At 47.4% G+C, this 144,179-nt stretch overlaps 1 protein-coding gene across 1 annotated transcript; it reads left to right on the plus strand.

The window, feature by feature from the left end:
- Positions 1 to 17,749: 17,749 nt before the first annotated feature.
- LOC138283740 (astacin-like metalloendopeptidase) lies at positions 17,750 to 85,649 on the plus strand. Its single transcript, XM_069221786.1, has 14 exons — positions 17,750 to 17,834; positions 19,059 to 19,107; positions 20,289 to 20,339; positions 37,978 to 38,118; positions 38,206 to 38,323; positions 38,731 to 38,909; positions 46,314 to 46,398; positions 47,395 to 47,522; positions 49,396 to 49,511; positions 60,202 to 60,427; positions 64,028 to 64,146; positions 74,672 to 74,891; positions 78,262 to 78,489; positions 84,378 to 85,649. The coding sequence occupies exons 1-13, from the start codon at positions 17,772 to 17,774 to the stop codon at positions 78,474 to 78,476; spliced, it is 1,710 nt and encodes a 569-aa protein (XP_069077887.1). The 5' UTR covers positions 17,750 to 17,771; the 3' UTR covers positions 78,477 to 78,489; positions 84,378 to 85,649.
- Positions 85,650 to 144,179: the final 58,530 nt, after the last annotated feature.

The following is a 144,179-nucleotide window of genomic DNA, read 5'->3' on the forward strand; positions in this document are numbered from 1 at the left end:
CTGCTCTGAGTGGCCAGTGCCAGCAGGTGACGTCAGAGACTCCTTCTGATAGGCTCTTACCTGTGTTGCTAGCCTATCCTCCTTCCTAAGTAGCCAAACCTCCTTTTCTGGCTATTTAGGGTCTCTGCTTTGGGGAATTCTTTAGATAACGAATGCAAGAGCTCATCAGAGTTCCTCTGCATCTCTCTTTTCACCTTCTGCCAAGGAATCGACCGCTGACTGCTCTGGACGCCTGCAAAACCGCAACAAAGTAGCAAAGACGACTACTGCAACCTTGTATCGCTGATCCTGCGGCCTTCTCGACTGTTTTCCTGGTGGTGCATGCTGTGGGGGTAGTCTGCCTCCTCTCTACACTAGAAGCTCTGAAGAAATCTCCTGTGGGACGACGGAATCCTCCCCCTGCAACCGCAGGAACCAAAAGACTACATCACCGGTCCTCTGGGCCCCTCTCAGCACAACGAGCGTGGTCCCTGGAACTCAGCAACTCTGTCCAAGTGACTCCCACAGTCCAGTGACTCTTCAGTCCAAGTTTGGTGGAGGTAAGTCCTTGCCTCCCCACGCTAGACTGCAGCTGCTCCAGCTCCTGTGCACTCTTCCAGGATTTCCTTTGTGCACAACCAAGCCTGGGTCCCTGACACTCTAACCTGCAGTGCAAGACCTCCTGAGTTGTCCTCCGGCGTCGTGGGACCTTCTTTTGTGACTTCGGGTGAGCTCCGGTTCACTCTTCTTCGTAGTGCCTGTTCCAGCACTTCTGCGGGTGCTGCTTGCTTCTGAGTGGGCTCTTTGTCTTGCTCGACGCCCCCTCTGTCTCCTCACGCAATTGCCGACATCCTGGTCCCTCCTGGGCCACAGCAGCATCCAAAAACCCTAACCGCGACCCTTGCAGCTAGCAAAGCTTGTTTGCGGTCTTTCTGCACAGAAACACCTCTGCAAGCTTCGTCACGACGTGGGACAGCCATCCTCCAAAGGGAAAGTTCTTAGTCCTCTTCGTTCTTGCAGAATCCACAGCTTCTACCATCCAGTGGCAGCTTCTTTGCACCCACAGCTGGTATTTCCTGGGCATCTGCCCACTCCCGACTTGAGTGTGACTCTTGGACTTGGTCCCCTTGTTCCACAGGTACTCTCGTCTGGAAATCCATCGTTGTTGCATTGCTGGTGTAGGTCTTCCTTGCAGAATTCCCCTATCACGACTTCTGTGCTCTCTGGGGAACTTAGGTGCACTTTGCACCCACTTTTCAGTGTCTTGGGGTGGGCTATTTTTCTAACCCTCACTGTTTTCTTACAGTCCCAGCGACCCTCTACAAGCTCACATAGGTTTGGGGTCCATTCGTGGTTCGCATTCCACTTCTAGAGTATATGGTTTGTGTTGCCCCTATACCTATGTGCTCTCATTGCAATCTATTGTGACTGTACATTGCTTGCATTGCTTTCTATTGCTATTACTGCATACTTTTGGTATTGTGTACATATATCTTGTGTATATTTGCTACCCTCATACTGAGGGTACTCACTGAGATACTTTTGGCATATTGCCATAAAAATAAAGTACCTTTATTTTTAGTATATCTGTGTATTGTGTTTTCTTATGATATCGTGCATATGACACCAGTGGTATAGTAGGAGCTTTACACGTCTCCTAGTTCAGCCTAAGCTGCTCTGCTAAGCTACCTTTTCTATCAGCCTAAGATGCTAGACACCTCTTCTACACTAATAAGGGATAACTGGACCTGGTGCAGAGTGTAGGTACCCCTTGGTACCACTACAAACCAGGCCAGCCTCCTACAGGTCTTGTGTGGGTTTCTGTACTGTGGCGGATTACGAGATGTGGGTCATAATACCTGTAGCAGATTTCTGCCGCTGCAACAGTATGTTTGTAGGCTTGTAATGAGGGCCTTTGTGTTGTTCATTGTTTAAAAGCTTATGAAGATTGCACATGTGAATTCAGACAAGAGGCTTTTGGGCAATTGTTAATTTCTTTACAGAAACCTTTTAGGCCAGTTACTGCTGCAACTTCCACTCGCTGGGTCAAATGGTTACTAACAGAGGCAAGTATTTATATAAGTACTTTTGGAGCTCACTCAGTGCGAGGAGCCATGGCCTCTAAGGCTTTTTCAAATGGAGCTAGATTAGAGGATATTATAGCTGCAGCAGGCTGGTCAAATGACTCTACTTTCAAAGTATTCTATTCTAAACCTATTGTTGATGTGGTATCTGATGTGGTAAACAGACTTTAACTAGCATAATCCAAAGCCTCCGGTCCTGACATAGATGTAGGAGGCTGGACTGGCTTGTAGTGGGTACCAAGGGGTACTTGCACCTTGCACCAGGCCCAGTTATCCCTTATTAGTGTATAGGGTGTCTAGCAGCATAGGCTGATAGATAATGGTAGCTTAGCAGAGCAGCTTAGGTTGAACTAGGAGACGAGTGAAGCTCCTACAGTACCACTAGTGTCACTTACACAATATCATAAGAAAACACAATACACAGATATACTAAAAATAAAGGTACTTTATTTTTATGATAATATGCCAAAGTATCTCAGAGTGTACCCTCAGTATGAGGATAGCAAATATACACAAGATATATGTACACAATACCAAAAATATGCAGTATAGTCTTAGAAAACAGTGCAAACAATGTATAGTTACAATAGGATGCAATGGGGACACATAGGGATAGGGGCAACACAAACCATATACTCCAAAAGTGGAATGCGAACCACGAATGGACCCCAAACCTATGTGACTTTGTAGAGGGTCGCTGGGACTATTAGAAAATAGTGAGGGTTAGAAAAATAGCCCACCCCAAGACCCTGAAAAGTGAGTGCAAAGTGCACTGAAGTTCCCCAAAGGACATAGAAGTCGTGATAGGGGAATTCTGCAGGAAAGACACAAACCAGCAATGCAACAACGATGGATTTCCAGTCGAGGGTACCTGTGGAACAAGGGGACCAAGTCCAAAAGTCACAAGCAAGTCGGAGATGGGCAGATGCCCAGGAAATGCCAGCTGTGGGTACAAAGAAGCTGCTACTGGACAGTAGAAGCTTAGGTTTCTGCAGCAACAACAAGGGCTAGAGACTTCCCCTTTGGAGGACGGATCCCTCACGCCGTGGAGAGTCGTGCAGAAGTGTTTTCCCGCCGAAAGACTGCCAACAAGCCTTGCTAGCTGCTAATCGTGCAGTTAGTGTTTTTGGATGCTGCTGTGGCCCAGGAGGGACCAGGATGTCGCCAATTCAGTCAGGGGACAGAGGGGGCGTCGAGCAAGACAAGGAGCCCTCTCAGCAGCAGGCAGCACCCGGAGAAGTGCCAGAAACAGGCACTACGAGGATGCGTGAAACGGTGCTCACCCGAAGTCGCACAAAGGAGTCCCACGTCGCCGGAGACCAACTTAGAAAGTCGTGCAATGCAGGTTAGAGTGCCGTGGACCCAGGCTTGGCTGTGCACAAAGGATTTCTGCCGGAAGTGAACGGAAGCCGGAGTAGCTGCAAAAGTCGGGGTTCCCAGCAATGCAGTCTGGCGTGGGGAGGCAAGGACTTACCTCCACCAAACTTGGACTGAAGAGTCACTGGACTGTGGGAGTCACTTGGACACAGTTGCTGGATTCAAGGGACCTCGCTCGTCGTGCTGAGAGGAGACCCAAGGGACCGGTAATGCAGTTCTTTGGTGCCTGCGGTTGCAGGGGGAAGATTCCGTCGACCCACGAGAGATTTCTTCGGAGCTTCTAGTGCAGAGAGGAGGCAGGCTACCCCCACAGCATGCACCACCAGGAAAACAGTCGAGAAGGCGGCAGGATCAGCGTTACAGAGTTGCAGTAGTCGTCTTTGCTACTATGTTGCAGTTTTGCAGGCTTCCAGCGAGGTCAGCAGTCGATTCCTTGGCAGAAGGTGAAGAGAGAGATGCAGAGGAACTCGGATGAGCTCTTGCATTCGTTATCTAAGGAATCCCAAGAGACAGAGACCCTAAATAGCCAGAAAAGAGGGTTTGGCTACCTAGGAGAGAGGATAGGCTAGCAACACCTGAAGGAGCCTATCAGGAGGAGTCTCTGACGTCACCTGATGGCATTGGCCACTCAGAGCAGTCCAGTGTGCCAGCAGCACCTCTGTTTCCAAGATGGCAGAGGTCTGGAGCACACTGGAGGAGCTCTGGGCACCTCCCAGGGGATGTACAGGTCAGGGGAGTGGTCACTCCCCTTTCCTTTGTCCAGTTTCGTGCCAGAGCAGGGCTAAGGGGTCCCTGAACCGGTGTAGACTGGCTTATGCAGAAATGGGCACCATGTGTGCCCATGAAAGCATTTCCAGAGGCTGGGGGAGGCTACTCCTCCCCTGCCTTCACACCATTTTCCAAAGGGAGAGGGTGTAACACCCTCTCTCAGAGGAAGTCCTTTGTTCTGCCATCCTGGGCCAGGCCTGGCTGGACCCCAGGAGGGCAGAAACCTGTCTGAGGGGTTGGCAGCAGCAGCAGCTGCAGTGAAACCCCGGGAAAGGCAGTTTGGCAGTACCAAGGTCTGTGCTACAGACCACTGGGATCATGGGATTGTGCCAACTATGCCAGGATGGCATAGAGGGGGCAATTCCATGATCATAGACATGTTACATGGCCATATTCGGAGTTACCATTGTGAAGCTACATATAGGTAGTGACCTATATGTAGTGCACGCGTGTAATGGTGTCCCCGCACTCACAAAGTCCGGGGAATTGGCCCTGAACAATGTGGGGGAACCTTGGCTAGTGCCAGGGTGCCCTCACACTAAGTAACTTTGCACCTAACCTTTACCAGGTAAAGGTTAGACATATAGGTGACTTATAAGTTACTTAAGTGCAGTGTAAAATGGCTGTGAAATAACGTGGACGTTATTTCACTCAGGCTGCAGTGGCAGGCCTGTGTAAGAATTGTCAGAGCTCCCTATGGGTGGCAAAAGAAATGCTGCAGCCCATAGGGATCTCCTGGAACCCCAATACCCTGGGTACATCAGTACCATATACTAGGGAATTATAAGGGTGTTCCAGTAAGCCAATGTAAATTGGTAAAATTGGTCACTAGCCTGCTAGTGACAATTTGAAAGAAATGAGAGAGCATAACCACTGAGGTTCTGGTCAGCAGAGCCTCAGTGAGACAGTTAGGCACCACACAGGGAACACATACATATAGGCCACAAACTTATGAGCACTGGGGTCCGGACTAGCAGGGTCCCAGTGACACATAACAAACATACTGAAAACATAGGGTTTTCACTATGAGCACTGGGCCCTGGCTAGCAGGATCCCAGTGAGACAGTGAAAACACCCTGACATACACTCACAAACAGGCCAAAAGTGGGGGTAACAAGGCTAGAAAGAGGCTACTTTCTCACAATAGAATAAAAAAAATTCTAGCTATTGCGTCAAGAATTTTAGATTCTATTAAGGACACGGAGGCGAGGATTATCCCACCCGTTGTAAATTTTATAATCATTTGTTATAAATGTTTCATAATGAATTTATAATTGCATAATTACAAATAAGAATTACCCACCCAAGGTTATACAAGGATATTAGTTCTATATATTTTGTCTTCCACAGGGGCAACTAACACGATTTCATGAGTTCTTTCCTTGGACCAAGAGGCATGTTTCAGTTCAGTGTTCCGGTTAATGGTAGAATTGGTTCCAGGTGACAGGAGGGACTTCTATTCCAAGGTTCCGCAAGTTTTAATGCGTCTTAACATTGGATTTCGCAAAGAAAGAGGACGGACTGTAGCGTCCAGGCTATTTATATGGGAAGTGTAGAGCCATGATTGGTGGATTTGGGCTCATGAGAGTTGTAGTTTTAAATTATTTGGTTTTTTATTGGCTGCTGTTTTGTCAGTAAAGTAAAGAGAAAGCATAATCCTCGCCTCCGTGTCCTTAATAGAATCTAAAATCCTGGACGCAATAGCTAGAAAATGTTTAACTCTGCATGGAGCTCATTCTCACACCCTTTGTCTGAGGTTCTAGTTTTACTGTGAGCTCCACAGAGAATACCACAACCTGTGACCGTAGGACTTCTTACTGTAGTCTCTACAGGCAGCCCCCTGTGTCTGTGTGACTTACTGTCGGCTTTGAATAGCTTGTGTCTGTAGGACTTCTGACTTCAGGCTCTGAAGGTAGTTCCTTCTCTCACATTATTACAAGTGTAAGCTTTGTGTAGTGCTTCTTTCCACTCCCTGTGCCTGCAGGAAGTGTATTACTGTAGGTTTCACAGGGACCTCCATCTCACATTAAGGGGCACATTTACAAGAAGGTGGTGCATTGGTCACGATGAGCTACTTTTCTTGCACCGCCCCTTCCCTACCTAACAACACCATGGTGCGCCGTATATACAATACGGCGCACCATGGTAGTTGTTAGGGCAATAGCGTCAACATTTTGTATGGTATTGCGGCGGTTTGCTACACTAGCATCAAAAATCTTGACACTAGTGCAGCAAAGGACAAGGAGGCCCATTGATTAAAATGGGAGTGTTATTAAAAAATGATGGAAAAAATAGTGCAGTGAAATGTTGTAAATTTCACTGCACCATTTTGTCGGGCCTTCGTGCGTCATAACGCCCCCCCTTGCATACGCTATGCCTGGCACAGGCATAATGTGGCTCAAGACGTTGCAAAGTGGCATAATGCAAGCAGTGCGCCTCTTTGTAAATATGGCACGGAGAAAAGCCATCTTAGCAACATAAAAATGATGCTAAGGTGGCGCAAGTGCTTGTATATATGCCCCTATATGTCTGTATGTCTAACAGTGAGATCTACAGAGAGCACCTCCTCACTTTTTGCGTCTGTAGGCATTGTGTTACTGTTGGGTCGGCACTGTTCCCCCACCACTCCCCAATACACCCTATGTATGTAGAGAATTTGTGTTACTGTTGGATCTACAGTGCTCCCCCGCCACTCCCCCAGTAAACCCTATATATGTAGAGACCTTAGGAGCCCCTTGTGTCTGTGTGACCTACAGTGAGCTTTGCATTGCCTGTGGCTGCAGGACCTCTGACTGTAGACTCTGCAGGGCGCTCCTTCTCACATCCTATGTCTGCATGTCTTACTGTGAGCACCACAGAGAGCACCTTCTTACACCCTGTGTCTGTGTGACTCACCGTCAGCGCTGCATTGCCTGTGCCTGTAGGACTTCTGACTGTAGGCTCTGGAGGGAGCTCCTTCTCACACCCTATGTCTGTATGTCTTACTGGGAGCTCCACAGAGAGCACCTTCTGACACCCTGTGTCTGTGTGACTCACCGTCAGCGCTGCATTACCTGTGCCTGCAAAACTTCAGACTGTAGACTCTGCAGGGCACTCCTCATATCCTATGTCTGTATGTCTTACTGTGAGCTCCACAGAGAGCACCTCCTCACACCCTGTGTCTGTGTGACTTACCGTCAGCGCTGCATTGCCTGTGCCTGTAGGACTTCTGACTGTAGGTTCTGGAGGGAGCTCCTTCTCACACCCTATGTCTGTATGTCTTACTGTGAGCTCCACAGAGAGCACCTTCCAACACCCTGTGTCTGTGTGACTCACCATCAGCGCTTCATTGCCTGTGCCTGTAGGACTTCTGACTGTAGGCTCTGGAGGGAGCTCCTTCTCACATCTGATGTCTGTATGTCATCCTGTGCTCTCCACAGAGAACACCTCCTCACACCCTGTGTCTGTGTGACACACCATCAGCGCTGCATTTCCTGTGCCTGCAGGACTTCCGACTGTAGACACTCAGGGCGCTCCTTCTCACATCCTATGTCTGTATGTCTTACTGTGAGCGCCACAGAGAGCACCTCTTCACACCCTGTGTCTGTGTGACTTACTGTCACGCTGCATTGCCTGTGCCTGTAGGACTTATGACTGTAGTCTCTGCAGGGCGCTCCTTCTCACATCCTTTGTCTGTATGTCTTACTGTGAGCGCCACAGAGAGCACCTCCTCACACCCTGTGTCTGTGTGACTTACAGTGATCTCTGCATTGCCTGCGCCTGCAGGACCTCTTACTGTAGACTCTGCAGGGCGCTCTTTCTCATATCCTATGTCTGTATGTCTTACTGTGAGCTCCACAGAGAGCACCTTCTTACACCCTGTGTCTCTGTGACTCAACGTCAGCGCTGCATTCACTGTACCTGTAGGACTTCTGACTGTAGGCTCTGGAGGTAGCTCCTTCTCACACCCTATGTCTGTATGTCATCCTGTGTGCTCCACAGAGAACACCTCCTCACACCCTATGTCTGTGTGACTCACCGTCAGCGCTGCATTGCCTGTGCCTGTAGGACTTCTGACTGTAGACTCTGCAGGGCGCTCCTTCTCACATCCTATGTATGTCTTACTGTGAGCTCCACAGACAGCACCTCTTCACACCCTGTGTCTGTGTGACTTACAGTGATCTCTGAATTGCCTGCGCCTGCAGGACCTCTTACTGTGGACTCTGCAGGGCGCTCCTTCTCATATCCTATGTCTGTATGTCTTACTGTGAGCTCCACAGAGAGCACCTTCTTACACCCTGTGTCTCTGTGACTCACCGTCAGCGCTGCATTGTCTGTGCCTGTAGGACTTCTGACTGTAGACTCTGCAGGGCGCTCCTTCTCACATCCTATGTATGTCTTACTGTGAGCTCCACAGACAGCACCTCTTCACACCCTGTGTCTGTGTGACTCACCGTCAGCTCTGCATTGCCTGCACCTGCAGGACCTCTGACTGTAGACTCTGCAGGGCACTCCTTCTCATATCCTATGTCTGTATGTCTTACTGTGAGCTCCACAGAGAGCACCTTCTTACACCCTGTGTCTCTGTGACTTACTGTCAGCACTGCATTGCCTGTGCCTGTAGGACTTCTGACTGTAGGCTCTGCAGGGAGCTCCTTGTCACATCCTATGTATGTCTTACTGTGAGCGCCACAGAGGGCACCTCCTTACACCCGGTGTCTGTGTGACTTACAGTGAGTTCTGCATTGCCTGCGCCTGCAGGACCTCTGACTGTAGACTCTGCAAGGCGCTCCTTCTCATATCCTATGTCTTTATGTCTTACTGTGAGCTCCACAGAGAGCACCGTCTTACACCCTGTGTCTGTGTGACACACCGTCAGCGCTGCATTGCCTGTGCCTGTAGGACTTGTGACTGTAGGCTCTGGAGGGAGCTCCTTCTCACACCCTATGTCTGTATTTCTTACTGTGAGCTCCACAGAGAGCACTTCCTCACACCCTGTGTCTGTGTGACTTACCGTCAGCGCTGCATTGCCTGTGCCTGTAGGACTTCTGACTGTAGGCTCTGGAGGGAGCTCCTTCTCACACCCTATGTCTGTATGTCTTACTGTGAGCTCCACAGAGAGCACCTTCTGACACCCTGTGTCTGTCTGACTCACCGTCAGCGCTGCATTGCCTGTGCCTGCAAAACTTTCGACTGTAGACTCTGCAGGGAGCTCCTTCTCACACCCTATGTCTGTATGTCTTACTGTGAGCTCCACAGAGAGCACCTTCTTACACCCTGTGTCTGTGTGACTCACCGTCAGCGCTGCATTGCCTGTGCCTGTAGGACTTCTGACTGTAGGCTCTGCAGGGAGCTCCTTCTCACATCCTATGTATGTCTTACTGTGAGCTCCACAGAGAGCACCTTCTTACACCCTGTGTCTGTGTGACTTACCGTCAGCGCTGCATTGCCTGTGCCTGTAGGACTTCTGACTGTAGACTCTGCAGGGAGCTACTTCTCACACCCTATGTCTGTATGTCATCCTGTGAGCTCCACAGAGAGCACCTCCTCACACCCTGTGTCTGTGTCTCACTGTCAGCGCTGCATTGCCTGCGCCAGCAGGACCTCTGACTGTAGACTCTGCAGGGAGCTCCTTCTCACACCCTATGTCTGTATGTTATCCTGTGAGCTCCACAGAGAGCCCCTCCTCACACCCTGTGTCTGTGTCTCACTGTCAGCGCTACATTGCCTGCGCCGGCAGGACCTCTGACTGTAGACTCTGCAGGGAGCTCCTTCTCACACCCTATGTCTGTATGTTATCCTGTGAGCTCCACAGAGAGCACCTCCTCACACCCTGTGTCTGTGTGACTCACCGTCAGCGCTGCATTGCCTGTGCCTGTAGGACTTCTGACTGTAGGCTCTGCAGGGAGCTCCTTCTCACATCCTATGTATGTCTTACTGTGAGCGCCACAGAGAGCACCTTCTTACACCCTGTGTCTGTGTGACACACCGTCAGCGCTGCATTGCCTGTGCCTGTAGGACTTCTGACTGTAGGCTCTGGAGGGAGCTCCTTCTCACACCCTATGTCTGTATGTCTTACTGTGAGCTCCACAGAGAGCACTTCCTCACACCCTGTGTCTGTGTGACTTACCGTCAGCGCCGCATTGCCTGTGCCTGTAGGACTTTTGACTGTAGGCTCTGGAGGGAGCTCCTTCTCACACCCTATGTCTGTATGTCTTACTGTGAGCTCCAGAGAGAGCACCTCCTCACACCCTGTGTCTGTGTCTCACCGTCAGCGCTGCATTGCCTGCGCCGGTAGGACCTCTGACTGTAGACTCTGCAGGGAGCTCCTTCTCACAACTTATGTCTGTATGTCAACCTGTGAGCTCCACAGAGAGCACCTCCTCACACCCTGTGTCTGTGTCTCACCGTCAGCGCTGCATTGCCTGCGCCAGCAGGACCTCTGACTGTAGACTCTGCAGGGAGCTCCTTCTCACACCCTATGTCTGTATGTTATCCTGTGAGCTCCACAGAGAGCACCTCCTCACACCCTGTGTCTGTGTGACTCACCGTCAGCGCTGCATTGCCTGTGCCTGTAGGACTTCCGACTGTAGACTCTGCAGACTCACACCCTGTGTCTGAAGTTCTGTTTTTTACTGTAGGCTCTGCAGGGATCCCCCTCTCACACCCTCTGTTTTGTAGGTCTCTCTATGTAGACCCGGTGCCTGCAGCCCTTCATGGAGGCCTCCCTCAGGCCCTGGTTCTGCAAACCTTCTATTGCTTACTGTTAGCTCAGAAGCGATCCCTCAGCCCCCAAAATACACAGTTTGTGACCGCAGAAATTGTGCATATGTGCATCAAAGAGCTATTACTTCCTCAGTGCCTTTAGTGCAAGTGAGAGGCTCAGGTGCTCCCTCCCATGTAATGTCCTTTATCACCTGCGTGACCCTCTGCACGTTACACCGCTCTTTAGCGTGGGGTTAACCTGTAAGGAGTTAGATAGGATCTTTGAATGCCTTGAGGCGTCACAGAACCTTTCTCAAGGAATAATTCCCTTTGTATATTTCCAGAAGCACCAGATTTTGCAGGAGGTCGGCTGTGCTACGTGCAGTCTCACCACGTAGCAGCCCAGAAGCATGCGCCGCGTATGTGGAACCTGCCCTGGAGACCAAACACAAATGACCTTTGACCTTTTGGATTCTTCTGTGAGAAATACAGTGGTCATCTTATTTTCCGTTGTCGTGTTTGCACGTAGCACACGTTGTGCGACACCCTAGTAGTGGAACAGGACTGGCAGGTGTGAGATAATACACAAGGCCACAGGTTGGAATCAAGCCAAGGCAGTGCTTAAGCAGTGCTTAATTTATAAATAAAAACGTACATGTGCCCAAACCTTCCTTCTGAAACATGCAGCTGCTTCATTTAAATGTGCGAGCACTGAATGCTGAGGCAGCGTTATCCTGCAGCCATTTCGGGCTTCTTTAGTTCATTTACACCCACTTCCTGCGCCTTCAGTTTACTCTTGCAGCTTTATGCTTTCTCCCTTTCTTACGCTTTTTCGTTTTTCTCTTCCTCCGCCTTTCCCATATGTGTCTTTTGTTTGCTGTAAATGCCTGATACAGAAAACCAAGGGGCATATTTAAGAGCCCCTAGCGCCATATTAGTGTCATTTATTTTTACGCTAATGTGGCCCAACAAGACGAATATCCTTGCGCCATATTTACAAAGTGGTACAATGCATGCCTTGCGTCACTGTGTAACTCTTTACGCTACATTATGCCTGCACCAGGCATAATGTATGCAAAGGGGGCGTTCCACCGTTGGGTGGGGGGGGGGGGGGAAGAGGGGAGAAAAAATGGTGCAAAGAAATTTAAGAGATTGCTTTGCGTCATTTTTTTCAGCACTTTTCGGCATTAAAAGGGGGCACACTGTTGATTACAATGGGCTTCAATAAGCTTTGCAGGATTAGCGTCACATTTTTTACACTAATCCTGCAAAGCTCCAGACTAGTGTCTACAATTCTGATGCTAGTCCCCTAACTACTGCCATGGTGCGCTGTATTTTAAATATGGCTCCCACATGGTGCTGTTAGGGTGGCGCCAAGGGGTGCAAGAAAAGTGGTGCTGTACTGTGTGCAGCGCCACTTTTCTTAAATATGCCCCTAAGTGCCGGCCCTCAAAAATAAGTGCCAGTACTCCACACCGGAAACCACCAGCTCAAATTAAGCACTAAGCCAAGGCCGGCTCAACGCTTCTCTGTCCGAGTGCGATAAATATGGTCCTCAGTGTCCCTGCACCACCCACTGAAAACTGGCTCTGATTAAGTACTGCATAGATCTTCAAGGAATATGAATAGTTTTAGGGGTTTTGCCTACTCGGCTCTGCACTCCTTGGGGCCAGTGTCATGTTAAGGATTTTGTGGCCCCTGACGAGATGTATGTTAGGGGCTTATTTACGTAACAAATTTGAATTGCATTACTCATGTCCTGTTAATACAATAAGTATGATGCCAAACAATACTATATTATATGTTAAACTTTAACAGGGTTGCACAAAAACAGCAGAAACATGTCTTGGCTGAGACCCCAAAAATCTTTATGATGACACTAGGTAGACTGAGTCAGAGGTAGAGAGAGCGGTATGGAGGTATACAATTCTCTTTCCCAGGGGAACCCTTGGAAGGTGGGGGCCCTGGGCATTTACTCATTGTGCCCATACCTTAAAACGCCTCTGCTTGGAGTTTGTTGAGAGTACACTTCTGATATGTAATCTTTCAATTTCTGGGGGACTTGGTCAATCTGGGGGAAAATTCACTGGCTGAAATAGCGCCCCTACTGACATTTGGGTTAATTTAGGGTATGGCAGAAAAGGCTATCATATCAGTGGAGGCAATCCCCCTTCTGAGCGTTGCAAAGTCCCCCCAGCCCCCTATACCCCTACCGCTCCCCCTTTCCACCCCGGCATATTTAGAGATCCCCACCTACACAGCAGGGACAGTTTTCCCAAAAGTACATCTGCACAGCATGAACCCTTAGACTAGGGTGACCCGACGTCCCGGACTTCACCGAACAGTCCTGGTTTCCGAGGACTGACCCAGCGTCCTGACGCGTTTCTCCATTTTAAATACAGGTCCATTGTTTGGGATAAAGGTAAAGCCGTCCTGCAAAGCAGAATTGAAATGCATTCGCTCCTTTCCTCGTGGTCCTATAAAGTCTGGAACAACATGTCTAGCCAGTCTTGGTTTTTGCTTCTCAAAATCTGCCCCACCCCGACCTCACTTTGGACAAAACTGGAATTTATAGCAGAACTGGAAGCCAATTCCCAAAGCATGGGTTAATTTTTTTAAAATATAAAAAACACGATGGCTCAATGCCACAACGGGGGTTTCCCCCTGCCTGTTAAGGCCATTCCTGTTGTTTACTGTTTGGGATGTCCTTGTGGCCCTTCTGGCATATGCTGACCGAAGGAGCTATGACAGACAGGCCATGAATTGAAATGCCCCAGCCTGCACAGCGATCTGAGCCTCCACTTTTGGAAATCTGGAGCTTTCCCTAATGGTAAATGGAGGGGGTGCATGGCTGTGACGTGACTTCACTGGAGGGGAGGGCACGTAGGGCTTTGATGCTCGAAAGGTGGTGGCCTGTGTGGCTGCTGTTCCTTCTTCTCAACTTGAATTTGAAGACGTGATTTTAGAAACGAAGCCCCCGTGTGCTCTCAACCCATCTGGCCCCTTTGGAATTCATGCAGACACTGGTTCAAGACCTTCCCAGGTGCCTGTGCGAGCTCCAGGCCAGGCTTTACCGGATGGTTGTGAGACACAACGTGACTTGTGCTATTTACAGTGAAATCCCTAATACACCTGTAACTAGGTATCCCTAAAGCGTCAGCTCTTTTACGAATCTTTTACGTTGTTGCAGTCAGTGCTCCTAGGCAAAATGTAACCGGGGTGGGTGTTTTACCTCTGGTTCAGCCTGTGCCGCACTGAAGTCACTCCAAGGAAGCAAAGTCCAGAATCCCTGGTTGCAGCCTGTGCTGCACTGGAGTCGCTCTAAGGGGGTAAAGTCCAGTATCCCTGGTTGCAGCCTCCTATGCTGCACTGGAGTCGCTCTACGGAAGTAAAGTCTAGCATCCATGGTTGCAGCCTGTGCTGCACCGGAGTCGTTCTAACGGAGTAAAGTCTAGTATCCCTGGTTGCAGCCGCCTATGCTGCACTGGAGTCGCTCTACGGAAGTAAAGTCCAGCATCCATGGTTGCAGCCTGTGCTGCACCGGAGTCGTTCTAAGGGAGTAAAGTCCAGCATCCATGGTTGCAGCCTGTGCTGCACTGGAGTCGCTCTAAGGGGGTGAAGTCCAGCATCCCTGGTTGCAGCCTGCGCTGCACCTGAGTCGCTCTAATGGAGTAAAGTCCAGTATCCCTGGTTGCAGCCTCCTATGCTGCACTAGAGTCTCAATAAGGAAGTAAAGTCCAGCATCCTTGGTAGCAACCGCCTATGCTGCACTGGAGTCGCTCTAAAGGAGTAAAGTCCAGCATCCATGGTTGTAGCCTGTGCTGCACCGGAGTCGCTTTAAGGGCGTGAAGTCCAGCATCCCTGGTTGCTGCCTGTGCTGCACCGGAGTCGCTCTAAGGGAGTAAAGTCCAGTATCCCTGGTTGCAGCCTCCTATGCTGCACTAGAGTCTCAATAAGGAAGTAAAGTCCCGCATCCTTGGTAGCAACCGCCTATGCTGCACTTAAGTCGCTCTAAGGGAGTAAAGTCCAGCATCCATGGTTGCAGCGTGTGCTGCACCGGAGTCGCTTTAAGGGGGTGAAGTCCAGCATCCCTGGTTGTTGCCTGTGCGGCACTGGAGTTGCTCTAAGGGAGTAAAGTCCAGTATCACTGGTTGCAGTCTCTGATGCTGCACTGGAGTTACAATAAGGGAGTAAAGTCCAGTATCTTCCTGCTTTCCATGAAAGTATCTAATTGTTTATTTAAATGTTAACATTTATTGGTTCTTTTGTGCAAAGGCAGCACCTCTTTTTAGTTTCCAAGATTTGCTGGTTTCAGAAGAAAGGGAGCCATCTGTCCACCCTGTGTACACTTCAGCAGGGAGACAGAGACATCAACCCTGCTGTGACTAAATAACCAGGCAGGCAGCAAGACAAGAGCCATAAAGTATGTTGATTGTGGCCAAGGCATGGTGTTTTGACAGGACTGTATACATGTGTAAACCTTTGCCAGGCATTAGTGCCAGGAGTGTGAAGACAAAACACTGTAAATTACTATACTTCCATTGGAAAGGACGTTGCATTTGGGCAAAAAAGCTAAAATTGCTGGAAAACAGCAACAAATTATGTTCCAAACCGAGTCTCTCCTCTGTTGCACTCACTTCTCATCCCCTCTAGCTGTTTTCTTTCCTTGCTTTTCTCTCCATTGCTTTCTCCTTCTTTGTTTACTTTTTCGTGCTTATCACCCTCTCTACCTTCCTCTTAGATTTCTCTCTGTACAGCTCTTTCTCGCCTCGAACCTCCCTCTTCCTTTTCCATTTCTGTCTTGCCCACTCTATCGCGTGGTCTCTCCCCACTCACTCTTTCACTCTGTCTCTTCTCCAGTTCTTTCTAGCTGTCCGGCTTCCCTAATCCTCACGTTCGATCGCATCCATTTTAAAGTAGTAAAAATGCTTTAAAACCCAGTCACATTTACAGAAGTACTTACTGTACATCAGCAATTTTATGATATATTTATATGTACCATTTAGGCTTGATAATTTTTTTGTAATTTATTTATTAAGCGCATATGTGCCAGAAATCCAGCTTCAAAGCACACATTGAAAAATGCACATTATTGCAACCAAGAAATGTATAAGACGTATTAACAACGTAAACAATTGTTTTTACTCACCAAATTACATTAGCACTCAGCATCAGCAGAACAACTTAATAAAATAGGAATTTGAAATAATACATTGATGTTTAAGATATTCTCTTCATAACACTTGTGAGCTTGGCGTAGTCATCTGAAAGTAGCATCTGCCTGATGAGTCGTGCAGTTTAAGCTAATAATGATTTGTACCACAGCCCCAGCACAGTGTCTTCCGACAGGAAATGTCCACCTCCCTCAGCTGAGCAGGGTGAACTACCTTCCTCAGCAGAGTGAACCAGCCCCCTTATGGGCTAACTGGGTCGAGACAAATGCAGTTCCACAGTTCCCAACACTACAAAGACTGCATTAGCTGAAACCCTGTATTAAGAGCGATTAAAAACTAAATGGTTTCTATGTGCCAGGCTTTCCACCTTTCAAAACGTATTTTACGGTAATTTTGGAGCAACTTTGGAGGGTTTAGAAAGTGTCTAAAATGCTGTTGATCTGTATTCAGTTACATGCACAACATGTTAAGACAGGGCAGTTTAAGAGCCTGGATGCTGCAGGTCAGGATTAATGTGCACAGAGGTAGCTATTTTAGAGGCCCCTACTTGGGTGGTGGTACCCAAGGTCAAAATGAAGATGCACTGGCAGAGGTCCGAGAATGTGCAAATACAATGTACACTAACCACAACTGGAAACGTGCAAAAGCACTCTCTAGTAAGAAACATAAAACAAGCATTTGCAATGCAACAGGTCTTGCATTTACGAGAGTTATTGCTATTGGCATTGTAAATGCATAATTGGCTTTTCTTGCCACATAAATTGGTCAATCCTGCCTCATAATTTGGTCCTTTCCTGCCACATAATTCCAGTGGCCCTGCATATAACTAAAGCACTTCCATTTACCTTCTTCCTCTAGCTGTAGCAAAAATTTTAAAGGTTTCCATTTAGCATTCTAATTTAAATCTGCCAGGCTAATTCTAATAGAATACCACTTTCACACCTCACTATCAGAGTTGCTGGCTGGCTAACACAATTACCCCCCAAAAATACACAAGACACCCACAGAAGACTAACATAAGAAATGAATAGAAGTGTCACCCAAACATATCGAGAGTGTTCAAACAGTCATAGTATAATAAGGATTTTACGGTGGCCTAAAGCCTGGTGATAACTGCAATAAGGAGAGATTAATAAAACATATACAATCATCATGTAAACCCAAAAAAAACATTTATCAGGAATACATTTTGGCATTAGTCTGTAATGCTCAAAACAGCCCATAAAGGGCACCATAACGCATCCATATATATTCACCAGAGCACATAATTCCCCTACGCAAATACACTCTGTACCACACAATTCCACACTGCACAATTCCATGGGCAACAATTAAAATACAAGCCACAGCTCTTCACTACACACCATATACATCCTCTACACTCTAAAACAAAAGACATAGGTAAAAGACATTGCCATGTACAATGCCTATAGTTCTAACTCTCGCAAATGCGAGACCTATCGCATTGCAAATGCTTGTTCACTATGGGAGGGGGCGGTGTGTGTGCCGAGCGCTGCCCGAGGCAGCCAACGACAAAAAAAACACACAAAACAAGGCTTTAGTCACTTCCGGGGATTCCTTTGGGAGGGTGCCCTAGAATGGACAGAGGCGGGTGGCATTAGACGCGGTGCCCCCACCCCTCATTAAGTGTATATAAAGGAGCTGAAAACATGCGTAGCCAGACAGCTGACCTCCGCGACACAACATGCTGGCCATAGGCGCTCTCCTCTCCTCGGCCTCCTTGCTGGGCTTTGCCCTGGCGCTTCCAGTGAGTTTTGGGGCCTCTTTCTCGGCGCTGTTCTAATACCTATGCAACACACTATCCGTCGCTGGCCTGTCTCTGGCAGAGTTCGTCTCTCTTCTCTTTCCCCCGGGGGCGGGAGGGGGGTTGCCAGGGGGCTCCCCCTCTTTCCCTGCCACCGACCCAGCACTCCTTTATACCCCTCGAAACCTACATACCTGGCACTGTCCCTCACTCCTTTCTACCCCTCGAGGACACCTCCTTCACTGGCACTGTACGTCCCTGGCACTGTACGTTACTCCTTTCTACCCCTCGAGGACACTTTTGTCCCTGGCACTGTCCGTTACTCCTTTCTACCCCTCGAGGACACCTTCATCCCTGGCACTGTCCGTCCCTGGCACTGTCCGTTACTCCTTTCTACCTCTGGAGGACACCTTGACCCCTGGCACTGTCCGTCCCTGGCACTGTCCGTTACTCCTTTCTACCCCTGGAGGACACCTTGACCCCTGGCACTGTCCGTCCCTGGCACTGTCCGTTACTCCTTTCTACCCCTGGAGGACACCTTGACCCCTGGCACTGTCCGTCCCTGGCACTGTCCGTCACTCCTTTCTACCCCTGGAGGACACCTTGAACCCTGGCACTGTCCGTCCCTGGCACTGTCCGTTACTCCTTTCTACCCCTCGAGGACACCTTCATCCCTGGCACTGTCCGTCCCTGGCACTGTCCGTTACTCCTTTCTACCTCTGGAGGACACCTTGACCCCTGGCACTGTCCGTTACTCCTTTCTACCTCTGGAGGACACCTTGACCCCTGGCACTGTCCGTCCCTGGCACTGTCCGTTACTCCTTTCTACCCCTGGAGGACACCTTGACCCCTGGCACTGTCCGTCCCTGGCACTGTCCGTCACTCCTTTCTACCCCTGGAGGACACCTTGAACCCTGGCACTGTCCGTCCCTGGCACTGTCCGTCACTCCTTTCTACCCCTGGAGGACACCTTTGTCCCTGGCACTGTCCGTCACTCCTTTCTACCCCTCGAGGACACCTTCACCCCTGGCACTGTCCGTTACTTCTTTCTACCCCTGGAGGACACCTTCACCCCTGGCACTGTCCGTTACTCCTTTCTACCCCTGGAGGACACCTCGACCCCTGGCACTGTCCGTCCCTGGCACCGTCCGTCACTCCTTTCTTCCCCTCCAGGACCCCTCCATCCTTCGGTGTCTAACACACTGGCTCTGTCGGTTTCTTCTGCAGATTCCTGACGTGGGTCTCCCGGTGAGCACCGAGGCTCTCAGCCCCACCGGTAAGTGTCTCGTCTTGTGTGAGAGAAGGTGATAAGAGAGAACGAATAGAAAGGCGCGGAGGAGACATGGGAGGCTTGAGTGTGCTGCTGCAGCGCTCTCTAGGTGGGGGAGTGTCTTCTCGGCGGAGTATTGCTATGAGGAAGCTGAAGGAAGCCCTCGTGCCCACTCACCCTCTGCTGGAAGTGAGGAGACTTCTCTGTCACTGCTCCCTGGCTCGGAGCGCCCTCCAGCTGCTCGAGGCCCAGGTCGCGGAAGACGAGGCGCTGTGAATAGGGCTGGGGGTGTGGGAGTTCATGCTGCTTAACCCCCACACAGGAGCGCAGCTATCAGCAGTGCAGCAGGTGCAGCGAGCACAGGGCTAGGGGGTGCGGGGCCCATTTGGCCTCAGTTAGTTGCTGCTTTTACTACCCTCTGTTTTCTGAAGGAAGTCCTTTCATTATAGGAAAATCTGTTCCCCATGCCTATAGAAGTGCCTTCCCTGGGTGTTTTTTGTGTTCTGAGTGTCTGCCATTTAGTGCAGTTTTATACCTCTACCTGTATTTTCTACTCTTCTGTAACATGTACACGGCACCTTTCCTTCTACAACGTATCATTTGCTACCTCTTATATCTTGTTTGCTTTTGATACATGCACAACGGCCACCACTGCCTCATGTAACGTAACTATTGTTTTAGTGTTTTGAGTATCTACCATTTATTGCAATTTTTTTACCTCTACTCGTACTTTATTTGCTCTTGTATCCTGCACACGTCACTTTTTCCTTTCGTAACGTATCGTTTGCTACCTCGTGTATTTTTTGCTCCTGATACTTGCACAATTATCACTATTGCCTCATGTAATGTAACGTTTGTTTTGTAACAGGCTCACTTGTAATTCTTCTCCTCTTGTATCTTTACTTTGCCTATTGTGAAGCGCTCTGACACCTTCGGGTAAAGGCCGCGCTATATAAAAACGCATTAAATAAATAAATAAAATAAAACCAAGCCCGGGGTGGGAGGTCCGGTTTGCATCCTCCGACTAGGACTCCTGGTAGGCCTCCGCCCACACAGCACCAATGAGCGGCCCAGTGCTAACGGCGAGGTTCAGTGCTGAGGGGAGGGAGGCGGAGGAGAGGGCCGGAGGTGAACTGGCCTCCGCCTCACTTGGCTGTGGATGTCACAAGATACTGTTTTCTTTTCAGGAATGAGCGATGAACTCGAGCCGGACGATGACATCCTGGAGGCCAATAAAGGTAAGGATCTGGGCGGGGATGTTGGGGTGCGGGGCTCCACAGGGTAGGGTGACCACCCGTCCGTAAATTTCACGGACTGTCCGTAATTTCGCCCTGCCGTCCGTTGTCCGTGATGAAAGCCTTAATGGACGGCATTTGTCCCTTATTTTACCCTTTCAACAAAAGGACACCGTAGGCAGGGCGAAATTACAGGTAGATTAGTTTCCCAGCTGGATTGAAAGGCTGGGAGTTCCTGTGCTCGGAGGGAGGGGCAGACAGATAAGAAAAGGCCTTCTTGCCAGGGTGTCTCCCCTAAAGAAATGCAAATGTGCAAACTGGTAAATCTGCAATTGTAAAGGGGCTTGAAAACCTGCACTGACTTTAAACAAAGGAGCCACTTAAAGCTTTCTGATGGCAAAGATTTTTTCTTTTAAGGGTGTTCCTGAGGTGAGCTGTGGAGTGTGTGCCTTTAATGGAGTGTTATAAAAAAAAGTTAGTACAGGTATAAACTGTATATTATTCAAATCTGTATTTGAGAAGCACTTTTTAATATTTAACCGAAATGTATTTGCGCATTTTGTAGCAGCTTATATTATGATGTAATTGTATTTATATAGCGCTTACTATCCCTGACGAAGCGTCAAATGCATGTTTAAAATACAGGCTTACACATTCACAGTTGTTCCAGGGGCCTCCGTACCTCATAGTACTAACAAACACTGGCAAAGCCAATAGGTCTCGTCTGCACAAGAGTTATTGGCTTTGCCAATGTGTTTTAGCCACATTATACATCAGAGTGGCTGCTGTTCATGGCTAAAAGTTAATGGCATAGTGGTGTGGAGTTTAGAGTGCATTGACGTAGAATGCAGTGGTTTAGAGTGCAGTGGCATGGAGTGGCGTGGGACAGAGTAGAGTGGCATAGAGTGCAGTGGAGTAGAGTGGCATACAATAGAGTGGCAGAGAGTGCAGTAGTGTAGAGTGGTGCAGTGGCATAGAGTACAGAGTAGACTCATGTGGCAGAGAGTGCAGTGGAGTAGTGTAGAGTGGTGCAGAGTAGAGTATAGTGCTGTAGAGTACAGTGGCGTAGAGTGGAGTGAAGCAGAGAAGAGTAGCACAGAGTGCAGTGGCATTGAGTGCAGTAGTACAGAGTAGATTGGTGTACAGTACAGTGGCGGAGAGTGCAATGTTGCAGCGTAGAATCAGTGCAGTGATGTAGAGTGGAGCAGAGTGGCACAGAGAGCAGTGGCGCAGATTACAGTGGTGCAGAGTAGAGGGCAGTGGCGTACAGTGCAGTTGTTTAGAGTGTATTGGCACAGAGTGCAGTGGCATAGAGTGGCATGGGGTAGTGTAGCATAAAGTGCAGTGGAGTGGAGTGGCATACAATTGAGTGGCAGAGAGTGCAGTAATGCAGAGTGGTGCAGTGTCAGACTGCACAGTAGACTTGTGAGATAAATGTAGAGTCCCAGGCATACACTCTAGTGCTGTGAGACTACAGACAAGTTGTGGCTTCCTCACATCCTGACATTAGGTGTGAGACTGTCGGCCACACCATCTGCCCTGCTTCTTTATATTTTTTTTTAGATTGAAAGTCCATGGGTGGTTGGGGTAAGCTAGATGTTTTTGTTCAATGTGTTTAAACTTACATAAGGTTAATTACCTTAATGTTTCCCAAACTGTTTGCCAGGGGTTTTAAAATGTTCAGAAACATTATACAAAATTAGCTGTTACTTTCTCATCAAGAAAGATTGGGTAGATTTGGGTAGGGGTGATGGCTTTGCCGCAGTACTGAAGGGCATTAATTTACTACTGAACAAGGACGTAATGTGACACCTGAATGTAGCATACCAGGAGGCAATCACAAAAAGACCATAGTGAATAAATAGTGCTATGTTAAAAAGTAAATAAATTCACTGACAGCATAGTGAGACATGGCATCCCTTGCGTGTGACTGTAAAACTGACATTTGTTCTTGAATTTGTGTCCTGAATTTTGACCCTTTGTCCTGAAATTTTGTCCTGAATTTTGACCCTTTGTCCTGAATTTTTCACAGTCCTGTCCAGAATTTGCATCAATGCCAGGTGGTCACCCTAAGAAAGGGTCTCAAATGTACGGATTTTTAGCATTCATTAAATGTCAATGCTGGAAGCATAGGGTGACCAGATAATCAGTACAAGAAAGTGGGACACAGAAATAGGACTAAATGATGGGTATGGGTCCTGCTTGATGGATCACTCCGAAACATTCCGAAAAACAATTTGTGAAGCTTTTTCAACCAGCACCAAAGATAGGCAAGTAAAAAAACACTTTTTCTATAGAAACTAGGTCCTAACTATAACAACCTAGTGGCAACTGCCACTATGTTATATATATATATATATATATATATATATATATATATAACCATAGAAATTCAGCAGTTGCAGTTATCTCATTTAACTATAACTCGTGCCCTAAGGCAACTATAACTCACACCCTGCCGTGCAGTTTTTTCATCAATAATTTCACTGCACATGTTGCATATTATCAATGATGTCGTAGAAGATTTCATGAGTGATTTAATATGTGGGGTAATTAGCAGTGCATGGCGAGGGCATGAGTTATAGTTGAATTTCTATGATTTTTTAAATCTTATTTCCTAACTATAACGTCCCTGTAACCTGCGGGTGTGAGTGTGTGTGCGAGTTTCTGTCGGGGCATATAGGTGTGTTTGTGTTTGTGGCTGTGTGGGTATGTAAGTGGGTGTGTGAGTGTGTGGTGAGTGGATGTGTGACTGGCTGGGTATGTGAGTGGGTGTTAGAGTGACTGTGTGGGTGTGTGAGCAGGTGTCTGAGTGGCTGTGTGAGTGGGTTTCTGGGTCTCTGAGTGGGTGCGTGAGTGGCTGTATGGCTGAGTAAGTGGTTGTGTGGGTGTGTGAGTGGCTGTGTGAGTCTATAAGTGGGTGTGTGAGTGGGTGTGTGACTGGCAGTGTGGTGGTGTGGGCGTGGGTGTGTGAGTGGTTCTGTGGGTTGTGTGAGTGTGAGTGGGTGTGTGACTGCTGTATGGGTCTAGGAGTGGTTCTGTGGGTGTGTGAGTAGCTGTATGGGTGTGTGAGTCGTTGTGTGGGTGTATGAGAGTGAGTGTGTAAGTAGGTGTGTGGGTCTGTGAGTGGGTGCATGTTTTTTTAATTGTGGTCTGGATCCGCAGATCCACCAGAATCCCCCAAATCCATGAGGATCCAGGTGGATCCTGGTTTGCTAAAAAAGAAATGCCTTGGGCTATTTTCTTGCCCATCAGGGGCCCCTCACAGACCGGTTCATCAGTGTCATGGGGTCAGGGTACCTCTACCCTAACCCTTTTCATCACTTTAAAATTGTTAGTTTACCCACTGGGAACCAAGCCTTGATTAACTAAATGGCAGCCGCAACTTTCCTCTCAGGTTGCGGCCAGCCAATCACGGCATACTGTTGGTGCGTAGATTCTCAAATTCACCCAGATACGCAGAGGATCTGTCATCTCTAGATATACATAAATCTTTTTACTTTAATAACTCCAAGACTACTGAACAGAGCTACACCAAATTACAAAATCTATCCAATGTTGGCATGTCCAGTGAAAAACCTGAGGTTCTAGTGCACGTGTGAGCACCATCTCACACATTTATTTAGCGATAGTTTTTAAACATGAACTTGGAAACATTCTTACCCTCGCTGTGGCGACAATGCCATTGCTGCCCTAGAAGACAAGTAATTTGCCATGCATACCCTAAATGTGGACTAGATTTATTTTTACTATAGGTGAAACACCATTATAGTCTATTCAAGCAAATTCAAGAGATTTTTGTACAGCCACATCTTGAACCCGTGAATTTGAGGTGCTCTTATATGTCAGAACAAGGTAAAGGGAGGGTTGGTGAAATAAAATATTTCAGTAGGACCAGGGGATGTTGTCAAATGGGGTAGCCAGGACTGATCCCACATCATGCAATTCATACACTAGATGGGTATCTCTTTCTCTTCTTAACTTCAAAGATTTATGCGTTATTTTTCATTCTTGGTATATGAGGGTAGCATGTGGGTGGCAGGAAGAAGCCACATAAAAGCTTGGCTCATTTTTGGCTTGAAGGTCTAAGGGGACATGAGCTGAGCCAGTGCGAGGCATCCGGATCGAGCCTGGCTTAGGCTTTCAGTGGCTCACCCCCCTCTGTTGCCGGCAAGGGTTTTGTTCTTGCTGCAGGCATATGTTGTAAGTCTTTCAGCATTGTGTGGGCGACCAGTGTGGTGCTTTTGTGTTAGTTCACAGCACCTAGCACTATGCTAGAGGAAAGATATGTGAGAGAGAGGATGCAATCACTAGCTGGTGTGTCACAGGCCCCAGTGCAAGGAAGTAAATGCCCACTGGCTGCTGTTTGAATAATACATTAGAGCAATATCTGAGCTTCAGTGGACCCTTCATGCCTCTGGGCCCTTGTGCCACTGCACCTGCTGCACCAATGGAAGCTAACCCAAGTTACACGAGCTGGCTGTTCTAGTTTATGCTGCAGGCCCCATGTTTAGCTTGTGGTTATTAGTGAAGATTTTCAATCCATCTTCTTTGCTATACACAGCACTTTAGGCCACCCAAACTACATCTGAGGAGAGATAGGGCACAGGTAGGGCTGAGACTTATCTGGATGTCTGCATTAAAGCAATCCTGCAGGAGTTATGATCATCTTTGTCAAACAATGTGTTTTAAACAGTAATTGCTCTCTCCTCAATACAGACTAATAGACCCCAGATGAAAAATTCACAATGCACTTGTTTGCTTGCACTGCTCTGCGCACCCCTAACGACACCATGGTAGCACTGTATTTACAACACAGTGCACAATGGCGCTCCTTAGCACAGCTGTGCCAGAATTTCTGATGCAGTTGTGGCGCTTTGCTGGTCTAGCATCAAAAATGTTGACGGTAGTCAAGCAAAGCTTGGGAAGGCCCATTTAAAACAGCCTAGTGTCACTTTAATGTCTGCCCTTGAGCTGGCGTTAAATGATCACGCTAGAATGATGCAGGGGAATCTTGTAGATTTCTCTGCGCCATTTATGCAGGCCTCCTAGCGGAGGAACGCCTCCCTTGCATACATTATACCTGGAGCAGGTATAATGTAGTGCAAGGGTTTACAAACTGGCGCCATGGTACTATTGTGACAGTTTGTAATTATGGCGCAAGATGGGGGACTGTTCTGCGCCACCGTAGCGTTAAAAAAAATGACACTGCGGTGGCACAAAGGGCTTGTAAATGACCCCCTCTGTGTGATATCATGTATCATGGCACATGGTGTACGTGGTGTTGCAGATGGACTCTTCTAGGGACAAACCCAAGGGTCCATATGCTATATGTTGAAGAGCGAATATTGTGTCACATAGTATATGAGATGTTATGGATAGAATCAAAATAAATATTTCTGCAGACAAACCCAGATGTGCACATGTCCTGTGCCAAGGGTCATACCAACAGCTGGAAGAGAGGTTGTGACATAACATAACGTTGGCGTACTGTGCATTGCACTGCGTTGTGGAACTAAAAGCACTGGCTGTTATAGTTTCTGAGAATGGTGGTCTTCCACCTCTGGTGGGGTCCTCAACCTCTGGTGGAGTCTTCAGCCTCTGGTGTCTTTCATCTCTGTGGTCTTTCACCTCTGGTGGGGTCTTCAGCCTCTGGTGGGGTCTTTGACCTCTGGGGTCTTCCACCTCTGGTGGGGTCTTCCACCTCTAGTGGGGTCTTTCATCTTTGCGGTCTTCCACCTCTGGTGGGGTCTTTCATCTCTGGGGTCTTCTACCTCTGGTGGGGGTTTCAACCTCTAGGGTCTTCCACCTCTTCTGGGGGCCTTCAACCTCTGGTGGGGTCTTTCATCTCTGGGGTCATCTACCTCTGGTGGGGTTTTCAACCTCTAGGGTCTTCCACCTCTGCTGGGGGCCTTCAACCTCTGATGGGGTCTTTGATCTCTGGGGCCTTCCACCTCTGGTGGGGGTCTTTGATCTCTGGTGGGATCTTCCACCTCTAGGGGGGGTCTTTTGATCTCTGGTGGGATCTTCCACCTCTGGTGGGGTCTTTCATCTCTGGGATCTTCTCCCTCTGGTGGGGTTTTCAACCTCTGGGAGAATCTTTAGTCACTATTCAGGTTCAGTGCTGCAACCCAAAGAGGTTTGTGTTTTTTCAGGTGACTATTCATCTATCGTTCTTGATATAACAGAACACTCCGATACTTTTTATATCCGTAAACGAAAGAGCTGGTTGCTTAAACAAGGTTTAGTATTGGTAGACATGGTTTCTACTTAATGTGTCTATCACAACAGCAAGTTCATTTCTGCTATGTATACAAAGCATGAAATAGGCAAATAAAGACACATAAACACCAATAGACACCAATATGCACTTCCAAGATGGGATTGGAATAAACCAGATTTTTGATCTTTAGCAGTTCATGACATGCCCAAAAAACCACATGATACCAGCTGGATCCAGAAAGAAAAATATGTAATTGGTCAAGCAAAATTTGTACCAGGGTAGTATTTTCTTCTTACTTAGTAATTGTTTAAGGTTGAAGACTAATTATTTCTGTTGTTTGTGTCCTCTGTAGTATACAAGTCCCTTTGAACCATGATTCCCCATTTCAGGCCCATTAAGTTGCAATAAAGCCATATTACCATGCTTGTGTGCAAAGCGCCTCTTTCTTGTGCACGGCCTAGGCCCAGTCCTTGCTTTGTGAGTGGTTACTGAGGGGGGTCTGGCTCCTCTCTTAGTGGCTTCCTAGAATAAGCCCATCAGTTTGTCCACAGGAAAGTCCTTGGGGTTCAGAGCAGCTTTAATGTTGAGGGACTACCCAAAGCTTTACATCTATCAAAGTCCAAGCTTAAGCAATGACATGAAAACTATCCCTCCTCCTATTGATATACTAGTACCTGTTACACGTCTTTAGATGATATACCTAGTGCCTACTGTACACCTCTAACTGATATACCTACTATAAACCTCTAACTGATATACCTAGTTCCTTCTACACACCTCTAACTGATATACCTAGTGTCTCGTAAACACATCTAACTGATATACCTAATACCTACTATACATATCTGTTGTACCAAGTGCCTGCTATATGCTTATAACTGATATACCTAGAACCTATTATAGGCCTCTAACTGATATAGCTAGTACCTATTATATCCCTTCTGATATACCTTAATACCTACTATAGGCCTCTAACTGATATACCTAGTGTAGGAGGCTGGACTGGCTTGTAGTGAGTACCAAGGGGTACTTGCACCTTGCACCAGGCCCAGTTATCCCTTATTAGTGTATAGGGTGTCTAGCAGCTTAGGCTGATAGATAATGGTAGCTTAGCAGAGCAGCTTAGGCTGAACTAGGAGACGTGTGAAGCTACTACAGTACCACTTAGTGTCATATGCACAATATCATAAGAAAACACAATACACAGTTATACTAAAAATAAAGGTACTTTATTTTTATGACAATATGCCAAAGTATCTTAGAGTGTACCCTCAGTGAGAGGATAGGAAATATACACAAGATATATATACACAATAGCAAAAATATGCAGTATAGTCTTAGAAAACAGTGCAAACAATGTATAGTTACAATAGGATGCAATGGGGACACATAGGGATAGGGGCAACACAAACCATATACTCCAAAAGTGGAATGTGAACCACGAATGGACCCCAAACCTATGTGACCTTGTAGAGGGTCGCTGGGACTATTAGAAAATAGTGAGAGTTAGAAAATTAGCCCTCCCCAAGACCCTGAAAAGTGAGTGCAAAGTGCACTGAAGTTCCCCAAAAGACAAAGAGTCGTGATAGAGGAATAATGCAGGAAAGACACCAACCAACAATGCAACAACTGTGGATTTCCAATCTAGGGTACCTGTGGAACAAGGGGACCAAGTCCAAAAGTCAAAAGCAAGTCGGAGATGGGCAGATGCCCAGGAAATGCCAGCTGCGGGTGCAAAGAAGCTTCTACTGGACAGAAGAAGCTGAGGTTTCTGCAGGAACGAAAAGGGCTAGAGACTTCCCCTTTGGTGGACGGATCCCTCTCGCCTTGGAAAGTCGTGCAGAAGTGTTTTCCCGCCGAAAGGACGCCAACAAGCCTTGCTAGTCGCAAATCGTGCGTTTGGCGTTTTTGGACGCTGCTGGGGCCCAGGAGGGACCAGGAGGTCGCAAATTGGACCTGAAGAGAGAGGGGACATCGAGCAAGACAAAGAGCCCTCACTGAAGCAGGTAGCACCCGGAGAAGTGCCAGAAACAGGCACTACGAGGATGCGTGAAACAGTGCTCGCCGAAGTTGCACAAAGGAGTCCCACGTCGCCGGAGACCAACTTAGAAAGTCGTGCAATGCAGGTTAGAGTGCCGTGGACCCAGGCTTGGCTGTGCACAAAGGATTTCCGCCGGAAGAGCACAGGGGCCGGAGTAGCTGCAAAGTCGCGGTTCCCAGCAATGCAGCCCAGCGAGGTGAGGCAAGGACTTACCTCCACCAAACTTGGACTGAAGAGTCACTGGACTGTGGGGGTCACTTGGACAGGGTCGCTGGATTCGAGGGACCTCGCTCGTCGTGCTGAGAGGAGACCCAAGGGACCGGTAATGCAGCTTTTTGGTGCCTGCGGTTGCAGGGGGAAGATTCCGTCGACCCACGGGAGATTTCTTCGGAGCTTCTGGTGCAGAGAGGAGGCAGACTACCCCCACAGCATGCACAAGCAGGAAAACAGTCGAGAAGGCGGCAGGATCAGCGTTACAGAGTTGCAGTAGTCGTCTTTGCTACTATGTTGCAGGTTTGCAGGCTTCCAGCCCGGTCAGCAGTCGATTCCTTATCAGAAGGTGAAGAGAGAGATGCAGAGGAACTCGGCTGAGCTCATGCATTCGTTATGTGAAGTTTCCCCAGAGACAGAGACCCTAAATAGCCAGAAAAGAGGGTTTGGCTACCTAGGAGAGAGGATAGGCTAGCAACACCTGAAGGAGCCTATCACAAGGAGTCTCTGACGTCACCTGGTGGCACTGGCCACTCGGAGCAGTCCAGTGTGCCAGCAGCACCTCTGTTTCCAAGATGGCAGAGGTCTGGAGCACACTGGAGGAGCTCTGGACACCTCCCAGGGGAGGTGCAGGTCAGGGGAGTGGTCACTCCCCTTTCCTTTGTCCAGTTTCGCGCCAGAGCAGGGCTAAGGGGTCCCCTGAACCGGTGTAGACTGGCTTATGCAGAATTGGGCACCTCTGTGCCCAACAAAGCATTTCCAGAGGCTGGGGGAGGCTACTCCTCCCCTGCCTTCACACCATTTTCCAAAGGGAGAGGGTGTCACACCCTCTCTCAGAGCAAGTTCTTTGTTCTGCCATCCTGGGCCAGGCCTGGCTGGACCCCAGGAGGGCAGATGCCTGTCTGAGGGGTTGGCAGCAGCAGCAGCTGCAGTGAAACCCCAGGAAGGGCAGTTTGGCAGTACCAGGGTCTGTGCTACAGACCACTGGGATCATGGGATTGTGCCAACTATGCCAGGATGGCATAGAGGGGGCAGTTCCATGATCATAGACATGTTACATGGCCATATTCGGAGTTACCATTGTGAAGCTACATATAGGTAGTGACCTATATGTAGTGCACGCGTGTAATGGTGTCCCCGCACTCACAAAGTTCAGGGAATTGGCTCTGAACAATGTGGGGGCACCTTGGCTAGTGCCAGGGTGCCCTCACACTAAGTAACTTTGCACCTAACCTTTACCAGGTAAAGGTTAGACATATAGGTGACTTATAAGTTACTTAAGTGCAGTGTAAAATGGCTGTGAAATAACGTGAACGTTATTTCACTCAGGCTGCAGTGGCAGGCCTGTGTAAGAATTGTCAGAGCTCCCTATGGGTGGCAAAAGAAATGCTGCAGCCCATAGGGATCTCCTGGAACCCCAATACCCTGGGTACCTCAGTACCATATACTAGGGAATTATAAGGGTGTTCCAGTAAGCCAATGTAAATTGGTAAAATTGGTCACTAGCCTGTTAGTGACAATTTGTAAAGAGAGAGCATAACCACTGAGGTTCTGGTTAGCAGAGCCTCAGTGAGACAGTTAGGCACCACACAGTGAACACATACATATAGGCCACAAACTTATGAGCACTGGGGTCCTGACTAGCAGGGTCCCAGTGACACATAACAAACATACTGAAAACATAGGGTTTTCACTATGAGCACTGGGCCCTGGCTAGCAGGATCCCAGTGAGACAGTGAAAACACCCTGGCATACACTCACAAACAGGCCAAAAGTGGGGGTAACAAGGCTAGAAAGAGGCTACTTTCTCACACCTAGTGGGTACTGTATGCTTCTAACTGATATACCTAGTACCTACTATGCACTTCTAGCTAATATACGTAGTGCGTACGATATGCCTCTAACTGATATATCTATACCTACTATGCGCCTGTAACTGATATAACTAGTACCTATTATACACCTCTAACTGATATAGCTAGTACCTGCTATGGGACCCTCTGATATAGCTAGTACCGAGTAGCACTGTCTGGCACACCTGGTTCCAACTAGTGCTCTGTAAATGATATACACAGTGCCCACCAGTGCCCTTTAAATTGTACACCTAGGTTTAACTACTGCTTTCTGATACACCTAGGTCCAACTAGCACAATGTAACTGATAAACATAGTACCTACTGGTGCTTTCTAACTGATACACCTAGTTTCAACTAGCACTCGGTAACTGATACACAGAGTTCTAACTATCGCTGTCTAACTGATACACCTAGTTCCAACTAGCACACTCCGACTGATATATCTAGCTTCACCTAGCACTTTCTGATATACCCAGTATGCTCTAACGCTCTCTGATAAATTTAGTTCCAACCAGCACTTTAAAACTGTTACATGTGGATCTGACTAGCACTTTCTGATAAATAAATTGCCACTAGCATTGCCTGAGATATCTAATGGACACGAGTACTCTGTAACTGACTTACCTACCATGGAACACACTCCCTAGCTTACAAAGATCCTTGCAGGTGCCTGGTGTCTGAGCATTCATGTATTTTACGCCGCTATCCTGGCAGTTGCTGGGTGATATGATGCCCGCTCATGCAGGTATAGGATGGCTTGGGTTATCCTATGTTTGAAGACCTCATTTGGAGGGCCCATAGTGGCTTGGCTTCCAAGCAATAAGCCCCTCTTTTCTATGATCTGTGGAGGTTGCACAGGTCCTCATTACAGTCTTAGGCAGGGGGGCGTAGAGATGTCTGAAATAATCAGACCCCTGCAGTTTTAGCCTAAGCTTAGAGGGAGCAGCAAGCTCTTCTTCCTGGATTGAGTGCTGCAGTCCCGCCTCACTTTGTTTCACGATCCTTTCTCGGACAAAAACAGACACAACAGCAGAGAACTCTTCAGCATCGTCAAGGAGTTCTCCAACCCCAGTGCCAACGCCGTCACGCCCTCACAGGATCTGTGTGAATCCCTCGCCACTTTCTTCCATCGCAAGATTAGCGACCTCCACGACAGCTTCGGACACCAGACCCAACCAAACACCACCGAACCGGCATCCACGGCCATCACCCTCAACAACTGGTCCCACATCAACACGGAAGAAACCAAATCCATCATGAACTCTATCCACTCCGGCGCCCCTTCGGACCCCTGCCCGCACTTCATCTTTAACAAAGCCGACGACATCATCGCCCCGCACCTCCAGACCGTCATCAACTCTTCTTTTTCTTCTGCTACCTTCCCCGAATGCTGGAAACACGCCGAAGTCAACGCCCTACTAAAGAAACCTACGGCTGACCCGAGCGACCTGAAAAACATCCGCCCCATCTCTCTTCTGCCTTTCCCATCCAAAGTAATAGAGAAGACCGTCAACAAACAGCTGACCACCTTCCTGGAAGACAACAACCTGCTCGACCCCTCACAAACCGGATTCCGAACCAACCACAGCACTGAAACCGCCCTCATCTATGTCACTGACGACATCAGAACCCTGATGGACAACGGTGAAACAGTCGCCCTCATTCTGCTCGACCTCTCGGCTGCCTTTGACACCGTCTGTCACCGCACCCTAATCACCCGCCTCCGCTCCACCGGAATCCAAGGCCAGGCCCTGCACTGGATCGCCTCCTTCCTCTCAAACCGTTCCCAAAGAGTTTACCTCCCTCCGTTTCGCTCAGAACCCACCGAGATCATCTGCGGCGTACCCCAAGGCTCATCACTCAGCCCGACACTCTTCAATGTCTACATGAGCCCCCTCGCCAACATCGTACGCAAGAACGACATCATCATCACCTCCTACGCCGACGACACCCAACTTATACTCTCCCTCACCAAGGACCCCGCCAGCGCCAAGACCAACCTACAAGAGGGTATGAAGGACGTCGCAGATTGGATGAGGCTCAGCCGCCTAAAGCTGAACTCTGAAAAAACGGAAGTCCTCATCCTCGGCAACACCCCGTCCGCCTGGGACGACTCCTGGTGGCCCACGGCCCTCGGCACCGCACCGACCCCCACAGACCACGCCCGCAACCTCGGCTTCATCTTGGACCCTCTTCTCACCATGACCAAGCAAGTCAACGCTGTGTCCTCCGCCTGCTTCCTCACCCTCCGCATGCTCCGCAAGATCTTCCGCTGGATCCCCGCCGACACCAGAAAAACCGTGACCCACGCCCTCGTCACGAGCCGCCTGGACTACGGCAACACCCTCTACGCCGGGACCACAGCCAAACTCCAAAATCGCCTGCAACGCATTCAAAACGCCTCGGCCCGCCTCATCCTCGACATACCCCGCAGCAGCCACATCACCGCACACCTGAGACACCTGCACTGGCTCCCAGTCAGCAAAAGGATCACCTTCCGACTTCTCACCCACGCACACAAAGCCCTCCACGACAAGGGACCGGAATACCTCAACAGACGCCTCAGCTTCTATGTCCCCACCCGCCTTCTCCGCTCCTCTGGCCTCGCACTCGCTGCTGTCCCTCGCATCCGCCGCTCCACGGCGGGTGGGAGATCTTTCTCCTTCCTGGCGGCCAAGACCTGGAACTCCCTCCCCACCAGCCTCAGGACCATCCAGGACCACTCCGCTTTCCGGAGACTCCTAAAGACCTGGCTGTTCGAGCAGCGATAACCCCCCCTTTTTCCCCTAGCGCCTTGAGACCCGCACGGGTGAGTAGCACGCTTTATAAATGTTAATGATTTTGATTTGATTTGATTTGATTTGACACTGGTCCTCGCGCTCGTGAAACAGACATTCATTGGGGCCCCAGAAAATAGCAAACATATAACCTTGTAATTATTCTATAAAATTGGCAGCTGTGAAAACATTTAGCAATTGAGGTTATGTTTAGGCATCCCTTTTAAAAATGCAGTCAAATACATGATTACCGACCTGGTAATGGCATCCTTGATACTATGATTCTTTATCAGAAATGAGAGGGACATTGGAGACTAGTCGGAGCCCTCTTCCCCATTCCTGCACACGTTCACGCCTTCTTCCAGTCATGACATGTAATATACTGCACCCTGCTTCAGGGCTGGAAGGCCTGCAGAGGATTTACATATATTACACGGGGACCTGGCCTTCCTTGTCTCTCCTCTTAATTACGGCCGTCGTTGCCTAGCAATAACTAACGCCAGAAGATGGGGCCTGGTTGCCTAGAGCAGCCTCCGGCGAATTCTGGCTCCCTTCCGACTTCTCCTTACTCTCCCCGCTACGGAATTAGAGGTGTATGAGACGAAGGACCGAGTCACAGGTGATTGGTGAGTTTTGGAAGCGGATGGGTATTTCCCATTTTCTATCGGGAGACGTAAAGTGAACTTACGGTACACTGCGTGCGCTCTTTACAACCAGAGTGCTCCTTTTACCCACAGCAAGCTCTCAAACTGCGTGTTTGTACTCTTAAAGTGTCCTGTGCTCCACTTTTTCTGCCAGCATAACTAGCTCATCCAATGCCTGCGGTATTAAAATGTTGGCAGTTGCCTCAAAGCTGTTAGTGTGTGCTGCTTGGTGTCCCATTGCTCGCAATCTGCTGACATTGTACTTCCGTTGTCACTATTGCCCTTTGTGCGCAAAGCATGTGAAGTGTCAGTGCTGTCAGTGCCAAGTAGTAGTGAGCACTCATGTTCACACATGCGGTTCGTTTTCTACGTTTGCCGTTCATTTGTTTATTACTTCACATAATCAGAACATGCATGGAATTGTGTCCTATGTGTTTTTTGTACATAGTTTTTGTGGCTCTAGGTAGGTGAAATCAACTGAAAGGTATTGAATCCTCAGCACAGCGGGAGAGCTGATACTGCAATATTCACTGCACTCTGGAAACATGCCCCATAATGCTTTGCGGGACATTCCCTTACAACACATTTTTGCCTATTACTCAGTCTGTGGTGCTCCTAGGACAATGGTACCACCACCAAAATTTTCAGCGCAACATGCTGTTTTGTCCAGGCCATCTACTGGGTTACACTAGGTTGCGGGGCAAAATCATAACCTGTCCCACCATTCGATGTCTTTTTAAGCTGGAACTTTTATTTCTAGATGAGAGTTATTTGTGTTCTGACGCCCTTGTTTGTATTGATATTCTATTAGGCATGCTAGGCTTGAAAATATGTAATGCACTATGCCCTCTAGGGGCTGAATACATGGTTACACTATAGTGCTCCCTCGTCTTCTTCTCGCCTTCCCTCTCTTCCTTCCCCTCTTCTCTGTCTCTCACCCTCCTTTCACTATCCTCCTTTTCTGCTCACTATCCTTCCTTCTACCTCAGCCACCGCCCTATTGCCCCTCCATCCCTCTGCTTCATCATCCCCTCTCTCCACCTCTCCCTTCTCTCTCTTCCTCCCCTCTTCTCTGTCCTCACCCGCCTCTCACCTTTGCTTCCCTGTCTCTGTCCATCTGACTCGCCCATCTTTTCCCCTCTGACTATCCTCCTTTTCTACTCACTATCCTTCCTTCTGCCTCAGCCACCGCCCTATTGCACTTCCATCCCTCTGCTTCACCTTCCCCTCTCTCCACCTCGCCCTTCTCGGTCCCCCTCTTCTCTGTCCCTCACCCTCCTTTCACTAACATCCTTTACTGCTCACTATCATTTCCCTTCTGGTGCAGCCTCCTCCCTGTTGCCTTCCTATCCGTCTACTACACCTTCCCCTCTCTCCACCTCATCCTTCTCTGTCTCCCCCCTCTTCTCTGTCCCTCACCCTCCTTTCACTATCATCGTTTACTGCTCACTATCCTCCCTTCGCCTCAGCCTCCTCCCTGTTGCCCTCCCATACCTCTGTTTCACCTTCCCCTCTCTCCTCGCCCTTCTCTGTCCCCCACTCTTCTCTGTCCCTCACCCTCCTTTCACTATCCTCCTTTTCTGCTCACTATCCTCCCTTCTGCCTCAGCCTCCTCCCTGTTGCCCTCCCATACCTCTGCTTCACCTTCGCCTCTCTCCACCTCGCCCTTCTCTCTTTAGTTTAGGACCTGGAGGGTTATAGCTGCACTATAATCAGGGCCACTGGAGTTATGTAACAAGGAAAGACCAAATTATGCAGCAGGGTTGACTACATTTTGCAGAGTAATGCAAGGTAGTATCACTATTATTTTGTCATTTTTCACACGTTAACACTGTCTGGAAAAAGGTTTTACCTTATAACTACCCGTTTAAAATGCAAGTACTGCAATAGGCAAATGAAAGGTGCAGAGTAAACGTTTGCTAAGGGTCCTCGACTGTGCAGCAACGCGTGACCTCATTTTTATGTACTTTTGATCCATTTAAGGTGACTTTTTGTTAAAATCTGCAGATTATACAGCAGATGATGGATGGTGTGGTAATTTTGACAAGTCCATAATTACACGTAAAACACTGTGGCTGCAGAATCCCATAATTCCAGTGGCCGTCACTATAATCCATTTCAGTCTAACCATGTAACAAAACGAGAACATTCATTTGGAGGGAAGAAACGCACAGTCACCAGGGCCCCAACATGGGGGGTGTGTTCTTTAAATTCCTTATAATTATAACACCAAGCTGCACCTTCTGTGAGACTGGGAGCAGGCAGAACAGCAGCAGCACCTGGTGCCAGTGCTGCCTGGCATTGTTGCCAGTGCTTTTCTTTCCAGAATAGACACTTGCACTGATCCTTGCCACTCTCTCCCAGTATTGTTTTAGTGAAACTTGACAAGCATTTTATATTTAAGACAAGTCAAACTTTGCCATTGTCAGTGTCTTTTTGCTTCATATGGTGCCATAAAAAGGGCCACTAGGATTATGCAATTCTGCAGCTGTGGGCTGTTCTGCATGGTTATGGATTTGCCATATAATCCATTATCTGCTGAATCGTTTGTAGATATTGAGAGAAATATTGTTTCTAGCTCAAACGGATGAAACTTCCTAGAAACATAGGCCCGAGTTTAAGAAAAGTGGCGCTGCACCCAGTGCAGCGCCACTTCTCTTGAACCCCACAGCACTCCTGTAACACCACCATGTGTGCGCTGTATTTAATATACTGTACACCATGGCGCAGGGTAGGGGCAATAGCATCAACATTTTTTACGCTATTGATGTACTGTGCAGGATTAGCACCAACATTTTGGCGCTAATTCTGCAAAGTACATAGGGGGGGCATTGAAAACAATGGTATGCCCCCTTTTAACACCTGCTCTGTGCAGGTGTTAAAAATAGCTGCTAAAAATGGCGCAGTGGAATCTTCCACTGCGCCATTTTTGCAGTCCCCCTAACCGGGGAACACCCTCTTTGCATACATTATGCCTGGTACAGGGATAATGTGGCGCAAGTGGTTACAAAGTAAATATGGCATGGCGAATTTAGCCTCCTTGGGCCACATTGGCATCATAATGTGGCGCAAGGAGGCGCTAGGCCCTCTTAAATCTGGGCCGAAGTGACACATATTGCTGGGCAGTGGAAGGCCCTTTGCTAAGGGTGACGAATCAACTGTCAGTTACCCATTGATGTATTTTGGTTTTAAACTGGTACTAACCAGGTGTACCCTTTGCCAAGACAGTGTTAAAGTATTGAAAATAATGAAATATTACTATCACAAAATATGCTGCATTACACCTCGTAATTTGCCTTTTCTTGCCGCACAATTTAGTCAATCTTGAAACGTAATTTAGATTTCCCTCGCTGCATAACTCCAGTGCCCCAGCCATAAATTAGGAATAGCGTCACAACAGAAGGAAACTAAAAGAAACCACTACGAAGATCTATATCCTGCTTCTATGCACGTTTTAACCTACACTTCTCGAAATGACGAAATCCTTCATACTGTTTCTGCCATAAAACGGCTTCATTTCTTAATTATTGTGTCACGAGAGCTTGCGGTCTCGATGTCGCTGGGCGGTCTCACCTGCTCCTGTTTACTCTGGCACAGTAATAGCTGACCCCTCCCCTCGGGACCTCACCCTGTCCGCAGGCATGGGCATTAGACCCGAAAGCTACACATTTAGGCTTTGATTGGCTGCTGTCCTCAGTCCTGTGTTTTTTTTTTCATTAAGTAAAAGCACAAACGATTGTTTTCTACTCCTGAATGGGTCGGGGGCGGGGGGTGTTAGATCTACCCGGCCCACCCTCTAGCACCGGGCCTGGCCCTCCCCCTCCTCCCCCTTTACACGTTTACTGAAGTTTCTCGTGACATGTCTCAGATGCTGTTCTTTCATCCCTCCAGATGCCGACGTCTTCCTGGTGGACGGCGATATCCTTGCCATTAAGGCCCGTAACGCCATCACCTGTCCGAACGGCCAATGCCTCTGGCCCCACTCCAGCGACGGACTCGTCAGGGTCCCCTACGTCCTCGATGATGTTTATGGTACATGTTCTCTCTCACGGCCGACGTGCTATGGAAGCTCTCCCCATAGCCACACACGATGCTGATCTCTCATCCTTCCCCTCCCAGGTGCAGCTCAGAAAGCCAAGGTGTCCGCCGCCATGCAGGACATCGCAACCATGACCTGCGTGACCTTTGTCCCCCGCCTCGTGGAAAGAGACTACTTGCACATCTTCTCTGGGACAGGGTAGGTGCCTGGCGCGGATGGCGCTTCCTGGTTTTGTGCTGTTGACACTGAGAGTCTCCTCTGCGAGAGGCAGAAGTCTCCTGTTCTTCTTGGCTGTAGTGCAAGGGTCCATGGAAGGAAAGTTTAGGAGAACACACATTAGATTCCATGGCCTCTGTAAAACCTTTTACATCATAAAGGAATTATAGAACATTTTATTTGCTGTAGTCCAGGTTTCAGTTGTTGATGTCTGTACTGTAACTGTTGTCTTATTTTATGCTAGTTCAATTAAATAAATTCCATTATTTCAGTGAACTGCAAAATAAGTCACTCTGACAACCATTATATACTAGAATTTCTTCGAAGTTTTCTGCGCCGATGTTCTGTGTAGGTTACTCTATATTTTGGTATACTTCTCCCATCCCCAGGTGCTGGTCTCCTTATGGAAAGCAAGGTGGAGCGCAAATCACATCACTAGCTGCTGGGAGATGCTTGAAGCAGGGGACCATACAGCATGAGCTTATGCACAACCTGGGCTTCTACCACGAGCATACCCGGAAGGACCGAGACACCTACATCAACATCATGTGGCAATACATTGACCAAGGTAAATCCCCAGCGATGCTTCTGGCTATAAAGCAATAGGATCCAGGTCTTGCAACTTCCATATGAACATCACCTTAAATTGTGGGTCGATGCCTGTTTGGGAGGTAGTAAAAAATGGTAGGACACTGATAATGATTAGAAATTTACATGTTCCTCAGTTTAGGAAAATTAGGTAGAAGAAGGTAGATCAAGCAGTAGATTCTGAAAAATCTAAGCCTTTATGCTTGTTTTAATGTATATATAGAAATATATAGAAATGAAAGTGTGCATTACTGCGTCACAGAAAGCCAGAATTTCCACTGCATACCCTCTCCCCCAAAAAAGGATTGATCCCTTGTCACAATCTCATCAAATTAACCATCTCTTATTTCTTGGTAAATGGATAGAGGGATGGCAACGTGTGCGTACTTCAGAAAACGCATAAGGTTGTTATTGTTAATGCCCGGTTCACTTACAATGCCTGATTCTGCCGTCATGAACCCTAAGATCAGAGGCAGGAAATGTTGTACGGGGGTACCAAAGGCAAACTTAGATGCCTTTACTAACTGAAGGAGTTTTATTTCGTTCATTCTTCCCCAGAGGCCATAGAGCAAGTTATGATTGTTAGCATCATCTTGGCCATCATCTCCCTTCACCCTTGCTTGGGAGCTTGTCTTCAGCCCAGACCCTACTCGAGCCCTGCCAAGTACCACACATCAGGCGTTAGACTAACGCATTTCAGTGTGGTGTCCGTATCACCGCACTGAAATGCACTGTCACGCATTATACCGCCTCCTCAGCTGTCAGGCCGGCAGCGTTGTTATAATAAAGCACCATACAAACTACAGTGGCAGTGCGCGGTGTGCATTGTTTCTGGCAGGCCTGGGGCGCTCTGGCTCAGCTGGTAAGCTCATCTGCACAGAGAGTGGTGCTGCAATGTAACATTTGACTAAGTTACTGTTGGAAGGTGGGTCATTTCTTGTGTGGCCTGCACAAGTAACGAGTCCGCACGCGACCGCCACTGGGAACCAAACACCCCATTGTAGCGCCTGACTCTCATAGGGTAGCGTTGCAGAGCAGTCCAAGGCTTACTCAAGGGAGGTGGTGTGGGCTAGTAATCCCCATTCACAAGCACGCAAGCATGACTCTTAATAAATGACTGTCCAGTCTGTGCTTTTTCTTTTGATAAAGTAAAAGTACATTTATTATTCACACACACTACTCAATACTATGCAACAATCTACAAATATATACAAAGTGATATAATCACTCTGGGCAAACAGTATGTAATCTATCAAATCTCTTTAAGGGAGAATATAATCCAACAATCCACATGGCAAAACAATCCCAGTGCCCCCCTTGCGACATTTGAACATTTTGACAGTATTCATTTTGACAGTATTCAACACTACAGTGCAATGATGACACCTACAGTTGGGATTAAATACTTTCATCTTGCCAAGAAATGACTGTCAGTATCATTATTCAAATTAGCATCCTCAGGGAACATAAGAGACTAAGGCGGTCACCGCCGAATGGCCGCTCCGCGGTCAGGAGACCGCGGATGCCATTCTGGCTTTCCCGCTGGGCCGGCGGGCGACCGCCAAAAGGCCGCCCGCCGGCCCAGCGGGAAAGCCCCTGCAACGAGGAAGCCGGCTCCGAATGGAGCCGGCGGAGTTGCAGGGGTGCGACGGGTGCAGTGGCACCCGTCGCGATTTTCACTGTCTGCAAAGCAGACAGTGAAAATCTGTATGGGGCCCTGTTAGGGGGCCCCTGCACTGCCCATGCCAGTGGCATGGGCAGTGCAGGGGCCCCCAGGGGCCCCACGACACCCGTTCCCGCCAGATCCTGGTTCTGGCGGTGAAAACTGGCGGGAAGGGGGTCGGAATCCCATGGCGGCGCTGCAAGGGCTGTAAGCAGATTCCCTGGGCCAGGGGAAAACCGGCGGGAAACCGTCGGTTCCCCTTCAGAATAGCCCTGGAAGCACCGCCAGCCTGTTGGCGGTGCTTCCGCTGACCTCCGCCCTGGCGGTCAAAGACCGCCAGGGTTGGAAAGAGGGCCTAAATTCTAGCATTATAACCACCAAGATTACATTTGGTTTACTTTTAGATTACTCCTACTTAACCATGAAATAACAGTGGAATACATGGGGCCATACCAACCTACACCTATAGTAGGCACACTTGCACAACCAGGAACAAAATTTCACTGAAGCTTGTGCTTCAAAAATCCATCCATCCTACCTAGGGTGGGGACACCAACAGATGTTGGGGGGAGGCTGCGCTGCTCCTGCAGCTCCCCCTGTCTCCCAGTTCTCCGTTGGTGGTGGCCCCCATCTCCCTGGGACCACCACAGGCGTTTTAGGGGCTCAATAAGCAGCCCCTGCCCCGCAAAGCATGCTGGGGCGGCTGCATAAATGATTAGCGTCTCTCCCGCTGCGAGGGGAGAGCCGAGATTCCTTTTCTGTTCTTCTTTTCCTTTGTTTTTGGGGGTGCCGGTCCCGCCCGGACACCCCCCGCACCAAAAAGCGGATCCCTCGTTGGAGGGCAGCTCAGGGAGCCCACCCCTGGCCGCCCCAGCCGGCTCCCGCACGGCCAGCACCTCCGGGTGCTGCCGCGGGAACCGGCCAGCTGACTTTGAGTCTGCCCGCTCCAGCGGGCACACTCTGGGATGCTTGCGGCCGCCCGGGCCGCATGGGGGAGTGCAGCGGCACTCCCCCTTCCTCCTCACGTCGTCGGGGCCCCGGGATGGGGTCCGGGGCCCCTCCTCCTGGTAAAGGGGAGCGCGACGGCGCTCCCCGGAGTCCTCCTCTTCTCGGGGCCCCGGGATGGGTTCCGGGGCCCCTCTCCTCCTCAGTGGGGAGCGCGACGGCGCTCCCCCAGGCCATCTTCTGTTCGGGGCCCCGGGATGGGGTCTGGGGCCCTATTTGACCATCTTCACGGGGAGCGCGACGGCGCTCCCCGACTTCTCTTCTGCTGGGGGGTGCGCGACGGCGCCCCCCCATTACACCTTTCTTCACGGGGAGCGCGACGGCGCTCCCTGGCTGGTCTTCGCCGCTGGGGGCCCCGGGATGGGGTCCGGGGTCCCCTTTCCACAGCGGCAGGGGGTGCGCAACGGCGCCCCCCCTTTCAACATCCACACAGGACCAGGCTTCACGGGGCCCCGGGATGGGGTCCGCGGTCCCTTTCTCTTCTGCGAGGGGGAGTGCGAGGGCACCCCCCTTTCTCCTCTTCCTCCTGGGCAGCCCCCAGGCCCTGGCCCACCCTGGGGGCACAGTCTCAAGCAGCTGCAGAGCTCCACGCGCTTTGTAGCTGCTTTCACAAAGGTCAAAGGTCGCCATTCTTTGTCCTGTGATATCTTGGGCCCCCAAGGGCCGATTTTCTTCATTCTTGCGTCGTTCCGCTCCTGGTGACAAGCCCTTGCCACCAGGAGCAGTCTCCTTAGGCCTCCTGGCCTGGAAGGGTCCCAGATCATCAGGGAGCCAGTTCCACTGACTCCTGCGCCAATCTTTCCTCTGGGTTCCCTCTTTTCCTTCCGGGCAGCGCGCTCTCCTTGCGCTAGCCCAGTCCTTCCCCCAACTAGTCCTCTGGGGGGGTAAAGAGGCCAGCTTGCCTGGCCCTGGCATTCGCCTCGCTGGCCTGGGATCCTTCAGGGGCATAGTCCCTGCCCCAAGGGCAGTCAGGAGGTTCTTCCTTCCAGTTGTCCATGACGCCCGTCTGCAGTCCCAGTGTCCAGCAGTGAAACACAGCCAAGAGAGAGAGCTCTCCCCTGTGCAGGACCTTTTAAGTGGGGGCAGAAGTGTCCAGCAGGTCTGCACCTCTGGCCTATCCAGAAGTGCCACATCACTTCCTTGCCCCCGTCCCCTCCTCCTTGCACAGTCTTCTGGGATAGCTCAAGATGGCATCCTCCAGGAGTTAGTTGCCACATGTGCTCTGAAAGTCTCAGCCCCTCCTACCTGACATTCCTCGCAGGGCTTCTCCAGCCTGCTCCTGGCACGGAATGACAGCTGGCTGATTGATGCTAGGCCCTGCTCCAGCAACTGGACAGAGCAGTAATTGGCCCTAATCCTGAGCTGAGGCAGAGAAATATGACATCCCTGGATGACCCATAAGTTGCACAACTATGATCCTGTAACCTACTGCATCATTCTTTTCTTACAGGTTACAGTGTACTTTGGTGTGACTCTGGTCTCGTGGACCCCAGAGAACTGGAGTTGCACCCTAGGCCCTCCTTTCCCATTGACATTCAATGGAGTATCCCCCCTATGCAAATATCTTAAGCACCCTGACATTGGCATTGAACTGGGTGTCCCTACAGTGAAAAGACAGTAAGCACACTGACTCTCCCTCACATGTGTACACCCCTCTCATGAGACCTACTCCAGGTCACCACCCACTCTGCATAGTTCCTCCTGCACCAGGACTACCTAAGCGCAGTTCTAGGGCTGCACACACTAGGAATCCTCCTCCCACAGCCCTCACATGGGTGCACATCCATGCGCACCCAGGATCACATGTAACCTGCCCGGGGCCTCCTGCCTTGCTGCGCCACAGCAGCCTGTCCTTAGCACGGCGACACCAGCGGTAAACACGTGTAGTCCATTTTACCATGTGTTTATTGTGTGGGAGTCACCTCATAGGAGGCTTCCTCACAGTAAACAGTCAAAAACCAGGTGGTCAAAAATAAAAAAATCAGGGCAGAACTGATGGTCAGAACCGTCCTCTAACACTTACCAAGGACACGCGCGGTGATATCACTGGTGAGGACGGATTGGAGTCAGTGCACCCAATGGCTATCCAGAGTTGGTTGCACATCATGTGATTTAATAGGCAGGTCGGGTTCCTACGGCGCGACGAGTGGGCGAGCCGCTGCCCAGTTTCTCTTATAAAGTTGGCTGCACTGCCGTTGTGTGCTTGCTGCCTGGCTGTGGCACACAATCATGGCACTGCAGAGCTGGCTACTCACATGCCCGTAGCTGGTCCAAAGCCAGCTTGTCGTTTTCCTCGAGTAAGTGTGCTGAGAGTCAGGTCAGTGAGACACAATGGGGGTCATTCCGACCCCGGCGGGCGCCGCCCGCCGGGCGGAGACCGCCAGAAGACTGCACCGCGGTCATTTTCATTCTGACTTTCCCGCTGGGCGGGCGGGCGACCGCCAAAAGGCCGCCCGCCCGCCCAGCGGGAAAGCCCCAGCAACGATGAAGCCGGCTCCGAATCGAGCCGGCGGAGTTGCTGGTGTGCGACGGGTGCAGTGGCACCCGTCGCGATTTTCAGTGTCTGCTAGGCAGACACTGAAAATCATTATGGGGCCCTGTTAGGGGGCCCCTGCACTGCCCATGCCTTTGGCATGGGCAGTGCAGGGGCCCCCAGTGGCCCCACGACACCCGTTCCCGCCATCCTGTTCCTGGCGGTTTTTACCGCCAGGACCAGGATGGTGGGAAGGGGGTCGGAATCCCGATGGCGGTGCTGCGAGCAGCGCAGCCATGGAGGATTCTTTGGGGCAGGGGTAAACCGGCGGGAAACCGCCGGTTGCCCTTTTCTGACCGCGGCTTTACCGCCGCGGTCAGAATTGCCCGTGAAGCACCGCCAGCCTGTTGGCGGTGCTTCCGCGGCACTCTGCCCTGGCGGTTTTCAACCGCCAGGGTCAGAATGACCGCCAATATGTTTACAAGTGCTAACTTTGCAGCTATCAAGCTCCATTCTGAGCTGCCTGCGCCCCTGTACTGTGAGTCACGCAGTCAGTCTCTGATCTGCTCACTTTTTTAGCTGCGTTACTAGCGCACTGAATAACTCGAGTTTTTTAGGGTGGTGCGGGGAGAGGGAGGCGACTACTAGCCACTGACTAACTGTGGCTGTGCAACTTGCCTGGTTATAGCGCCGTGGGTGGCGCACCGGACGGTCAACAACAATCTCTAGCACCAGTAAAGCTTAAAATAAATTACAGCTTCCTATCTGTGACCTAAATGAGTGCCTCCCGCTCGCGGCTTTAAAATGCAGCCATGCTTACTGCTCATGTCGTAGGCGGCAGTCACTCAGAGCTGAATATAATTAAATTATAAATGTCTTCTAGACCGCTTTATTTTTTTTCTGCAATAGCTAGAGTTTGATTGATAAATGAGTTGTTAACAAACTTCAGGCATATTTACTAGCCCCTTGCACCCCTTAGTACTGTTGTAGCTTAAACATTTTTTACGCTACAGAGGCACTAAACAGGCCCTAACCCTGCGCCACATTTACAAAGTGGCACAATGCTAGAATTGCGCCACTTTGTAAACCTTGCGTCACACTATACCTGTGCCAGGTAAAATGTATGCAAGGGGGGGGCGTTGTCCTGCAGGGAAGCCCAAAAAAATTTCGCAGTGAAATTTACAACATTTCACTGCGCCATTCTAGCGTAATTTTTTAATGCCTGCCCAGTGATGCTACGCTATTTCCCACAGGACTCCCCGAGCTTTGCTGGACTAGCGTTAACATTTTTGGCACTAGTCTAGTAAAGCACTACAATAACGCCAAATATTTTAACGCTATTGTCCTAACATGCACTGTGGTACACTGTATTGTAAATACAGCAATACCATGGTGTTGTTAGGGTGGGTGCAAGGAAACTGGCGCATCAAAGCCAATGTGCCGGTCCCTTGTAAAAATGCCCCTTCTTGTTTGTAATGCCTGAGCAATCAGACTGCTGTGTGATGGCTCTCCGACTTGGTTGTCATCAGGACCGAAGGCGATTTTAACTAATTATGAACCTGCCCAGCTCCTTTCATTGCTTCCACAAACAGAGGCTGGGTAGCTGTGATCACTGTCACATGATCTCACCAGCATATATGCATTCTGGGATCCATGTTGGGGCATCTCTCATATGCTGTTGGATACTCGGCTGGGTCCAATATGTAGGATGCTCCTCTGCAGTGTTGATTACAGAGAAAAACCCGGGGCCCAGTCGGTGAAAAGCGCAAGGTTAGTGCCCTTCCGTTTCTGGTGCTTTGCAGCAGTTACCCATTGATCAGATGGGTGTAATTTCTGATATTTATATGTTTTCCTCGTCTTCATTGCTGTATTTTGCTTGCAAGAAAGCGTCACTCCTATTTGTTGAAATGTCACTCATAATTACACTGAAATTATGAAAATGTCACACATAGCAATCTGAAATCTTGACAGCTATGCTAGTCAGTCAACACACTGTAACGCACACTCACATTCATTGTGTGGCACTGCACTTTCACAATCTATAATGGGAAAAAAGAAGAAAACCAAAATATAGATATTAACGAATCCTAAATGAAGAAGTGGGAGAATGAAAATATTTTTTGGGAAGCTTATAATTAAAAAAACATAAAATGGTAACCTTGTACCCATTTCTGTGTCTGAAAATAATGTATTAAAAAGCAGCAGTATAGTATAAAAACAGATATTGCTTATGTCGTTTGCAGGTCAATGGCCCAACCTTGACAAAAACATAAACGCGAACACCTTGGACTTGCCTTACGACTACAGTTCGGTGATGCACTACTCCAAGTAAGAAGACGCTCTGCCCCGGTGAAACTGGAGGTGTAGTTAAACATTGCACAGTGAGGATTAGAATGGCTTGGTGTAGATATGGGCGATGACCTGGGAACAGTAACCGGGATTAGCACCAAGAGCATATCTCAGGTGTGTGATGGGATGCAAGAGGCAAGGCAGAAATGCTGAGCTATTCCTCATCAGACCACATCGCACCTGGGGCACCTGGGCAGGATTGTTTGCTCTGAAGATGAGAGGAGGGCTAAAAGTTCTGGTGTTTATATCTTTCCTAGGGAGCCTTCACCGAATCACTGATTTGCATCACATGAGAGGACCAGGTTTAGTGGAGTTCAGAAGTGCAGTGCAATTGATAGCTCATTTAGGGCCAGATTTAAGAAATGTGGCGCTGCATCCAGTGCAGCACCACTTTTCTTGCGCCCCTTAATGTCCCCCTCATACCACGATGTATGCACCGTATCTGAGATACGGCAGACCGTGGCGGTAGTTAGGGAACTAGCACTATCATTTTTGATGCTAGTTTGTAGCTTTGCAGGATTAGCGTGAAACATTTTGAAGCTAATCCTGCAAAGCCCATTGAGGCCCACTGTAAACAACGGTGTGCTTCCTTTTAACGCCTCCTGTGCATATATTATGCCTGGCACAGGCATAATGTAGTGCAAAGGGTGACTAAGTAGCGCAATGCATGCATTGCACTGCTTTGTAAATATGGCGCAGCAATTTTTGTCTTGTTGGGCCACATTAGCCTAAAAAAATAAAGATGCTAATGTGGAGCAAGGAAGCACTAGGGGCTCTTAAATCTGCTGCTTAATACTTAGTATATAACATCAACTGCTGTAAGAAGCGCCAGTGCTGAACGTGGGAGCAATAGGTAGGAAAAGTGAGGGTTGTACGCTGTGCTAATCTATGTTATATAATGACGCTGTACTACGGAGGACACTGTGCTATCCAGTATGTTGTGCCATCAGATGAATATTCTTACTTCCCCAACAGGACTGCATATTCTAACACACCTGGCAAGAGCACACTCGTCCCCAAGCCTGACCCCACTGTACCCATTGGACAGAGGGCTGGAATAAGCAACCTGGATGTGGCCAAGATCAACGCGCTCTACAACTGTGGTGAGTGGCTTTGTGTACCTTGCGGCTGAAGCTATGGTGGTGCAGTGCCTTAGCATGCTGTCTGTCATATGACTATGGCCTCCCTAGCAGGAACCCTCCCTTACCAAATATATTTTTGCACCAACACTTGGTTGAGAACTCAGGCCCAGATTTATGGGCTTTTGACACAGGGCAGCGCAGCATGTTAGCTTGGTGCACTGCTCTGCTTTAAAGGGAAAGGGCATGAATGCACCATATCTAAGCAATACGGTGCAAACCTGCCCTTTCCCACTGCGTTTGTGCCATTTTGGCTGCCCAGCGCCAACACAGGCACCCTGGCACCATGGTGCCAGGGTGTCTGTGTTGTAGGTATGATTGCTTTTGTGCAGGAAGGGGATCATTTGGGCACAAAAACAACCCTGGGAGGCTTTTTCCTTTTTCTATGTGTGCTGCAGAAATGCTTTGCGTGGCCTCAGATATGACTGAAAGGTTTGTACCACCGTTGAGACACAAAACGTGACGCAATGGTTGTGCAAAGGGCACATAAATATGGTCCTCGATGTTTAACCATCGGCCTTAATCGCTTTTATGTGAATCAAATCTTTTGGCCAGTCACTCTATTTCTTCCCAAATGAAGTCACATTTTTTTCTACATCCGTTTTCTTCATAAAATTATTCTGCATTTACCTTCATCTTGCAGATTGTCTGTGCCCTTCTCGTGTAATCTGCCTCTCTTTGGGCCAAGCGTATGAAATCACGCATATTATTATTACATATTATTATTATATCACGCTTATTATTTTTGCAATTTCCTAATAGCAAATTTTAGCGATTTGATATTAGCAAAGCGCAAGCTGCGATGTACTACAGTGTGTAGAAACACTTATTGATTCCCTCTGGGCCGCAAATGGACCAATATTCAATCATCAATATTCATCAGGCAGCTCGCAATTTGCGACTCACTGTGAATGGCTAAAACTACAGGGATGGTGGCCTGCTGAGGTCAGCAGACCACCATGTCTGTGATTTCTTTGTCAAAGATGCATTTTTTTTGTAATGCAACTTGTTTCCTTTAAAGGGAAACGGGATGCCTTTCAAAAACAAAAATGCAAATGCAAATTGCTTAGCACTAACTTGAAGGTGGTAGTAACTGCAAATGTTTGCAACCTCATTCCAGGTTGCAAAACGATCCTACATAAGAGTGCTACTCGTTATTAGCAAGAGGTGCCCTTGGCATGCCCCTTCCTAATAGTGAGTTGCAAACCCTATTTCGCGAGTCGGTAATAGGCTACCAACTTGGAAAACAGGGCAGGTACTTGCCAAAAAGCATTTTACAGGTCGCAAACGGCGCGATGGGCTGTTTGCAATCAGTGAAAGGCTTTGTACATCTGGCCCTTTGTATTCCACAAGCCTGTTGTGAAATCTCTGTAGCGCCAGGATACGCTTATGGGTGACAGTTTGCACTGTTTAAATTTCATTTGACATAACATAACATTAACATCTAATGCATTATAACTTATCTCCAAATTATGCCTCTGTAGCAGGCCTTCTACATATTTCACACAGAAAAGCAATCCAAAGCAATCTGAAAAACAATGACTTAAAAATGTTGCATGCTGTCAATTTGTTACACGTTGAGTGGCAAAACTGCATGTATCAAGTTGTCTCGCTGAAAGATTCACAACTTAGCATTACAACTTCTTTGATAGTTAAGCATACCTGTTATTTATTTGGTGGCAAATATACGACAACACAGGCATTTTTAAAAGTATTGATTGCGCCGAGCCCCAAATTAATAGGGGCACTCGGAATACAACCATGCACAACCACGCGCAAATTCAGATAGACAGTGTGAATTGGTTGCTCTGTACCAAGTAAACCCTTCCTCTTCCAGGTCTCTGCAGGACAGTGCTTATGAACCCAAGAGGAACCATTAGCTTCACCCCAAGCACATCCCTGCCCCGGGGCGCGAGCAGCTGTATGTGGCTGATCCGGCTTCCAGGAAATCAGGTGACATTTACTGTTCCAGCTAATGAGGTTTACTTAATGCAGAAAAGAGCCTTATTGTAATTTATTATTTAGCCCATGGACCAGGGAGACGTTTTACTTGCTAGAAATGAAACAAAAATAGATGGTGGCAAATGGGAAAAGGAGCCAAAATAAAGCCCAGACTCAATTACTCTCTGAAATGCCTAGGGATGGCATAGGGCAAGGAGGTTACGGACTACGGTTTGCAGAAATGTTAATACATTTGCTCCTGGTACTGCAGCCCTCCGCCCTTCTTCTGTAGATCCCGATCTCAACCAAATATTGCTAGGCCTCCAGAGAAGGAAAACATCACATTCTGATCCAGTCCAAGGCAGCTAGAACTTAGAACTTAGGACCAGAAAAGGTGGGGCTTGTGCTTCCAATAGTTCTCTCTATTGTCTGATGCCCAACCATCGTCTAGCGGGTACAGCCCCTACCCCGACATATTACATTATATTAGCTTTACTTGGGATAGGGGATGCTTGCACTTTTAGTTAAAATAAATCCCAGCACTGCCTCCAGCTTCCTTATCACCCTCTTCCAGTACCTCTCAATGATCCAGCAGCTCCAGATCATGTGTAGAAATGTAGTACCCTTCCCACAATCGAGCAGGCATGTATCATCCCTCTCCTTTCCTACAAATTAGCATATTTTGTCTTCCCAGCATATCATCATAGGAAGAATATAGGCCGCAGCTGCTGACAAACCGTATTTAACATTATAGGTAACAGATTCATCTTCTATGGCACCAGTGCTTGCTATGGCATGGGAAATAATATAAATAAACAATAATCCAGGATTTGTAAATCTGAGCAAATCACCCGCGAGGGCCTACGTACGGGAATGTGGAGCCTTCGCCAATGCCGATACTCAAACCTGGTTCCCCAGCTTCGAGGTGGCAGCTGAAACCGTCCCGCCACACCCTCTCACTCACATTTGCTATTTCGTTTTAGAAATATTTTCCCAGTGTTCTATTTTTGATTATGTTGCTTCAGTAGTTCTCCTAGAAGAAGTACTGCACATGATCAGACAGCAGTGCATTATAATATTTTGCTGGAGTGATAGCAACGATTAGTAGAAGGTGGGTGCTACATTGGATACATGGCATACACGTCAATTCATTACATATTACCACTGAAAGAACATTCATATTTGCATTACAGTCAGACACAAGTATTGTGAAATAAGGATGTTACCTTGCCTGCATTTGTAGACTAGTTTTGAAAAGTAAAATCTGAATAGACAGTTGTGGCTTTCAACATCCCAAGGTATCTAGACTTCTAAACACTGAGGGCATGATTTATGAAACGTTAGCACCACCTCTGCGTCATTTTTTGACGCAAAAGTGGCGCAAACTTACAAAATATAATTATATTATATATATAATATAATTATGTATAATTATATTTTGTAAGTGTGCACCGCATGACGCAAAGGCGGCGCTAACTTTTCATAACTCAGGCCCTGAATATGCAGACGTGCGTGGAATTTATAACTGCCACTGAAGCTGCACTTAAAATATCAGTGAACTCAGACTGGCAAGCTAACCTGCAGGGCCACATAGAGGATGTAATCTTCAGAACCTCACAGTCCTACACCCAGCTGCTAGGCAGACCTGAATCTGGGAGATTATGGAGGCTTCGTAAACATGTAATGGGAAACCAGTTTGTCTCACCTTGCCAAAGCTTTGTGATTACCTCTATTGTTTTTGCCAATGCTTGATGCTTTTAAAATACAATACAATTATGAAAGCCAATAGCAGTGAATGGCCACCTTGAATTTTGTTTACACTTTCAATGTGCCCAACGTGTTGTAACGTGGTGGGCGTCTTGAAAATGTGAAAAGGTTAAGTTACTTACCTGTAATCCTAGTTCTTCTCTTTCAGGAGCATCCTCATCAAAGTCATAAGCACTGAATATTTCCGATCACATGAGCTCATATTTTACATACATATATATATATATATATATATATATATATATATATATATATATATGCATATATATATATATATAAATATATAGCATAAAAAATATACCTAGTACTTTAATAGACATATATATATATACATATATCTATGCAGCCTATATTAAAGCCTAAAAATACCCAATTTACATTCAGTTTTTCTTTGATAAACCTCATACCAGACAAGCATTTCTGTAAATTAGAAGAAGGGAGAGCATATATTGCAAAACACAGCCTTAATTGAAGAGAAAACTGCAAGGAAATTCAAAGCCACTGTTAGCCACTGTTAGCCAAAAGGATAGATTAAAAGCATTCTCATGTGGAAGTAGGCATCCTGGAGATCGATGGAACACATCCAGTCCCACTGATGAAGCTGGGGTTATATGTGGTGGAGGCAAGCATTTGGAACTTTCCCCATCATATGTATTTTTTGAGCAGCCGTAAGTCTAAAATGTGCCTGAATTCAACCTTTGGGCCTTTTCAACCTTTGGGCCTTTTTACTTTACGAGGACATACCTCCTACTTACTCCTACTCCCTTTTAAGAGAATAGAACCTCCTCTATTTCCTTCTTGCGAAGAAGAGTGGAGAATTCGTTCTTCAGAAGCTTCTGCTGATGGCGAGTTTTTGAAGGAGGAACAGCTGAAAGAGGCATTTGAAGTGAAGTGAGTATCCATTCTCTACAATATTTAAGACCCATTTGTCATTAGTAATGTTGTACCACTCGTTCAGATGCTTGGTGATACTTCACCCCTCCGGAGTGGGTAACAGTGACAGGGGAAGTGAGAACTTATTGTTTGCTTAGAGTCTTGGAGGAAACTGGTGGTGTCATCCATGTGTGACGCAAACAATGAGGGGCCGGTAAAAGAAAGGTTCAGGATGCGGTTCTGCGCCTCTGATTTCAGACCAGTAAGACGAAGCCACGATGAGCGTCTGGCACGGACAGTGTGCGAATATCAGTTCGCCACCAGGTCAGAGCCATGTGCTGCTGCGCTAATTATTTGATTAGCGACCAAACCCCTTTGCTGCAAGATCTCCTCATAGTCATGTCTTCCCTGGGTAGCCGTAGGAGCCTGACCCTCTATGTAGTGTGCTAAACTGGACACACTATGCAGAGGGTCAGGGCTACCACACGTTGATTTCCAGAGGTAAAAATTAGACCACATAATAATCCAATTTGTAAGGTAGCTGGTCAAACAATTAGGCTAATCCAGGAGATGTGCACCACACACACTCAATGAATAACTCAAGACCCGAATTTATTAAAAATACTTCAGACTTTTACATAAATTTTAAGGGCCACCTGAAGGAGCCACTTGGAAAAGGAGCTGGTTTGCAGATTTAAAGTTGGTGCCTGGGGATCCCCTTGGGCTGTTGGGGTCACAAGGGATTGGGGACCCGGGGCACACAGCAGATCCTGCGATGCAAGGCTCAGTGCGGCCAGTTGCAGGGCGTTCTGGAGGTCTTGGATGCTGTGCGCAAAGGGACCCTTTGGAGCTGGAGGTAAGTCTTCTTCTTGGGGTCTTGCAGGACGTTGTGGGTGCTTTGGTATGAGGTCCAGGGTGTGACTAAAGTCCCTCAGCTGGGGCTTCGTCCTGGTCCAGTTGCAGCTCTGGGAGAGATGTTTTTGATGATGTCTGACATGCACTGGTCAGTACCTGGGTTATTGCCACAACTTGGCCATGGGAGGGTGCTGTGCCACCAAACTTGGCACACTTTCAGGTCTCGTCTGGGCTTTTGTTGTTGTGTCATTGGGTCTGGCTGTGACTTCTGGTTGTGGAGTTATCGTCCAGTCGGTGAAGTTTCCCTCACTGGTTTGCAGGTTTCTTTTGGATCTTGAGTGGTGCCTCCACTCGGGAGGGAGAGCTCAGGCTATTTGCGAAGCCTGGAGGTCCTCTGGGTCTTTGGAGGTCGGTCCAATGGTCAGCTCCTCCTCAGCGGCGATTGTTGGGACTCTGGTGCAGCAAGCACGGGTCTTGGAGCCTCTTCTGGTGCAGCAGGTCCTCTATTCTCATGTTGGCGGGTTCTTTGGTCCTGTCTTCTTTTCTTCCAGATGAATCTAAATTCTTGGTCTAGGGGAACCCATTAAATACTGAATTTAGTGGGCGTTTTAGGAGGAACCTGGTAATGTCCAATGGGACATTTACCCTTGGGTGGCTACACCCACTACAGTGACCACTTCCTGAGATGGAGGGTCCACTTCGCCTGCAAGCCCCTAGGGGTGGTGCATGCTCAGTGAGGCCACACCTCCTACCCTTTGTCTGCCGCCTTTGCTCCGGCCAAAAGTGGGAGTTTGCAAGGGGGGAAGCCACCTGCTGCTAGAAGCAGGCCTGGAGGCTCGAGTTTCAGCGGAAGTAGCCCTTTGTAGCTCACCGCCAGGGTGTAGCACATTGCTGAGGGAGGGGGTGTTAGCTCCTCCACCCAGGAAGGGCATTGTTTTACATACCATAGAGCCATGGTTCTGCCCAAGGTATATATATTGGCAGTGTGGAAGTGGCAGTGTGGATGGAACCAGTCAGCAACTATGCCAGTTAGGTTAGCTTTTGCAGGGGGCACCTCTAAGATGGCCCCTGCGTACATTTAGGGTTAAATCCAACACTGGTCCCAATTTGGATTTAATATTCTGAGTTGTTTGATACCAAACAACTCAGGGTACAGAGTGGCCATCTTGACCAGTGTCCAGTACATGTACTTAAATTAGCTGCTCTGTTCGCTCACTATGTCTCAGGTTTGGCAAGGACACAGTGGGGGCATATTGCTCATGCAATTATGCCCTCACATATAGTATTTTGCACCCTACCTTAGGGCTGTAAGTCCTACCTGAGGTGTGGCTTGCCCATATCAAATGCTGTGTAGGGTGGACAGGGCACACAGGAAGTTGGCCATGTCGAGTTTGCCATTTTAGATTTGCCCCAGTACACTCAGCCTACACTGGCAGTGCTGGGTGCATCTGGGTCAAGAGCCCTAGAGGGTGGCCCAATCAGTGCTGCTGCCCTCAGGGGCCTACTCATACTATCCCATGCCCCGGGTAGTGGGGTATCCATTTACTAGGGTCTTATGCTGATATGTAAGAGTGTATCCAATTGTGACAAGCATCACAACAGATTTAGGGAAAGAGCTCTGGTCCAGGGAACCTGGGCACTACCAACTTCTAGAACACATCAACATTAGGCAAAAAGTGGGAGCTAACCATGCAAAAAGAGGCCTCCTCTCACAGAGGCTTTCTGTAAATCAGACCAGTGAGTCCCAGAGAGACCTATCATATTGCCCCTGTAATGCTCTAGCGCTAGACACTTTCATAAATGAGGTCGATGTGCCAGACATTTTTCTGCCCAAGGAATCTATTTGTTTACTTTACTTGTCTGGAGGGACAGATGATAAAGCTGCAATGGAGTGCATCTTCTTGTCTGTGCTATAATTACTGAATCTGGTGGAGGATCAGTTTGTAGAAATAAAGGGTCCTGATCAGGAGCCTTATATTTCTTTAAAATTCTCATTGGAGCCACTTGAAGGGAGGCTGGAGTTAGAAATATGTCCATCGCTGGTTGAGGAAGACCTGGTACCATAATGGCCTTGAGGAAAACCAATTGTAGGAAAGTGCCTTTTTTGACATGGTCCCCCTCCCCCACTTTTTGTTTGGTTTCTGGTATAATTTTGACTGAAAGTGCACTGGGTCCATTCTAAACAGGTCCCCATTGCCAGATCTCTTTCCCTATAACTGCACCGTCGTTTTTTTCCAATTGACAAACCTTTAATTGTTACTGTAAGTCCCAAATAAATGACACCTCTGGTACCTAGAGCATGGGGTACTAAAGGAAGCACGGACTGAGCCACCATAAGGGACCCTCTGACCTAAGTGCACCCAGTGCTGCCTTTGCATACTGCGTGTCTTGGTGCAGACCCAAAATGAAACCAGCCCATGGCACACAACCTGTGTGCCCTGTCCAGGTGCGTGTAATATATGTAAGCCAACAGTCTGGCAGGCCTTCCAGCCCTGAAGGCAGGGTGCATTATACTACATGTGAGGGCATATCTGCATGAGCAGATATGTCCCTGCTATGTCTTTGTCGATTCTCAGACATAGCCAGTAAACAGTGATAGGGATGTTTGGTATCAAACATATCATATTAACAAACCTTCACTTAATCCAGTCTTGGATGTATTAATTTGTGCCCTAAGAGGGCACTTTAGAGGTGCTCCCTGCATAACCTACCAACTCCTACGTGGGTACTGACTGGTTAGAACCAGTAAAGCCACCTTAGACAAAGTTCTGGCCCCTTGAGGTGAGAGCCAGTGCTTTTGAGGGCTCAGAACTAAACCCTGCTCTGGGCAGAGGTGTGACCTCCTCTCCCAGGCAGGATGGGCATTCCAGGGCAGGGAGCTTCAAAGTCCTTGCCACCTTTGAAATGAGACCTAGGCCTCTCCGAATGTGGAGGAGGCAAACCGCCAGTTCTTGACCCCACTTTTGGTGGCAGGTCTGGCGGGAAAATTAATGAGTGTCCACTCCATGCCAGTCCCATCCCTAGGGTGGACGAGCTGAAGCGGCCAATACTTTTAAAATTCCTCCATCTTGTGTGGAAGGAATTCGACTGGTTAGGGCTATGCCACTTCACAAAGTAAGTGGTCATAGAAAGGATATAGTCACCCTAAAGGTGAGTAGCCCATTGGCTAACGCCTGGCACTCCCTGTAACGCCCCTAAATTCAGTATTTATGTGGCACCACTGAACCCTTCAATCAGATTCCTGCGACCTAAGAAGAACTGGAGCTGTCGCCAGCAGAGAAGATTGAAAACAACAACTGACTTAGCCCCAGCCCCACTGGTCTGTCTACCGCCTTCAGGAAAATCTGCACATAGAAGACGACCGTCCTGCAGCCCAGTGACCTCCAATGTCTTGGGAGGACTGCCTGTCTTTAAAAAAGACCAAGAAGATCTGTGGACAGCGGACCTGTCCATAAGAAACCATCTTTAAAGAAAAGGAAGCTTGGCTGTGGAACTGAGAAACCCGACACCAGAAGTGACCACTGCACCCGACGCCCCTGGCCCGAGTCCAAGTGGGCCACATGTCCTGTGAACGTACCCGTCACTTTTGACCAAGAGACCACTGTGGGATGACCCCTGCCAGACTCCCTAGTGACATCTGCAGCCTGAATCTGAGGGATCCCTCCACGTGACCTGCCTGGTGAGTTGCATCCGATGTCTAAAGACACCCCTGCACCTGGAGCCCCGGAGGAGTTGTAGGCACAGTTGACAGTGCCCCTAAAACTCTTGGCATCTCAACTTACCTGGGCAGTTGTGGGTTGACACCTCCCAGCCTCCTGGCCAGAGCCTGCAGCCTGTTTCTGGAAGCCATCTCTTCCAGAGAGATACATAGGGCACCAGACGCTGTGTTGGCACTGCACCCGGCCGCCCTGAGACGCTGAGTGTATAAGTTTGGTGCTACCCTGTGACCTCTATTGCACTTACCACAACACCAGGAGATCGACCTCTAGCCTTGCTGTACTCACCTGTGAGCAGCGCTGCAGCAGATATCCCCGTCTCCATTGGAAAGCATTGGCTGCCCAACACTGTGTTGGCACTCTGCACCCGGCTGCCCCTACGCCACTGAGGGTGTAAATTTGGTGCTGACTTGTGGCCCCACTAGTGCTCGCCTAAACCCCCAGAGACTAACCTCTGCCCCCGCTGATACTTGCCTGTGAGCCGCAAGAAAACTTTGGGCCCTCCCTAGCCTCCATTGATTAATATTGGGCACCAACCTCAACTTTAACCTCTGCACCCAGCCCCACTGTGCCACTGTGGGTGCACCATGGATACCAACCTGAACCTTGCCTAGTGCTAGCCTAAACACCTAAAGACTGGGACCTTAAGTCGTGTGCTTACCAGCAAAACTGTAGCTTTGTTTTCCTTCATAGGCTAACATTGAAGACTCTGAAAATTGCACTGTCGATTTGTGAAACAGTAAAGTATTTTTAATCTGAAAACCGCTTACCTTATAACGAAGTGCTATGGTTCAAAGCATATGTAAAAGCAACTGATATTTTTATAAATTGGGGTTGGATTTATTCTTTATGTGTGTGTGTGTCTCATTTATTGCCTCTGTCAGTACAACAAATGCTTAACACGACTCCCTGATAAGCCTAGCTACTTGGCTAAACTACCACAAATAGCTCGAGACCTATCTATTTCTGTCTCTACCCATCTTTGGGGACCCCGTGGACTCCCTGCACAGTGTACTTCACTATATAGAGAGCCAACGTCCTACACCTATGATGTAAGGTCTCAAAGATAACCGAAGAGGCTGTAGCTGGCGCTAGAATATCAATGTTCAGCTTAGCAGCTTCTCTAACCAACACCTCATTAAATGTATCTAGATCGTCTATTATGGATACTCTTATTGTTGGAGTGACTGTAAGTGTTGGTGAGTAATCCCTCTTTGAAGATCCTGGGGATGTAGACTATATACAGGATTTAAATTTGTGGTGGCAAGATCAAGGCCTTCGAGACCTTCATGGAGGCATAGAGGATCGTGTTTCGGAGCTTTTTTGCGATCTACTCCTTGTCCATGATCTGGCTCTGCGTGGAGGAATTGTCTCGCTAAGGAACCTGGATCTTGTTGGGGGTCCAAGAGAGCGTCTGATTGCAGCCGACTTAGATGCCTGTCCCGACGTCAAACTGCTCCTGGTTGCTAGCAACGGAGACTGTCTTCGTGAAGTGTTGCTCGATGTCGAGTGATGAAGGGGCACCGTTGACGAAGTCTTTAGTGTAGCATGCCTCGACGTTGAACGGAAATGGTCAGCCATTGATGCAGTGTATGCCTGGTGTACTTGCTTTGACATCTTTCAGTGGAGACCTGATGGAGACTTCCTCTGTGTTGAGATCGAGCGACGGTGAGATGACAAAGGGACGTCCCTTGACGACGTGGGCTTAGTCGGCTAGTGATATTGTGTGGATGTCAGTGGAGACCGTTCTGTTGTAGGGTCTCTTGACGTCGGTCATCACCGCTTCATTATCGATGGCGATGAGGGCACTCTCGACATCCATCCCGATGGAGAACACATAGGTATTTTTCCTACCTCTAGATGTTGATCTTGTTCTCCTTTTCTTTCTCCTGCCACGAGATCTGCCTCTGGATAATCCTTAGTGAAAAGAGGCAGGTGTCTTGGAAGAAGAAGGAAGAGGACCTTCTGCAATTTTGGCTTTTTCTTTCTCCTGAAGACCATGCAGATGTATTTTCTCTCTATCTTTTAAAGTCATTTTAGAGAGTTTTTGGCAATGGTGGCGAGGTTCAGGTAGATGAGTATCAGGGAGACATAACATACCTACTGAGTGGGGATCAGTCTATGCCTTCTTTTATCACAGGCAGGGCACTTGACGAAAAGAAAAGGCATTTTTGACAGAGAATATTGGAAATTCCTGCCAGAAAATAATTAATTTGCACTCTGGGTGGAAAAAGATATAGAATGAAGCAGAAAAAAATGATTTTCATAAAATGATTTTTGACAAACGTCAGAAACTGAGAGAGCTCAGTGCTCCGGGATCCTCACTGAAGGAGCCGGAAAAATAATTGATCTAACTGCCACCTTTGGGGCATGATGGGATACAGGAGGTCCTGACGTTCTTAAAGGCATGGTGTCAGTATTTTCTTCTTATGCCTATTGGCTAACAAGGCCTTTGTATTTGCTTGCAGTTTTCTCTTCAATAAAGGCAATTTATGCTCTCTCTCTCTGACTTACAGAAATGCGTGAGACTGGTAGGAGTTTAATCAAAGAAAAACTCAATGTAACTTGGTCATTTTTATCTTTTAATATATATCTCTATTAAAGTACTACTTTTATTTTGTATGCTACACACACACATATATATATATATATATATATATATTTAATAATAATATGTCCTCCGGGGTCCCTGCACATGGACAGGAATATTCAGTGCTTATGACTATTGATGAGGATCCCCTGGAAAAGAACCTTACTTTCCATACTTTCAAAATGTCATTTAGGTCCTGTAATGGGCGGCCATCTTGAAAGTATATAAATGTTAATATCTATACTTCATGGCGGCTATCATGTTGCATTTTATGAAATAAATATGATGGCCATCTTATGGAAACTTAACATTTTCTATACTTTTAAGGTGGCATGGCAAAGCCAATTACGATGGATGGTGAGCTGTGGGAAGCAGTATTGGGACAGAGGCCAGCAGAGGAAGGCAAACGGAGAGAAAGACAAGAATAAAGGCAAAGTAGGGAAGAAAGGCAATGGAGGGGGCAAAGAACCTGGCTGTCCTCAGTGTTGGAAAAGCAACATGTTTGTTTAGTGCCAAAACAGAGATGGGAGGGTGTTGGAGAGTGAGGGACAAGCACAGGAATAGGGAGAAAGCTATCCATTTCGAAGCTGGGACAGAAAACAGAGTCACACAGTCATGAGCAAGGAGCTGAACCTAAGCGCACTCCGTATTCTGTAAAGTGCTGTCTATGGCAGAAAGCTGAATCTGTTGGTAGCAAGACTGAAATCAGGTATACACTCTGTAATGTCTCAAACCTTGCACTTGGGAAGATTGTAGCGCTGCCCTAACTACACTGTCAAGTTCCCTCAAGCAAAATGATAGAAAGGAATATTACACATTATTCAGGAAACTTGTATGAAAGTTAAAGAAATAGAAGACTAATGAGCTTAATGAAATAAATAATGATTATTTCCCCCGTCAGGTTTTCCTGTGGCTCAGTGAATTTAACATCACACCCTCTGTGGACTGTAAGTCCAACTACCTGCGGGTTTATGATGGAAACAGCAAGACCTCACCTGTCATACTGGACAACACCTGTGGGCAGGGCAAAGGACTCTCACTCTTGGCCTCAGGGAACACCATGCTGTTGGAGGTTGTCTACAGTAGTCCAAGTGCATTAAACAGTTTCAATGCCACTTATACTACAGGTGAGTCTACACTTTCTCATTATGGAGGAGGTCCTCCATCAGACCACGTTCATTTGGTGGTTAAGCGGTCTATTGCATTATGATTCAAAAGTGTGACTCTCGGTGGGCTTGTTATTAGTCCCTTGAAGTCACTCGGTGTTAAGCTGTAGCCATCAAATCTTAAATATCTCTTACGTGAACCTGTACATTCTCATGGGTTGTGCCAGACACTCGCTGGAACCCTTTGGCTCTGCACTCCTCCCTTTCGGAAATAGGTCACCCAAATATAATGGCCAATTTGTTTGTAGCATTTCACTATTGCCCCTTCTATGATGTTTCTCTACGGGTACTTCAACTCTGGGGTAACTCTCCTAGAGGAGGATGCTGTCCACTTTAACTGCCCATTGTTTTGAGAGTGTTTTGAGGTGGTGGACTACCCTCCCTCCCTCAAGTGTGTCTCCACTTGTCTTCAAATGTGACTGTCTTGGCTTGCTTCATTTACCCTTTATTTACAGCGCCTGTCCTGAGATGCTTGATATGCACTGCTTGTGAGTGTCTTTTTTAAGGTATTTGAACTCCCATATCTCTACAGTATCTTTTGTGGGGTGGGGGAACATCTCCATGTACAATGTCTCTTCCATAATGTGGAGGTGCCTTCCTATAGGCTATCTGTCCTGAGATGTTGCAGCAGCCCTTCGTCTAAAATGTCTCTCTTGAGATGTTACAATCGCTGTTCCTCTGGAGGTTCTGTCCTGAGATGAAAAGACAGCTATTCTACAGGGAATTATTCATGATGTGCTAGGACAGTCCCTGGACCTGCCTTTTCACTAGAGCATCTGTCCTGATATACTGGGAGAGCTCTTCCCGAGATGTGCAATCAGACCTGCCTCTAGGAATTTTGGCATGATATGTTGGGACAGTACACCTTCTGTGGTAGCTCTCGTAGAGTGCTGGGGCACCTATCATCCAGTGTATTTGCTTTAGGAAACTTGTGGTGATGGGGGAGCCCTATTCAGAGAGGTTGGTAATGATTAATGGAAGGGGATGAGGTGTACGGTTTAAAATATAAAAAGCAAAGGAGCTTGAAGAAGAGGAAGACCAAGGTGAAATGTTGTTCAGCGTAAATATATATAAGTTAGTAGGAATGGAGGCGAGGAGGATTTAGGTGTTCATGCTCCCTAAAATAAAACAAGAGGTAAAATAAATATCTTTCTTCTCTACCCGAAGTAAATAAAAAACACAAGTTTACTGTAAACAAATTGTGCAAAGTAAACCTCCAATTTTTATATCAAAATTTGATGACAGCACCTGTACCAGGGTTTTTCTGTGATCGTGATGCTAGTTGTGTAGGTGGTATTTGCAGTGAGTGGTGGTTAGGTGTAGACTAGTAACTGTTTCTGAACGGTATTTGGGTGAAGATGTGACTGTAGTGTCGGTGATAAGCAGACATCGTGACAGTTCTAGCATAGGTTTGTAACTTAGCCAATGAGAATTGTGGTAGAGGTCACGCAGGTTGAATCTGTGGCAAGTGCAGCCAATGCTTTTTTACACTATAGGTTGGTGACGGTTTTGACTTGTCTTTTGGTGGATTTAATGTTTGTTGTGGCAGTGGAAAACACTGGAGTTACTGGTTACTGTTTAAACTCCTGTGACAGATTGTGGTGGACATGACACTGGTTGTGTCAGAGGTAGGCACAGGTGCTGCTGGTTACTGTTTCAATAAGGGACACTTGTGGCAGTGTTTGTATTGGAGATGACACTGATTGTGTCTGTGGTAAGTACAGATGGTGTTGGGTATGTTGTGGATTTGTAACAGCTGTAAATTGTCTTGTGTTGGAGATGATGCCTGTTGTGTCAGTGGCAAGCACAGCTCCAGTGAAGAGTGGTGAAATATTCAGGGGCATATTTATACTCCGTTTGCGCCGAATTTGCGTCGTTTTTTTCGACGCAAATTCGACGCAAAACTAACTCCATATTTATACTTTGGCGTTAGACGCGTCTAGTGCCAAAGTTCATGGAGTTAGCGTCATTTTTTTGCGTGAACACCTTCCTTGCGTTAATGATATGCAAGGTAGGCATTCCCGTCTTAAAAAATGACTGCGATGCTATTGCGTCGCATTTATATTCCCGGGCTAAAATGACGCCCAGGAGTGGGCGGGTCTAAAAAACCCGCATTTGCGCCAGATTTTAGCGCCTGGGTCAGGGCAGGCGTTAAGGGACCTGTGGGCTCAGAATGAGCCCAGAGGTGCCCTCCCCTGCCCCCAGGGACACCCCCTGCCACCCTTGCCCACCCCAGGAGGACGCCCAAGGATAGAGGGACCCACCCCAGGGACATTAAGGTAAGTCCAGGTAAGTATTTTTTTTAAAAAAAATTGTGGCATAGGGGGGCCTGATTTGTGCCCCCCTACATGCCACTATGCCCAATGACCATGCCCAGGGGACAGAAGTCCCCTGGGCATGGCCATTGGGCAAGGGTGCATGACTCCTGTCTTTGCTAAGACAGGAGTCATTTCAATGGGGGATGGGCGTCGTAAAAAAATGGCGCAAATCGGGTTAAGACCATTTTTTTGCCTCAGCCTGACTTGCCCCATTTTTGGAAGCCCAAACGCCATTTTTCCCTACGCCGGCGCTGCCTGGTGTACGTGTTTTTTTTTCACGCACACCAGGCAGCGCCGGTTGGCTAACGCCGGCTAACGCCATTCAATAAATACGGCGCCCGCATGGCGCTTCAGAATGGCGTTAGCCGGCGCTAATTATTTTGGCGCAAAACTGCGTTAGCGCAGTTTTGCGTCAAAAAGTATAAATATGGGCCTCAATGGGTCTTGTGGTGGATATGGTGGTTGTGTTAGCTGATAGTGACAGGACTACAGGTTCAGTTTAGTGTGGTGACGCATGATGTGACAGAGATGGTATTTGTAGATGACTATGATTGCTTTAGTGATAAGCATATTTGGTACTGGTTACAGAGTTGATTTGTGACCTCTGTGAAAGGATTGTGGTCGATATGGTCCTGGTTGTGTCTGTGGAAAGTGCAGACACAACCAGATTAGGTTGATGACAGCAGTGATGGGTATTGTGGCTTAGATAGCGCTGGTTGTGTCTGTGGTAAGCAGAGGGGCTGCTGGTTATGGAGTAGACTGGTGTTTCTTCTGATGGTTGTTGCTTTGGAGATAACCCCAGTTGTGTCAGTGGCAAGCACCCCAGATGCTTGTTAGGGTGTAGATTGATGACAGAGATTAGTGAGAGCTGTAATAGGATTTGTAATAAAGATGATGCTGATTGTTCTATTTGTAACCACTGGTGAGATTGGCTACTGATGTGGATTTGTGAAGAAAAGGATGCTACTTGCGTCAGTGAATAGCGGGCATAAGTGGTGCTGGTCGCGGTTTAGCACGGTGGCACCTGGGGTGCGATTGTACTATATATGATGCTGATTGTGTCAGTGGTAAGCACAGATGGTTCTGGTTACCCTGTAGCTTGATGAAAACTGTGAAAATGATGCTGATTGTCAGTGGACAGTCCTATAGGTGTTGGTTGAGGTTTAGAAAGCTGTACAACATCATGGGTATTGTATTGGGGATGAAGCACCCTTATCATTATTTAACTGTCTATTCTTTGCAGGGTCATGCCAAGGCAAATATACTTCCACAAATGGAACTGTGACATCACCAAACTACCCGAACATGTACCCTCCATCTACAGCCTGTAGCTGGACAATCGTGGCGCCACTAGGATACAAGGTGACTATGGGTGACAGTCATGGGGATAGTGAAGGAGGCTGGCATGGTTTCTAATGGGTACCTAAGGTACTTACACCTCACACCAGGTCCAGTTATTCCTTATTAGTGAAATGTGGTCAGTGTCCAGAAGCCAGGCTGTCTAGGAGTAGTGTGGATGAGCAGCCAATGCCTAACTAGGGGACATGCAAATCTCATGCAATACCACTGTAGTCACACAGTACACACACACATGAAAGAAAATACTCATGGTTACAAAAATAAAGGTACTTTATTTTGATGACACAAATGCCAAAAATCCCTCAGAGACTATACTCCCTTAGGAAGTAAGTAACACACAGTATATATACTAGTAACCAAAAACAGGTAAGTAAACAGAGAGGAAACAGTGCAAATAGTGAAAATCACAATAGTTAGAAATAGACCGGGGTAACACAAACCATATACTAATAAAGTAGAATGCAAAAGTCGGTTTCCCACTGAGGTAAGTGTAGAGGGGCGCTGGGAGTATTAGAAAACACCAAAGGTAAGTAATAGAACCCACCCCAGAGCCCAGGAAAGCAGTAACTTTCCCAGAACACACAAGAACATGGGAAAGAAGATTATGCAAGAACCAGGAGACACTGCAAGACACCAACAATGGATTCCTGGACCTGAAGACCTGTCGAAGAAGGGGACCAAGTCCAAGAAGCACTGAAGGGTCCAGGGAGAACAGGAGCCCCTTCTAACCCGGATGAAGGTGCAAAAGAGGAACCACCAGTGAGGAACAACTGGCAGAATTGCACTCAAGAAGACAGGTGAGGTTTCTGGTTGGTGCAGAAGATGTCCCACCCCAGATGGATGAATGCAGTCTGGTTTGCGTCACTGGATTCCGCAAACAAGCCTTGGCACACACAAAGCACGCGGTTAGCGGAAATTGGCGCTGCCCAGGACCAGGAGGGACCTGGTGGCCTCTACCCAGGAGGGGGAGACAAAGAGGGCTCTCAGCAACTCAGAGAGCCCTCAGAAGACTAGGCAACACGCTGAGAGAGAGTCCCACAGCAAGGGGACAAAGAAGTGCAAAGGAAGGCCCACGCAGCACTACGCAAAGGCATCCCACGCCGCCGTAAGACCACTCAGGAAGCTGTGCGTTGCATCAGCGAGTGCTGGGGGCCGGAGCTGTGCTGTGCATGAAGAACTTTGTGGAAGGTCGCACACAGGCCTTGGCAACTGCAAATCACGCGGTGCATGGGGGTACTGTCTTGCATGGGGAGATAAGCTCTTAACTCCACCAAAGTTAGGACTTCAGGAACGTCGAGACCACTTCAGTCCACACCCGTGATGCTTGACCCACGTACTTCGTCAGGAGAGGGGACTCAACCCATAGGAGAGGCTGCAGAGGGGTGCCTTCTGAAGCAGAGAAGTGACTCCTTCACTTCAAGGGAGATTCCTTTGTTCTTCTGGTGGAGGCTGAAGACAGGCAGGCCTCAGAGGATGAACGACCTGGAAACAGTTGCAGTTGCTGGCAGGAGCTGAAGATACATTGTTGCAGAAGTCATCTTTGCTTCTTTGTTGCATTTTGTAGAGTTTCTGGAGGGTCCAGATGCAGTTTTGTCAGTAGAAGGTGAAGTAAAGGATGCAGAGTATTCCTGTTGGTGTCCTGCAATCTGAATCTGAGGAAACACCCAGAGGAGAGACCCTAAATAGCCCTGAAAGGGGGATTAGTCAGCTACACAGGTAAGCACCTATCAGGGGAGGGCTCTGAGGTCACCTGCTGGCACTGGCCTCTGAGATGCTCCCAGAGTGTCATGCCAACTTGGAAGCCAAGATGGCAAAACCCAGGGAAACTCTGGAGGAGCTCTGAGCAGGGACTGGTGTAGACTGGATTGCCCAAGGAGGGCACCATCTGTGCCCTTCAAAGCATTTCCAGAGGATCAGGGAGTCTACCGCTCCCATGTAACACCCCTCTCCCAGAGGAAATATTTTGTTCTGCCTTCCTGGGCTCAAGCTGCTTGAGCAACAGGAGGGCAGAAACCTGTCCGTGAGGTGGCAGCAGCTGGGCTGCCTGGAGAACCTCAGAAGGGTGGTATGGCAATACTGGGGGTCCACTGTGGAGCCCCCATAGTGCATGGAATTATACCACCAATGTAAGAATCAGCATTGGGGTATAATTCCAAGATGTTAGGCACCTTACATGGCCATATTTGGAGTTGCCATTGTGAAGCCGGACATAGGTATTGACCCATGTCCGTTGCATGCGTAAAATGGCGTCCGTGCACTCACGAAGTCCGGGAAAATGGTCCTGGATGAAGTGGGGTAACCTCTGCTAGTGCAGGGATGCCCTCACACACAGGTGCTCTGCACCCAGCCTTCAGGGTTGGAAGGCCTGGTATATGGGTGACTTATGTGGCAGCAAAAGGGTGCATGCACCATTTCACACAGGCTGCAATGGCAGTCCTGTAGAAGCATTTGCATGGGCGCCCTATGGGTGGCAAAGGTAATGCAGCCCATAGGGATCCCCTGGAGCCCCAATGCCCTGGGTAGCTAGGTAACATATACCATGGACTTATAAGGGGTGACCAGTATTCCAACTTGGAATGAAATACTGGATTACCAGTACGCAGTGACAGAATTTAAAGGAGAGATAGCATAAGCACTGGGGTCCTGGTTAGCAGGATCCCAGTGACATAGGCAAACACTCTGACATCAGGCAGAAATTGGGGGTAACATGCCAAAAAGAGGGTACTTTCCTACAGTTAGGAGTACTCTAAAAACCCACATTAATCCTGAATGTCATTATCCAGCTTCACTGGGGCTTTCTGCCTCTCACTGAAGTCTTCTCATGCACAATTGCTGCTCCAGTGAGGGTAAATCCCATGCTCCTAGCCACATTCAATCCTCTTTCTACATACATGAAGTGCGCAAAGACTTCTAATTTGAAAAACACCTATTATGGTTATCACATATGCATTTAAAAAATTTGTCAGTCTTGAAAGTGCTTGAAGTCTGCATAGATTTTAACAAAGTAAACAACACATGTAAATCTAAGCAGTAGGCAATGCCCAAGCTCTAGAACAAACACACACATATATCCTTCTTCACCCCTTACCTCTATTAGTCAGAGCTATCTCCTGTCTTGCTAGAAATGAACCGGCAAAGTGTACATTTCTACATCAGTTTTATAAACCCTCTCAGTTGTCCTATTAGTATAAGAGCCACTACCTTGCGGGCACCACACAGACATCTTTGGGAGACTCTCAACCCCCTGTACTATCTTACCGGGATTTTACCTGTACATTGCACGTTGCACAGATCTATGCAACTTGTGTTCATTGACAGATTTTAGTATGCTCTGACTACTGGGATATTATTGCATGGTTCAGCACAGTGTTAAGGTACTTTGTGACGCGACTTTTCCTCAAGGACTCCAGCTGCTAAAATCTGGTCACTCTCTGTCAACATCCTAGTAGTGGGATATTGCTGTAGAATAGAGAAGCACAGTGTGTGAACTCTTAATATCTTAGTAGTGAAAATGCTTAGCATAATGATATCAGAATATGAATATCAGAATAGATGTACATTATGGGTTCTACATCTGTGACATCAGTGTGTAGTGCAGACCAGAAGAGAGGTACATTGTGAGAGCACTGGTAATGCTTCATTTTAAAGCTAACAGTACAAGGGTCTGGCCATTATTAAGGCATACTGTATTACCTCCCCAAACTGAATGAATACTTCTGGCATGCGATTTGTGCTCTGCTACTGTCACCGTACTACTGGTTAAAGAAATCAGGGACTGTAGAATTAGAGGTTATTCTTTTCCATACCTTGTGCTCACACCGTGTTAGTGTGTTATTCTCTTGTCACAAAGAGTAGTGCCTAAATACATGTATTTGGAATAAGGGTTTAATTCATCAAGTTCGGTTGAGGGCACATTTTATCTGGGCAGCGTTCAAGTAGTAAGTGATTAGATCCTTGTGACTATCATGAGAGGGACTTGGCTGGAGCCAAGCATAGCGGTGGGTGGATTTGGGAGCTGGTTCAACGGCAACTTTGTAAAATGAAATAAAAAGTATATAGAGAGTTCTGTTGTACCCTCACACTAAATCAGCCTGCTAATATCTGAAGCCAAAGTTGGAAGTTGACACTAGGATAGAAGCAGAAAACCCACTGAGATTCTTCAAAGGCCTGTGAGTGCAGTCTTTGAATTGCCGAAATGGGAGAATGGGAGAGTCAACATTACCCTTTGAAGAGAGGGAGGCGAGGAGGCAGACTTGCAGCAGATAGCAGTACTGCTAATCAGGGGCGGCTCCTCCGTTAGGGCGGAGGAACATTCCCCCCCCGCCACCACCACCAGCAGCAACAGGAGCTGCAACCTTTAGAAACAAAATGATAATAAACACTGTTTATTGTTTTGTTTCTAAAGGGGCGGGCCATGGGAATGAGAAACATGGAAGGGAGTGCACAGAGCACTCCCCTCAGTGCGCATGTATGTTTGGCTGGTCATCTCGGGTCAGCCAAACATACATGCGCACAAGGGCTTTCTCCAACCTGGCACTGTGGTGCCGAGTCGGTGAGAGCCTGCACAGGCTCCCAGTCTGCGCTGGAGCACACAGCCGCGGCGCTCCAGCCAGTCATGACGCTGCTTTGAGCAGCCTCATGATTGGTGCAGGGCAGGCTGGGAGCCTGTGCCTGGAGTGTGACGGCGGCGACGGGGTAGCAGTGCAGTGACAAGGTAAGTAATTATTTTAATTTGTTTGGCCTCCCCACTTCCCCGCCATCATACTGAGTCGCCAGCCACGACTGCTGCTAATGACAGGAGCCAAAACATATCTAACCCCTGTTAGGTCAACATTCATGCACACATGTAACATTCTTTGCCATAGCACTTCCATATAAATCCTACCTGTCCTACCCGAGGACACGCTAACCCACCTTTGATGTGCAGGACTCAGAAGCAATGTCCATTGTCTTTACTGACTGAATTCATCTCTCTGGGTTTTGCACTAAGAGTCTGGCTGCCCAAATGCTTCTAGCTTTTACAAAGATGCCCATCTTAGGCAAGGGCATTAACACATACATCATTTCTTACTATGTTTACTACAAGCTTGTTGAGTAAAACAAAGGGTAACACACTAACTGTTGAGGTCATGTGGTAACCCGTAGACAAAGGTTGGAAGCTCAGCAACCTTCTGTTAAATCCAGTAAATGAGTTTGGTTGACATGGTTAGTAACCATATTACAAGTCTCTCGCATAGGTAATGCAGGGCTGGCAAGTGCAGGTCCAAGAGGGCCGGATCAGTACTAGCTGTACAAGATAAGCAATGACTTAACGAGTTCCACTTTGAAATATTGTATTCAAATGTATTGTATGCTCGTGGCATTAAATTCATTCTGGACCTGTCATTTTAGACATACACAGAATATTCATAGGATAACAAGTCAACTGATCTGTTGGTTCTGTAGTGCACAAATCATCATGCTAGCATGAAATGTGTAATGCGCTTCTCCAAACCATGTAACAGATCAACAAGGCAGTCAGGGTGGTCAAATAGATCAGAGGTTTCCTGCATCTTTAACATTTTGGGAGGCAGTGGATCTATCATCAACCCCTAAATACTCCGCAGTATGCCCAATACATGAAGGAATTGTGGTAACTTTAAACATATCCACACTTTTTCATTAGGTAACTGCTGCTTTTGCCTATCTCTTGATGTGCATCCCCATTCCTGGCTGTTTGCTCTCATGGTGCCACATATCCTGGGGTGTATCCTTGTTTTAGACAATCTCCTAAAAATACCAAGATTACCTAGGGCAGTGTCTGAGTCAGGGGTGTAGGAGTAGGCATGCCAGATCCATGCCAGCTTTCCAGGATAACCATGTAAGATAAAATTACACACAATGAGTCTCATCGTAATAGACAGTGGTTATCTTGAAAATCGAGTAAGGGTCTAGATTCCCAGGATTTACATTGAACGTCAGTGCTCAAATGAACTTTCAATTAATAATGTTTGACTCAAATTGGTTTTCTAGTTCATTTTGTTTGTGGGTGTGTGTATCACTTAAGGTTTGGTGGTAACATGAACAGTGAGAGGCCTCATCGTAAAGTCTTTAATATAGGTGCCTCTTGTGCCTGATCTGATCTGACTGATTATTTACTTGTCTCCTTTGCGCTCCTCAGGACTGTAGCAATGGTTTGGTTGATTGCTTCTTTGAAATGTGAGCTAACTCTGTGCTCTGTTTGCAGCCTTCCTTTGTAGTGTTAGTTCTGCAAGTTTACCTTTTTTTCATCCTTTTAAGCCCCAGCGACTTAGAGGACAAAATCCAATATATTTTGGATGACACACTAATTGCATGCATATTCCTCCAGGAAGACACAAGGAAGGGAGCCAGCAGACAGTGAGGGCTATAGGTGCAAGCACTCAAGTGGAAGTCAAAGAATTCACCTGAACTTCCAGTAGCATTAATTGAGAGTTAAACACTCCACTGACCCGACTCAAAACATGAAGAACAAAGTCTCAAGCCAGTGGCTGGAATAGGTTGGTCATAGGAAGTCGAAAGGGATGACCCAAAGCCCACTCTTTGTATACTGTAAGCAGTATGACTGTTTGACAAGTGTGCCGTGAAAACACGGACCTAAACATTCTTCCCTATTGGTTGTATTTATTATTTGAAGTTTTATTGTTTGTTCTTTTGTGTTTAAAGCTGAAGGCTTTTTAAACAACTAAAACTATGGAAATGGTTTTTGCTTTTCTTCTTTTCTTTTAACAAGAGGCAAAGGGAAATTTGCATTGGTTTCTATAGTATATAAAAAATTAGCAACCATGCACAATGTGACATTTAAGCATTGCATGACGTGGTGTAACATAATGTTGACTATCATAGCATACATTATTAACTTTGCACAATAAGAATTAGGGAAGCCTGGGTAGTTTCCAAGTTTTAGGTGGAAAGTAGCTCCTTTATATTAAGCACTCTTCAATACCATCAACACTTTAAATATGTCCACCTCATATGTCTGTTTTTCGACCATAGTTTTTAAGTATTAGATTAGCACAGTGCCATATATGACGAGGTACAAAAGTGACAAAGCCTTTTGTCATTTCTGCAGCAGAAACCTTAAGCATATGATTAGCTAGTGCTATTCATGCTGAACTGAAATATTGTTACAGTATCATCCAAGCCATCAGGGGAAGAATAAAAGCAGTTGCTGACACGTGTTTTACTCTTATTAAAGTTTATCAAAGAAACATAGCTTTGTCCTTGCACAAAGGTGCACCCATTTTAAGTCCAAACAATGCTGCTTTAGGCATAGAGTGCTCTATAAATTATGCTAAACGAAGCATCGAACCCTGGGTAGATTTCAAGATTAAATGGAGAGGAGTAACTATAAACTTGCTTGCTTTTTGTCGAATCATCAGACACGTTTTACGTCTCTTCCAGTTTAGGTGTGTGAGAGGAGGCCTCTTTTTGCATGGTTAGCCCCCACTTTTTGCCTGATGTTGAAGTGTCCTAGCAGTTGTAGTGCCCAGGACCCCTGCTGACCAGGTTACCAGGGCCAGAGCTCTTTCCTTAAATCTGTTGTGATGCCTGACACAATTGGATACACTTTTACATATCACTGTAAGACCCTAGGGTACCCCCAGTACCAAGCGCATGTGATAGTATGAGTAGGCCCTTGAGGGCAGCAGCACTGATTGTGCCACCCTTTAGGGTCCTGCACCCAACACTGCCAGTGCAGGCTGAGTGTACTGAGGCAAACCTAAAAAGGCAAACTCGACATGGCACACTCTCTGTGTGCCATGTCCACCCTACACTGCATATGATATGGGTAAGTCACCTCTCTGGTGGGCCTTATAGCCCTAAGGCAGGGTGCACCATACTATATCTGAGGGCATAAGTGCATGAGCAATATGTCCCCACGGTGTCCTTGCCAAACCTAGGACACAGTGAGTGCACAGAGTAGCCATTTTAAGTACATGTACTGGACACTGGTCAAACACAAGTTCCCCGGCTACATGATGGCCACTCTGCATCCTGGGTTGTTTGGTATCAAACAACTCAGGATGATAAATCCAAACTGATACCAGTATTGGCTTTCACCCCAAAAGTACACAGGGGCACCGTAGAGGTGCCACCTACAAAAGCTAACCTAACTGGCATAGTTGCTGACTGGTTCCATTCAGCCTGACACTTCCAGGCAGCCAATATACAAACCTGGGGGAGAGCCATGGATCTCTGGTTTGTAAAACAATGCCCTTCCTGAGTGGAGGAGCTAACACCCCCTCCCTCAGGAATGTGCACTCTCCTGGCGGTGAGCTTCAAAGGGCTACTGCCCTTGAAACTTGAGCTCCCAGGCCTGCTGCTAGCAGCAGATGGCTCCCCCCTTTGTCAACCCCCTCTTTTGGCAGGAGCATAGGCAGGAATCCACACAAAGAGTAGGAGGAGGGGTCTCATTGAGCACGCACCACCCCTTGGGGCTTGCAGGCGAAGTGGACCCCCCCATTCCATTTTCCACTATGTTGGATGGAAGGAAAATATCCAATGAGGTTTAGTGAAGTGACCCTTCCCACAGGAAGTGGTCACTTTAGTGGGTGTAGCCACCCAATGGTAAGTGTCCCATTGGACACTACCAGGTTCCCCCTAAAATGCCCACTAAATTCAGTAGTTAGTGGGCTCCCCCAGATCAAGAATTTAGATTTATCGGGAAGAAAGGAAAAAAGCACCAAAGAACCCAACAGGAAGAGAACAGAGGACCTGCTGCACCAGAAGAGGCTCAAAGACCCATGCTTGCTGCACCAGAGCCCCGACAATCGGTGCTGGGGAGGAGCTGACCACTGGACCGACCTCAAAAGACCCCCAGGACCTCCATGCTTCGCAAATTGCCTGAGATCTCCCTTTTGAGTGGGGGCACCACTCAAGAAACCAAAGGAACCTGGAAGGAACCTGCAAACTGGTGAGGGACACTTCACAGAGCGGGCAATATCTCTGCAAATGGAAGTCGCAGCTGGACCCGACGACACACCAACGACGGCCCGGATGAGACCTGCAAGTGAGCCAACTCTGGTGGCACAGCATCCTCCTATGGCCGAGTTGTGTCAATACCCCAGGCACTCATCAGTGCACATCAGACACCACCAAAAACAGCTCCCCCATAGCTGCAACTACACCAGGAGGGGCCCGCAGTCAATGGACTTCAGTGACACCTGGGACCTCCCATCAGAGCACCCACAACGTTCAGCAAAGCCCGCGGTAGAGGGCTTACCTCCAGCTTCAAAGGGTCCCTTTGCACACAGCATCCAAGACCTTCAAAACGACCTGCATCCGGCCGCCCTGAGCCATGCATCGCAGGATCTGCTGTGTGCCTTGGGTCCACAACCTCTTACGACCTCAACAGCCCAAGGGCACCCCAAGGCAACAACTTTAAATCTGCAAACCAGCTCCTTTTCCAAGTGGCCCCTCCATGCGGCCCTGTGCCTGTGCCAAGAGACTTTCCAACGCTGCTCCTACCGGAACTGGGAGCCACCAGAGGCTGCACAGCTGGCACAGTGTGCCCACCAACTACTTTGACCACCCTGCAAAGGAAGAGACTGCTAACTCAACTGTACGATATTTAATGCATTTTTAAAAGTGACTTCCTATTGAGGCCTATGGTGCGTAATTACGCACAGAAAGACTAACTTTATTAAAACTTTGAAAAGTCATAACTCAAAAAGTACTTAACGTATCTTAAAGATCTTGGTCTTGTAATTTATATAAAAGTCTGAAGTATTTTTATAAACTTTGGTCTTGAGTTATTCATTGAGTGTGTGTGGTGCATGATTGGATTTGTGAGTACAGAAAATGCTTAGCACATCTCCTGGATTAGCCTAATTGCTTGACTAGCTACCTTAAAAATTGGAGCATTAGATGGTATAATATTTATCCCTGGAAACCAACATGTGGCTGCCTGGACCGCCTGCATAGTGTGCCTGGTTTTGCAGACTACATAGAGGGCCAGCCTCCTACATAGTGAACTTCAGAAAGCGCTGAAGAAGGCTCAAAACCCACCTGTTTTGTATATGCACAGAAATGATTATACCTTCAACATATCAACAGGGAGAAATCTCAACATCCACATGTTGACTAAAATAATGCTGACATACATATACATACCTAATAAAAACATAATAAAATGTTGACCTGGCACCTTTCCGCAATAGGCTTGGAGTGGAGTAGGAACACCAAATTAACCATGCTGACATCTTGGTAGAGTGATACATACATGATGTCAGCAACAATTTTGATGCTGAGATTTGTGTAAGTTGACATTTTGGAGTCAAACTTATGATCTAGACCTGGACAAACTTGGCGCAGGATATTTGCCTCCCAGTTTCACATTACATGTCATTTGCTCCCTTTTACCACCTTAGTTTCCTTAATTAAAGTGTTTGGAAGTGTTCAATGTGCAGCTTTAGTAGCCCAAGAGTCTGCAGTATTTTAGACTGAACAGTATCTGTTGCTCCCCTTTTGGTAAAACCTCCTAATCTTTTGTTCCCATTGCAAACAGGTATCACTGACACTCGTGTCCATCGTATTTGCACCTCAAAAAAACTGCATGGACCACTCTCTCAAAATCTATGATGATTCAAAACCGTTGTCTGCTCAACTGGGTGTGTACTGCCAACAATCCCGTACAAACATCACCTCTTATGGAAACAAGTTGCGACTAGTTTTCAACAGCCATCACTTCACAGCTAACAGCGGTTTTGTACTAACCTATTCATTCAGTAAGTATATCCTTTGTGGCAAGTAACAATGTTGGTATTAAACACTAGACCAATATATGACAGTGACGAAATTTAAGATTCCTAGAGGAGGTAATTTACACTTGAGGCACGGGTTTAAAAGGCACAGGGAAACCACCCTGGTGGAAGAAGAGTTTAATGAATTACAATTTAAGCACAAAATGGTGGATTTAAACAAAATCAGCAAAGGAAACGGCTCAAGTCTTGTCCACACTTCTCTTACTGAACCGACATATTACGATGCCAGCGACAGATCTCCTAACCAGTGCAAAAGCCTCTACCAGTTTCATTATAACAACATTATGTCTACCACCAGCATTGGTGAACAGTGGGGCTTTTACCTTTGGATTTTATGTCCACTACAATTTTCCATTACACCACAATTTCAATAGCATCTTCAGTACAAGGCTACTGCATAAACCATGGAGTACTGGCACAGAACTACCTAAAGGTAACACTAACATGAAAACTCCCAACACACCAGGGACACCTGTGATATGGGCACTGGACATAACCTCAGTTCTGCTGTATTTTTCTAGTGCTATCATATCATTGCAGCAATGACACAATGCTGCATGGGAACGTGGATTTGACGCCACTCAGCTTATGTCATAGCATCTCTAACCATGTCACAATAGTTGACTTGGAGGAAAACCTAGGTTGATGGTGGGCTCTCTGAATAGGCACACCTCGCTCCACCACAGTGGCCGAGGCAAAAACACCTGATTGTCAGTAATAAGTAAGAATAACTATAAAGTGATGCTTTGGGTGGCTTGTACTCCAGAATTTAACTGGCAGCCCCAAAGAATGAGTGAAAGACCAAATTGCTAATTCAAACCATGTTCTTGTGTAAATCAATGTACATGTTACCCAAGGGCCTTATTTACGAGCCACCTAGCTTTTAAAAAAATACTTTTATTTCTCCTTATTTTTTGCTCTAAGTGTCCTGCACAAAAAACAATCTGGCCCGCAATGCAGCCATCCTTGCATCATGGCACAAAAGTGGCTGTGTTGGTGCCAGGCAGCTAATAGAGCGTCGATGCAGGGGGAAACAAACAGATGCGCCGTATTCTTTTAAAAACAGCACATCCCTGCGTTTTAGAAATTACGCAGCTTGGAGAAGCAAGATTGCTTGTGGCAACGCACTGCACCATTGCCTTGTAGATGAGGCTGTTAGTACTCAGCACTTAACTTACAGGAACGCAATAGAGGCTGCCATTAACTATGACCTATTCATGCTGAACACTAGAGAAAGGAGATACGAATCATAGCATAAACCAGTTAGGAGGGAATCAAGAGTATCAGAAAATGAGAAGATGTGGTAAACAAGATGGTTTGGGTACAACTATTCTTATGCACCATACAAACAAAAACAGCTATCAACTCAGATATCTTGTTTACCATACTGCAGTAACCTGCCCTCCCTCACGTGGGGTAAACGGAAATTTACACTGGCCTCCTCTTATGTTCATGCTGTAAGTGGTGCAAGTCTTGCATCCACAGGTTGTATGGAGAGTACACATCCGTCATGCATTGCACATCCACTATGTTGAAAGATCACAGCTGACATAGTGAGGGCTGCCTCAAAGCACCACCTTTGTCATAGCAATTGCACCAATGATTCTACCAACCTGGGTACTGGACATCTGTGCACAAAGTGGTGGTTGAATTTCCAAATTTGCATCACAAATGTCACTTACATGCTGGAAGTGTCTGCCCAGCAGGGCATGGACATTTGGAGGGCTTTCCTTCTGAGAACTCCATAGTTTGCATTACTTTCTTGCATGAAAGTGAACCAGCTGAAATGTGTCCTGCCAGTACAATGAAAACCTGTGATGGTCCATTGCCATTTTTTGCCAAATTTTACATCTGCTCAATGTTGTGTTATGTTAGTTCATCGTATTGGGTGCACGGTCACCAATGGTTTCTAGGCACTGTGGGGTACATACTAAACAAAATCAGGAGGTTTAAATTCAAGGCAGGGAGGTGCTTGTTTAAAAAGTCAGATCTTTAGAACTTTCCTCAAGGAAACATTGTTAGTTTGAGACCCTAAGGGTACAGGGAGACAGTTTCAAAGGGAAGGGGCTAGAAAAGAGAAGGTAAAGCTGCCCATTCATACCTTCCTTCATCTAGGCGCAGCCAACAGAAAAGTTAAGGAGCAAACCTCCTGAGCAGAGCAGTACTTATTATGTTATATGTTATGTTATAATGTTTATAAAGTTCTTGGTTAATCCAAAACAGAGTGACCCTGCGCTGAGAAGTCAGACTACCAGAACTACACAGGAAGAGACTATTACCAAGCTTTAAACACTGCATGTTTTGAGTTTTTTTAGGAAGGTCAGTTCTGACTTTTCCTGCCTCAGGTCAAGAAGGAGGGAGTTCCACAAGTTTGGAGCCAGAAGGCTGAAAGAGCGGCCACCCATCCGAGCTCTTTCCACCCTCTGCACAGCAGCTAGCCTGGCTTTGGAAGATCTGGGGCACCTATTAAGACTGTAGAACTTAATCAGAGTATAAAGGTAGCAGGAGCTTTTGGTGTTCAGGATTTTAAGGCAGAAACAAAGGGCTTTTTGCTTTCAATTGGGGGCCTTTACCTGAAACGCTTCAAACGTTAGACAGCAAACCTTGAATTTGAAACAATGTTCCAAGGGCAGCCAATGAAGGTCCCTAAGCAGGTGAGTAGTGTGTGAATAATACCTCAGTAGTCTATCAGTTAGCCTGGCTGCTTGGTTCTAAATGGATTGCATTCTGCGGATCATCATGTATGGAAGAGCAACGCATAAAGAAACTAATGGCAGAATGACCATTTTTAGTTAGTAGAAAGGACATCTGCCATTATATAAACTGCAAAACAACTCAACCTCAAGGATTTATGGAAAATTATTGATCAGATAGAATGAGGATTGATTCATAGTGATTTCTAGGGTCTTGTGGTTACTCTGATTCGACTGATTTGGGATTTCAAGATCTGCAGTATCTCCGTGCATTATTCCCCAAAATCCCATAACTGATAGTATTTCTGCCCTTCGAATGACAGATATTGCTAAGTCAGGGGCTGGAATACTGGGCAGAAAATCACTGGACTTATGATGGGGACATAGGAAATGCTGTTCTGGTCCATTAATGGCTGACTCCAGAGGTGAAGGATATAAGAGAGCTCTTGAAATGCTTACTGACTATGTGTAAAGCTACAACAACAGACAGAATTCAGTGTAGGTGTCCTTTAAGAAGTTGTGCTTGGGTAGTTCTGGTGACACTCTGATATAACTTGCAGACAGTGCTGGAGTGATGCTTGAAAAATGCTTCTGAACAGCTTATTGAGGATGAGTGAGCTAACCACTGCTTCTGTCCACAGTAGCCAATCTGGCAACCTACAGGCGAATTAGCAACATAGGGGGCATCATGGCTCCCACTACATCTGCAAGCGACAAACCAACAGCTGACCCATCACCCACCACAGCAGGACAGACAGACGTCAGCACTTCAGAACCTGCAACTGAATCTATTGCGTCAACTGTCTTCACTTACCAGAACCAAATGTTTGACTACAAGGACTATCCAGAATATTAGGAGGATGATATAGGTGAGTAGGCAGTTGGAAACACTGGTAATGTACCTTAAATGTTACCATGCAACAATGCTCCAGGGGCACCTGTAGCAACATTGGTTGGCATGCACCATTCTACACTGGACTCTTGCATTACTTGCCAAACAACACTCCCACAATGGCACAAAATCTAAGCTTCCACAGGCCTCCAATAAGGAGGACCACTCAGAACCTTGGGTGAGGGATGCTGTTGGTAGGAGCTTGCTTGGCTTGAAGCAGGGTGTTTCGCAGCATGGCTGAAGGGAAGTGTCAACACCAACAGAATAACAGGGTATTGTCACCTTCAACCTTCAGCATTCTGTGAAGGCAAAGTTCAACAGGCACTATCTACAGCAACCCTTCGACTCTGAAGGGGCGAGGCACACAGTAACCAGAAAGGTATTCAGAGGCAATACGGATGTCCAATTAACTGGCAATGGATCCCTATACCAGCAGGCTATGCCCTCACCTTCATCCCCTACAGAAATTCAACTCAGGTGGAGCATCCAGAGGCAGAGGCTCATAGACAGAGGGAGAATAGCCTGACTGAAAGCCTGAAGAGTTTAATGTTCTGTTTGCACTTAGCATTCTGTGGTCGTTTGTGTTGATTTTGTTCACCAAGTTTCCAATTGTATTGTAGATGCATTCTGTTCTTACAAATTATATTTGTCAACATTTTGAAGTTAAGTGCAGATTTAGAACAATTAGCAGGTTTTCATTGCAGCACAGTAAAGAGAACACGACAAAGAGAGAGACACTGCGAAAGAGAGAAACAGAGCAGAGTGAGGGACTATGAGAGACAGATAGAGAGGGAAGGAGAGAGAGGAGACAGAGCGAGAGAGAGAAAGATGGAGAGACAGAGAGATAAACAGAGAGGGAGCGAAGAAGAGATAGAGGAGAGATAGGATAAAGAAAGACTGAGCAAGAGAGAGAGGGAAAGAGAGAGAGTGAGAGAGATAGAGACAGAGACAGAGCAAGAGAGAGAGAGAGAGAAAAACAGAGACAGGCGGAGGGAGACAGCAAGAGAGTGTGCGAGAGGGACAGACTAAGAGGGAGAGACAAAGTTCACCGACCCCAGTAAAAATGTTCACAGACATCAGTGACAATTTTCACTGGGCCCCATAAACAGTGCTCACCAGCCCCCAGGAAGAATGTTCACCAACCCCAGGAACAATGTTCACTGGCCCCCAGGAACGTTCACGATCCCAGGATCCACGTTCACCAACCCCCAGGAACAGTGTTCACCGGCCCCCAGGAAGAATGTTCACCAACCCCAGTAACAATGTTCACCGGTCCCCAGGAACAATGTTCACCAGCCCCCAGAAACAATGTTCACCGGCCCCTGGGAAGATTGTTTACCGACCCCAGAAACAACATTCACTGGCCCCCAGGAACAAGGTTCACCGATGCCCGGGAACAATGTTCACTAGACCCCGGGAAGCATTCACCAGACCCCAGGAATGACGTTCACAAGCCCTCAGGAACAGTTTTCATTAACCTCCAGAAAACCCCCTTTAGAATATTCTTCTGGTCAAGGATGCTAAGGTAAACAGTGCTAGCACCCAAAGGAAAAGAAAAGCTGCACTGTCCGTCTAGACACTTTCTACTAATATGCATCTAGCACAAACCTTCTCATAATTTATCATTATGCCATGAGTAGTGTCCTTTCCTCTCCAACATGCCAATGTTTGCCTAAAAACCCTGCGGGCGCTATGAGTACACTCAGAGATGTGGCAGAAAAAGAGAACAACAAAAGTACTCATGGACACCCACTCATTCATCCATATGGTCACTCACTCACTCATCCACATACTCATTCATCCAACATGCGCTCACACACCATCTTATCTTTATCTGCTCTCTTTCGGTCATCGCCCATTTATCCATCCACTCTTATATTCATTCTTCCATGCAATGAATCACACTATGAATCCTCTCTCTCTCCCTCTCACTCTGGGCCTCATTACGACCCTGGCGGACCGCAGTGGTGGTCGGAACGCAGTTAATGTGGGGATTATGAGTCCATTCTCCACCGGCAAATACATAACTGTAGCCCCACCATGTAAAGGCTGGTGGAGACGGGATGCAGCAGGCCAGCTGGCCCAGTAGGAAACAGTCCACAACATTCTTCCTGAAGGCTGGTGAACATTGTTTCTGAGGACCAGTGAACACTGTTCCCAGAGTATGGTGATCATTGTTCCTAGAGACTGATGAACATTGTTCCTGGGGTCAGTGAACATTGTTCCTGGGGGCCGGTAAACAATGTTGCTAGGGTCTGGTGAATTTTGTTCCCAGGCACCGTTGGAACATTGTTCCCAGAGTTGGTGAACACTGTCCCTGGGGTCTGGTGAACATTGTTCCTGGTGTGAGAGAACATTCTTCCCCGGGTGCAGTGAACATTGGTGGTCATTCCAACCCTGGCGGTCCATGACCGCCGGGTTGGAGGACCGCGGGAGCACCGCCGACAGGCCGGCGGTGCTCCAATGGGCATTCCGACCGCGGCGGTAAAGCCGCGGTCGGACCGGCAACACTGGCGGTCACCCGCCAGTGTACCGCCGCCCATTGGAATCCTCCAAGGCGGCGCAGCTAGCTGTGCCGCCGAGGGGATTCCGACCCCCCCTACCGCCATCCAGTTCCCGGCGGTCCGCCCGCCGGGAACCAGATGGCGGTAGGGGGGGTCGCGGGGCCCCTGGGGGCCCCTGCAGTGCCCATGCCACTGGCATGGGCACTGCAGGGGCCCCCGTAAGAGGGCCCCTAAATGTATTTCACTGTCTGCTGCGCAGACAGTGCAATACGCGACGGGTGCAACTGCACCCGTCGCACAGCTTTCACTCCGCCGGCTCGATTCCGAGCCGGCTTCATCGTGGAAGCCTCTTTCCCGCTGGGCTGGCGGGCGGCCTGAAGGCGGCCGCCCGCCAGCCCAGCGGGAATGTCAGAATTACCGCCGCGGTCTTTCGACCGCGGAACGGTAACCTGACGGCGGGACTTTGGCGGGCGGCCTCCGCCGCCCGCCAAGGTCAGAATGAGGGCCATTGTTTCTTGTTTCTGGGGTCAGTGAATAATCTTCCCAGAGGCCGGTGAACGTTGTTTCTAGGGTTGGTGAACATTCTTCCCAAGGGCCGGTGAACGTTGTTCCCAGGATCTGGTGACCATTGTTCCCAGGTGAATGTTCTGGTGAATTGTCCCAGGTGAATTGTTCTGGGGAATGTTGTTTCCAGGGTCGGTAAACATTGTTCCTGGGGTCTGTTGAACATTGTTCCTGGGGTTGGTGAACATTGTTCCTGGGGTTGGTGAACACTGTTCCTGGGGTCTGTTGAACATTGTTCCCGGGATTGGTGAACATTGTTCCTGGGATTGGTGAACATTGTTTCTGGGGTCTGTTGAACATTGTTCCTGGGGTTGGTGAACATTGTTCCTGGGTTTGGTGAACATTGCTCCTGATGTGAGTGAACATTCTTCCACGTGGGCCGGTGAACATTGTTCCTTGGAGGTTGGTGAACATTGTTTCTGGGGTCAGTCAATAGTCTTCCTGGAGGCCGGTGAACATTGTTTCTGGGGATGCTGAACATTCTTCCTGGGGGCTCGTGAATGTTGTTCCCGGGGTTTGGTGAACATTGTTCCCAGGGTCTGGTGAACATTGTTCCCAGGGTCGGTGAACATTGTTCCTGGGGTCTGGTGAACGTTGTTTCCGGGCTCTGGTGAACATTGTTTCTGAGGGCCAGTGAATATTTTTCCTGGGGTCTGTTGAATATTGTTCCTGGGGTCTGGTGAACATTGTTCCTAAGGGTCGGTGAACTTTGTACCTGAGGGCTGGTGAACATTGTTCCTGATAGCTGAGGGCTGGTGAACATTGCCCCTGGGAGTGCTAACTGCGATAAAAGGAGCTCTTCCTTAGGCCCATATTTATACTTTTTGACGCACAACTGCGCCAACGCAGTTGTGCGTAAAAAAAGTTACCGCCGGCTAACGCCATTCCAACGCGCCATGCGGGCGCCTTATTTATGGAATGACGTTAGCCGGCGCTGCGGACTGGTGTGCGTCAAAAAATATGACTCACACCAGGCAGCGCCGGCGTATGGGAAAATGGAGGTTGGGTGTCAAAAAATGGGGCAAGTCAGGTCTGAGGCAAAATTCAGGCCTCAACCCGATTTGCGCCATTTATTTTGATGCACCACCCCCATGGGAATGACTCCTGTCTTAGCAAAGACAGGAGTCATGCCCCCTTGCCCAATGGCCATGCCCAGGCCACTTGTGTCCCCTGGGTATGGTCATTGGGCATAGTGGCATGTAGGGGGGCCCAAATCAGGCCCCCCTATGCCACAAAAAAAATACGAAAAAAAATACTTACCCCAACTTACCTCAACTTCCCTGGGATGGGTCCCTCCATCCTTGGGTGTCCTCCTGGGGTGGGCAAGGGTGGCATGGGAGGGCACCTCTGGGCTCCTTCTGAGCCCACAGGTCCCTTAACGCCTGCCCTGACCCAGGCGTTAAAAAACGGCGCCCATCAGGCTGTGCGTCGTTTTTTAAGGCCTGCCCCCTCCTGTGCGTCAAAATGACGTCAGAGTATAAATATGGGGCACAGGCCTTAAAGTCATTTTTTGGAAGGGAACACCTACCTTGCATATAATTAACGCAAGGCTGGTTCCCCCTTCCAAAAAATGGCGCACATGGTGGAACTTTGACGCCCGCGGCGTCGGACGTCAAAGTATAAATATGGGGCAGGGTTTGCGCTGATTGTGCGTCAAAAATTTGACGCACATTCAGCGCAAACAGAGTATAAATATGCCCCTTAGTGTGTTCTTGAGGAGTCAGGGAGGAAGTACCTTAAGGGTTGCCTTTTCTCAACTTTGGCTAACTACTGGTTGCAGGCGTGCAGGTGCAGCCTCAATTCTTCCTGTTCTGACCCCATCCTCTCCTTCAAGCGGCCTTCTGTAGGGTTAGGAGATGCCTGGCCTTGCCCCGTGGCAGAATACCGGGCTCCCCTCCAGTGACAAGAAACAGCAGCTCACTGTGTCCCATGCGTTTGTCACCTGCCAGTATATTCCTCAGTATTAGCATATTATTCATAAATGTTGTTCTGCTTTAAATTTGCAGAGATGAGGGACATGAAGTTCCCTCCCACCTTCCTTGTGAGATAGAGCCTAAATGTCCCTGAGTTGGAAAGAAAGTAAACAAGCATTTACAATGCAACGGGTCTCGCGTTTGCTCATGTTAGAGCTGATCACGTTGTAAACTCCTAACCCGACTTTTCACCTATCGGGAAAAAATTCATTTATGTACATAACCCGAAAAAGTGAAATTAACTATGTAAAGCGCTCAACTTCTGACAAGCGAGATCGCGCTCCTAAATTAGAGAAAAAGAAGTCCACGAGCCCGATGGAAAACAGCGAGCCTCGCATGTTTTCTGTACTTGGTCGCTGCGCTCGAGGAGGGCTAGCTACCGGAAAAGGCATGACATATGCGTGCCTTCGACTAATGAAAGCAAGCAGATTTTATTAGGCAAGCACACGAACCAATAAAAAACACTGACGTGAAGTTGACAGGGCTCCGAGCCCTTTTCTAAGTACTAAAGCGTCTCGCTGCGATACGCATGCGCGAGCGCATGCAACGCAGGCTTGACCCTAAAAAGGATTGGGCTGACCCCCGCTAAGATGTTGCCACAGGCCCCCCCTTAAACGTGTTTGGTCAAATTAATCCCTTTTGTTTAAAGTGTTGGGTTCGAGCCACTAATTCAACGTTACATTTATGTTAGCATAATGTTGCAGAACGTTATCAGACTCACGCTTTGTTAAAATATAGGTTTTCTTTACAGTGCATCAAAGATTGTTGCTCTCGAAGACTTTTAATCTAAAGTTTGTTTTGCCTAATGACGTTCCTTTTTTCAGTCTTTCAATCCGGAATGGGAAGTGGAAATAAAGAGACAAGGATGCCAATCGTCGATGTAAAAATTCCGAAGTAGATGAAGTAGAGAGAGCAAACCTGAAAGGTGCAATTAGACCGAATCTCTTGACTGTTCCAGTCCAACGCCATGGTTCTACAACATTGTTCTACGACATGGTCATATGACATGGTTCTGTTACCTGGTTCTATGTCATGGTTCTACAGCATGGTTCGACGACATGGGTCCGACATGGCTTTATGCCGTGGTTCTACGACATGGTTTTACGACAAGGACGTACGCCATTGTTCTATGACGAAGTTCTATGACATGTTTTCTACGCCATGGTTCTATAACATGGTGCTGTGACATGGTTCAATGACATGGTTTTACGTCAACTGATTCTAACATTTAACATTTGAAAAGCAGACTTCACATTTCATTAATCAATAGTTTATTCAAGCATCAAGAAGTAAAACCTGTATTTAGTATTATTATGTAAATATGGATTCAGTCGAAAAATGTCCCAGCTGGAAAACTATGACATTTTCAGATTTTTTAGCTGATTCTTAATTCATGACAACACATAAGCCCATTCTTATATATTACTTGTCACCAAGTTACATTTACAGAAATTGAATTAGGAAGTCATGGAAAATAACATGTTAAAAGTATAAATTCTGCTTGTAAAATCAAGAAATGAAAATACCTGCGCTGTAGCCATGTTATGCAAGAACATATTTACAACTACAACAGAATAATAGAGACATAGTAAAGAACAAGCTTACCAGGTGTAGATATTTTTTAATATATATTGTTATTCTACAATATTTGTATACCATTTATTATGAATGCAATATGTAAATAACGACAAAATATTTTGGCATTAAGCAGATATTTTTATTAACTCACGTTTGAGAAGACGAAGTACAGACTAGAGAGTATGAACCCTAAGTATTACAGGGAGACAGAATACGAGCCATATTCTAAAGATACAGGCTGTTGTAGAAAATACCTAGCAAAGCCCATATATGTATCCACAAACCGTTTGCTCATGCTGTGGAGGCAGAAGGTGGTACCTGGCTCGGGGATTGCGGAAGAAAGACTCCTCAGGGGCCACGATGTAAATAGTTAATGACGTTGTAAATGTACTTTGCGCTGTTATAGCACAATCTGTAGCCCTATGGGCCATTGATATTTATTATTTATGATATTTTCTTCTTTTTATACATTCTATGTGTGTGTTATTGTTTTATATGAATAAAGTCTTTTAACAGCAGCAGCCATTTTTCATTGCGCAACACATGGCTATTCTGTCTATATGCCAATGTTACATTAATTCATACCAGTATTCAATAAAGGACACCATTTACTGATTAGCAAGTGCAAAGTTTCTCTAGAGGTCACCATTTGTAAACAAGACTCCTAACATAGTTGTAAACGTAAAGAAAAGACACAGTCGAGCTGGTTGTAAATACACTGATTTGTCATTGCCCTAAATCCACTCCAGAGCCACTTATGCAGCATAAGGGCACCAGGACAGGGGGTTTGAGGAATCCGTGCAACAGTGTTGGTCATATAGACATCCATGGTGACAGGCATGGAGCCCGTGGAGGGACCGCGAGGAATGTGTGAACATGGACATATAGGCGGTGATTCTAACCGCGGCGGGCGGCGGTCGCCGCCCGCCATGCGGTTACCGCCAAATGACCGCACCGCGGTCACAAGACCGCGGCGGCCATTCTGGCTTTCCCGCTGTGCTGGCGGGCGACCGCCAAAAGGCCGCCCGCCAGCACAGCGGGAAAGACCCAGCAACGATGAAGCCGGCTCCGAATGGAGCCGGCGGAGTTGCTGGAGTGCGACGGGTGCAGTAGCACCCGTCGCGAATTTCAGTGTCTGCTAGGCAGACACTGAAATTCCTTTTGGGGCCCTCTTACAGGGGCCCCTGCAGTGCCCATGCCATTGGCATGGGCACTGCAGGGGCCCCCAGGGGCCCCGCGGCACCCCCTACCGCCATCCTGTTCCTGGCGGGAGACCCGCCAGGAACAGGATGGCGGTAGGGGGTGTCAGAATCCCCATGGCGGCGGAGCGCGCTCCGCCGCCATGGAGGATTCTCAAGGGCAGCGGAAAGTCGGCGGGACACCGCCGACTTTCCGTTTCTGGCCGCGGCTGAACCGCCGTGGTCAGAATGCCCAGCGGTGCACCGCCAGCCTGTTGGCGGTGCTACCGCGGTCATTCGCCCTGGCGGTTTTTACCGCCAGGGTTAGAATGACCCCCATAGTAACTTGACAGGCTGTGTAAAGCGCTTCGGATACTCACACAAATGGAGTGAGGTGCTTGCGGACCCTGGAAAGGCTACGTGCAGCGTAGGCATTTGGGGACCCTGAGAAGAAGTTAGGGTGTATGAAGGTGTAAAGTGCTTGGCCATATGTGCAGATAATTTCAGTGTCTTTGGAAACATGAAACCTGGATCACAACGTGTGGAGTATGGTGCAAGCGAGCCACAGTGTTTAGGGCACTGTAACAGGCTGGTGGAGATATTTAGGGCAGGAGACAGTTTTCAGGCATATCACTTTTATTCGAAGTGCACATCTGCAACAAATGTAGTCACAGCATCTGGTTCGACAGTGGCAACCAGGATGACCCAACAATGACCTAATCACACTGAACACACATCTTTTGGAATCCATCTATCTATTACTCTATTACTGAGGCAGTCAGCATCTTGGACACACCTCTAGTCTTCTTGGCTCTTCTGCTTGCTTCTACTGGCTAGGGCTGATACCCTCATTGAACCACCTGGCTTCCTCAACCTTATTCTGAATACCGTAGTAGAGGAGTACTGTCTCAGTCTTTCCTTTTAGCTGGCTTGACATCGGGGACATAAAGACACTTTAACATCTGAAATGTTGCTGTTCCCACCTCTACCAGATCCCCCTTGCTGCTGAGGCTACATGACTAGAAAGAATTGTTCAGTGATCCTTCTTGTTGTCCTACCACTTAGGGAGCTGACACCAAGTCCAACTAAAGTTCATTACTGTTGTGGAATGCACACTAAAAACAGTGGGACAGATGTACAAGAAGGTGGCGCACCAGCTGTGATGCAGCACTTTTCTTGCGCCCCCCCTTACTGGCACCTAATGACACCAAGGCAGCGCCGTATTTACAATACGGCGCACCATGGTGTCCATTAGGACAATAGCATCATAATGTGAAGAATAGTGGAACTTCGCAGGATTAGTGCCATAAATAATGGTGTTAATACTGCAAAGTAAAGGGAAGCCCATTGACAGTAACGGGTGCGTCATTTTAACACCTGCTCTGAGCAGGTGTTAAAAATTATGCTAAAAATGGTGCAGTGAAGTGTTGTGAATTTCACTGTGACATTTTTATGGGCCTCCCACTATTGGAATGTCTCCACTTGCATACATTAGGCCTGGCACAGGCATAATGTGGTGCAAGGTATCGCAAAGTGGCGCAATACAAGCATTGCACCAGTTTCTAAATATGGCGAAGGAGAATGTCCTCCTTAATGTCACATTGGCTTAAAAAAATGACGCTATTGTGGTGCTAAAAGGCGCTAGGGCCCTGTAAATCTGGCCCACTATGCTTCAAATGTCTCAGCTTCTAATGGCAGACACGCTCCCAGTATCATCTACACTGATTGCTAAAATTTACACCAAAAGGAAATACATTTTTTTAACTCAGCAGCCTAATTACAGAGGCTTCTCATCTGGACTGATTTCACTTACGACTACTATGTAGTCTGTTTCCTATTTCTGCAATTTATTCTAGCTTGACAGCCATACTGAATTTGCTTCTCAATGTACTTTAAGAGTCAACTAGGATTGTATATCTTCAGTCCACTACATTCTCTAAAGTGCAATTACACTGTACTAAACTTTTGAATACTCCGCTACATGTAACCCCTGCTTGGGGGGGGGGGAATTAGGTCAGATCTCAAGACTTTCAAGTCATTTCTCTTGTCTCCTCTTCACGTTTGGTGGGTAGGACAATGAAACTGTCTACGCTGGTACTCAGGTACTGCTCATCTTATGGCCCGCTCATATAAATATACCCATATTGCCTAGCATGATCATTATGTTTCCTCATCTCGTCCACTGATATGCATGCAGCACAAAGTTAAATTTCCAATGCGCATTACTCTTACACAGCTAACCTCAGTGACCTGCACAGTGTTCACACATTGTGCATCGCTCACAAGTCATTCCTTGTCCCACCGGCCTAGTCTGTCCTCCAAAAAGACAAGAAACCTCAACAAAGGTGATGGTATTTCCATTCCTTTTAAGGCCTCTCTAAACTGCATGACAATTCCCATTGAGAGCCTATACCCAACAAATACATATCCTGTACCACGCACCCAAAAGCAACACTTTCACAGCCAAGGGCTGTAGGAAAGTGGAATATTATGCAGGGAGGCTGGTTAGGTCTCACTATGCAGTACTGTCATAATACTCCAAACCGAGTCATTTGGATTCACACTAATAAATCCTTTGTTCAATCCTAGTGGAGTGGCACTGAGCAGTCAGGCTTTACTTAGACCAGGGTTCTGCAAAGTCGATCCTGGAGAGCCGGGTCCATGACAGATTTTTAGCATATCCACATTTAGAAAAATGTAGATTTCTGAAACATCTTTTTTATGAATGTGGATATGCTAAAAACATGGCAAGTAAAATTTACAGGCAACCTGATCATGTAAGGGATTGAATCAAAGCAGAAATGCAAAATATGCTTGACCTGGGAGTCTCTGAGCACTCAGATAGATCCTGGGCTAGCTCAGTGGTGCTGGTCCCAAAACCACAGTCTCAGAATGGGAGAAGAGAGATGAGGTTTTGTGTTGACTATAGAGTGCTCAATAAAGTAACCAAGACAGATGCTCATCCAATCCTCAGGGCAGATGAGCTCATAGATACACTGGCATCTGCCAAGTATCTCAGCACTTTTGACCTTACTGCAGGCTATTGGCAGATTAAGTTGTCAGAAGATGCTAAACCAAAAACAGCATTTTCAACCACTGGAGGGCACTACCAATTCACAGTAATGCCCTTTGGTCTGAAGAATGCACCTGGCACTTTTCAGAGGGGCTGGTGAAACAGTTCTCCAAGGTCTGGAAGCCTTCAGTAAAGCATATCTAGATGATACAGCTGTCTTTAGCTCCACCTGGGATGACCACCGGGTCCACCTTTGGAATGTTTTAGAGGCTCAACAGAAAGCAGGCCTTACTATCAAGGTTTCAAAGTGCCAGATAGGGCATGGGAAAGTGGTTTATTTGGGGCACCTAGTAGGTGGGAAACAGATTCAGCCACTACAGGCCAAGATCCAAACCATTTTGGAATGGACTCCCCTTATCACACAGACCCTGGTAGAGCCTTTTTAGGTCTCATTGGGTATTACCGGAGGTTCATTAAGAACTCCGCTTCATTGGTACCCCTCTTAATGACCTCACCTCCAAGAAAATGCCTAAAAAGGTATTATGGACAGCCAGCTGTTCAAAAGCTTTTGAGGAACTTAAACAGGCCATGTGCTCTGCACCTGTTCTAAAGAGCCCAAACTACTGCAAGAACTTCATAGTTCAGACTGATGCTTCAGGGGTAGGGGTTGGGGCAGTTCTCTCACAACTTAATACAGAGGGCCAGGATCAACCAGTAGCTTTTATTAGCAGGTTGACCACCAGAGAAAAGTGTTGGTCAGCAACAGAGAGGGAGGCCTGTGCTGTGGTCTGGGCCTTGAAGAAGCTGAGACCATACCTTTTTGGTACTCACTTCATTGTTCAGACAGACCCAAAACCTCTCTTATAGCTTAAACAGATGAAAGGAGAAAACCCCAAATTGTTGAGATGGTCCATTTCCCTACAGGGTATGGACTTTACAGTAGAACATAACCCTGGGAGTACCCACTCCAATGCAGATATTTCCACTTAGTCAATGAAGACTCATCTGGGCAAGGTTAGCCTTATTGTCCCCTGTTTGGGGGGAGGGGGGTTATATAGGAAAGTACCCTCTTTCTTGGGATGGTTACCCCCATTTTCTGCCTGATGTCAGTGTGCTTGGCTGCGTTCACTGGGATCCTGCTAACCAGGATCCCAGTGATTATGCTCTCCCTCCCAAAAGTCTGTATTTCACGCACAGTTGGCATACTGGTGCCCCATTAAAAGTCCCTAGTATATGGTGGTACCACTGGAACTGCAGGGGTCTTTGCTCCACAGGCCAGCTTGTCTCGTGATACAGTGGTTTGACTGCCAAGCCAATGGCAGTCGTACCGCCGCCGTGAGGGTGCACAGACCACCAAACTCGCAATGAGGCCCTAAATCTAGGGCATTTAGGGCCATATTTATACTTTTCGACGCACAACTGCGCCAACGCAGTTGTGCGTCAAAAAATCTAACGCCGGCTAACGCCATTCTGAAGCGCCATGCGGGTGCCGTATTTATTCAATGATGTTAGCCGGCGGAGCTGCCTGGTGTGCGTGAAAAAAAATGACGTACACCAGGCAGCGCCGGCGTAGGGGCATATGGAGCTTGGGCGCCAAAAAATGGGGCAAGTCAGGCTGAGGCAAAATTTTCACCTCAACCCGATTTGCGCCATTTTTTTTAACTCCCAACCCCCATTGAAATGACTCCTGTCTTAGCAAAGACAGGAGTCATGCCCCCTTGCCCAATGGCCATGCCCAGGGGACTTCTGTCCCCTGAGCATGGTCATTGGGCATAGTGGCATGTAGGGGGGCACAAATCAGGCCCCCCTATGCCACAAAAAAAAATACTTACCTGAACTTACCTTAAGTTCCCTGGGATGGGTCCCTCCATCCTTGGGTGTCCTCCTGGGGTGAGCAAGGGTGGCAGGGGGTGTCCCTGGGGGCATGGGAGGGCACCTCTGGGCTCCTTCCGAGCCCACAGGTCCCTTAACGCCTGCCTTGTCCAGGCGCTAAAAAACGACGCAAAAGCGGCTGGACGTCATTTTTTTTGACCCGCCCACTCCCAGGCGTGAATTTTGCCCGGGAGTGTAAATACGGCGCACATGCCTCAGAGTCACTTTTTTAGACGGGAACGCCTACCTTGCATATCATTAACGCAAAGTAGGTGTCCACGCAAAAAAATGATGCAAACTCCATGGACTTTGGCGCTAGACGCGTCTAACGCCAAAGTATAAATATGGAGTTAGTTTTGCGTCGGAATTGCGTCAAAAAAAACGACGCAATTCCGGCGCAAACAGAGTATAAATATGCCCCCAGGTGTATAGTAAAATGTTGCACACATTCTTTTGCCAGGTAATGGAGAAACACAGTGCTGTGCAATCAGCTGAAGGGTGTGTTGGAACTGACTATGTGGGAAGAGGGGTTTCTCGTATTGAAGGAGGAGAGCCTAGGAGGGAGAACTGTGCAGGGTCTTGTATCATGAACTATTGGCATTTAGGAGAGTGCAGAAGGCTGCCAGACCAATGTTCATGGCGTACAGCTAGAGCTTTATGGCATAAGCTATTCAAGCTAAAACTGGAAGACATTAGAGGGAAAAGTTTGTTGCAGCCTTAAAGAGGAAGAGGAGTGGAGGCTTAGGCTGAAAGCTCATGTGGCGTATGGTTACATTCTGTTTGGACTTTTTGTGCTTTATAATGTTTGAACGTCCATATAAAACTTTTGCTGCCTCCTTTCATCCTGTTTAAAGCTGTGACAAACTCAAAATCCACTGAACTGCTTAAATAAGAACTTCACATTACAACGCAATTCTCCTGCCTCTCTTGAATACATTATTGTAGATGATCTGAAAAAAAATTAAAAACTCTTTAAAACATGTCTTCTATTGAAATATAACTCTATAGTGTAAACCCCCCTTCTCTTTTTCCCTACTTCTTTTCCTTTTTCTATTTTAAGCACATTTCTCATTTGGGCGGGGAGGAGGGGATTAAGCTAGTCTCTAGAATGTTACTGAAATCTTAATTCTTGTTATAATGTACCAACTACTTATATATATTCAGCAGAGTATTTCTTTGTAAGCATATAAGTGTAATTTACTCTTTATGTATATTGGCTTATTCCCCTTGTGTTTTCCCCCACCTGTTACCCTATGGGTACATTTCTTTTGTTGAGGAATGCAGCCTACTTTAGAATGTTGAGTGAAGAGTGTAGTGGAATGGTGACAGGGAACTGAAAGAAGTGGAAAGTAGAGACTGAATAAAAACTATTGCACTCATCTTTTACGTTCCGTCTTTAAAACATTGGCAACGATTTTCCTGCGTAAGGGGGCAGTGTCAGTCTCCTCTCCTTCTGCCTACATCCAGTTCTACTCTCTAAGATTTATCGTCTTTATGAGTTGCTGAAGCACAAAGATCGACGTCTCCGGTGAGCTCTTCCCTTCTCATTAGTGATGCCCACACTGGAGCCCAGAAATAAGACACTCCTCCAGCCACTGAAACAAGGTACTGTACAATTATGGTGGTCATTATGGCTTCTGTCTTATGTCTTCTGACCGCCAGGGTAAAGGGGCGGAAGCACCACCAAAAGGCACATCATGACCGTGGCAGGTTTGCCACTTGCAATCCGCAACAACACCACTCATACCACCATGGCGGTATGAACCGCCGGGCTGGAGATCTTCATCTCCGACCCGGCGGCCCCCAGAGTGCCGCAGGCAGTATTGTGGCCCGGCCTAGTGCTATGTTTTCCACAGCGGTAGCCCCTCCACGAAAATTATGGCAGTAGGGCTACCGGTAACAGCAAATTTCTTCCCTGTCACCGGCAGGTGGGTCCCTCACACCCCCCTCCCCCATCGAGCACCTGACCTCCCCACCCCCATACAAACACAAGCCCCCTCACCCCCCAATCCATACACTAACCCCACACCCCCATCCACACACTAACCTCCACCCCTTATCCATACACTAACCCCCACACCCTCATACGTGCATACACCTGCAGACACATACACACTCACACACATGACACCAATTCATGCACCCACAGACAGGCATACACTACACAACTGCCCCTACCTCCACAACCATACACGCATTCACTCATACATCCCAACACGCATTCATACACACATATATACAGACATCCAAACACGCACTCAGGCACGCATACACACTGACATGCAGACACGCACTCACACATTCATTTACACACTCAGTCACACACACACAACACCCCCACTCCCTTCCCCTGTCGGTCGATCACCTTACCTGGTGGTCGTGGTGGTCGTCCGGGAGGGAACGGGGTCCATGCTGCTTGCTCCGCCAGCAGCGCCCCATCAACACAACACCGCCATGCCTATTACTAAGTAGCAATAGGCGTGGCAGTGTTGTGTTGACGTAGTGGTGCCAGGGGAGCAACCTCCACTGCACCCCCAACCGCCAGTATGGCTGCTGGCGGCTCTCCACCCAATTTATGGAGGAGAGCCGCCAGCAGTCATAATACGGCGGTCTGTAGACCGCTATCACTGGCGGTCTTGTGGCTGGCGGGACTTCAGCGGTCTACGTTGTAGATCGCCAAAGTCATAATGACCACCTAAGTTTCTTCAATTCCCTCCCTCTAGCTTTCAAGCAGCCGCTTCACGTTCTGCCCAAAATCACCATTTTTTACAGTTTAAAAGTACCAAGCAAATCTACGATTTTGGGAACCTTCCCCAACTTATACATTCCTTCTATGTTCTATGTTCAACTTCCAAATGCTCCGGTTACTCTCCAGCTCCTTGTTGAGTGAAGGCTCTTGAAGTTCTTCTCTCCTCAGAGACTGCTGCAGGACTTCGGATTCCTCCCACATCAGGGTGAGTCCCTTCACTCTCGCCAGCAGCGCAGCTTCTGTGTCGAGCGAGGCCTCTTGAATTTCCTCTCTCCTCAGAGGCTACTACAGGACTTCCAGACTCCTCCCCGACCCCCTCCCTGAGACTGACACGCACCCAGAGCCTCTTCTTCATGAAACCTAGCGTGACAGTGACAGGCACACTAAGGAAAAGACCGCGTTTTCCTCATTTACTCTTTCGGTCACACGTACACCATAGTGAACTTACAGCAAAAAAAACATCTTTATTCTTCAATATTAATTTAACTACTGCATGTCCTACAACAGAATTTCCTCATAATAATTGTTGTGAGATTTGCATTTAAAGCTAAACTTTAAAGGAAATACATTATATATTGTCTTAGGTTGTATCGCCACCTTGCGGCTTTTTTTGGTATTTATCTTCCTTATTTCAGCAAGTCTAAACACACTAATTTATATGTTGATCATGTGTATTTCGATTAAAACTGCTGATGCATTAAGAATATATTATACAGAATTCACCAGTGTAGCAGGAGATACTGGAACTTAGAGTTAATCACATTAAGGTACACTTTAACTATACTGTGTAAGCTTCTACACTTAAACATTTAAATCTTTCCCAAGTAAATTCCTGTTATTAATATGGCAGCTGCCAGCATGTCACAGCCTCCACCTTTTCTAAACGAACTAGGGGAACCTAATGAAACATGGAAAGAGTGGTTAAACAATTTTTAATCTTACCTGATAGCTATTCAGCCCTGTAAGGAAACAACATATTTTATTACATAATTTAGGCACACATGGCAGGCAAATATTCAAAACAGTTCCGGAACCCGACACTACACAAGATGATAATGGTGAAGAAACAGACAAATACAGAATTACTTTAATAAAATTAAAAAATCATTTTGGGGAAAAAACTAACATAGTTCTTGAACACCACATATTCTTCAGCCGTGTCCAAGGCAAACAGAAAAGTGCAACCAATTAAATAGCAGTGCTGCAAGGGTTAAGCAACTTATGTCAGTTTCAAGAATTGAATGATTCTCTAATTAGAGATCAATTGGTGGGATGCACAAATAATTAAAATAAACAACAAAAATTACTTCCAAAACAAACTAATTTACAGGAAGCTATAGAAGTAGCTGTCAGTAAAACACACAGATTTGTGCACGAAGGAAATAAAAACACCTGCTTCAACTGAGCATATATCTTAAATAATGGAAGAAGAAGAATAAACCAACATATGTAAAGTAAAGGTTACGAATGACACTGTAAAGAAATCGCTGCACCACAGATGCTTCTTTTTCTTCTTTATTCTTCAGATAAGAAATACACATCCAACCCTGGCAGGTCTTATCAACAACTGCCTGCCTTACAATCTAATCATAACATTCCAGTTTCCTCCCAGTTGCTAAGCAGCCCACTAAGATTCCTTTGAATAGAATACAACATATCTCCCTTCTTACAATAACAAAATTATCTAAAAACAACAAGAAAAAAACAATAAATAACATAAACTAACACAAGAAAACACGTAAACACAACTACTCTGTATAATAATCTTTCATATATTCTGGTTTCTTGAATACTCTCTGTGACCTTCTCACCCCTCTTGACTCCTCGACACCACGGCCACACCCAACCTGCTTCTTCCACTCAGCTACTTCCATTTCACTGCATCTGACAACATCAGCCATATTCCATCTTTTACCGTAGCTTAAAACCACACTATAACACTTCACTCCCCCAACCATTTTTGGTTCTGACCACTTTGACAAACCCTTCCTGCCACCATGCCATACTCTGGTTCGCACCCAGTCCCCAACTGCAACCACACATTCCTTCGGTTTTCCCAATACACTTTCGTCATACTTCTCTTGCACCCCCTCCACTCTAAATGCAAGATTCCTTACACTTACACGTTTTTTACCAGCTTTCCCCATCCAACCAGGAACAGCTTTGGTACACGGTTTCCTTCCCTTCAACAAAACAAACGGGGTTTCTCGCGTCGTCGAAAGCGGAGTCGTCCGATAATTCCATAGCATGTTTTTCACTTCAGTCCTCCAACACAAACCAGTCTGAATTGACAGTTGAATATTGTCACACAACACTCTGTTAAACCTTTCTACTAACCCATTCTCTCTTGGATGTGCCACAGCTGTCCTCACATGGTTTACTCCACACAATGTTAAATAGTCCTCAAACTTAAACAAAGTAAATTGTGTCCCATTGTCAGTCACCACCTCCTCGGGATAACCTTCCCTTTTCCAAATTTCCTCACAAAATTCAATCACCACTCCAGCTTTAGGCCCATATTTATACTTTTTGACGCAAAACTGTGCTAATGCAGTTTTGCGTCAAAAAAATTAGCGCAGGCTAACGCCATTCTGAAGCACCATGCAGGCGCCGTATTTATTGAATGACGTTAGCCGGCGTTAGCCGCCGGAGCCGTCTGGTGTGCGTTAAAAAAAACGACGTACACCAGGCAGCGCCGGCGTAGGGGAAAATGGAGCTTGGGCGTCAAGAAATGGGGCAAGTTAGGTTGAGGCAATTTTTGCGCCTCAACCCAATTTGCGCCATTTTTTTTTCACTCCCAACCCCCATAGAAATGACTCCTGTCTTAGCAAAGACAGGAGTCATGCCCCCTTGCCCAATGGCCATGCCCAGGGGACTTCTGTCCCCTGGGCATGGTCATTGGGCATAGTGGCATGTAGGGGGGCACAAATCAGGCCCCCCTATGCCACAAAAAAAAAATAAAAAAAATACTTACCTGAACTTACCTTAATGTCCCTGGGATGGGTCCCTCCAGCCTTGGGTGTCCTCCTGGGGTGGGCAAGGGTGACAGGGGGGGTCCGTGGGGGCATGGGAGGGCACCTCTGGGCTCCTTCAGAGCCCACAGGTCCCTTAACGCCTGCCTTTTGCAGGCGCTAAAAAACGGCGCAAAAGCGGCCGTACGTCATTTTTTTTGACCCGCCCACTCCCGGGCGTGATTTTTGCCCGGGAGTATAAATCCGACGCACATGCCTCGGAGTCGATTTTTTAGACGGGAACGCCTACCTTGCATCTCATTAACGCAAAGTAGGTGTCCACGCTAAAAAATGACGCTAACTCCATGGACTTTGGCGCTAGACGCGTCTAACGCCAAAGTATAAATATGGAGTTAGTTTTGCGTCGAAATTGCGTCAAAAAAAACGACGCAATTCCGGCGCAAACGGAGTATAAATATGCCCCTTAGGGGCATATTTATACTCCGTTTGCGCCGAATTTGCGTCGTTTTTTTCGACGCAAATTCGACGCAAAACTAACTCCATATTTATACTTTGGCGTTAGACGCGTCTAGCGCCAAAGTTCCTGGAATTAGCGTAATTTTTTTGCGTGAACACCTTCCTTGCGTTAATGATATGCAAGGTAGGCATTCCCGTCTTAAAAAATGACTCCGATGCTATTGCGTCGGATTTATACTCCCGGGCAAAAATCACGCCCGGGAGTGGGCGGGTCTAAAAAACCCGCATTTGCGCCAGATTTTAGCGCCTGGGTCAGGGCAGGCGTTAAGGGACCTGTGGGCTCAGAATGAGCCCAGAGGTGCCCTCCCCTGCCCCCAGGGACACCCCCTGCCACCCTTGCCCACCCCAGGAGGACACCCAAGGATGGAGGGACCCACCCCAGGGACATTAAGGTAAGTCCAGGTAAGTATTTTTTTTTATTTTTTTTTGTGGCATAGGGGGGCCTGATTTGTGCCCCCCTACATGCCACTATGCCCAATGACCATGCCCAGGGGACAGAAGTCCCCTGGGCATGGCCATTAAGCAAGGGGGCATGATTCCTGTCTTTGCTAAGACAGGAGTCATTTCAATGGGGGATGGGCATCGTAAAAAAATGGCGCAAATCGGGTTAAGACGGTTTTTTTGCCTCAGCCTGACTTGCCCCATTTTTAGACGCCCACACTCCATTTTTCCCTACGCCGGCGCTGCCTGGTGTACGTGGTTTTTTTTCACGCACACCAGGCAGCGCCGGTCGGCTAACACCGGCTAACGCCATTCAATAAATACGGCGCCCGCATGGTGCTTCAGAATGGCGTTAGCCGGCGCTAATTTTTTTGCCGCAAAACTGCGTTAGCGCAGTTTTGCGTCAAAAAGTATAAATATGGGCCTTAGTGTCTTTGACGATACTAACTTCTGGCCATTTGGAGTGGTAATCTACCATAACCATGGCATAAAACCTTACACCATCCCCAAAAACAAATGGGCCACACACATCTATTGCTATCTTTTGCCATGGTTTAACAGGAAAAGGTACAGGAATGACAGGTGTCCTCTCACAGACGTGTGTTTTGTCACTACAAGCACAGCTTACACAATTCCTAACAAATCTTTCAACCTCTTTGTCCATGCCTGGCCACCAAAAATCTTCCCTGGCTTTCCTCTTCAGACCCGACATACCACCATGTCCCTCATGTAGAATCTCTAAAACAGTCTGCCTCAACTTATGTGGCACTACCAACCTATCACCTCTCCTAAGTAAATTACTCTGTAATGACAACTCAGACCACACACTTTTGAAATTTGAAAACATACTGGTTTCATCACCCAATTCAGACCAACACTTATGCAAATTCCTTATTATTGCCTGAAGTTCAGTATCCTCCTGAACCGCCGCCTTCCAAACTTCCTCACTGATAGCCTTTGTCTTGATGTCTTGCAAGTCAGCCACAACCCATTCTTCCTCTTCTTCTCCACATACATTTTCTAATGGCAACCTCGACAAACAGTCCGCATTTACATTCATTATACCAGGCAAGTATTTTACTGTGAAAGTGTATTCCTGTAACCTATATAACCACTTGGCAATCCTAGAAGAAGCACGACTTGCACCTGCAGTAGTGAAAATGTCCACAAGCGGTTTGTGGTCTGTACGTAATTCAAAACTTCTACCCCACACATAGGTTTTAAAGTACGTGATGCCCCACCAACAAGCAAGAGCTTCTTTTTCTACAGCAGAGTATGTTGTTTCCGCTCCCTTCAATGTACGTGAAGCGAACGCTACCACACGTTCCTTTCCATTATGCACTTGCATTAGTACCGCACCCAACCCGTACATGCTTGCATCCGTTGTTATTATAGTGTGATAATGAGCCACAAAAGGGTTTAATTCAACTGCTTCTATAATGTTTTTCTTCAATTTATCAAACGCTTGTTGGCACTCATCCGACCAGATATATGTTTGATTTTTTTTCATTAACACTCTTAAAGGATATGCTATGTCAGCAAAATTCCTCACAAACTTAGCATAATATTCCGCTAATCCAAGAAATGATCTCAGTTGATCTTTGTTAACTGGACTAGGTGCCCGCTCAATTGCTTCCATAAGATTAACCTTGGGCGTTATACCCTTCCATGAAATAGTATGGCCCAAATACTCAACACTGTGACATGCAAATGTACATTTGCTAGCCTCAACAGTCAAGCCTGCATTCTCAAGAATATGGCATACTTTCTCCAGAATGGTATCATGCTCTTGTAAATCCTTTGCCCATACTAGCACATCATCCTGAAAAAACCTCACACCCTTTACACCACCCAGTAGATTTTGCATAACCCTTTGGAAAACAGCTGAGGCAGACGCAAGCCCAAACGGCATGCGCACAAATCTGAAAGCTCCCTCAGGCGTTATAAACGACGTGAGATGCCTGGACTCTGGGTGCAACATTATTTGGTGGCACGCACTGGATAAATCTAGGGTTGAGTACACCTTTCCCCCTTGAATACTACTCAATAGTTCATTAATATTAGGAATAGGATGTCTGTCTACCCATATATTACTGTTAAGGTCCCTCAAATCTACACACATTCTAATCTTGCCATTAGGTTTGCGGGCCAAAACCACTGGACTCAACCATTCCGACGCTTCAATTCTCTCAATCACACCCAAACTCAATAATCTAGATAATTCAATTTTTAATGCATCTCTCAGAACAACCGGCACACTCCTGACCTTATGTACACTGGGAACAGCCCCACTTTTCAGCACAATGCAATGTTGGAACTTCTGCAAACAACCTAACTCGCTATTGAAAAGATTTGGAAACTTCTTACTCCATTTTTCTGAACTCTCTTCCCCTACTGACAAAACCTGTCTTTCACTATTTGGATCTAACACAATCTTCAGCGTTCTTTGTTCATTCCATCCTAACAAACATCGACCATTTTCAACCACATACACATCACATATTGCCTGTCTTTGATTAAATAACACCTCCCCTTGAAAATATCCCAACACAGAAATTTTGTTGCCTCCATAACCCACCAAATCCACTTCCGCTTTAGCCAATTTGACACCCTCCACTGCTTTCCACGTTGCTTTGTCAATTATGGTATAAGGTGAACATGAGTCAGCCCACACGTTTATCACCACACCATTTATGCTTATCGCACACTTAGGAGGTTTATAAGCAGTCTCCATGGATAAAACATTAAGCATTAAAATTTCAAAATGGTTATCCACTTCCTCACCGGCACACAACATCTGACCGTTAGAATACGATTGTTGTCCTTGATTACCATCTTGTAAACAATTTACATTTCTTCTGTGTAAGTACTTTTTTTCTGATTACACATTTTCGAAAAATGTCCCCTTCTGTCGCACTTGAAACACTTAGCCTCTCTTGCAGGACAATTCATCGAGGATGCCAGATGTTTTATGCTTCCACATTTAAAACATTTCTTTCTTTCATCCATTACAGTCGTATTTTTGCTGATTTTCACAGAATTTACAGCTTGTACTAGTGCAGCCTCGGTATCATTTCTACTTAACTCCTTAACATACCTAGATGTGTTTTCAACACGTTTAGCCACTGCTATGGCCTCCTCCAAAGATGGATCTTTTAAATTTAACAACTTTTCCTGAATTTTCAAACAACATGTACGATTTATTAATTGATCTCTAATAATTTCTTCATGCAAGTCTTTAAATCTACACGATTTAGCCAGCGTACATAACGCACACACAAATTGATCGACCGATTCATGAGACGCTTGGGTCCTAGAAAAAAATGTGTGGCGTTCTACAACAATGCTTACTTTCTTGCTAAAATGCTCCTCCAACACCCCCAACGCCATCATATACACATCGTCCTCACTGTCATTCTCCTCATCCTCAGACCTTCCATCGTTATTCGTTACAAAATTTGCAAATGGCAACGTTTTCAAAATCTTTCTACCTTCCACACCCAAATTGTGTTTTAACAAAGCCAACTTCCTTTTGTCCGTAAAAATGGCACCTCCCAAAGCCTCTAAATATGTTTCAAACGCTTCCCTCCAATCTTCCCATGACATGGTTGTTTCGCCATGCATGCTCAAAAATGTAGGTGGTGGTGCAATCGACTGCATGTCTGCTACGTAAGTTATTTAACTATTAGGAGCATAAATAATCCCATAAATAATCTAAAAAACTAATGAAATATGACGAGAGAAGAGAAAAAAAAAATTACATAAATAAAGTAGTCACCGTTGTCACCGTCCTCAGGCTGATTGTTTCCGTTGTCACTGTTGAGTAAACTAAAATACAGCACTGCAGAGTTGAAAGTTGAAAGTGCTGCAAAGTTAAAAGTCGAAGGCAATATGTTACAGTTGTTATGTTTTTACTGTTGCTTCGACCTCTTTCTACAAGAGGTTTCCCTTGTTTTGCCGCAAACACCGCTGATGTCACATCCAACTGGGCACCGGTCTCTGGGCAGCGTCTGCGAGACTCTTCTGGTAAGTGCCTCATTCAAAATGCCAACCCAACAGCACAAAGTTTTTTCTTCTTTTTTTTTTCTTTAAGAAAGAAAAAAAAACGCGCTACCTCCACAACTCGGTCAACTTGACAAACCGAGTTCTGAATCCATCACAAAATCCACCATTCAATTTATGGTCATTAAGATCACCGCTTTCTCGCACCACCAGTCACTGTACACCGCTGCCAGGGTTGGTCCACGTCTTATTCCTTATGATCCCATCCTTCGTCGCCACTGTAAAGAAATCGCTGCACCACAGATGCTTCTTTTTCTTCTTTATTCTTCAGATAAGAAATACACATCCAAATCTGGCAGGTCTTATCAACAACTGCCTGCCTTACAATCTAATCATAACATTCCAGTTTCCTCCCAGTTGCTAAGCAGCCCACTAAGATTCCTTTGAATAGAATACAACAGACACAAAGAAAGAGCACCGCCAAAAAATGGATTATGAAAATAACAAACCTAAATGTTATTGCTGCGGCAGCAGCAACCATTTGGCTAATTACCCCAACTGTGAAGCAAGATCCGCCACTTGCAGGAAATACAACAAAAAAGCCACTTCACCACAGTGTGCAGGGATACAATTAGACATAATAAAAGCAGTGAAAGTTACACAACTGAAGAAAAAGGCAAGTAGTTAAGAAAATAATCCTCCAAGTGAAAGATGAAGGATCTATTATCAAATAAAATACCATGCATGCAGTGTTTATCTGGATGGTAAATCAATAAACATGTTTGCAGAGTCATGTTCCCTTTTTACACTTATCAACATTAAGGATTTTAAGTCTATGATAAATAATGAAAAGGTATTCCTTCAGACTCTGAACATATCACCCACAGGGTATACTAAAGATCCTAGGGCCAGATGTAGGAAGACGGCAAATTGCGAGTTGCAATTTGCGAGTCCGAGCGACTCGCAAATTGCAACTCGCAATTTGCTATGCAGAACGGTGTCTCAGACACCGTCTGCGAGTCGCTATGGGGTCGCAAAGACCCACCTCATTAATATTAATGAGGTGGGTCGCAATTTGCGCCCCCATAGCGACTCTGGGCACTCACGTGGATGGAGGCCTGCTGGGAACAGCAGACCTCCATGTCCGTGACTGCTTTTAAATAAAGCAATTTTTTTTTTCCAAGTGTAGCCCGTTTTCCTTAAAGGAAATAGAGCTGCACTTAGAAAAAAAAAACCGAAACCTTTAGTTTCGGATTTTTTCAGGGCAGGTAGTGGTCCCTTGGACCACTGCCTGCTCTGAAAAAATATTTTTGGGTCCACTCACAAAGGGGAAGGGGTCCCATGGGGACCCCTTCCAGTTTGCGAGTGGGTTACCATCCACTTCAAGTGGATGGTAACTGCGACTCCATTTGCGACCGCGTACGCGGTCGCAAATGGAATTGCATACCACTGCGACTCGCAAATAGGAAGGGAACACCCCTTCCTATTTGCGAGTCGGCAATGCATTTTGCGAGTCGGTTCCGACTCGCAAAATGCATTTCTGCATAGCAAACACACGTTTGCGACTCGCAAACGGCGATTTTCGCAGTTTGCGACTCGCAAACAGTTTGCTACATCTGGCCCTTATTCCCATCAAGTACATGGTGAAATCGAGCATTACATTAAAAAATCTTTCAACTATTGGCAAGGTGTATGTTGGAGAGGACGGGTACAACCTTCTTGGATGACAACACCAAAAAAGAGTTAGGAATAAGAGTAGATCCCAACAACCCGAAACAGGTTTTATCTATAAATCAATCACGGGGGACCAAATTTGTAATGAATTTCCAGAAGTATTTTCAGAAAATCTAGGAATTCTAAAACAATTCTAACATAAGATCAAACTTAAAGAAAATGCAAAACCCATAGTACACAAAACTAGACCTATACCACACCTAATGTGGGAACCCTTAAAAAAGGAACTTACTAAATTACAGAATTTAGGAGTGATACGACCCATAGATTGCTCAGAATGGTTAGCCCTGGTTGTGATAGCCAAAAAGGCGCATAATGATGAGATCAGGCTATGTGTGGATCTTTGTGACCTTAATGACAGTATATGGGCCTAAAGACATCCTTTACCCCGCATCCATGAAATGTTAAGCACCATAGGGGAAGCTAGTTGTTTCACTATCCTTGACTTAACCACAGCCTATCATCAAGTCCAGTACACCCAGGGTCCAGATGGTTGAAGGCTTTTACCAACCCTATTGGCACATATATGTTCTGGAGGATGCCATTTGGTCTGGCATCTGCGGCAGCTTTCTTCCAAAAAGATAATACAACAAATTTTAGCACAGATCCATAAAAGGTTATGCTTTCAAGATGACAAACTCATATATGGTGCTACAGGGCACGAGCAGGACAAATCGTTACGAAGGGTCCTCTCCAAACTTAGAGAAGACGGTCTGACATTGAAAAAGGATAAATGCCAAATTGGAGTTAGCGCTGTGGACTACCTAGGACACACATTATCTAAAGAAGGAATTAACCCAAAGTATGTTTACTAGAAGCTGTAAAGAAAGCTCATGCCCCAGAAAACAAGGTAGAACTCAAATCCTTTTAAGGGCTTGCAGAATATACAGCCAAGTATGTTAAGAATTTTGCTAACCTCGCACATAACTTGCAACTTTTGAAAAACCGTGTATATTACATGTGGTCAGAAGAGCATCAAAGATCATTTGAAAAGCTGAAAGAAGCGATTCTATCAGCCCCTTATTTATGCAATTTTTATCCTAACAGAAAATCAATACTGACCACTGACAAGGGCATTGGAGTCCCACTTTCCCAAATAATTGATAGTAAAGAAAGAATTGTTGCTTTTGTTTCTCATGCACTTACTAAGTTGGAAAATAATTACTTTGTAATTGAAAAGGAAGCTCTAGCATGTTTGTGGGCTATGAAACACTTCAACTTTTTTTATGGGGACTGTAATTCAAAATAAGTACAGATCACAAACCCCTCACGTATATGTTTACCCCTCGTATAGCCAAATGGGTATTAGATTTAGAAAGTTTATATTTTAATATAGAATATGTCCCTGGGAATTTAAACACAGCTGAGGACTTCCTATCCAGAGTTCCTCTAAATAAAGAAGAGGAATACGAAACACCAGAGTATCCCATCACTACCAAAGAATGGGATGAGTGCACTGAAAAGGACAAAACACTGCAACAGCTCAGAACATATATTATTCAAGTGTAGCCAAATTGAAAAAAATAAGTTAATGAAGAAATTCAAAAATTCTGGGAAGTGTGCCATGAAATCAACATTAACAAGCAGTTGGTAATGAGAAATGATAAGATAATACCCCCAGAAGAACTAAGAAATAAAGTTATTGACCTAGTACATAAAGGACATTTTAGAGAGATGACTTACCAAGTCTAGACTTAGAGAACATTATTGGTTCCCTAACATGGATTCTGCGGTTGAATCAAAAGTAAAAAACTGCACCATAAGCGTGAATAGTGATAAATCTAATACTATTCAAAATACTCCCATATCACCAGTAACTGTTCCTGACACACCATGGGAGAAGCTAGCATTAGACATTATTGGTCCCATGAACCATAAGGAGCTAATGAAACATTTTGCATTTGTTTCAGTGGACTATCAATTCCATTGGGTAGTTACCAGTTTAGTAAACCGCATCACTACAGAATCCCTCATAAAGAGACACTTTTGCAACTGAAGGCAATCATCCACAATCATAACTGACAATGGGGTACAATGTACATCTTTGGCTATGACTGAATTCTTATCCAAGTTAAATATAACACATCAAAAAACTGTCCTAGGGCCAATGGCCTTGTCAAGAGAATCAATAAAATGATAAAAGAATGCATCCAACTAGCTTGTACCAATCACATTCAAATAGTAGAAAGAGCCATACAAGACATGCTTTTGGCATATCATACCACTCCTAACGAAATTACTGGCATATCACCGTTCTCCTCTCTAAAAAAAAGAGAAAACTATGTACCAAGTTTTTTCCCTGTAGTTTGGGAGAGGGTGAGAATGTGGAGTACAATATACAAGTGAGAAGAGACAAAATGTTGTCAAATCAAAAAAAATACAAGGAATATTATGACTATAAACACAGGACCAAATCATAAATGTGGGAAGGTGGAGACAGGGCATGCGTTCCTATAGGCAGAGACAAAAGTGAATCCAAAGTTTATGAACTTAGACGCATTGCTGAAATAAAATGAAATACGGCAGTGATGGACAACGGCCAAAAATGGAGCATGGACAGACTATAAAGACGCTATCTGGTGGTGAATAACACAGATAAAAACAACAGCTACCTACCCAGACACCAAGACTCGGACACTAACAGAAGAACAAAATCCTCTGGCTTGGCACAAGGATCATGATATGGAAAAGTCACTCACTCTTAGTTAACGTCATAGGGAAGTTATTTAACAAATTTTGAAGGGGAAGATGTGTTATAATGTACCAACCACTTACATATATTTTCAGCAGAGTATTTCTTGTTAGTATTTTGTTAACATCAAAAGCATATAAGTTGTTGTTTGCTCTTTATGTATATTGGTTTATTCCCCTTGAGTTTTCCCCCACCTGTTAGCACATGTGGTACATTTCTTTTGTTGAGGAATGCAGCCTGCTTTAGAATGTTGAGCCAAGAGTGGAGTGGAATGGTGACAGGGAGCTGAAGGAAGTGAAAAGTGGAGACTCTGAATAAAGACTACTACACTCATCTTCTTCTACATTTCATCTTTATAACAGTTCTGTATTCATAATACTTAAAGAATCACCATTTAGTCACAAGAACAGAAGCTATCATTATGCATGTTGCGCATGTTAGACGGAAATACAATTTCACAGACATATTTGCATTAGACCAATTAGCAGCATTCGAAGTTTAAAATTTTCACCGGCACAGAATTTATTTTTCGCCTTTGCGTCTCTTGACAAGTGTGCATCACACTTGCTAAAGGCACATAAACATCACGCGTCACCTATCAGACAAGTCACCCATCTTGAGACAGTAGCAGTAGAGACTGCCTTGGAAGGATTTATGTATGACATTAACAAATGATCTATCCCGCATGCTCTGAATTCTTGCATTATGTTCTCATAAATGTGCAAGCAATCCACCATACATAGGGTCTGATTACGGGTTTGGCGGTCCATGGACCGCCAAACTCAAGGAAGAGGCCGGTTCACTGCAATCCTGGCAGTCCGGCCTCCTTATTTTGATCCAGGTGGTTGGACCACCAGGAGACCACTGCCACCACCAGTATCATTGATCCCAACAAGTTGGCACTGGTTGAAGTTGTGGACAACCACGGTGGTGCTGAGTTCAGCACTGCCGTGCGGATCACGACTCCTCTTTCCACCAGCCTTTTCATGGCAGTCTCACTCCCATGAAAAGGCTGGCAGAAAGGCAGTGCTGGGGGCCATAGCGGGGCCCATGCACTGCCCACAACTCTGCTCGCACCTTTGGAATGCATTCTGGGTAGATGTGGGCAACAGCATTGGACTTGGCTCCCTGGGGGAGCCAAGGCCAGTGCCACCTCACTGTTTACACCGGGCTGACAATGGAAACATCCTCATTGCCTCCACCTTCACGGTGGTCTCCTCCCCACAGATTTGGCGGGCCAACGTTCGGCCTGCCAAACTCATAATCAGGGCCATAGTTTCCTATATTCCTGAAATATATATAGGATAAACATTCTTTCAGACATTGTTTTTGCTCATTTCCACAACTCCAAATGTACACCGAGGGTCTCATTACAAGGTGGTCAGGACTGGCGGTGCTGTGGTTGTCCAACCACCACATAAAGATCCTTGAGGTCAGACCACCAGCACTGCTAGGATTAATGATCCCGACTGCCACAGCGGTGGCGGAGATCGTAATCTGCAAGGGCAGCGCTGCATGCATGGCAGGCTTGTGGATCACGACCTTATTCACTGCCAGCCTCACCGCCATGAAAAGGCTGGTGGAGAACAAGTGCAGGGGGTCACCTGCACTGCCCATGCATTTGGCATGGGCAGTGTAGGGTTCCCCCTGCTCAGAACCTTTGCAATATCCACTGTCTGCTTTGCAGACAGTGAACATTGCGAGGGTGCTGGTGCACCCTGGGGGCTACAGCATTGCCGCCGGCTCTATTATGAGCCGGAGACAATGCTGTAGCCTGTTTCCCGCTAGGTCGGTGGGGGGAAACCGAGATTTCTGCCTACCGACCTAACAGGAAAGTCCTAATAGGTCCGGCGGAGTGGTCGCCATGAAGGCGGCGGCCACCCTTTAGGGAGTTTGGCGGACAGGCTTTCCCGTCCGTCAAACCCATAATGAGGCCCCAAGTCTTTAATATTTATTACGGACCTGCAAAGCTTTGACGCCAGAAACCCGTCTAATAGACATTAAGCAGAGTGGATTTGCTAATTTGTGACTTAATTACTTCAAACTCAAATAAGAACTAGTTGACCAAACTAAAAAAGATTTAAACTTAAATTTACATCCTATAAAATTTCATACTAGGAAATGACCAACTGAAATGACTGATCTATAAAATGACAACATCCTAAAACTCTGCTAGAAAATTATTTACCTCAAGTACAGGAGTCTCTAAAGAACTAAACTCCTTGCCATGCACCAACTACTCTATGATATTCAAATTACCTTGTAACGCTTCCTAGTCCCTAGAGCCCCAGACTCACCCAATAACACCTTTTCCTGTTTTAAAACATATTTGCCACTGCTATTCCCCATGATATTCTGCACTCAATTCTGCCATAACCAAAAGGTGGTCCTCTTTGTCTGGTCCTAGCAACAACCCTATGTCACAGTTACTAAAAAGACTCCTCTATCTCCGATTCCATAATTCCCGGAAACCATGTCTGAGATGGCCAAATTGGCATCACTAGGCACCACTGGCGTCTCTTTCCCCCACTTTCAACAATGCTATCTAAATGACTGTAAAAAGTGGAAAGGTGTAAATGGAGTCACTAAGAACCACTTGTACCTCTCTCTCCTCACTTTCAACAATGCTCTCTATATCAGCGTAAAATGTAGGAAAGCGTAACCTTCTAACAAATTATAACTCAGTTGGAAAGCACCTACAGCTCTCGCCCCTTGATCTGGTCACCAACTGAAAAAATTATTCACCTGGAATGTCAACCGACTTATAAACAAATCCACTTCAGCTGCCATTTCTAATTCATCATTCTCCTGAAATATATCCAATTCAATCCCAGATTGCTGTAATCCCTGGAATACCACAAATTCCAATTTGCAATAGTTTTCTCTTTCCCTGGTAAATATTCTGCCTTTAAACCAATTTTATATACCAGGCCAAACTACCATAACTTCTTCACAAAAGTCTGTCAATTTCTTTGATCTGCTTCCACCCAAACAAATTATATTGGTCACTGGAAACACATTGTCCAGACTCATCAATACTACATTGTACTTCAATGTATCCTTGAACTTTGTAAAACATTCAGATCTGAAAACATATCTTAACAATTTATATATGAAACGTCTTCCTCTTTTGACCATGTCACCTGTCTCCTGATTGTTCATTCGACCAACTCAGTCTAGATTGCCTGCATATATTTCCAACAACATAATCCACTAAAATACCAACAATTGCTGTCACATTCGAGGCTTTGAAATTATCCAGCCACACAAATTCCTCCCTGGCTTACTTTGACAGACCTACAATAACAACCTACCACATACCTTCTCTTAACTCTGCGCTTCAATCTGTGTAAAGCTCTGTAGTGCAGGGAACCTGGAAAAATCACCTGGATTGATGAAAACAGAATCCCAATGACTCAACATAACTCCTGAGCAGCAATAACTTCACATTAAGGGCCATATTTATACTTTTCGACGCACAACTGCACCAACGCAGTTGTGCGTCAAAAAATCTAACGCCGGCTAACGCCATTCTGAAGCGCCATGCGGGCGGCGTATTTATTCAATGACGTTAGCCGGCGTTAGCCGGCGGAGCTGCCTGGTGTGCGTAAAAAAAAATGACGTACACCAGGCAGCGCCGGCGTAGGGGAATATGGAGCTTGGGCGCCAAAAAATGGGGCAAGTCAGGCTGAGGCAAAATTTTCGCCTCAACCCGATTTGCGCCATTTTTTTGGACTCCCAACCCCCATTAAGATTACTCCTGTCTTAGCAAAGACATGAGTCATGCCCCCTTGCCCAATGGCCATGCCCAAGGGACTTATGTCCCCTGGGCATGGCCATTGGGCATAGTGGCATGTAGGGGGGCACAAATCAGGCCCCCCTATGCCACAAAAAAAAAAAAAAAAAATACTTACCTGAACTTACCTTAAGTTCCCTGGGATGGGTCCCTCCATCCTTGGGTGTCCTCCTGGGGTGGGCAAGGGTGACAGGGGGTGTCCCTGGGGGCATGGGAGGGCACCTCTGGGCTCCTTCCGAGCCCACAGGTCCCTTAACGCCTGCCCTGACCAGGCGCTAAAATACGACGCAAAAGCGGCTGGACGTAATTTTTTTTGACCCGCCCACTCCCGGGCGTCATTTTTGCCCGGGAGTGTAAATACGGCGCATATGCCTCGGAGTCATTTTTTAGACGGGAACGCCTACCTTGCATATCATTAACGCAAAGTAGGTGTCCACGCAAATAAATGACGCAAACTCCATGAACTTTGGCGCTAGACGCGTCTAACGCCAGAGTATAAATATGGAGTTCGTTTTGCGTAAAATTTGCGTAAAAAAAAACGACGCAAATCCGGCGCAAACGGAGTATAAATATGCCCCTAAATGTGTATAACTGAAAACCGAAAAAATTCCAAAAGCCTTCCAGGAAGCATAAATTACTTTTCCACTTTCATGCTGAAGCCTAAACTCTCCACCAGATCTATTGTTAATTTCAAATTAATTGACAACTCTTTATGATCCTTAGATAGTATAAAAATGTTGTCTAAATTTATAATCATCCTTTTCTTTTAAAAATGCTTCCACCGGTCGTAATACCATCATAAAGCACCAAGGAGCCAATGACAGAAAGAAAGTTAGACAATGGAATTTATAATCTTCCTCTCCACCTGAATGTCAACAATCTTTTACACTCTACCTCCATCAGGACAGTGAACCATAACAGCTTCAAATCAGAGGACCTCATTGCGACTTTGGCGGTCCTAAATGCGGACAGCCAGACCTGTGGGGGGTATGTCTCCGTCATACCAATGGCATCCCCCCCAAGCGTATTACAATGTTCCCATCAGGCTGACTGGCAGGAACATTGTAATACGCGTTCCTGCCGGGCTGAGTGGTGGGAACAGTGCTAGGATATTGGCATTCTGACGGTGGTGGGTCCCCCCTGTGGCCACTGGCACTGGCTTTCCACCATTCATTGGCAGAAAGTGGGGTTGTAATCAGTCAGGCAGCATTGAGTTCCGTGCCACCCTGGCTGAGTACAACTCATACCGCCGTCAGCCTGTAGGGAGCCAAGTTCCTGGCAGGGACGGTGGTCCTCTGGGGGTCCGACTGCCAGGGTCATAATGTGTTAGTCGGACCACCCGGAGTGTGGCGGTCTGACCGTCACCACAAGTCTGGCAGTCCTAGGGCCGCTAGACTCGTAATCAGGCCTTAAGTTTACCAAACATTCCTTTACATGTAACATCTCACAATAGATGGCTACACTCCATCTTGAAATAACTGCAAACTAAAAATCTATTGACATCTCACAAATTGATCACTGGACGCCAACCCTCATCCATTTTCTTTATAAAAAAAAAAGTTTCCTCACAAAACATTTGTCTGCCTTTTGATCCTACATAATTATGACCATTTCCAACATTTGATTTACCCCCGTGCCCAATGGCACCATCCACTCACTGTCCAAAATCAACTTCCTTGGTTCTAAACTCTGCCCTTATAGCTCTACCAAATCTGTTTGGAATCCTCAAATAGTCTGAAATACCCAAAGATCATTTGATATTTTGCACCACTTGTGATAGAAAAACTGAATTTCTCCTCTCATCTTTCCTTGGGAAAAACTACCAGTAATCTCTATACTCACCGTGACCTCCCGTGACCTCCTCTGGGAAGTTAATATGCTCATTCATAATTTATAATTTACATTTACACTTCACAGGAAGTAGTCATATAGGTAGTGTAGCAACCCAAGGGTAAGTAGCCTATTTGCAACTAACCCACACACCCCTAAACATCCCTAAATGGAGTATGTAGGTGGCTCCCAGACAGATTCTCTGGACCCAAGAAGAAGGACACCAGAGAGCCACGAAAAGCAAAAACAGAGGAGCAGCTACTGATTTGACACCGACCCTGCCAGCCTGCCTGCAGTCCTAAACAATTGCGCCAAAGACTTCTCATCCTGCAGCTGCTCTGCCTCCAGAAGCCTGGGTGAACTACCTGCACTTCCAAAAGCACCAGGATATCCCGTGGAGAAGAATAGTTACTTCTCTGCACTAGGGATTTCTTTTGTATTAGATGAAAAAAAAAACGTTTAATTTTAAATGTAAATTTGTTTGGTAGTTTGTAGAGTTTGAGGTTGTTAAGTTTATTTTTGCTCACTAATCAGGTGAGTTTATAGTTTTTCATTAATTTATGTATACATACTTTCTTATATCTTTTTGCTGGTTTGCGATAGTTGTTATTTTCTGGACGTTTATTGCTTTTTCAAGTCATAGGGTCTCATTATGAGTTTGGCGGTCCCTTGGACTGCCAAATTCGTGTTAGTTGTCTGACTGCCGCACTCCTGGCAGTCCGACGCCAGATTACAATCCTGGCAGTCAGGACAGCCAAGAGACTGCCGCCTCTGCCGGGATCAGAGATCCCAACAGCTTGGTGGTGGTCAAAGTTGTGGTTTGAAAGGTAGTGTTGGGGCCACAAGGGGGCCTAAGCACAGCCCACAACCATGTCGTGGGCAGTTCAGGGCCCCTCTGTTAGCACCCTCAGAATGTGCTCTGTCTGCTATGGCAGACAGTGTGCATTCTGAGGGTGCTGCCTGTGACGGCAGGGAGCTGAGGCCAAAGTTACTGAGCTGTTTCCATTGAGCTGACCTGCTGAAACGTCACAATATGATGTTTCTGCAGGTCAGCCCAGTGGAAACATCGTAATAAGACAGGCGTGAGGCCACCTCATCACCGCCGTATTGGAATTGTGGCGGTTGACACGCCCAACTCATAATCAAGCCCAATTTTGTTTTTTAAGAAGTTTATGTATGTAAAGAGAAAGAAGATGGAGAGTGTTTTATTATTTATTAGCCATTTTACATTTTTAAGTTTAACAACAATTTTTTCTTAGTATATAAATTAGGTATGTAGTTATTTATATATATATATATATATATATACATATATATATATATATATTTGTTCTTTAAATGGTCTACTGAGAGAATCTGGCAGGATTTCCTCGTCTTGCAGCATTTGTAATTTTTGAAGTATTTAGTTGTTTAAATTAATGTGCCATTTACTATTGTTGATGTAATTGTTTGTTTGATTTTATTGGTTAAAATTGTCTATAGGCCCTCATTCCAACCCTGGCGGTCGGTGTTAAAGCGGCAGTAATACCGCCAACAGGTCGGGATTATGACCACATTACACATACAGCCACTTTAACACTCCGACTGCCACGGCAGTAGCAACAAACACCGCACCGGTAACCGTTAACAGACAGGCGGAAGACAATGTACCGCCCACCCAATTACAACACGCCCATCCGCTAGCATTTCTGGGGTGGTACCAACGCCATCAAAAGCACGGTGGAAACAGTACTTGGAAGGGAAACCTCACCTTTCGACACTCAACGAAGAACCAGGACCCCATGGAGCCGGAGCTGCACGTTCTGCCCATGCTGGTGTATCTTCTCATATATCAGGAGCACTAACGGTGGCGACGTACAGCACCTAGTAGACAGGGGAAGAGGGAGGAAAACGAGAGTGACACACACACGCAACACTCAACATCCCCACCCCCACCCTCACCCCCAACACCATACACACTAACACATGCAACAACATTACATATACACCCCGTAACCCTCTGGAAGAACGCAAGGACAAAAGGAATTGAGTCAAATTAATGTAATATTAACATTCTAGAGAAATACGTTCACAAATAAATAAACAGTATGTACACTATATACAATCTATACAAAATGAGGGACTATGTCCACACAAAAATAGTCCGTGGCCCACTGGCCCATAACACATAGGCCAAGCCCACACTTGACTCCTGCCTCAAAACAGAGAGAACACAGCAGGGGCACCAGGTCGAAAAAACACACAGGCACCTCTGGGGGACAGGGGAGGGGGGGCACCTCAGCCGGAAGATGGTACAACGCCACTGCTCCTGGAGGGGGCTCCATGCCCACAGCAATGTCCTGGAGAGTGCAAGGCCAGTCTCTCAAGTCTCTCCAGTGGGTGATTTGCCCACTGCTTGGTCCTGGGGAGTACAAAGCCACAGTCTCTCAAGTCTCTCAAGTGGGTGGTTTGCCCGCTGCTTGCTCCTGGGGAGTGTAAGGCCACAGTCTCTCAAGTGGGTGGTTTGCCCACTGCTTGGTCCTGGGGAGTGCAAGGCCACAGTCTCTCAAGTGGGTGGTTTACCAACTGCTTGGTCCTGGGGAGTGCAATGCCACAGTCTCTCAAGTGGATGGCTTCTTCCACTGGTTCTGGAGGGGGCACTGGGCCCAGTGTGCTTGATCCTGGGAAGGATGCGGTGAGTGGATGCCTTTCTCCACTGGTTCTGGAGGGGGCATTGTGCCCAGTGTGCTTCATCCTGGGATGGATGCGGTAAGTGGATGCCTTTCTCCACTCGTTCTGGAGGGGGCATTGTGCCCAGTGATGCAGCACGTGGGGGGTGCCAGGTCACAGTCCCTCACCTGGGTGTCAGACCCACAAGATTTGCAGTGGTGCGGATGCATGACAGTCCATGGAGGCCGGGCTACAGTCCATCCACCGGCAGCTATGGCTGCACCGTGGTGGTAGTGCGGTGTTGGTGGGGGTGCTGCCAGAGGTGGGGGAAGGATCCAGCCTTTCCCCTGCAGCCTCGGACGGCTGCTCACTGGGGCTGCTGCTGCTGGCAGTAGTGCCACTTTCAGCAGTGCAGGTGGCGGTGCTTGCGGCAGTGCTTGCGGTGGTGCAGGTGGCGGTGCTGGCTGCAGTGGAGGTGCCGTTGCTGCCAGTGGTAGGGAAGGCTCCAGCCCTTCTCCTGCAGCCTCCGACGGCTGCCCACTGGGACTGCTGCTGCTGACAGTCGTGGTGCTTGTGGTGGTGCAGGTGGCAGTGCTTGCTGCAGTGCAGGTGGCAGTGCTGATGGTTGTGCTGGTAGCCACCAGGCCTTCACCTGCAGACTCGGACGGCTGAAGTGCCTTGGCTGGTGTTTTGTGCCCCTCCCTGCCCTTGGCAGATGCTGGTGTCACCTTGAGTCTGGCAGCTGGAGTCTTTAAAGTGGCCTTAATGGGTGGTTGTGGCTCCTTCCCCTTATTGGATGCTGTCCCCTTCTTCACCTTGCCAGGTGGTGGAATGTTCTTTGCCTTGGCAGGGGTTGGTGGCACACTGGCTGGACTGACGGGTGCCCCCTTTGAGCCTCTGACAGCTGCAGGAACCACAGCGGACATGGACTTGGTGGCTTAGGTGCTGGGCTGGGTTTTGGCCACCCTGGCCCGAGGGGAAGGATGGGGGGAGAGGGAGGGAACAGGTCAATGTTGGCTAGGAAAAGCTTCTTAGGGACATTTAGGCAGGAAGAGGGTGAAGGTTTGGGAGTGGAGGAAGAGGGAGTGTTTGTAGGAGGAGTCAATCTGCTGTGTTTGGGTGCAGGTGCATGAGCTGGATGCTGTTGTGGGCTGGATGGCTGTTAGGTGGGTGTGTGCTTGCGTTTGTGTACTTTGGGAGGAGGGGTCACAGACACATTGGGAGAGGACACAGGGGACGTGTGCATGGATGTGGGGGTGGTGATTGCCAGTGAGGGGTGTGTAGTGATGGGCGTGATGGTGATGGAGTTAGTTGATGAGGATGTAGTGCATGCAGATGTGAGTGGAGACACTACTGGGAGGGAGGTGGAGGACCAGGAGGAGGGGGACACAGTGGAGGCAGTGGATGTTGGTGTGTCTGCATGGGGATGGTGCTTGTGTGAGTACCTGTGAGATGAAGTGTGGTGCTTGTGTTTGCCTGAGACACTTTTGTGTGTTGATTTGAGTGAATGCTGGTCTGAAGGTGTACTTGGGATAGGCTGGGGTTGAGGGGATTGGGACTGGGTAGAGGAAGTTGAAGGGGCGAGGCTAGAGGCAGGGACAATGGCTGCCATCAGTGCGGAGGCCAGAGCCTGAAATGCTCTCTGCTGGGCCGCCACGCCAGAGTGAATGCCCTCTAGGTATGCATTTGTTTGTTGCAAATGCCTCTCGACACCCTGGATGGCATTCAGAATGATTGACTGCTCAACAGTGAGGAATCTAAGGAGGTCAATAGCCAACTCACTGAAGGCAGCAGGGCTGACTGGGGCAGGCCCTGAGGTGCCTGGGGCGAAGGAGATGCCCACTCTTCTGGGTGAGCGGGCACAGGCAACATGCTGAGGTGCTGCTGGGAGGGCGGTGCTGGTGGGGGGGTGGCGGCTGTACCTGTTGTTGGGGTGGGCACACAGGTGTCCGCCACCGCCAGGGAGCTTCCATCGGAGGAGGAGTCACTGTCTGTAGTGTCCCCTCCTGTCTCAGTAGTGGTGCTCCCCTCGCCCTCCGTCCCACTGGTGCCCTCACCCTTGGTGGATTCAGCCTCCAGGCCCATGTGGGATGCAGCTCCCTCCGTCGCTGGTGCCTCTGCTCCTCCACCAGATGATGCTAATGCACACAGGGACAGGGTGACAAAACAAAAAGGGAGGGGGAGAGACAGAGGATACACTTGGTCAATGCCAGCAACAACACTACAGTTGGCGTACACAACACACAGGGAGCTGCCCTATGCACTAGGCCATGCACTACCAGTTACAATGCTAGTCACCAGCCCATGGGGGACATGGCATAACGCCATCAGCTGCACACCTGAAACCCACAGGACCCTGCCTAGTAGTAGATGCCCACTAACACCATTGAGTTTGGAGTCCTTCAGAGCCTGCCCAACAAGGGAACTGCCCTGCCATGTTTGCCCTGGCCTAGGGGCACCCACAGTCCACATCCCCACCGAGGTAAAACCTTAACGCGCGCCAACTCACGAATCTGAATTTGTACTCACCCCCTTGTGGCTGCTGTGATGCACTCAAGCGCCCATCCAACTCCACATAGGCCACCACCAGGATGCGGAACATTAGGGGGGGTCAGGGTACGACAGGCACCCCTTTCTCATTGGGAGGCTGGCCCCAGCTGGGCCTCCGCTGTCTTCCTTGCCCAGCGGCGCAGGTCCTCCCACCGCTTGCGGCAGTGGGTGCTCCGCCTCTCAAAGACCCCCAGGGTCCGCACCTCCTTGGTGATGGCACGCCAAATACCCTTTTTCTGATGGGTGCTGACCTGCAGGAAAAATACAGCAGAAAAGGGATTAGTAAAACCGTCCGGACCGTCACACTCATGGCCCAACATATCCCTTCCATCCACTAAGGCACATACATTGACCACCATACATGCAGCACTCTGCCCAGGAAACCTCAGCCCCCCCCTACATGTGGCCTACACACACAGCACTCCATACATTCATGGCCCACACATCATGCACACAGTGTACTCACCTGTTTGTCTGGAGGACCATAGAGTAAAGTGTACTGGGGTAGGACTCCATCCATCAATCTCTCCAACTCCTCCGCAGTGAAAGCAGGGGCCCTTTCCCCAGACACATAAGCCATTGTCACTTCCAGGCACAGGTCACAGCAGCACTTGCAGTATAGGTCCTCTCCTGTTGAAGGTCAGGTAGCAAGTGAATGAACAGATAGAAAACGGCGGTCACGTCTGCGGCGGTGCCTACTGTCACCGCCGGTGTACATCGCCATTGGCTCCTGGAACCCATAGGGCCCAATGATAACCAATGCTAAGTTGCGCGGTGGTCACTGACCGCCTACCGCAACAGCGCACTACGCCAGAGGAATTACCTCATTTCCACTTGTCTCTCCTCACAGGTCAGGCAGCCGCCATTTCAGGGGGGCACGGGCAATGGCATCTACCTGCGTCACAGCAGACATTGGCACATCAACTGACTCTCGGATTCACATACTGGTTCTGTAAATGAAGAGAAGCATCATTATAGCAATTGATGTGTCAATATGACCCTCTGCTCACCGTTTTTCTCCCTAGACTTCAACCGCTGAGGATGAATATGAGATGGAGACATGCTACAGTGTACAGACCCCTGGTGGACCTTCCGACAATGGAGGACAGACACATTATCCTAACATACAGACTTGATCAGGCCACAATCCAAGAACTGTGTGCCCAATTGGAGCCAGACCTGAAGTCAGCTATCCGCCACCCCACAGGTATCCCCCCTCTAGTGCAGATCCTGTCAGGGCTCCATTTCCTGGCAAGTGGTTCCTTCCAAATAACAGTGGCCATGGCATCAGGGATGCCTCAGCCAATGTTCTCCAACGTGTTGACCAGAGTGTTGTCTGCCCTGCTGAAACACATGCGCAGCTACATCATATTCCACCAGGTGGAGGATTTGGCCACAGTGAAAGCTGACTTTTATGCCCTGGGACATATCCCCAACATCATTGGTGCCATTGATGGTACACATGTAGCATTTGTCATCCTCCCCCCCCGGAGAAATGATCAGGTATTCAGGAATAGAAAAAGCTATCACTCTATGAATGTGCAGATGGTGTGTTTGGCTGACCAATACATCTCCCATGTGAATGCCAGGTATCCTGGCTCTGTGCATGACGCCTTTATCTTGAGGAATAGCAGCATCCCATATGTGATGGCTCAACTCCAGAGGAACCGGGTATGGCTAATAGGTGAGCCCATGGTCCCCACCCAGTTGATGTTGGTATATGGGTGTGGGGTTGTCCCTAAGGGTGAGTGTATGTCTAACAGGTATCCCTCGAATATTTGCAGGTGACTCTGGTTACCCCAACCTCTCAAGGCTACTGACCCCAGTGAGGAATCCCAGGACAAGGGCAGAGGAACGTTACAATGAGGCATATGGGCAAAAAAGGAGGATTATTGAGAGAACCTTCGGCCTCCTGAAGGCCAGGTTCCGGTGCCTCCATCTAACAGGTGGATCCCTGTACTACTCACCCAAGAAGATGTGCCAGATCATTGTTGCATGTTGCATGTTGCACAACCTGGCCTTGAGACGCCAGGTGCCTTTTCTGCAGGAGGATGAGCCTGGAGATGGTCTTGTGGCAGCGGTGGAGCCTGTGGACAGTGAGAAAGAGGAGGCAGAGGAAAAAGATGTGGAAAATGGAAGTAATATCATACAGCAGTACTTCCGGTGAAACACAGGTAAGGCACTAACTTCACTTTTCTTTTCAGTTTTCTGTTGGACATTGTACATGGCAGCATGATTTCCCTCTATCTATGGCCACTTACTGTACCGTTTGGCATCTCTATTTTCAGATCTCTGTGCCCCACTCCGGCTCCTGGTATGTTTACTGCTGCCCACTACAGGTCGTACCAATGTATAAATTACTGTACATAAGATTTGAAGTGTTTTCAGAATGTTGTACTAATACATATTTCAATCAATTGACAGACTCCAGAATTGTATTTGTTCCAAGGGTGTTTATTTAAGTACTAATAAGTAGAGGGGGATGTGCAATGGGCTGGGGTGATGGTGGAGGAAAGTCCAGGGTGGAGTCCAGTCTCTTGGTATCACAGGTGCATTGTCCAATGGGGCATAGGAAGGGGAGCAATGGCAGTTCAACGTCGACAGGGTGACAGAGTGGGACAGAAGGGTGACAATCAGGAGGGTTTTATTTCCTGGCAGGGGTCTTGGCAATGTTCTCTGGCTTCTGCCTGGATCTCAGGGACCATTTGCGGGGTGGTACTCCTTCTGCAGGGGGTGAGGTGCTGGTGGCCTGTTGTTCCAGTGAAGGGGTCTCCTGTCCACTAGCGCCGGAGGAGGTGGAGGGCTGTTCATTGGTGTGGCTAGTGTCAGGGGACCGTTGTTGTGCCACTGCCTCCCTCATGGTGTTGGCCATGTCAGCCAGCACCCCTGCAATGGTGACCAGGATGGTGTGGATGTATTTGAGGTCCTCCCTGATCCCCAGGTACTGCCCCTCCTGCAGCCGCTGGATCTCTTGCAACTTGGCCAGTATATGGCCCATGGTCTCCTGGGAATGGTGGTATGCTCACAGGATGTTGCTAAGTGCCTCGTGGGGAGTCGGTTCCCTGGGCCTGTCCTCCCCGTCGCACAACAGTCCTCCCAGCTTCCCTGTTGTCCTGTGCCTCTGTCTCCTGAACTGTGTGCCCACTGCCACTGACTCCAGGTCCCTGATTTTCTTGGGTTTGTGGGGTTGCCTGGGGTCCCTGTAGTGGTGGACACACTGTTGATTGACGTGCCCTGGGCCCGCTGGGTGGGTGCTATGGTGATGTTTCCTGAGGGGGAGACTCAGTGCTGGTATGGGACTGTGGCAGGTTAACCGACTGTCCAGGGGTCCCTGATGGGCCAGGTTGGTCATCGTGATCCAGGCATGCAGAGCTGCTGTCATCATTGTGGGCCTCTTCTGTGGCGGGACTGGATGTTGGTGGCACCTCCTCTCCGGTGACGTTGAGTGGGTGTCCTGTGGGGATGAAAATGCAGTGCTATTGTATCTGCGTGTGCCATCTTGTGCATTGGTGTGTTTCCCTGTATGGTTGTGATTGCCCTTTCAGCTTTGCCTTGTGTGTGTGTGGTGATTTTGTGGGCTAGGTGATTCTCTCTAATGGGCATACTTTAGTGATGTTTGTCCATGCATAGGTGTTGCAGCAGGGCCTGGTATTGGGATGGGTGGGTTGTGATAGTGGGGTATTTGTGAGTTGGTGGAGTGATGGGGGTGAGGGTAGGGGTAGGAGTTTGTGATGGCATGCAGGTAGGGTGGGGATATAGTAGTAAAGATTTGACTTACTAGAGTCCAGTCCCCCAAATGTTTTGGACAGATACTAGTGGTTACTGACTAGGCTGTGCCCTGGGTACTGCTAACCAGTCCCAGGGCCAGTGCTTTGTGTAAAGTGGATATGCAAGTTAGGCTAATTATAATTGGCAGTATCAACCTACCTATAAGCCCCTAGTATATGGTAGGGCATGTAGGTTTAGGGACCCAAGCATAGGTGGTGCACCCAAAGGTGCACTGCTGAGGTGCCCAGTGTCATTTTAAAGGCAGGCCTACCTTGCTGGCTGCTTTTAAATTTAAGTTAACTTCAAATTCGACTTTGGAAATAAAAGCACTTCCAAAGTCTTAAACTACCTTATTTTTACATATATGTCACCCCTACGATGTGCCCTAGGTGCCCCCAGGATTGGATGTAATGTAAGTATAAGCAGGGACCTTATAAAATATGTTTTATAAGCCCTGGTGAGGGGAAATAGCAACATTTATTTTTCCCTCTTTGTGGTTTATGGGCTTTATAGGCTAAAATGGGGAGACTTTATTTTTAATTAATAAAGTCTCCAAAGGGGCTAGATATTTCAGGTTTGGTATCAAACTGATTGTTATAATAAACTCAACAACTTGCCATTGTTGAATTTAATATTACTAGTTCAGGAAAAGAGTTTTAAAACTCTACCTGAAAGTTGCCAACTTCAGCCCTGAGTTGCCCTTCTCTGATTGGCCAGCCTCTGGCAGCCTGGCCAGGCTGGTTGATTAGGTGTGAAGTGGCCTGGGCTGAGGACAAAGGAAGTGCCTGGTGGAGGAAATCTGCCTCGGCAGATGGTGAAACAGGATGGGGGGAGGGCAGCCAAACTGGTCTTCAAAGAAGGGAAGGACATTTGGAGCAGCTCAGCACTTCCCCCATTTCCTGCAAACCCAGACAATCAGGTTCCCCACTGATTAAATTAGGAGGGGGCAGGAAAAGGGTATGTTAAGGAATTTTAGCAAAAGGAGTGGTTGCACTCAGTTGGACCTAACCTCCAAATTTTAATTTCTGCCATTTTGGTTTTTAAAGAATGTAGCTCCCTGGGGTTGATTTTTGCCACACTTCACAGGAAATGGTCATTCAACAGGGTGATGGCCTGCCTGTGATTGGACAATTGGCCTCCCTGCATTTCACCCCAGGAGCTGCACCCACACCTCAGATCCCTACCAGAAACAAGACCAGAAGAAGGACTGTGCTGCTGGACCCCTGACCTGCAGCTTGACTATGCACTCTTTAGGACTGCACCAGCTGCATACACGGGCTTCACTACAAAAAGGACTTTGCCTGGCTTCAACTGGTTCAAGAAGGGACTCCCTGTTTGCTGCAGGAAGAAAATAGCTAACCACAGTCCCCTGCATCAAATCCTGAAGAAGCAGACCAGCTGACCACTGAGTTTGAGCCTGGTGCATTCTGGGAGTTGGAGTCCTAACGCTCAAGGAGCAACTCAGAGCTTCTGCAACCTTGGGGTGAGCTGTGAATTCTTAAAGGACCTTCAAAGTCCTTCTGGAAGAAGATCCAGAAGTTTGGAGAAGATTAGCGAACATTTGGTAAAACGCTCAATAAAGGGACTGACCTGACGTCATGAGTCAAGCCGGCTTACGTCGACCCCAACCCAGACTGACTTGCAGGTTTGTCCAGCTGAAATGCTCCGGAGCCCTAGAATTCCAGGATTTCACCGGGGGCTGCTGGAAAGTCAATCTGACAACGTTGACTCGAAATCAGCTTGTTGTGCAGGTTCGTCCGAAGTCGGAGAGAACAAGCACCAAAAAATTGACAAAGTCCGAATGTAAAAAGTTGACCGGGACTTTCCGTGCAGGGTATCCGAGGAGGGCTCTAGGGATGTTGGATTCAATTTCAACTTCGCCCCGGATGAAGATTTCTGTCCAGAAAAATCGACTAAGTCCAAAGGTAGAATTCTTCACTGAGGTGTCCTGCGACGCGTATCCAAAGAGGGCACCAGGGAGGTCTGATCAGATTGGTGATTTCATCCTGGTGGTAAAAATCTTCAAGAAAAAGACTATGGGCCAGATGTATCAAGCCTTTTTGCATTCGCAAACGGTGCGAATGCCCATTTGCGAATGCAAAAATGCCTTTCAGTATTTATGAAAGGCATTCGCAATGCAAATTTAAGGAATCGCTAAAATAGTGATTCCTTAAATTTGCGAGCCTGTTTAGAGAATCGCAAATTGCAATTCTCTAAATAAGAAATCGCAAATAAGGAATCCTTATTTGCGATTTCTAAACCACATGTAACAAGCAATTCCTTAATGCGAATTGGGCATTAAGGAATCGCTATTACCACCAAGCTGAGCTTGGTGAAAACCACGTGCAAATTTAAAAAATGCATTAAAAATGCATTTTTAAAATTGACATGTAACGCACACATGCCCCTTTGGCATGTGTGCGCCTTACATGTCCTTAAAAAACTTCTTGGGGTGCTGCAGAGGGGGCCTTAGGCCCCCAGCATCCTGGGGTTTGCACTTACAAAGTTTGCAAATTCCAGTTAGGAATTCGCAATTTGGGAAATGCTAAATATTCGCAAATATGGGCCTACAGGCCCATAGGTGTGAATGGGGCCAGTATCGCAATTTGCGATTCAGTAATAGCATTTGCGATTTTTAAGAAATCGCTATTACTGAATCGCAAATTTGATACATTGCATTTGCGAATCAGCAATAGCGATTTCTTAAAAATCGCTATTTCCGAATTGCAAATGCCTTTTTTGTTACATCTGGCCCTAAGAGCCTTGTTACAACTTTGGTGGTCTAACGGTAAGACTGCCGTGGTTGCGGCCACCAAAAGACTGCCATGTTGGCAGTCATCCGACTGCCGCATTAAGAGATACACAGCTCACACTGCCAGAAAAAACAATTTCCCAAAACCGCCAGGACACTGGGTTAGACCACCAGCCCGACAAAAATCTACAGATCAAATTACGATCTACAAATCACAAGAGTGGTGCTTCCATGGCGGAAAACCATTGGCAGTGTGAACCGCGGTGGTCTGAACTCACATCAGGCAGAACACTATACCACATTGGATAGTTCGAATACCCGACACCTGACACACATTCACACACCCGACACACTGCACTATAAAACTCACCCCTACACAACCTACAATCCTTTGTAACGAGAATGCCACACATAGCCGGAGAGTAGCCAAAAACAAATAACCAGCTAAACAAACAATAGTCACCCCTACACATTACAATCAGCACACATCCCACATTTGCACAACATACACAACACAAAATTTACGAAAACCACACAAAACACAACCATCACCCACTCACATCAAAGCACCCACACCTCATCACAAACATTTATTATCCTTTTATTCACTACCTCACCATCTTTACCACCACTACCATGTTCCCACAAAAACATCTATGTTTCATCTATGATGAGGTGAGGGTCATCATGGACGAAATTGCCAAGGCAGAGCCATATCTATTCGTAGCACAGGTCCAGCAAACATCGATAGCCAAGAAAATTGAGTTGTGGCAAATGATAGTCTACAGGGTGAATGCAGCTGGCAGTTACCCACACACCAGGGTGGACATCAGGAAGAGGTGGAACAACCTCAGGGGGAAGGTTTGTTCCATGGCTGGCGGTTCTCAAGACTGGCAGTGGGCCCCCACAGTTCACATCATGGGAGGAGAAGGTCTTGGACATCCTGCATTCTGACGGCCTGACAGGAATGCCTGGGGGACTGGAGTCGGGTAAGTCAGACCCCCCCTATTGGCCCGCATATTGGAGGTTGCCTACCCTGAGTTGGATGGGCATTTGAGGGCAGCACATCAGCCACAAGGGGGTGAGTACTGACTAAACTAATTTACATTCCTGTGTAAGGTCAGTCTATGATGGGAAAGACTAGAAGCTGTGATAATGTGGTCAGTGCAAAAGATAAAATGCCTCCTAGGAAAAATTAGATGGAGAGTCCTCAACATTGGTACATATGTGTGCACACTGCATTGTGTATAGGGGCATATTACTCACCTATGTCATCCCTTCGGTACAGTAGCATATGATGATGCACATGTGACTGTCATATGAGTACCACTATACTGCTCTTAGTACCCTGCTGGTTGTCCCTTGCCACCTACAGGTCCATAATCCAATATCCTGGTGGTAGGTTATCCTGGTCTTTGCCCTCTGTACATTCAAATGCCACTTGATCCATCTCTATGTGCAACATTGAGTCTGACAAGTTGAGTACATGCCTTCTATTCCTGAGGTTTCCAATGAGTATCAACTTATTGTGAGGCTGTGATCACAATCTGACATATCACATGCCACACTTGCTGCACTTACTCAGATGTGTTAGGAAGTGTACCCATTGGTAAGTGTGGATTAGACATTGGCTCGTGTGATGTTTCCTCAGAATGGACATCCTGCATGTAGTCAACCATAGTGGTATAACTAGACTCATAGTGCATGCCATATCATTGATACAAGAGCTTAGAATATTAGTCCTATGTACATGTTTTTTTGGATGGTAAGTGGCTACACAGCATTTTCCTATTCCAATGTGTTGTGGGCATGCTAAATAGGCCACAACATCTATCTAATTGGTGCAATCTAAACTTTGTTTTTCCAACATCATGTGTCCATTGTTAGGTTCAGACATACACCAACATTGTTATGCAATTTCTCCATACTTACTTTAGCTATTGTTGATGTTTTGTAGGCTTCAGGTATGGAATCCTATAGTATGTACTGACTGAATTCTATTGCAGGTGTGGAATTTCACATTTACATGTTGGGATGGTATGTGTAGTCAGTTATTTGGCTTGCCCCAAGGTGTATGCCTCTATTATGTTAAGTTCTGAAGTTTGTTGTGGCATTGTAATTTTCATATACTGATGTAAGATTGCTCATGTCTGAATTGTGAACAGTGATATTGCCACTTGAATATTAATGTTGCCACTTAGAAAGATTAGCTGTACTGTATTTAGCCTTCATCCACATGACAGGTGTACATTGTATTTAAGGTGTATTTATGGTACCTGGGCTTGTCTGTGGGTGAATCCTGTGGGCAAAGTTGGCCTCTATAAGTGTACATGACTTTGTTTGCCGATGGAGAATGACTTAGATGAGTAGCTCCACAAAGTATGTCTCATCCTTTCTTACATGAATATTGGGACATGTGTTGCTGACATTTGTTTAGCTGGTGTGTGACATTGTTGTCATGTAGGGGTATGAGTGGTATGTAGTTGTGACATGATGTTGGCACTAACCTGGTTCTACCTGGTTGTGTAGTACAAGTGGTTGTAATGTGATAGATGATTATAATGTGATGTGGGTGGTTGAAAGAATATGATGACCCATCCTCTCTTTCTGTATTCCAGCATCAGCAGACGAAGGAGATGGGGAACAGCCGAGTGGAGAAGTTGCTGCACACAGGACCTCAAGTCGTGATACCACTGACACCAAGGGACCCAGTGGCCCGGAGGGCGAGGGGAGTGCCACGAGGGGGACAGGATCCAGTTCTTCATCCTCGATATCCTCCTTTAGTGGACATTCCCTGGCAGTGGCGGACCCATCTGGGACCACCCCAGCACCATCTCTGTCCACCACACCCCTTCCTACCACCACCCTCCCTGTAGCTACCCATCCAGTTGGCCGTGCTTGCTCACCCAAAAGGCCGGGCATCTCCTTTGCTGCAGGCACCTCTGCCCCAGCCTGTTAGCCCTGCTGCTCTCAGTAAGCAAGCTATTGACCTCCTGAGGTCGAGCTCTGTGGATGCCATCCAGGGACTGGCAACTCAAATACAACAGAGTAATGCGTTCCTGGAGGGCATTCACGGTGCACTGGCTGGCCTACAGAGATCCTTTCAAGCTCTGGCCTCCACACTGATGGTAACCAGTCACCCTTTGTGTACCGTCCCCCCTCCAACTTCCTCTTCACAACCCCAAACTTCTCTTTTCAGACCCAGCCAAAGCACACAAACAGACAGGTATGCATCCACCTCAACATCCAAGGGTAGCTCAGACAAACATAAGCAGCACAAGATACAACACCAGCATGCACACAAGCAACATTCAGATGCACACACAGCAACAGTCACAACCTGCCCAGATACCCCCACAGCCCCCAGCATCATGCCTAGCACACTTGACACAACTGCAGGAAACACACCAACATTCCCAGATCCAGCCATTGCACTTATCCTACCCACAGACAGCGCCACAGGAGACCCACACACATCCAGCCCACAGGCACCACACTGACACTCCTACATTCAGCACGTTCACCTTACCTGCAGTCACTACCCCAACAGACAGTCACCCACCCACCACAGCATCCCCAGCACCTCCTACCCCATACCAAGACACATAAACACCCTGTAGAAAGGTAGCCTCTTTCTAGCCTGGTTACCCCCACTTTTGTCCTGTCTTTGATTATATGTCAGGGTGTTTTTACCATCTCACAGGGATCCTGCTAGCCAGGGCCCAGTGCTCATACGTTTGTGGCCTATATGTGTTCCCTGTGTGGTGCTTAACTGTATCACTGAGGCTCTGCTAACCAGAACCTCAGTGTTTATGCTCTCTCTGCTTTTAAAATTGTCACTGCAGGCTAGTGACTAATTTTACCAATTCTGATTGGCACACTGGAACACCCTTATAATTTCCTAGTATTTGGAACCTAGGTACCCAGGTTATTGGGGTTCCAGGAGATCCCTATGGGCTGCAGCATCTCTTTTGCCACCCATAGGGAGCTCAGACAATTCTTACACAGGACTGCCACTGAAGCCTAAGTGAAATAACGTCCACATTATTTCACAGCCATTTTTCACTGCACTTAAGTAACTTATAAGTCACCTATAAGTCCAACCCTCACTTAGTGAAGGTTAGGTGCAAAGTTACTTAGTGTGAGGGCACCCTGGCACTGGCATCGTTCAGGGCAATTTCCCCGGACTTTGTGAGTGCGGGGACACCATTACACGCGTGCACTACATATAGGTCAATACCTATATGCAGTGTCACCATGGTAACTCCGAACATGGACATGTAACATGTCTAGGATCATGGAATTGTCACCCCAATACCATTCTGGTATTGGGGTGACAATTCCATGCATCCCCGGGTCACCAGCATAGAGCCCGGGTACTGCCAAACTAACTTTTCGGGGTTTTCTCTGCAGCTACCGCTGCTGCCAACCCTCAGACAAGTTTCTGCCCCCCTGGGGCCTGGGCAGCCCAGTCCCAGGAAGGCAGAACAAGGGATTTCCTCTGAGAGAGAATGTTACACCCTCTCCCTTTGGAAATAGGTGTGAAGGGCCTGAGAGGAGTAGCCTCTTCTGGCCTCTGGAAATGCTTTGAAGGGCACAGATGGTGCCTTCCTTGCATAAGCCAGTCTACACCGGTTCAGGGATCCCCCAGCCCTGCTCTGGTGCGAAACTGGACAAAGGAAAGGGGAGTGACCACTCCCCTGACCAGCATGTCCCAGGGGAGGTGAACAGAGCTCCTCCAGTGTGTCCCAGACCTCTGACATCTTGGATGCAGAGGTGTGAGGGCACAATGGACAGCTCTGAGTGGCCAGTGCCAGCAGGTGATGTCAGAGACCCCTCCTGATAGGTGCTTACCTTTCTCTGTAGCCAGTCCTCTTGTGAGGGCTACTTAGGGTCTCTCCTGTGGGTATCTCACCAGATAACGAATGCAAGAGCTCACCAGAGTTCCTCAGCACTTCCCTCTTCGACTTCTGCCAAAGATCGACCGCTGACTGCTCCAGGACGCCTGCAAAACCACAACAAAGTAGCAAGAAGACTACCAGCAACATTGTATCGCCTCATCCTCCCGGCTTTCTCAACTGTTTCCTGGTGGTGCATGCTCTGAGGGCTGTTTGCCTTCACCCTGCACTGGAAGCCAAGAAGAAATCTCCAGTGGGTCGACGGAATCTTCTCCCTGCCAATGCAGGCACCAAACTTCTGCATCACCGGTCCTCTGGGTCCCCTCTCATCCTGACGAGAGTGGTCCCTGGAACACAGGAGCTGGGTCCAAGTGTCTCCGACAGTCCAGTGGCCCTTCTGTCCAAATTTGGTGGAGGTAAGTCCTTGCCTCCCCAAATCAGACAGTAATCCTGTGTACTGCGTGAACTGCAGCTGCTCTAGCTTCTGTGCACTTTTGCAAGACTTCCTTTGTGCACGGCCTAGCCCAGGTCCCCAGCACTCTGTCCTGCATTGCCCAACTCGCTGAGTTGGACTCCGACTTCGTGGGACCCTCTTTTGTTGTGCTGAGTCGACCGTCATGCTTGGATCTTCTGAACGCCTGTTCAGGTGCTTCTGCGGGTGCTGCCTGCTTCTGCGTGGGCTCTCTGTGTTGCTGAGCACCCACTCTGTCTCTTCCTCCAAGGGGCGACCTCCTGGTCCTTTCTGGGCCCTGGCAGCACCCAAAATCTTCAACCGCGACTCTTGCAGCTAGTAAGGCTTGTTCTCTGCATCCTCCAGCACGCCGTGGGAGACCTTCAGACCAACAGTTCCTGGCACCTTCCATTGTTGCAGAATCTTCAGCTTCTTCCACCCAGAGGCAGCCCTTTTGCACCTTCATCCGGGGTTTAGTGGGCTCCTGCCTCCCCTGGACACTTGCGTGACTCTTGGATTTGGTCCCCTTACTTTACAGGTCCTCAGGTCCAGGAATCCGTCTTCAGTGCTTTGCAGTCAGTCTTTGTCCTTGCAGAATCGCCTATCTCGACGTTACTGTCTTTCTGGGGCAGTAGGGTAACTTTACTCCTACTTTTCAGGGTCTTGGGGTGGGGTATCTTGGACACCCTTAGTGTTTTCTTACACTCCCAGCGACCCTCTACACACTACACTAGGTCTGGGGTCCATTCGTGGTTCGCACTCCACTTTTGGAGTAAATGGTTTGTGATGCCCCTGGGTTTATTTTCTCCCATTGCATTCTATTGTGTTCTACAGTATTTGCACTACTTTTCTAACTGTTTACTTACCTGATTTGGTTTGTGTGTATATATTTGGTGCAAATTACTTACCTCCATAGGGAGTATATCCTCTGAGATACTTTTGGCATATTGTCACTAAAATAAAGTACCTTTATTTTTAGTAACTCTGAGTATTGTGTTTTCTTATGATATAGTGCTAAGTGATATAAGTGGTATAGTAGGAGCTTTGCATGTCTCCTAGTTCAGCCTAAGCTGCTCTGTTATAGCTACCTCTATCAGCCTAAGCTGCTAGAACACCTCTAATCTACTAATAAGGGATAACTGGACCTGGCACAAGGTGTAAGTACCACAAGGTACCCACTATAAGCCAGGCCAGCCTCCTACATTGGTGGTGCAGCGGTGGGATAAGTACTTGTAACTGCTTTACCACTTTGTCATTGGTGCTTTTCATGAGAAAAAACATATACCAAATACTTCAAGATATACACATTGAACTAAACGGTTTAACTTGCCTTCTCTAAAACTTTTAACAAAGTTTCTGAAAACTTTTAAAAGTTTTCAAAAGTTTTCAAAAGTTTTCAAAAGTTTGAAAAAACTTTTTTCTCTGTTCTTTTAAAAGTTCCAAAAATGTTTTCTCTCTCTGTCCTAAACCTTTTCTATCATGTCTGCAGTAGGGCTTACTCCCACAGTTGTTCAGGCAACATACGAGAGTTTAAACTGTAAAAGTTTGAGGAGTCTCTGCATAGAAAGAGGTTTAAGCATTGGCAAGAATTCTACCAAAGACTTTCTCTTTAGCCTTCTCCTAGAAAATGACCAGAACCAGGTTGGCCCATCACAGGAACAGGAGGTAGAAGAGCGGGGTACCCAGCCAGACTCAGAGGAGTCCCCTGAGGATGCTGGGGAGGATTCTTCCAAATACCTGCCAGCTAGCAGGCCACCAAGTTACACTGGTAGTGGGAGGGGATCACACATTAGTAGGGCACCTTTCACTCCTAAGGGCCAGGTTACTAGGGTCCAGCCAGTTAGGGACAGGTCTCTCTCTGCCAATTCCCATATTTCCTCTGTATCTCACAATTCCCAAGCCTCCCACCCTGAGGATAACTTAATGGAATGGAACTCAGAAAGCTGAGGTTGGAAGAGGCCAGGCAGAAGCTTAAACAGCAGCAGCTGACCTTAGACAGGGAATCTCTGGATGTGGAAAGGGAAAGGCAGAGGTTGGGGTTAGTTCCCCATGGTGGCAGCAGCAGTGTTTTTGATAGTAATTGTGTTAGAGAGCAAGATTCCAGAAACCTGCATGAGATAGTCCCCCCTTACAAGGAGGGGGATGACATTAACAAGTGGTTTGCTGCACTTGAGAGGGCCTATATGGTACAGTTGGCCCCTCAAAGACAGTGGGCTGCTATCTTATGGCTATCCTTCACTGGTAAAGGTAGGGATAGGCTCCTTACTGTCAGAGAAAGTGATGCTAATAACTACAAACTTTTGAAGGATGCACTCTTGGATGGATTTGGCTTAACCACTGAACAATACAGGGTTAAGTTCAGAGACACCAGAAAAGAGTCCTCTCAAGACTGGACAGACTTTTTAGACTGTTCAGTGAAGGCCTTGGAGGGTTGGTTACATGGCAGTAAGGTGACTGACTATGAAAGCCTGTATAATCTAATCCTGAGAGAGCACATTTTGAACAATTGTGTGTCTGACTTGTTGCACCAGTACTTGGTAGACTCAGATCTATCTGACCTCTCCCCAAGAATTGGGAAAGAAGGCAGACAAATGGGTCAGAAAAAGAGTGAACAGAAAAGTTCATACAGGAGGTGACAAGGATGGCATGAAGAAAGATGGTGAGAAATCTCATGATAAGCATGGGGATAAAGGAAAAACTAAAGATCCATCTTCAAATCCTAAACACTCTTCAGGGGGTGGGGATAAATCATCTTCTTCTTCTTCTTCACAACCCACACACATTAAAAAGCCTTGGTGCTATGTGTGTAAAAATAAAGGCCATAGGCCGGGGGATAAGTCCTGCCGAGGTAAACCCCCTGAGCCTACAACCACTAATACATCAAACTCTAGTGCCCCTAGCAGTAGTGGTAATAGTGGTGGGACTGCTGGCAACAGTCAAAATTAGGGTGTAGTTGGGTTCACTTTTGGGTCCATCATAGAAACTGGGGTAGTCAGTCCCAAGACAGTTTCTGTCACACCTGGTGGCATTGGCCTTGCCACACTGGCTGCTTGTCCCCTTACAATGGATAAGTACAGGCAGTCAGTTTCAATAAATGGTGTTGAGGCTCAGGCCTACAGGGACACAGGTGCCAGTATCACTTTGGTGACTGAAAACCTAGTGTCTCCTGCACATCACATCACTGGACAACAGTACAAGATTATTGATGTCCATAACTCCACTAAGTTTCTTCTCTTAGCTATAATTCAGTTTAGTTGGGGTGGAGTTACTGGCCTTAAGAAAGTGGTAGTATCACCTAGCTTACCTGTAGACTGTCTCTTAGGTAATGACCTAGAGGCCTCAGGTTGGGCTGAGGTAGAGTTCAATACCCATGCAGCCATGCTGGGTATCCCTGAGGAATTGCTTCCTCTCATTTCAGCTGAATTTAAAAAGCAAAGGAGAGAAAAAGGCCTGAAAACTCAGGATCCTTCTCCAACAACAGGTGAAAAGGGCATCAAAGTATCCCATGCCCACCCTACCATTCAGGATACCATTCCTGTGGTGGGAGAAACCTCTCCTTAGGTGGCACCTGTACCAAGGAAATCATCAGCTAACACAGCTGTACTCCCTGAGGTAGAAGCACCTCTCTGTGGGATAACTAATATTGGTGAGAAAAAGTGCACCATTTTAGTTAACATGGAGCATCCCTCCAACCCTCCCAGAGAAACTTTATTGCAGCAACCCTGCACTGCCTCACAACACTGAAGACAGCAGCCCTGCCCTAATGTGGAGCTCACAGGCCAGCATCCCGGCCCTGCTCCAACCCAAGAGAAACAACAACCCTGTTCTCTGTTACAGCCATATGGACAACGTTTTTGCCCAGCTATGGGTTTACTGAGACAGCATCCCTGTCTGGCATTCTCATCATTTAATATTGGTCCAGTGGACAATTCCCACTGCTCTAAACTTAAACATACTAATAGGAACTCTGAGAATATAACTTCACATTGTTGGCTAGCTAAAAAACTTCAAACAGGGTGGTTTACATCCCCACCGGGAAGTAACCATATAGTGGATGATAAAGGGAGTAACCAATCTATTGCAGAGCTACTCTCCAATTATCACCACTTAGACAATGAAGACTCAACTGGCCAAAGTTAGCCTTACTCTCCTTCGTTTGGGGGGGGTTGTGTAGGAAGGTAGTCTCTTTCTAGCCTCGTTACCCCCACTTTTGGCCTGTCTGTGAGTATATGTCAGGGTGTTTTTACTGTCTCACTGGGATCCTGCTAGCCAGAGCCCAGTGCTCATAGTGAAAACCCTATGTTGTCAGTATGTTTGATATGTGTCATTGGGATCCTGCTAGCCAGGACCCCAGTGCTCATACGTTTGTGGCCTATATGTGTTCCCTGTGTGGTGCCTAACTGTATCACTGAGTCTCTGCTAACCAGAACCTCAGTGTTTATGCTCTCTCTGCTTTTAAAATTGTCACTGCAGACTAGTGACTAATTTTACCAATTCTGATTGGCACACTGGAACGCCCTTATAATTCCCTAGTATATGGTACCTAGGTACCCAGGGTATTGGGGTTCCAGGAGATCCCTATGGGCTGCAGCATATCTTTTGCCACCCACAGGGAGCTCAGACAATTCTTACACAGGACTGCCACTGCAGCATGAGTGAAATAACGTCCATGTTATTTCACAGCCATTTTTCACTGCACTTAAGTAACTTATAAGTCACCTATATGTCTAACCCTCCCTTAGTGAAGGTTAGGTGCAAAGTTACTTAGTGTGAGGGCACCCTGGCACTAGCCAATGTGCCCCCACATCGTTCTGGGCAATTTCCCCGGACTTTGTGAGTGCGGGGACACCATTACACGCGTGCCCTACATATAGGTCAATACCTATATGTAGCGTCACCATGGTAACTCCGAACATGGCCATGTAACATGTCTAGGATCATGGAATTGTCACCCCAATACCGACAATTCCATGCATCCCGGGTCTCCAGCATAGAGCCCGGTTACTGCCAAACTAACTTTCTGGGGTTTTCTCTGCAGCTACTGCTGCTGCCAACCCTTAGACAGGATTCTGCCCCCCTGGGGCCTAGCAAGCCCAGTCCCAGGAGGCAGAACAAAGGATTTCCTCTGAGAGAGGGTGTTACACCTTCTCCCTTTGGAAATAGGTGTGAAGGGCCTGAAAGGAGTAGCCTCTCTTCGCCTCTGGAAATGCTTTGAAGGCACAGATGATGCCCTCCTTGCATAAGCCAGTCTACACCGGATCATGGATCCCCCCAGCCCTGCTCTGGCATGAAACTGGACAAAGGAAAGGGGAGTGGCCACTCCCCTGAGCAGCACCTCCCAGGGGAGGTTCCCAGAGCTCCTCCAGTGTGTCCCAAACCTCTGCCATCTTGGATACAGAGGTGTGAGGGTACAATGGACAGCTCTGAGTGGCCAGTACCAGCAGGTGAAGTCAGAGACCCCTCCTGATAGGTGCTTACCTTTCTCTGTAGCCAATCCTCCTCTAAGGGCTATTTAGGGTGTCTCCTGTGGGTATCTCACCAGATAACGAATGCAAGAGCTCACCAGAGTTCCTCTGCACTTCCCTCTTCGACTTCTGCCAAGGATCGACCGCTGACTGCTCCTGCAAAACCGCAACAAAGTAGCAAGAAGACTACCAGCAACGTTGTAGCACCTCATCCAGCCGTCTTTCTCGACTGTCTCCTGGTGGTGCATGCTCTGAAGGCTGTCTGCCTTCATCCTGCACTGGAAGCCATGAAGAAATCTCCTGTGGGTCGACGGAATCTTCCCCTTGCCAACGCAGGTACCAAACTTCTGCATCACCGGTCCTCTGGGTCCCCTCTCATCCTGACGAGCATGGTCCCTGGAACACAGGAGCTGGGTCCAAGTGTCCCCTACAGTCCAATGGCCCTTCTGTCCAAATTTGGTGGAGGTAAGTCCTTGCCTCCCCACACCAGACAGTAATCCTGTGTACTGTGTGAACTGCAGCTGCTCGGGCTTCTGTGCACTTTTGCAAGACTTCCTTCATGCACAGCCTAGCCCAGGTCCCCAGCACTCTGTCCTGCGTTGTCCAACTCGCTGAGTTGGACTCCGACTTCGTGGGACCCTCTTTTGTTGTGCTGAGTCGACCGTCGTGCTCAGATCTTCTGAACGCCTGTTCAGGTGCTTCTGCGGGTGCTGCCTGCTTCTGCGTGGGCTCTCTGTATTGCTGAGCGCCCCTTCTGTCTCCTCCATCCAAGGGGCGACCTCCTGGTCCTTCCTGGGCCCTGGCAGCATCCAAAATCTTCAACCGCGACTCTTGCAGCTAGCAAGGCATGCAGTGTTTCTGCGTGGAAACAATTCTGCATCCTCCAGCACGCCGTGAAACATCTTCTGACCAAAGGAGAAGTTCCTGGCACCTTCTGTTGTTGCAGAATCTCTGGCTTCTTCCACCCAGAGGCAGCCCTTTTGCACCTTCATCCGGGGTTTAGTGGGCTCCTGCCCCCCCGGACACTTGCGTGACTCTTGGACTTGGTCCCCTTCCTTTACAAGTCCTCAGGAATCCGTCTTCAGTGCTTTGCAGTCAGTCGTTGTCCTTGCAGAATCCCCTATCTCGAAGTTACTGTCTTTCTGGGGTAGTAGGGTAACTTTACTCCTACTTTTCAGGGTCTTGGGGTGGGGTATCTTGGACACTCTTAGTGTTTTCTTACACTCCCAGCAACCCTCTACACACTACACTAGGTCTGGGGTCCATTCGTGGTTCGCATTCCACTTTTGGAGTATATGGTTTGTGTTGCCCCGAGGCCTATTTTCTCCTATTGCATTATATTGTGTTCTACAGTATTTGCACTACTTTTCTAACTGTTTACTTACCTGAATTGGTTTGTGTGTATATTTGGTGTATATTACTTACCTCCTAAGGGAGATACCCACTGAGATACTTTTGGCATATTGTCACTAAAATAAAGTACCTTTATTTTTAGTAACTATGAGTATTGTGTTTTCTTATGATATAGTGCTAAGTCATTTAAGTGGTAAATTAAGAGCTTTGCATGTCTCCTAGTTCAGCCTAAGCTGCTCTGCTATAGCTACCTCTATCAGCCTAAGCTGCTAGAACACCTCTAATCTACAAATAAGCGATAACTGGACCTGGCACAAGGTTTAAGTATCACAAGGTATCCACTATAAGCCAGGCCAGCCTCCTACACACCCTCACTCACCCACCCAAAAGAAATACAGCACCCACAAGCATACCTCACACATATATGCACCCAGGACATCAACATCAGCACCTCTTACAACCACACACTCTCCCTCCACGCCCAAACCCTTTTGCTATGACCGTTCCTGTGTGTGTAAAGCATCTTTCCTTCTGGAATTTGCCCTTTTCTCTACTCCTTTCCCCCGTGAGACCCCTGAACCTTTCAAGTCTGTCCCTTCCACCTCCAGGGCCTCCCCTTCTCCCCCTTGTATCTAGCCATGCCTCTCCCCCTCCAAGAAGTCTACCCTCTTAAAAAAGCCAACCCTCCTTAACCAAACCCATTCCCAAGCCACATCCCAAAGGCTCCCCTCCCAAACCTCAGCTCAAACCCCCCCTCCACCCCTCTCCTAATCCCTGAGGTGTACCTGCTCCCTTGATGCCCCTACCTGTGGAGGTTACATGGCAGTCAGGAGTCATGTTTGGGGCACATATATGTGCATTGTGTGCATTCAGACTGTTGTATAAGGACTGGCCTATAGCCTCTGCTTTTCAAAACTTTGAATTTTAATAATAATTTCAACCACCTTGTTGTTGGTTTATTGGTTACATCTTTGTCCTGTATTTCTTTTCCTAGCACGGGGTTGTTCCTGGCTGACATTGGTTGTATGTCAGTATTTGTGTGTGTGTGGTGCTTGTGGTACCTGAATTGTTTGGGCAGTATGTGAGGTTGTGTGCTATGTTTTTGTTCCACAGTGACAGTGTGGGTGTTGTGTGATGGGCATGTGTCAGTTCACAACATTTTGTTGTCATGCTTTTGAGTGGTGTTTGTGTTGACATGTGTTTGTTGGTGTATTGTGTGGCTTGGTGTGTTTTGACAGTGTGCGTGTGCGTGTTTAGTGCATGGTGTGATAGATACGATGTGCTGTGTGTAATGTGTACATCGATTGGTAAGTTGTATGGTTATTTGTGTTTGCTGCCTGTTGGTTGTAGGTTGTGTTGTATGTGTGTTGTGTCCCTGGATAATGTCTATGGTGAGTGCTTGCCAACATACTGACGATGGTATGGTTGTGGTGTTGTTGTTATGTAATGTGGTGTGTGTTATTATGTGTAACAGAGCCTGTGCTGTGTTTCTGTGTGTAAGTGTGTGTTTGTGACGTGTGTGTGTGGGTGTGTGTTGGCCATAGTGTGTGTACTGTGTATGTGCAGGTGTGTGTGTGGCTGTACGTGAATTTGTGCATCAGTGTGTAGTAGTGTGTGGTTGTCTCCCTCACACCCCGTTTCATATGGTATATTGTGTGAGTGTACAAACACTGACAATATACAACAGTTGTGGGTACTTACGTTTGCTGTTGTCGTCGGTGGTGAGGATTCCGTAGTGTTTGTGCGAGCAGGAGCTGCGGGATGACGTGTAGTACTGGTTCCATGGCAGCTCCGGACAAGTACGGCTTCCAGAAGGTGAGTGTCTCCTTTTATGGTGTTTGTTTCTGCCTGTGTTTCCATGGTACAGCGACCATGGCGGAAACCTTGGTAGTGTGCTGCCTCGTAATCTGTCCGGCGGTAACAGGATATCCGCCAGCCTGAAGATGCCTTCCGTAGTTCGTTGCGATCTGACCGCAGTGGCGATGCCAGTAATGCTTTGACTGTATTCTGTTGGGAATACCGCCATGATTATAATTTGGCGGTTGTCTACAACAGCCTTTTGGCGGTACGTCCCCCACCTCCAACATGATGGTCCTGAGACTGCCAAACTCGTAATGAGGCCCTAAGTCTGAAGGTAAACTTTTGACGAGGCCTCCTGCTGGCTGTAGCAGAGCAGGGCTCCATCGTGGTCGGCCTCCACTTTTGACTTTGCCCCGGTCGAGAAGCAGCCAGATATCCAGAGTGGGGTTTTGGTTTCTACGTGCTAAAAACAGGTATTCGTTAAAAATTGATGTACCCGGGTCCCCGCATTCGATTTATTTGTTTTGGTGTCAAATTAAAGATAACAATATTTCCTATTTGTTTACATTGGATTTGTGTTTTTAAACTTTTCCCTGTGTTTTATTTTATTACTGTTTTGTGATATTTTAATGCTTTACACCCTTTGACCCTCATTACAAGTTTGGCGGTCTTTTGGCAAGACCACTGTGGTGGCGGTTGCCAAAAGACCACCATTTTGGTGGTAATCTGACTGCTGTATTAAGAGTCACACTGTGAAGTCTGCCAAAAAACTGCCACATTTCTGAAACCGCCAGGACACAGGAGAACGGAGAAGAGGCAGTCCCACCACCAGCCAGCACCACCAGCCCGACAAAAATCCTTCCATCAGATTACGATCCACAAATCACGACAGTGGTTCTTGTATTGCGGAAAATCATTGGCGGTGCGAACTTCAGCGGTCTCAACTCACTTCAGTCAGAACACCACACCACACTGGATACTTTGAATACCCCACACCTGATACACATCCACACACCTGACACACCTACTCACTGCACTATATAACACACCCCTACACAACCCACAATCCTTTGCAATCAAAACGCCACACACAACCACAGACAACCAGCATCCCAGAGTGTTTAAAACAGCAAGAATACGCACCCATTTACACTTCACTACACACACATCACACACCTGCACAACATACGAATCACACACATTAGTACCACACACAATCCACAACACCCGTCACCCACTCACATGACAGCACCTACACCTCACTATTTACCTAACTCTGCACCCTTTCACTTTGAACACAACCATACCTTCTTCACAACCACTACCATGTCCCCACAAAAACATCCATGTTTCACTGATGAGGAGTTGAGGGTCATGGTGGATGAAATTGTAAGGGTAGAGCCACACCTGTTCGAAGCACATCAGGTCCAACAAACATCTAATGCCAGGAAAATGGAGTTGTGGCAAAGCTTAGTCGACATTGTGAATTCTGCGGACAGTTATCTAGCTCAAGGGAGGACATCGGGAAGAGGTGGCACGACCTCAGGGGGAAGGTATGGTCCATGGCATCCGGGCACCAGCTAGCAGTACTGAAGACTGACGGTGGGCCCCCATCTCCTCCCCCTACGTTCACACATTGAGAGGAGAGGGTCTTGAACATCCTGCATCCTGAGGGCCTGCAAGAAATTCCTGGGGGAGTGGAGTCTGGTAAGTACCAACAACATTCTTGTCACACAATTGTCTCGTCCAGCGTCCCTCACCACCTATACCCACCCCAATTTACACACCACCCACTACAACTCTCTCCTAATCACCTAATACCTCTCACTGGTACGCCACATGTCCACTAAACTCTTCTGGCCCCACAGCCTTGGAAATGGCACATGAAGTATTAGCTAATTAAAGCACTACAAACTCCCAGAATGCAATATCCCAACATTTTCAACACCAGTACACCGAACCAAATATTATGTGTCATTCATGTTAAGCTAATATCCTATCTAACCCATCTTGATTATTCTAGTGTGGAACAGTACATGGCAATGATAGCAATGAAATGGCTCACTCACACTAGCATCCCAAGAAAAACACAGCTATGGCTGAGTGTCCATATATAATGGCCATAGATTAAAGATCCCAAACTAGAAATATACTCACCTGGTTTGGAAAGTTAGATGGCTGAGTGGATGCACATTCAGTACATCCAGAAACAGGTCAATGTTCATTGTTTACTCACATGCTATGCTCCTAGAAGGAAACTAATGTGCATTGTACAGCTCTTATGTGTGCCGCCTATCATGCCAGATAGTACACTAGTTAACAGAGTGAACAGCCATGTCAATAATCAGACAATATCAGATGCCATCATCAGTACAATCACTACCAACCTAGTTTAACAACTAAAAACATGGAGTATGGAACTAAAGTTACAGAGTTTCATGTTGTACTAAGTTAGATTGTGCAGCAGCTGTCATTGTCATTGCTGGGGATCATGTTAAGGCACTGTCTGCATCTCACACAACTGCTACAATACCCCCATTTCAACCTGAAGTCTGTGTTTCACTCCCTCAACAGGTAACCTTGACATTGTCACCATGGACAGGATACCAGAGACTGTCACTACCCCTCAGGATGAAGGCCCCAGTGAGAACAACACCCTGGGATGTCTGGACTCTGACGACGAACCTAGCCAATCAGGGACATCTGGTCAGTCAACAACTGTCAGCCTCACCCTGCCCACATCAACTCCTTCTAGCCCTGTTGCATTTACATCGCAGGCAACCATTCGCCCCCAAACCTGGGTCCTACCTTGCCACCCCTGACAATGATGGACCTGCCACCACTGGGAGTGGGCACACTGTGCCAGGGGCACCGGCATGTGGGGTCGGTGTGTGAGAGGGATGCTGTGGGCCAGAGGATGGGGTCTCAAAAGGACACTACTGACCAGGAAACCATCTCCCAAGTCTTGGGAGCCTACCAAAGTTTCCAAGGCAGGTGGGATAAGCTATCACCATGTTGGAGAAAATCCAAAAGCTGCAGAGGGACAAACACCGGAAGTCATGCTGCAGTGGCAGGCATAAAATGCCTACTTGGGTTCCATTCCTGAGAGTGCTGAGAGACATGAGTACCACACTGAGTAGGTTTTGTACCCAACATCCGGCCCCTTCCGACCATCGTGATTGCCATCCAGGGACTAGCAACTCAGATCCAACAGAGCAACGTGTTCCTGAAGGGCATTCACAGTGCACTGGCTGGCCTACAGAGATCATTTCAGGCTCTGGCCTCCACACTGACGGCAGCCAGTCAGTCTTTGTCTTCCGTCCCCCCTTCACCTTCGTTGTCATCTTGAGGTGCCTGCGGATGCAGGGGAGTGACTCCTTCACTAAATGAGAGATTCTTTCTTGCTTCTTGGATGCAGGCAGACTCATTGTGACCCTGGTGGATGCAAAGCCACAGATGTTGAAGAAATCTTGCAGGAGAATCAATGTTGCACTGTCTCACCAGTCTTGGGGGAGTTTGTGGATAAATGTTTTAAAGCACTAGATGGATTGGTGTTAGGTAGCGCAGCAAACAATTTTGAAGAGCTGTACTATCTGGTTGGAGTGTAAGTTCTCTGACCCCAGGGAACTTGCAAAGAAGGCAGACCTCTGGGTGAGCAACAGGAGATCTGCTAAGGCACTGGGGAGTGACCCTAAAGGGAGTGGCTCAGGTTCCCCCAGCTGAGGGCAGCTAAAGTAATTGCAATTACTATAAGTTATTCCAACTACCACCGTACCGGCTGTGTGCAGCAGGGGTTGGTCGCAAGGCCTGGATTGCAGCCAGGACTTGCAGCCAAGCCCTTATAAATACTAACCCTGTGCCACGCACGTCCTTTGGCCATGCGCAGAGCAGGTTGGCCACAGGGCCTGTTTCTGTCAGTGGATCTGTGAGTGGGTGCGTGAGTGTTTGAGTGGGTGTGTGAGAGGTCGCATGAGTCTCAAGTGCATGTATGAGTAAATTATCTAGTGTATGAATGAGTCTGTGGTTTTTCTTCCAAATTTGTTCACATTCGCAAATATTTTGTGCAAATTTGCGAGTATTCGTGAATACCGCACATGGTGATGCAAAATTATTTTAAACCAATAATTTACCCCTAAAACAAACCTATATCATACCCATGGGGTCAGGGCACCTTCATCCTGATCCCTTATGCCACTTTAAATTAGGATTTTTACCCCCGGGGACTGTGTCCCATCAAATAAAATGTTGGCTGCAACTTTCTAGTCATGTTTCGGTCAGCCAATTACAGCGCTTCTTTGCGCACACGTATTCATGAAAAATTTCAAAATAGTCGCATAGTTGCCACGGCTAGAGATATACAAATTTGTTTTCCCTCCAAATTCCTCAAAAGCTACAATACGGATTTACACTAAATAAGCGAAAGCGTAATCTGCATACCGAAAGCTAGCTTGCTGCCAAATTTTGTATAATTCGTCCAGTGGTTCAGGCTGTAGTCATGTCTAAAGCACCTATGGGAATTTACATAGGAATCATAACTTTTTGATACCCTCTTTTTCTCGGACCCTGCTTGCTGGATCATCCTGAAACTTTCCGGGTGCAAAACATTTTGGAAAATTTTGTGAAGATTCGACGTATGGCACCAAAGATATAAGCAAGTCAAAAAATGCTTTTTCTATGGAAACATAGGTGGCCATTACGACATTGGCAGTAAATCCTGCTTACTGCCACGCTGACGGCTGCCAACATACCGCCGCGGTGGCGAATATCCGTTCTGCATATTACGAGAAACACACACCAAACCGACTGAATTCAGCCACACACACAAATCCACCGGCCCAAAGGTCAGTGGTAAACTGTCGGTACCAACACCTAAACCGTTACGCCAACAGAACAACGCCCACCACATCATGACCCACGAATCACCACAGCGGACATTCAACAGTGGTAAACCATTGGCGGTACACACCGTCACACTCAGAATGGACAACCCATTTACTAAACTATACAACATTGGCCAATTAAAAAAAACACACACCTGACACCCATAAACAGACCACACCCACCCACTCACACCACTATAAAACACACACCCACATTGCCGACAACCCTTTAAGAATACAAATCATTGCCACCAGACAAACATCAAGACCACTGCGACAAATACACACACCCATACATCCCTCGCGCACCCCATCACGCACACCCAATCACACCACCCAACACTCACACCCTTATACACACCAGACGACACACATTGCCCCCGAAAGGCACCCCCGTTTCACAGATGAGGAGTTGAAGGTTATGGTGGAGGAAATAGGGTAGAGCCACAGCTGTTTGGAGCACAGGTAAAACAGATATCCATTGCAAGGAAGACGGAGCTATGGCGGAGAATCGTGGACAGGGTGAACGCCGTGGGACAACATCCAAGAACAAGGAACGACATCCGGAAGAGGTGGAACGACCACTAGCGGTGGACCCCCAACTCCTCCCCCACAGCTCACAGCATAGGAGGAGCAAGTCTTGGCATTACTGCATCCTGAGGGACTTGCTGGAGTTGCCGGAGGACTTATCACCCCCCATACCTGCATGCCATCACACCATCTGACCCTCACTCCCATCCCTCCACTCCACCCCACACACTGCACCTACACATATGACTAACCCGAATGCCAAGCCCTGCATGCCATACCAAGGCATGGACATCTCTCCCAGCCCTCATGGACACCCATCACCAAAGCATGCACATTATAGGGGAACTAACAATCCCACAATACATCACCATACACAACCAAAGGTGGCAGGACAAAAGCAACCATAGAGGGGAAGATAGGGATGTACAACATGTCACAGGCATGAAGCTTAATACATCACTTACATCCCCACAGGTGTCCCATTGAGGACCACTAGTCAGTCGGTCATCCCAGCCCACTCACATTCCACCACAGAGCCTTCCCCATCAGTTACCGACACCACAGCACCCACCCAGCGTACTCACACCTCTGTCCCCAGGACACATCAATCAGCAGTGTGCCCACCTGTACAGGGACCCCAGACTACACCTCATACACAGGACAATCAGGGAGCTGGGGTCAGTGGCAGTGGGCACACCGTTCAGGGGACAGGGGCACAGGGCAACATGGACACTGAGAGGACCGCCGTGTGCCAGTGGGAGGATAGGCCCAATGAACCGACTCTCCAGGAGGCACTCACCAATGTCCTGGTGGCCTTCCAACAATCGCAAGACATGATTGGCTAGATCCTGAACAACATGCAGGACAACAAATGGCTGCAGGAGGAACACCATCAGGAGATCAGGGAGGACTTGCAGGCCCTCAACACCACCATGATCTCCATAGCAGGGGTGCTGGCAGACATGGCCAACATCATGAGGGAATGGACTGCACAGCAGCGGGCCCCTACCACTAGCCAGTCTATTGACCAGCCCACAATATCCACTGCAGCTAGTGCACAGGAGGTCCTACCACAGGACCCACAGGCCACCAGCACTCCTCCCCCTGCAGAAGGTGAGCCACCCTGCAAACGCTCCCTGCGAACCAGACAGAAGCC

Source organism: Pleurodeles waltl, chromosome 3_1 (genome assembly GCF_031143425.1).
Source record: "Pleurodeles waltl isolate 20211129_DDA chromosome 3_1, aPleWal1.hap1.20221129, whole genome shotgun sequence".
Taxonomy (NCBI): Eukaryota; Metazoa; Chordata; class Amphibia; order Caudata; family Salamandridae; genus Pleurodeles; species Pleurodeles waltl.

Excerpts from the sequence above, each read along its gene's own strand:
- LOC138283740 (XM_069221786.1), top strand. The coding sequence starts at position 17,772 with ATGCTGGCCATAGGCGCTCTCCTCTCCTCGGCCTCCTTGCTGGGCTTT. Across the intron at positions 20,340-37,977 it reads CATCCTGGAGGCCAATAAAG|ATGCCGACGTCTTCCTGGTG; the intron begins GTAAGGATCTGG and ends TCATCCCTCCAG. Across the intron at positions 49,512-60,201 it reads TCCGGCTTCCAGGAAATCAG|GTTTTCCTGTGGCTCAGTGA; the intron begins GTGACATTTACT and ends TTCCCCCGTCAG.